The 144,179-nt window shown below is 42.6% G+C and overlaps 2 protein-coding genes and 2 long non-coding RNA genes across 11 annotated transcripts; 1 reads left to right on the top strand and 3 right to left on the bottom strand.

Annotated features, from left to right (window-relative positions):
* Positions 1-33,830: 33,830 nt before the first annotated feature.
* LOC311603210 lies at positions 33,831-73,310 on the bottom strand. 4 transcript variants are annotated; one of them, XR_014780996.1, is made up of 5 exons: positions 72,479-73,309; positions 55,160-55,295; positions 37,738-37,932; positions 35,900-36,038; positions 33,831-34,875 (listed from the first exon to the last, which is right to left on the bottom strand). It is a non-coding gene; the product is annotated as an uncharacterized lncRNA (long non-coding RNA). The 4 variants fall into 4 exon arrangements; XR_014780994.1 differs by lacking the exon at positions 33,831-34,875 and adding an exon at positions 35,312-35,550 and having other exon boundaries at positions 35,900-36,041; positions 72,479-73,310; XR_014780997.1 differs by lacking the exon at positions 33,831-34,875 and adding an exon at positions 35,312-35,550 and having other exon boundaries at positions 72,479-73,307.
* Positions 73,311-75,673: 2,363 nt separating this feature from the next.
* NKX2-1 (NK2 homeobox 1) lies at positions 75,674-81,388 on the bottom strand. Of its 4 annotated transcripts, none has more exons than XM_084792521.1 (3): positions 79,551-79,909; positions 78,421-78,806; positions 75,674-77,555 (listed from the first exon to the last, which is right to left on the bottom strand). In XM_084792521.1, the coding sequence occupies exons 1-3, from the start codon at positions 79,625-79,627 to the stop codon at positions 76,810-76,812; spliced, it is 1,209 nt and encodes a 402-aa protein (XP_084648647.1). In that variant the 5' UTR covers positions 79,628-79,909; the 3' UTR covers positions 75,674-76,809. The 4 variants fall into 4 exon arrangements, with proteins under 4 accessions (XP_084648647.1, XP_084648645.1, XP_084648646.1 ...); XM_084792519.1 differs by lacking the exon at positions 79,551-79,909 and adding an exon at positions 78,902-79,528; XM_084792520.1 differs by lacking the exon at positions 79,551-79,909 and adding an exon at positions 81,105-81,388 and having other exon boundaries at positions 75,676-77,555.
* LOC311603542 lies at positions 79,034-125,983 on the top strand. Of its 2 annotated transcripts, XR_014781117.1 has the most exons (5): positions 79,034-79,113; positions 84,845-85,028; positions 120,085-120,384; positions 120,510-120,592; positions 123,592-125,983. It is a non-coding gene; the product is annotated as an uncharacterized lncRNA (long non-coding RNA). The 2 variants fall into 2 exon arrangements; XR_014781118.1 differs by lacking the exons at positions 120,085-120,384; positions 120,510-120,592; positions 123,592-125,983 and adding exons at positions 108,481-110,047; positions 110,188-110,275.
* A 10,140-nt stretch (positions 125,984-136,123) lies between these two features.
* On the bottom strand, positions 136,124-138,085 carry NKX2-8 (NK2 homeobox 8). The gene is made up of 2 exons (XM_084792524.1): positions 137,519-138,085; positions 136,124-136,919 (listed from the first exon to the last, which is right to left on the bottom strand). The coding sequence occupies exons 1-2, from the start codon at positions 137,664-137,666 to the stop codon at positions 136,369-136,371; spliced, it is 699 nt and encodes a 232-aa protein (XP_084648650.1). The 5' UTR covers positions 137,667-138,085; the 3' UTR covers positions 136,124-136,368.
* Positions 138,086-144,179: the final 6,094 nt, after the last annotated feature.

Raw genomic sequence — 144,179 nt, 5'->3', positions numbered from 1 at the left:
CTACCCGAAAACCAAAAGATTTTCTTCTTGGCCTCAGAAAGTATGGCGTTTGCCATCTCTCCCCTCAGAAGAAAGGCTTGGGAGGATTTAGCAGTGCTTTATTGTGCAGGGGTCTCCATAATATCAGTAGGATATAAGGATATCAGTAGGATATAAGCTCCTTCTTAACTGTCATGTGGTGAGCTCCTGGGGACAAGCCTAAGTGTGCCTTTACCAACAAACTGATAAGTGTCTTGCAGATGTGACAAACAGCCACGGGGCCACACATAGATAGTTGAGACCACTGTGTCACGTACAGTCTCTACAGATACAAGTCGGAAGAACACAAATAGCAATAGGTTAAATCTAGAAAGAAGACAAAGGCTCCTCGGCTAGTTATAGAATCTTCCTAAGATCGTGCCCCATTTTGGCTAAGCCCTGGGACTGGAGCATCACAGCCTCTAAGACACACAGAGGCGGCGAGGAGGGATGCACAGTCTCCCTTCCCTTCATCTCAGGTTTTGCTTTCTCTAACCTCCAAACCAAACCACCTTCAGAGAGCGATTAAACAGCCTATGTTCCTCTCGTTAACCCCCTCCAGTCATCCACATGCTTTCCGTTGCACATGCTTACAAACCTACACTTAGAACCAGCCAATCAGGGGGAAGCAGACCTCCGGTGAATGCTCATTGATTAACTGATTTGCAGAGTATGTTAAGTCATGAGTGTTAGCAGAAACAATAGAAACAAAATATAATTTGACTGAGTGACAGTGCTAACAGTGAAAGGTTAAGGAGGGCAAAACAGGGTGCCGGAGGGTAGCACTGATCTGTGCGAAGAATGTGGGAGCTTTGCGAAACACAGTATCTTCTGAGGAGTAGGAGATGGGAAACGGGTTGATTGGCCTGCAAAAGATATGGGTACCCTCAATGCAAGAATTTTTCCGCACTGAGCTCTAAAGAAAAAAAGAAGAAAGGCAAAGGATACAGAGAATAAAAAGCCATTTGATGTGAGGGGAAGAGGAGGGATTAGGGGGAGGGGAGGGGAGCAAAGCTGTTACAAGGGAAAGCAAAGGAAGGAAGGGAATCAGGCTCCTGTGTGACTTAATTTAAGGCTGGAATTCCTAGTGTTCCCAGGGCTTTGCTGTTACCACAATGCTGTAAAGAACATCTTCGGGTGGGTGACAGCTTTGAGTACCTTTGAAAATTATTGGGGGAAATGGACCAATAAAGTGTCTTACTATTTTTTTAAAAATAGTTTTTGTGATATTGCTATTTCGGAGAATCAAATTGTGTTGCTTTTACAGCTGGAGAGAAGGAATTCGGAAAATGAAATGGAAGGAATTCCTGAAGCCGTGACTATTTCTTGAAGAATATTCAGCTATGAGATTTATATATAAAATAAGTTGTGGCTATCACTTTTTTGTTCGTTCGTTTGTTTTTGTTTTTGTTTTTGTTTTGTCTTCTCATTTCACTTAGGAATGCTGTCTCCTGCTTTGGAGATTATTTAATCTCTTCAAGCACATCTGATTTCAGAAGTTCATCATTTTTACATTCAATTGTTTGCTTGATGCCTCCAACCAGAATAAAACTATTCAACTGTTTTCCTCAATCCAGTTCTGGTTTTGTTTTTGCTTTAAGCTTTATTTTGATTGCTTTTCTAAGTCCCATATCACCATAGGATAGGAAAGTGTTCTTAAGTGTAAAAGAGGCTGATAGAAAGCAGGTCCCTTGGGCAGAGAGAGGAAAGGGGCTTCCAGGGCCCAGGGACTTCCCAGGTGGTAGGACTGGGCTATATAATCACATGGCCACTCGTCCAAACTCACTCTTCTTGGCTGACATGTCCCAGGCATGAGCATGTCTCAATAAAATGAGTTTACATAATCTTTATAATAAAACAAACTGTAACTTCATAAGAAGATGAACTGCAATTTTTTGTTGTTGTTGATGATTATCTGGAATACTCCAAAACATTAAAAAAAACTTTTTCTTAAAAAAAAATACAAAAACTTATAAGTAACATATATGAAAGATTTGAAGAGCTGAGAGGACTGTACATATTAAAATGCCAGGATTTTTTTTTAACTATTTGAAGCTGGCATTAAAAGAAGAAAAACATCTAAAATTAATTTAATTCAATAATTATTTAATATTTTTATTTCAATTTCCGAGAGAAGGGGTCAGGGAACCCTCATTCTGTTATTGATATTTTGATTAAGACAAATATCCATCCATTCATTAAAAGTTTCTCTCATATAAAGGAATTCAATTTTTTTGATTGGTGCTAGACTCACAGACAGACAGAAATAAGCTGCCATTCTTCCATTTGATAGCCAGACGCTGCCAGTTGTAGCCAAGGCAGTCATGCTGTTAAATTAGGTCTAATGAAGGAGTAATTGCTTTAGATATAGTGAACCATTTGAAAGAAAACAAGGATTCTAATTGATTTGCAATTTGTTTGGCACATTGCATTGTCTGCGGCTATTGATTAGTCTTCTGGGTTTCACACTGCATGTGTTTCCCTTTATTAAGGGAATAACAGGTTACTGATTACTTTCTTTCTGGGTTTAATGTAGCGGTTAATGTCTACTTTGTTCTTGTGTCATGTCGCAGGCGAGGAAGGAATAATAGGCAAGTGGGTGGCCCTTTGCTAAGCAACTTCCCTGCTGCTCTGAGCTGTTTGCTCCTAGACGTGCTGAAAAGGAGATCGAGAAAAGGGGTTAGAATAGCAGGACTCGTGAGTTAAGGCCTGAGTCAGGCTAGACCCAGCTCCAAACTTGGCTTTCCCCTCCCAGTCAAAGCAGAGAGTGGGACGCCGCTGCTGGCGGTAGATTCGCTCTTGCACCGTTTGAATATTCGTAGGCAGGATGTGAATCTACACCCATTGTTTCGATTAATGGGTGTGCGTACTAAATGCGTGCAGAGAAGGAATATTGGAGCGGGAGGCCTGGTGGCTCCTTTGACCCTTAGGAAAGTGACGTTTTGTTGGTACCTGGGAAGCACTTGTTGCTGAGGTGTCGATATGATCATCAAAATGGCTCTTCTGTTTATACCAACTGCAGGGGAGGGCGGAAAAGTTCTCAGGGCTGCAGTCATTTCATTGCCCTCAAAGCACAGCGGGAGTTATTAGCTTACCCTGGTGTGCCCCTTTGTTTTCCTAGGGCTTTGCCCCTCCGGCAGATACTCATTTAAGGCGAATCCGCTGCGTTCTGAAATGTGTTTTGCAATGGTGCACAGAGCGGCCACTCACTTAGCGGATCTAATCCTTTCACAGCTCAGCTTGTTAATGTAGCAAACCGCTGAAAATGGGAAATGGATTCTTTAATGAGACCGGTCCTTTCGTGGCTTTATTCCCCGGGTCCAACCCCTAGGCATTCATTCAGCTCCCCCCGACTCCCCCTCCCAAGCCAAGACTAGGCACCCCCACTTCCCACCCAGCAAGCAACCCATTTCCCATCACTCAATCCCTCTACCTCTAGGCCCCTTGCCTCCCTCACCTCCTTCCCAAAGCCCTTGGAAGTTCACACACAACAAAGGGGTGTGGTGAACGAAATTCCCTTTCTCTGCAGCAGTTACCTCTTTGCTAAACTGATAGCATCCTTCCCTGAGCCCAGGAACTGCATCCAATACATAGCTTTGCTATACTAGCAGCATACTTACATAATTACTATTTTCTTTCACATAGCTTTTGTGCTGTGCTGGATTTCATAGTGGTGTTGACTGTCAAAGACTCAAAAACAGCAGAACGATGAAAAGTTACCTTGAGTTCCGGTCTAATTCCTTACCCTGCCCCTACCCTCTCTGCAACCATGTTTATTTCTATGCATCTTCTCAAAAGTCTCTAGAATTCCTCTTCTCTTGGGAAAAAAAAATCTAAGCAAGTGAAATTTAGGTTAAATTACACTGGGAAGACTTGGAGTCATAAGAGAAAAGTCTGCTGTTTTCAGAATTAATTTAGAAGAGAAAATGAAGGCAGGCTGTGTCCATTTTATTTGGAAATGGTTCTGGAAAGTAAATTCTATGTCCACAAGATCAGGTCTTCTTTGGTCCAAATTCTTTGTGTATGTGTGCATGTGCACACAGTATGCACACATGCATACACACACACATAGGTATATGAACAATGGAATCTTCTCACAATATGAACACTGCATACTTAATTGTTAGTAGTATTAGTATTATCATTGGTTCTGGGTATTGCAACCAGGACACTGTGCAAGCTTAATGCACATGTTGTGTCACTGAGCTGTCTACCTAGTCCTCAGAATGATATCAAGTGCAGAAATAAAATGGCTAGGGTTACAAAGAAACCAGTTATATTGAAATAAAATTAGCAAAGTATTTTTAAATTTATATTTTCTATTTATTGTTATTAATTAACTTATTGATTTACACAAGATCTATGAATGGATTATCATTTCCTGTAATTTTTGCTTTTTTTTTTTTTTTTTTTTTTTTTGAGACAGGGTCTCACTATGTAGACCAGACTTGGCCTTGAACTCATAGCCATCTGCCTGTCTCTGCCTCCCTGGGATTAAACGCATACCACCACCACACTCAGCAAAGTCCTGTGATTTTGAAGAAGCAATGGTGATTAAATTTGGGTTATTTATTGTAACCTCGACCCATTATCTTTTTAAATCTTTCATTTCTCTGGGTCACCTCATGTACTGAAAATGACTGTCTTCATTGCCTGCATCCATTACTGAAAGAGGCTATGAAAACAAAGAAACAGTTTCCTCTACCCAGATCCAGCGGGACGCTGCGTTCTATGCACAAGCCCACTGGCCTCTGCTTCCTGTTCTAACCATCTCTTCAGCGCTTCCCTGGTGACCAGCAGCCTGGCACTGTGTCCTAGCAAAAGGGGAAAGAAGAGACAAGAGTACTGGAGGTCTCCACTGGTGGTACCTGTGCCTGGCCTCCGCACACACACAGCTCTCACCATGCTGAAAGACCTGAAGCAGAAATGTCCTTCAAGCCTTCTCTAGATTTTACTTCTCCTAGTGTCTCTCCTTCAGTAAGATTTGTGTCTAATCAAAGCTATGACATAAGGAAGTAGGAAACACTACAAAAGCAAAGGAGAACACTCAGTAAATTGTGATTTTTTAAAATTTTTTTGCATTATAAGAATCTAGTTACAAGGACAATATAGGCAGTAAACTTCGAACCCCTACCCAGATCTACCAGGCCTGAAGTTGGTAGGCCTGAGGAGTTGGAGAGCTGAGATTCAAATTCCAGAGCTGACACACTTGCCTCAGTATCCCACTGCCTCTGTAACAGAGAGTACTACACATACAATTATCCCTGTTGCTCCACTCATATGACTGTCCTGTTTGCCATGGAGAATTGAAGAATTGAAACTATTTGGAAATAGTCCCAAGAACTGATAAATGAGGAAGGGTAAGATGGGTCAGTGGGCAAAGGTGCTTGCCACCAACTCTGATGTCAGTCAGCCTGAGTTCGATCCCTGAAATACACAGGGTAGAAGGAAAACTGACTCCCACAAATAGTCTTCTGACTTCTACAAGTGCTCTGTGTGCTTGAGTGAACACACACACACACACACACACACACACACACACGCACACCCATTAAATACGTAAGTTAATGTAAAAGCTTTTTAAAAGAAGACCTGACAGATGGGATCACATAAATTTTAAGTTGTTTGCACAGAAAAGCAAACAAGTGAAGAGCCCACAGAGAGATGAAAGGTCTTTGCCAATGCATCAGATGGGAAATTAACAGCCAGAATATACAAAGACTACAAAAAACCAAGCACCTATACCTTAAACTATAATCAATAAATGGGCTTATAGATGGAATAGACAGTTCTCAAAAGAATAAAACGAAGAGCCAATAAATTGTTGAGAAGGTGTCTGACATTGCTAGCCAGCTCGGAGAAGGAAATGAAAACTGTCATGTGATCTTATCTCACCCTATGAGAATGGCTACCACTAAGAAAACAAACAACAAACATGGGTAAAGAGGTACCCTGTTCACTGTTGTGGGAGTGTAAACTGGTATAATCACTGTGGAAACCAGTGTAGAGCTTTCTTTAAAAATTTAAAGCAAAGCTATCATGTGAACCAGCTCTACCAATCTTGTGTATATATACCCAAAGGACCCTAAGTCAACACGTCATGTAGGTACTTTCACACACATGTTTATTGCCACACTATTCATAATAACTAGGAAATGGAATCGGCTTAGGCGTCCATCAGTTAATGAGTGGATAAAGAAAATGTGGAATTTTATTCAACTGTAAGGAAATATGAAATCATGATATTTGCAGGAAAATGGATGGACGTGGAGGTCATTATGTTACGAAAAGAAACCTGTCCCCCTTCCCCAAAAGAAACTGCCATGGCTAGTGGGTCTGTGCTGTGTCAAAACGTCTGACATCTGTTCTCTGTGCCTTCTCATTGTCCAAGAGAGAGCAAAAAATAATTAGTCAGCTGGGGAGTCCACTTCCTCGTAAAGAAAAAAATAAATTTAACCTAGTTCCTTATTAACAACAGTAAGCAACCCCCCCCCCCAGTGTAGCCCAGCATATAATTTAACTCTGGGTCATGTGAATTTGGACTCAGTTTTTAAATTGAGGAGATCAGCTATGGACCTAAACACTTGGCCATAGCTCACATCTTCCACCCCAGGACCACCTCACAGAGATGGCTAAATTACTATGTTCAAGATACTTGAGATCAAGGGGAAATACCATTTTTGCTGTTTGTTCTCCAAAGCCTGGCAGCAAAGACAACCCCCAAGTGTACAGGAAGTCCAGCTTGCTGTGAGAGATAGCAGACAGTGACCCTGAGTGGGTCCAGGTAGGGCCCTGTCACCTTCCAAAGGAAGCGCATCTGTGTTTAAAGGCATCTGGAGGATCAGCGCCTTTAGTGCAGACCCAACCTGCAGACTTCCTGGATCCCATGCTGGTACTCAGATCCTCTCCCCCTTTGTAAAGGACTTTGCTCTTACTGTATCACAAGTGCTATCAATATGTTATTTATATTTTGAACCCCATTGAAAAGAGGATTATACCAGGGCATTTAATTTTAGTTAAGAAAATATAGAAATTGCTCCCATGTATGAAAAGCAGTGCTTTAAAATGAAAGAAAACAGTTCGCTTCTCGCTGTCACAGCAGTGGCCCTGGTAAGTACTTCTAAATTGCTCCACTTTGCTATTGTCTGAGGTCCTTGATAAGCATTCTGCATTTTCAAGCTTTATCTATTTCTCGTCATTAAAACGCTTATTAGTTAGTCAGCATAGTGGTACTTCCTTTATAATTCACAGATTCATATTATAACCTTGTGTCCTATAAATGGCGCCGTTCATTAAGTCATCCACAACACTGGCATGGAGACATTTAATGGTAAGGTTTAAAACTGAAATTCTACATTTAGAGAACTAATTCTCTCTCTCTCTCTCTCTCTCTCTCTCTCTCTCTCTCTCTCTCTCTCTCTGTGTGTGTGTGTGTGTGTGTGTGTGTGTGTGTGTGTGTGTGTGTATCCTCAGTGCCTGGAATTTATAGGCATGGGGCAAGAGTTCCACAGGACTGCCTGAACAGTTTGTATACTAAAAGAAGCCCATTAATCACAGAATGGTGAATCACAGTACAGGTAGGAATCAATGACATCACTGATACTGATTTTTATGTAGGAAATCTCAAGATGCAAGGACTAAGAATATACAACAATTACTATTAGAGTAGAAATCCCTCAGGATATTTTCAACTGTTGCCTGTTTCTACATTCTCTTTCTAGAGGGAAATGCAAGTCAAAACGACTCTGAGATTCCACCTTCCACCTGTCAGAATGACTAAGATCAAAAACTTAAGTGACAGAACATGCTGGTGAGGATGTGGAACAAGGGCAATACTCCTTCATTTCTGGTAGAAGTGCAAACTTGTACAACCACTGTGGAAATTAATCTGGTCCTTTCTTAAAAAATTGGGAATAGATCTCCCTCAAGACCCACCTTTACCACTCCTGGGCATATACCCAAAAGATGGACCATACCACAAGGACATTTGCTCCACTGTGTTCATAGCGGCTTTATTCATAATAGCCAGAAACTGGAAACAATCGAGATGTCCCTCAACCAAAAAATGAGTAAAGAAACTGTGGTACATTTATACAATGGAATATTACTCAGCTATTAAAAACAGATACATCACAGAATTTGCAGGGAAATGGATGGAACTAGAAAGATCATCCTGAGTGAGGTAACCCAGACTCAGAAAGACACGCGTGGTATGCACTTACTTATAAGTGGATATTAGCTTTACAGTACAGGATAAACATACTACGGTGCACAGACCCAAAAAGCCAATGGAGGATGCTTGAATCTCACTCAGAAGGGGAAATAAAATAGACATCTGAAGTAGATAGAAGGAGGGAACTGGGTGAGAGAGGGGAGGGGGAGGGGAACAGGAGGGGGATCAGGTGTAGAGAGAGGGAGGGAAGGACTAGGAGAGAGAGCAGAAATGGGAGTGTCTCTGGGACAGGAAGGCTCCCTGGAGTCTTGGGGGTGACCCAAGCTGAGACTTCTGGCAGTGGGGGTGTGGGGGTGATATGGAGCCTGAAGCCTTTGGCTCCCTTTCCCCTAGCTAGGCTGCCTTGTCTGGTCTCAGCTGGAGGGGATGTGCTCAGTTTTGCTGTGACTTGAGCTGCCAGGGTGGGTTGATACCTTCTGCGGGGGGGTGGGGGGGGTGGGGAGGGTGGGGGGGAGAGGGACTTCCCCTTCTCTGAGAGGAAGGAGGGGGGAACGAGGAGAGCGGGCGTGAGGGTGGGACTGGGAGGAAAAGAGAGGGGGGCAGGGATCAGGTTGTAAAAGTGAGTAAACAAATAAATAAAGGGGAGTTTTTTTCAACTTGTGTATGTGTTATGTATATGTGTCTATGTTCATGTGTGTGCACTTGCGTATAGACACCAAGAGTGGATTCCAGGTGTCTCATTTTGTCACTTTCTGCCTCAGTTTTTGAGACAAGGTCACTGGCTGAATCTGAGTCTTACTGATTTGGGGAGACTAACTGGTCAGCAAGCCCTAGGGATATTCCTGCCTTCACTTCTCCAGCCCTGGGATTTCAGGCAGCTGTAAATGGGGCTCTCGCATGAGTGGTGGGGGTCTGAATGCAGGTCCTCATGCAGCTGTGCATGGGGCTCTCGCATGAGTGGTGGGGTCTGAATGCTGGTCCTCATGCAGCCGTGCATGGGGCTGTCATATGAGTGGTGGGGTCTGAATGCAGGTCCTCATGCAGCCGTGCATGGGGCTCTCACATGAGTGGTGGGGTCTGAATGCTGGTCCTCATGCAGCCGTGCATGGGGCTCTCACATGAGTGGTGGGGGTCTGAATGCAGGTTTTTATGCTTGTGTTTCACAGTTCACTGACTGAGCCATCTTCCCAAACCCTCAAATGTTTTTTAAAGCTAAATTTATAACTTAATTAATGCATTTTGTTCCTCACAAGCCTTGTTTGGTTATGAGATTTCCAAGGGGGGGGGATGGTGAGTATGGTGAGCAGAGTGGAGACCTGCTCGGTCCATCAACACAGCAGGTGCGCTGGTCCTGACCACTATAATGTTTGACTTTTAATTCTGCCTTCTCTCATTTCTACACATATCCTTACCCTGTGCTTATTGTTTTTTTTTTTTAATCTGTTAATGGGGGCACGGTGCTATGGCACTAAGGGAATGACAAAGTTCTGGACGTCTTCTGCTGACTTTATTAGTTATGAGAGAAAAGTGGCAATGTCCTTGGAAAAGTGAATATACAGGGGGAAAACACCTGTTGTTCTGAGTTGACCTGAGGAACAAATTTAGAATTGCTGACTCCTGTTCTAAGTAGAGAAGGAGAGAACTAAGCGACTTGGGGCTGAAGAGATGGCTCAGGGGTTAAAAGCACTTGCTGTTCTTGCAGAGGACCCAGGTTCAATTCCCAGCACCCACATGGTGGCTCACAACTGTCTGTAATGCCAGTGGCAGGGGCTTTCATACTCTCTTCTGCCAGCACCCATGTGGTATACAGACATATAAGTTAAAATAGGCATTTAAAAAAAAGAGACTCACCATATGAAAAACAGTGGAGACAACAAGATGATGGATGGATGGATGGAGGGAGGGGGGATGGATGGATGGATGGAGGGATGGATGGATAGATGGATGGAGGGATGGATGGATGGAGGGATGGATGGATGGATGGATGGATGGACAGAGGGATGGATGGATGGATGGATGGATGGATGGATGGATGGAGGGATGGATGGATGGATGGATGGATGGACAGAGGGATGGATGGATGGATGGATGGATGGATGGATGGATGGACAGAGGGATGGATGGATGGATGGATGGAGGGATGGATGGAGGGATGGATGGATGGAGGGAGGGATGGATGGAGGGATGGATGGATGGATGGAGGGATGGATGGATGGAGGGATGGATGGAGTGAGACAAGGTCTCATTATCAAAGACTGGCCTCAAACTCACATACACCTTGAACTGCTGATGACCTTATCTCTGCTTCCCTAGTCCTGAGATTACAGGAAAGCAGGACATTTCCTGGCTTATGTGCTAGTGGTGCCCAAACCCAGGGCTTCCTGTGTAAAAGGCAGGGATTCTACCAGTGGAGCTACCCTCCTAGTCAGAAGACAGTAAGCGCTTTTGAGAGCCCCTGACATGCACACACCTCCGTGTTCACATTCTTTCCACTTCATCCTTCGCCCTGGGTAGGAGACCATTGATCTGCGACAGACCTGCGGTGCATTTGCTGCTATCTTTTCTTTGAGGAGACGACCCACTATTGCTCTGTGTACTGTAACAGCGGACTGTCTCCTGTCATAGGCGGTGGCTAAAGGACAGTGCAGAGCAACTTAGATGTGAGGACAGGGAGGAGTGTCCCTAGAGCCATGCCTGTATGGCACGTGTCCCTTAGCAAACTGCTCGAAGACAAAGTATGAAGTTCCTTATGTGCACACTTGAGGAGTGACCTAGCTCCTGTGCCACACTTAACAGCTAGGCAAGTTAACTAATTTGAGTATGGGTGAACTTGACTCGGGGGATTTTGTTTTGTTTGTTTGTTTATTGACAAAAGCTACCTAGGATGAGGGCAACAGTCTCTTCCTGGGCCCATGGCCTCTACATTCCCTTTAAGGTGACTTTTCTTCCTCTTTTGAAAGGAACCTCTATTTTGTTTTAACTAATAAATAAAATTTGTATACACTCATGGATGACAACCTCATGGTGACTTTGGACAATTCCTGTCACCTCAGCTACTCCTACCTACAGATGGCATTTAGTAAACAGTGTCCTCATTTTTATTCACTGGCCCCTGCCTCTGAGAATCTTCTACAATGCTCCTTGTTTCATAAGGTATTGCACGGCCTCTTACCTCATAAGGAGGGTAGATGCGTCACTATTTCTTAACTAATGAGAGCTGCTCTCCCTTCTCACTTCCCTACCCTTCAGGCCACACTGCTCCAATATCGTCCCTCCCTGCCCCGACTTGTTAGGAATATGTAGCCAAAAGAGACCAATCTCAGAGGACAACATAGAAGTTCTCTTTTCTATCCCAAGATCTTATCTTCTATGTCTGTACCTTGGCACCTTCATCTATAAATTAAAAAAAAAAAAAAAAAAAAGCCCAAACCCAGAGCACCGAAGAGAGGTCCAGTGAAGAAACGCTACCAGGCCTTGGAACACACAGCCTGTACGCGTGTTTTCATGTGTGAGTGCATGCATGTGTATGCAAGAACGCATGGAACGTGATATGCACACATTCTGACTTTTTAATTAAATTCAGAGCTTTGGCTTTTGTTTTGTTTTTGGCTTCCAGGCTTCCCTGGAGTTCTCTCAGTCCACTGCTGGCTTTAAGAACCTTCCCTTACATAAGTAGCTCCCTTAACAGAGTGTATGTACTAACAGGAGTGGACAATACTTTTTTTTTTTTTTGCTGGACAAGATTTTACTTTAAAATACGAGTAGAGTTCACTGCCTCAACAATCAAATTGATAAGTTAGTTTTATAAGGTATCCATCCTTTCTATTTTGAATGGATTTTTATGAAGTAAGGCACACCTTAGCATTGTTTCTCTTTGCCGTTTGTCATGGAGCACTGAGACTACGCAGTGTTCTTTTCTTTAAGCTCGGCAGTGCTTGACTCTTGGGATATTTGGGGCCAGCCTAACTCTTCTGGGAAGGCTCTACCCATCCCACTCCCTTACCTCAGCAACTAGAATACGTCTCTGTGTTCTAGAACAGCCTGGTTCCAAGCTTCTACCCACTGTCCTGCCCTTCACTTCTAAGTCAGGCCTTCAGCAACCTCTACAGCTTCCAGCGGGTCCCCAGGCTCAGACTCCCTGGGCTCATCCTATTATATTTCACCTCCTGGTAGACAAATTGAGTTCATACGCCACAAGCCCTAGCTTCTCGCTTAGGAATTCAGGGCTTTGCGTTTCAGTTCTGGGAACTGGGAAATCAGGGTTGCCCTGGGACTTTTTGAAGAAAAAAAAAAAAACATCCTTTAATGTTACCGTGGACAGAAGCCCACATCACTCACTGTAAAGCAGCATGCTGCAGCCGGACTCTATTAGCACAGTCTGCAGGGGCTCAGCTCTCAGTCAAGCCACGCCTGCACTCTAAAAGGTTCATTCTCATAGAGAGAGAGGAAAAAAAAGGTCCTCTAGATTCCAGAGGCTGGGAGCCACACAATGAAGGGTTGGTTTGCACTGACTCTGAGTGTCAGCAAAGGCACAGGAAGGCCGTAAGAGTCACAGATCTACAGAGGCCATGCACGCTCATGGCCCCACCCTAACCCCACCCACTCCCATCACGCTAAATATTTTAATTCTATGACATCAAAGGTGCAACAACTCAAGACCATGGAATCATACAAAACTCAGTTTATGTGGTAGGCAGATAATGAGCCTCCAAAATGCCCATATTCCAGTTCACAGAATGTGTCACTGTGTTAGCTTCCACAGCCAAAGAAACAGTGTAAATATGATTCAATTAAGGGTTCATCCAAGGAGGCCTGGTATAATCAAATAGGTCTTTAAAACTGGCCAATCATTCCCAGTCAGGGTTAAGCACGGCTACAGAAAAAGTAAAAGTGTAACGGCATTGACCTTGAAGAACCCTGAGCCACAGACTGTGACTAGCCTCTAAAAGCCAGAAGCACATTTCCCTCCGTCAGTTCTGATGACGCCTTGATTTTCATCCAGGGAAGCTCCATTTTGGACTCTGGCCCCCCCCAGAATTGTAGGATAAGTCATCTGTATTGCTTATGCCGTGGACTCTGGTAGTGTGTTGGCCACCATAGGAAACTAATGCAGCTTGGTAGGGCAGTTGGCTACATCTGTTGCCGCAATTTATCTCCCTTGAATACTTTGAGTTTTCATTACACTTCTGTGGGTTTTCTGGAAACAAATTGCTCCCTTGCTTTTTAATTTCTTTTCTTTTTTTTTTCTTTTACGTCTAGCGGAGACCTTGCTCTATTCACTGGAAGCCTCCAACAATATTATCTCGGCCTATATAGCTCCTCACAGGAACAGTCTGTATGGATGCTGCATTTTCTCCCTCAGTAAGGTGGAGGTGGGGGGGGGGGGCTTGTGCAGGGGCAGTGAATGCATTTACCAAAGACACACTCCAGGAAAGAAGAATGAAAAGAAGATGTTTTGACCAGCTTGACTGTGGCACTTCATCCCTGGGCTTGTTCCCTGGGGTCTAAATTGCCACGGCCTGGGCAGTTTTCCTTCTAAAAGCTTCAGGATGCCTAAGTGTGCTGTCCTGGAGGGAAGGCCCTAGGGGTGAAGACAATAGCTATAAAAGAATCGTGGCTCTCACCCCAACCGCTCCCTGTGCCAACAATGAAAAGTTCAGAAAACAACCAAATGTGTGCCTCAGAAAAATGCCTAGTCAAGCAGATGCCTCACTTCTGCCTGTTGAACATTTCGGTTGCCCAATGCAAATGTTAAAGCTGTGTTCAAACCAGAAAAATAAAAATAATAAGCTGTCAGAGTAATTACTAAGAACATGCAAGGATTATACAAAGTAAACTGCAGCCTGCAAAAAAGAGAATTGCATGTTAGCTAATTGTTAATTTTAGCAATCGCAGCGGCTAATTACCACGGCACACATTGGCGATTAGCTTGATGCCCCGGCACCTGCTTTCTCCAATGAACAGATTTCTTCATCGCTAGCACAGGAGCAAAATGTGTAATTATTGGCCATCATTGGGGCGATTTTTCAGTGATTCTTTTGTGCAGTGTGAATAAAGCATAATGACATATTTTATTAGAGGGCAAATAGCTGTTTGTTAATGGAAATGATTTGAAATCCAAAAAAACTAGAAGCTAGGAGCATGTTTTCAGTATCAGCATGAATTCAAATGTATTTTCTTTTAACTCTTTATAAAAGGAGCATAGAAATCAAATCTAAACTGAGTATAATATATTTAATGATATGTGCAAACACAGCATTGATTAATTACCTCAAATGCTTTCAGTGGTGCACCATTTATTTTGTTTCAGTCATGTGTTAAATTTTAGTATTTCATATTTAAATTCTTATTTCTTGGTCCGAGAGTCTTGGTGAAGCTGGCCTGCGTCACACCTCATTTTCTGAAGAACCCCCTTTTTATTGGTACATGCAGCACTTGCGAAGAAAAAAAAATCTTGCCTTCCTGCCTTCATGGCTTTCCAGAGCCGGGCACGCCAGGGTTCCCCTGGGGGCAGGGGGGCTGGGGGGGGGGAGCATGAATTGGGTTATCAACACCCGACTGTCAGCCATGGGGCGTATGTTGTACATTGTAAATAAGGTGCACCGAGGATAAGACTAGGACTCTCGCAGGCTTGGAAATGATATCCTTTCCTCTTTCATGACAAAATTAATAGATCACTGCTATAGGAGCCTATCAAAGAATAAAAGCAATGCCTGTCTCCATCTCAGGCACATAAATGACCAAACATGACTGAGAGGGTACATGTCTGTGCTTGTGAAGTTATCTGACTGGAGAACAGTGTTCTCCTTGGCAGTGATGCAGCCTAGGAAGGAAATCAGGGACTTTTCCTTTCAATTCTGACCCTGATCAGCTTCTTAAACCTGCCTCCACCTCCCTTTTCTTCCCCAGGGCACTATGTATGTTCCTACTGGAGTGTACTATGGAGTCCTCTGGCACGCTCAGATGGAAAACAATTGAGAATGAATGAATAATACGAAGACCTGGAGATGAACCTCAGTGGTAGAGAACTTGCCTAAGACATTCAATGCCTTGGGTTCAGTCCCTATCACACTGGAAATAATAGCAACAACATACGATCAGCAGATGCCCGGATTTTGAGCTGAGGTGGCACAGGGTTGGGGAGGAGGGTAACTTGAGGAATGTGCTTACTTCACCCAAACTTATACCTTCCTTATAGTTCTAACTGAGCACTCTGTGCTGAATTCCTTCTAAACCAGACCCAAGCAAACATGTCTCCTCGGGAAAGATGAAAGAGACGCCGCGCTGGAGCCGTGTGTTTGCTGGGCTCTCATCCCCTCCTTCTACACTGGGGTCCCTTATGAAAGTTGTGTATTTTCAAAGGTCATTGAAAGGCAGCCACCTCTGGGAGTCAAGAACTTCTCCTAATTGCCAGGAGCGTTGTTTTATTGCCACTGTTTACAAACAGGGGGTAGTTCGCTTTCAGGGGCATTTCCCCTTTTACTGCAGGCTTCCCTAGTATTTTAAGATGTAGATAAGTTCAGTATTCAGGTTCACTGTTTGACCCATTAAACTGGTATTGAGGTATAATTTGTGTGTTTTCCCAGTACCCTTGCACATAGAATGGGGTTCATTTCCACATGTTTGAATAAATTTATCCAGTTCAGTGAACCTGTTGTGAAGCTCAGCAAAACTCAGTAGGTGGCTTTAAAGTCCTGTAATTAGCCCATTACAGAAAATCTGTACTTTAGATTTTTGCACATTGGTTAATAAGCATAACATGCTTCATATATAAATAACATCACATTAAATGATGCAATACAAAAGAATTAGAGGCCAATGGAGTTTTTTTTTTAAATACTTGAAAGAGACCTCAAATTAGCATGTTTAGTTCCAACTCAGTGCACAGGAAAAGCCCCTTGCTCTTACTGTCCTGGGTCCACACCAGCTCAGGGTAAGGGTGGGGCTGTGCCCAAGGTGCTCAGATGACTCCCTACATAACTTTCTACCCTGCCCACCTGCCCCAGGCTGGACTTGCCGTCACCCCATTTCCATTCATTTTTGAACATAGGGAAGGGGATATGTTGACAGAGTTAGAGGGGGGAAAAGACATCAGCCTCTTGTGACTCTCTGGGATGATATTTGCTTGAGCACTCCTTCAGGACTCACAGGGTTGAGTGGACTGTAAGACTGTCCTCTTCCTCTTGGCTTGGCTTTGTCACTCAAGTCTCCCTGTCAATAGCTTCGGGATGCAGTGTGATGTGAATGTCACATACACAGGAACTTATCTTCAGAACAGTGCTTCTCAGCTTGTGGGTCTCGAACCTTCTGGGAGTAACATATCAGATATCCTGCGCATCGGATATTACAATTCATAACAGTAGCAAAATGACAGTTATGAAGTAGCAAGAAATAATTTTATGGTTGAGGGTCACCACAACATGAGGAACTGTGTTAAGGGGTTGTGCATTAGGAAGGTTGAGAACCTCAGCTTTAGAGTTTTAAACATTTCATTACAATGAAATTCAACTCTTAAACAACTGTGTGTTGCTGGGCGGTGGCGGAGTAGGCCCATCATCTCAACAGAGGCAGGCAGATGGATCTCTGTGAATTCGAGGCCAGTCTGATCTACAGAGCTAGTTCCAAGACAGCCAGGGCTATGCAGAGAAACCCTGTCTCAAAACAAAACAAAACAAAACAAGAATCTCCAAACAAAAACCAAGCATAAAGTAACTGTGTGTAACATCTCCTCAATCTGGTTTGTTTGATAAAGTGTTCACTATCTCTCTATGAAATAAAGATACCTTTCCAGTGAAATTCTCCCCAAATCCCATGTAATGGTAAAGCTAACTCATCTTATGTGAGTCTAAGAATTAGAACAAAATATGTAATTTGCATTATAATTGTGGAACAGGTAACAAGAAAGAGCTAGGCTAGAACTCCGTTCTGTAGGTGAGCTCCGTGAGCCTGTTGCTCTGATGGGTCTGCCTCCTGCTGCAGTCCGTCCCCTTGGAACACGTAGTCATTAATGGTTTGCTCCTCCTGCATAGGCACTGAAGCAAATTTCAGGCACATTGTTGAATTTAACCACTGTTCCAACTCAAAGAAAGTCTCCAGCTGGTCAAACATCAACCTCAAAAACTCAGTTCGTTAAACAATCAACTTACTGCATCACTGATTTGTCAATGTGTCAAGTGTAATCACTCACAAAAAATATTTTAAAAACCATTTATGAAATTTTTAGTATTGGATCTTATTTTGAAGGCTTTCATTTACCCATTAAAGCAGCATTTTGGGGGAAAAGTTAATTCATCAAAACCTAAGGCTACATCTCTCTCCTTAAGAACGCATGGCAAAGTGAATGAGGAACAGCCCCTCCATCCTCCACAGAGAACCACAGGGAACTGGGGAAAGCTGGGAGTGGGCGAGGTGGTTCACCCTAAGGAAGAGTACTCCGATTGGTTGTCCAGTGCCAAATGGTCAGCCCTGAAAACACGTACACAAGTGACACCATACACACAGAACGGGTTGTATTTAGAAGTACATATGCATATAAATATACATATGTGCATGCAATCATGACTAGTGAAAAAAGAGGTCATGAATCTAATGGAGGGCATGGAGGGGTACACAGGAAGTTTGGGAGAGACAAAAGGGAAGGGAGAAATTTTGTAATTATAATAGCAAAAATTAAAAAAATACAAGTTCTTTTTTAAAAACTATGTTTATGTGTAATTGCACCTGTTTATAGGGAACAGTGCTGATATATTTAGATGCGTTTGCATTTTGGAATGATTAACATGTCTTGTCACCTCAAAAGCTTATTTTTTGTGGTAGAACCAGCTAAATGCTAATCTTTAAGTGATTTTGACATACACAATGAATGAGTTATAGATGCCATTCTGTACAGTCATGGATGTTTATTCCTCACGTCTAACTGAAATTGTGTGCCCTTTGATGGACAACTCTCTGCTTCCTGTCTTTTTTTTTTCCCCCTTCTGTCCTTTCCAGCTTCAGGCAACTACCATTCTATTTTCTGCTCCTATTATTTGAATATATTTTATACTCATAAAATATTTATATTTTTGTCTGTATGTTTATTTTTCTTAGAAAATTTACATAAGTTTCTTTTTATATAATTATAGTTTATCTGGTCATTGACACAACAAGCTTATTTACATAGTTTTAAGTTTTAGTGCTTAAGAAAACCCAATGGCTCAGCCTCAGGATATGATGCTGTTGCATCACTATTTTTTAGTCTTTCCTTAAACCACCCCAACTTTGAGCATGTTTCGTGTTTTTAACCAATCTTTCAAGTCTATGGTAGGGTTTGTTTTGTAAGTACTATGATAATGAAGAAATCAAAACTGAAGTTTTATCATTCACTTCATTACACCAATCCCTCCGAGTCTCCTCGTTTCTTTTATGCATCTCTGAGCACATCTGTCCTTTAATTTCAAGTCTTTTGGTTCATAACAACCAGGGAAAACGATTTCAACTTCTTATTGGAAAGTAAGAAATGAACACTTTATCTTCAGCCACTTCTAGTCTCTGTCATTTTCTAATTTTTTTCAAATTATGTTTTATGATTAATATTCTTTTTGTCATTTCTTGGTGGCTTGGTGGACTTAACGTTGTCTCTATCAATTAAAAATTTTTAAATTCAGCATTACACATGGGATAAGATTGTCCCGTTTGCCTTAGAGTTTTTCCTCATCTTTCTGAATGGCATTTATAATTTCATCCTTAATCCTTTTACATTCTTTCACCAATACCTCAAAAGGTATATTGGTTATCACTTTACATGAATCATAATTAGTACCCCAAATCTATATTTCATGTTGGTTTGGCTGCATTGAATCTTTCTAATGACTTCATATTTAAGAGAATGCATGACAGAACTGGAAGTCCAAACCTTAAATCTTTAGTCACTGATTTTAATAATCCTTTTCTGAATAGTAAGTATATACTCTAAAGGCTTAACCATTCTATACTGTATAGCATTAACAGTTAATATTTTCAAAATGACATTATGAAGACCAAATTAAGACCAACCAACTAAACCTCCCAGAGATCAACAAACCTGCTAAAAACATTATAGCCAATATGATTTCTTATGTAGCTTATAAATAGAAATTTAATCTATTTTGGTACAGCATTCCTTGCTAAGCAAGTCAGAAAACTGAATCCAGATAATTATTTTTAAGTAACTTGGAGCTAAATGAAGAACAATCCCCACCAGGTTCATAGAAACCTTGTCTTCGTGGAGCTTGTAAGTTAGGGGCAGGCATTAATAGACAGGCCACTCGTGACAAGGTGACAGTGCTAGGAGGGCATGTCCTGGGGGACCTGGCCTTATGAGGGAGGCAAAGCTGACATATGGGAGTCTTCCAAGAAGAGAGAAAAAGCCTGAGCAAAACTCAGCCCCAAATGCAGCACATGCATAGGAATTCCTCTGCATCTCTTAGCTGACTGAATGAGTAGACACACTGAGTACTCCCTCCCAGACAGCCTGGCTGACAGCTGCAGTATGTCATCAATGTCCCAGGTAGATCTTACCCAGGAAGGCCTACTGGCTACTATTCACAGGGGCCACATTGGAGAACCGTTCTCCTACCCACAATTGCGCCTCAATGTTTCCCCAGAGGTGTTGAGTGATGACAGCAATCTTCTGGCATTGTTAATGATGGACAGCTCTCCAAAACGAGCATCCTTGATGAAGGATACTGTCCATGGGTTCTACTCAACTTTAACTCCGTGGACTGTGAGCTCTCTAAGCACTTTTCCACCTTGGGGGTTATCTTATAGTTCTCTTCTTTGGGGAGAGACATGAGATGTTTTTTGAGTGTTCTCTAAAATACAGAATGTAAGAACCCACTCCAAACCTACAAAAATAACCATCATAGGGGAGAAGATCTGAGCACACATATTTTAACAACGTCCCTGAATCATTTTGTATCCTGAATTTGAGAACAGCTAGTGATGATGCAAAAGACTTGAGGAGAGTATGTATTCAGCATCCCAGCTAGGATCTGACTTGGTCCCTCAAGTGCACTGCTTACTTTTACTTTCCCCCTCATATTGACAGTGTTGTATCATGGTAAAAAAAGAAAACTACTGTTCACTCATTTCTTCCTTTCACTATGTCCCAGTGCTCAAGAAGTTGACTCTAGTAAGTTGCCTACTGAGCCAGTTTTGGGGTATCCTCGGCCCCAAGATACCACAATGGTAGGTGGGCTGAGGTCATCTCTTTCATACCTGAGCTCATGTCCCAGACATAAGCCTACTTCCTACTCCTCTGTATGTGTGTTCTTCCTCAGGGAGGAAGAGAAGTCCCAGCTTCCTCGGGGAGGAAGAGAAGTCCCAGGGTCTTCATTCTTCTTAGTGACAGCAGCAGCATCGTGCCACGCCACAGCTTCCTTCCATCTCTAAAGGCCTTTTCCACACAGTTCATGCCACGTGGAATTGAGTAGACATTTTCTGCCACCTATTTTTGGTTGAAGATGACATATTTTTCTGGTTACCTCACAGCTTGGTTCTTTTCTATGCGTAATTCCCGTAGAGGCGTACAAACATTTGAATTATTCTATAGAAGGCTCATGGAGAAGTGAGACGAGAAAGGCTGTGACATTAATGTTCAGCAGGCTAAGATTTAGGGCAGATTCTGACTTGAGCAGACCATCCCAGTATCTTACAGGAGCTGGAGGAAGCCATTCAGTAGATGCCGGACAGCCATCACCTGTGTGCTGAGGACTATTGTAAGCCTCAAAAAGGACAACGCTTAAAGTCTCACTGCGGAACTTACCATAAAACTCTCAAGAATGTTAATTAGATTTTACTATTATTTTGAAAAAATAAACTAGCTTTTTCTGTTACATAACTAAAAGTTGAATAAAGGAGGTTAGGTCAGTGGTTCTCGACCTGTCCGTTGCAACCCCTTGGAAATCACATATCAGATATTTACATTACGATTCATAACAGTAGCAAAATTATGGTTATGAGATAGCAATGAAATTATTTTATGATTGGGGTCACCACAACATGAGGAGTTGAACTAAAGGACCACAGCATCCGAAAGGTTGAGAACCACTAGGTGATGCTTGCAATGAGACAGGGAAGCCATAAAGGGCTCCAAGCTATTACCCAGTATTAACACCAACTTTATTGGCCAATGAGGAGGAAGGTCACCATTAGAACCTGGCCATGCCTCAAGGAATGAGGTATAACAGAATGATGTCAGCTAAGGTTCTCTAGAGGGACAGAACTGACAGAATGAACACACACACACACACACACACACACACACACACACACACACGGCTCATATTAAAATGGCTTAAAAGCTGTGCTCTGACTAGTTCAACAATGGCTATCTCCTATCAGAAAAGCCAAGTATCTGATAGCTGTTCAGTCCACACGGATGAATGTCTCAGCTGGTTTTCAGTACTTATAAGTGTGAATCTTGAAAGAAGTAGGCTATACTTCCAGCAAAGGAAGGCTTCATCATCAGGACAGATCATCTTGCTAGTGAGAGTCAAGTGGAGTAGGCAAAAAGGGAAAGCTTCCTCCTCCCACATCCTTTGATATTGATTGTCACCAGAAGGAGTGGTCCAGAGTTAGGGTGGGTCTTCTTACCTCAAAGGAGCCAAGCAAGAAAATTCCCTTACATGGATGTACAGGGGTGTCCAGCTGCTTGGGGTTTTGTTAGCTCTGGACAGCCATCACAGGAAGCATGGTGGACTTGTGTGCCCCTGGAAGTTTTCAGACCTGAGCACTGTGAACAGTGACGCTCAAGAGGGCATCAGGGTAGACTTACCCAAATGTTCAAATTTGTATTGTGGTTATTTGAGACAAAGGGATTATTCATGTTTAAAGTGTTAATGGAAGAGGAAAAATCAAGTGCAGGAATTGTTTAGAAGTAAGCTCAAAGCCTGGAATACTGATTCAAATGGAGAGATCACTTGAGCCTTCCCTGCCTACCTCTGCAGCCTTCACTCTTAAAGGATATCTTTCCTAGAACTCTACCTGGAAAAGTGACAGAGAGGGGAGGGGAATTTTTTTTCTATCTCAGAAGTTCATGATCCTCAGTGATGTACATCTGCAGTTGTTTGATTAGTGTTTTTTTTTAATAGTCACACTAATTCCTACACCATATAAGAGAAGACTGAGCTCCATAGTCTCCAATAGTCTGGGACTAAAGCAACAAGTTCCACTTCCTAATTGTATCTGGGTGGACTCCCACCTTGGTGTACACATGTGTAGGAAGTCCTAGACGGTGCCTGTACAGACTATTAGAAAAGCTTGGCACCATGTCCCAGAGAATAGAATGTTTGTTCTCTTAGCTCTTCACCATATAGAATAGATCAACATAAAATCAGATGCAATCTTCTCTTTTAGCAAATGTGATTTTAATGAATACATTTTACCAACTTATTCACTCCCAGTACTTCAGCAAGGGCATCCCCATCATACTCCAATGCACACAAGTGCATCCTGCATGTAGCTCAGCCATTTATAGTGTTTTGTTTACACAAGGAGGTGGGGGGGGCAGGGCGGACCAAGAGTTTGAACTGTTCAAGAATCCAGCCACTAATACAAATGACAAGTGAGCACCGACAGTTCCCAGCCTCCAAATGACCCTTCTCTGGGAGAGGAGTCTGCATTGTTGCGTCTTGAAGACAGAAGTAAGTACTTAGAGGAAGAGAGGGAGACAGAGACCCGAGGCAGAGAGTGTCCATGTGAAAACAAGAGGGAGGAGGGCAGGGCAGGTGGGATGGCATCTAATTTGAGTAAACTACGTGAAGGTCTCACATAGAGTTCTCTTGGGACATAAAGAAAAGCTTATTCTTTTTAAAGTAGACACTCCAAGCATTGCCTATATAGGTTTTCTATTCCATTTTTGAAGTGAGAAGATTGCATATTGGTGAATATTCCAAACAAAAATATTGTCAGCAGATTCTGTGATAATGGCATGCCGCTTACAATGTTCCTGAGAACTATAACACACCTTCACAGTCTCTCACCTCTTTTAAATAAGCTATCCTTGGAGGCGATTGCACACCAGAATGCACTGAAGACTCATTAGATGCTTACAATGACCTGAAATAACTGTCTGGAAAGATTTATCCGAGATATCGCCCCATCTAGGACATCATTTACCAGTGTAGCTGATTATAAGGCCCTTATTTTGAAAAAAAAGTTTGCCTGTAGTACACTGCACTAATTTAACTCTGAGACATTTCAGGAGAAACATTTCATAAAGGAATTATTATTAATAGAAAAAAAATTTTTTGGTTTTTTTGAGACAGGGTTTCTCTGTGTAGCCCTGGCTGTCCTGGACTCACATTGTAGAACCAGGCTGCCCTTAAACTCACAGAGATCCACCTGCCTCTGCCTCCCGAGTGCTGGGATTAAAGGCATGTGCCACCACGTCCAGCTTAGAAATGTAATGTTATAACTCACATTCTCTTATTGAATATATATATACATATATATATATACACATACATATATATGTGTGTGTGTGTGTGTATGTGTGTGTATGTATACATAGTGAATTGGTGTTTTGCCTTCATTTATATCTGTGCACCACGTATGTGCAGTGCCCTGAGAGACCAGAAAAAGGAGTCAGACCCCACGAAACTGGAGTTATGGACATCCTTAGCTGCCATGTGGGTGCTGGGAATCAAAACCTGATTATCTTCTTGGGAATAGAATTAAAGTTAGAGCAAATTCTAGCACCTTACACATTTTGAGCATGTAATAGATGCTCCCTGAATAAAATCATCAGTTTCTTAACAGTGAGCCATCTCTCCAGCCCCTCGTATATACATTTTTAAATTAAATGTATTCTTACAGTCCTGGATCTAGCTACTCTAAGCCATGTTGAATACTAAAACTAAATTATTGTGCTTGCTTTCTGCCCTATTGAGAAAATAGCATGATGGGACAGGGAACGAGCTTGGTTCTTTCTGGCCAGTGGCTATGCAATTTGCTAAATATGTTGAGCATGCAAAGATAGCAATGGAAAGGCACAGCATGCGGCCCTGAGACCTCTTGTGGAGCCTTGTTTGTGGAGCAGTGAAGGACTGACATTTGCTCTCTATGTGAGAGCATCACTACTGAGACCAGATTAAAATAACTAATTGGGGGTAATTCCAATTTCACAGTAGCACAGGTCGGGCTTAGCAGATGAGATGCATTATTTGATGACAGGTACTTTCATTACAGCATTTGGCAGAGGAATTCTTGGCATGACTCAATAGGAGAAAGAAAATTAGTCTGAATAAAATAGTTGTACATACACAGGCTTTAAGTAAAATGAAAAGTCTGCCTAACTGTGGGGAGAAGTAATCCCAAACATAGATGTTTAAGGACCAAAACATATTCTTGACCTAGAAAAAATATCTGCCTGGAGATTTTTTTTTAAGTTATTGAACGTTAAGACAGTGTACAGAATACGTGTAATTAAGACATAAAAGTCATGGGCTGGAGAGTTGGCCCAGTGGCTAGGAACCCTTCCAGGAGACAGGGTTCAATTCCCACCACACACACGACGTCTTATCACACCTGAAACTCCAGTCCCAGGGGTCCCAGCATCCTCTTCTGGCCTCCACAGACATGTATGCACATATCCATGATGTCAAACTGCCTATACATAGAAAAGGATAATAAAAGTGTGTTGAGATGTGCAAGTACAGTGTGTGAACAGAGATAGAATAAATCATTTTAAGATTCGTTTTTATTTTAGTTGATGGGGGAGGTGGGCAAGCACGTGAGTGCACATGCCCATGGAAGTCCAGAGGCATCAGAATCCCCAGGGGCTGCAGGTATAGGCAGCTGTGAATCGTGAGCTGCCTCACGCATCCTGCACGAACAGGATGCACTCCTAACCACTGGGCCATCTTTCCTGACCCAAGAAAGGACTTCAACATGAGGAAAGAGAGAAACTCATAAGAAACTGTCTGCAATGGTGTCATCTGGCAGGAGAATTGGGTACCAGTAAAGGATAAAGGAAACATTTAAAAAACCGAATAGTTGGAGCCAGGCGTGGTGGTGCACGCCTTTAATCCCAGCACTTGGAAGGCAGAGGCAGGTGGATCTCTGTGAACTCTAGGCCAGTCTGGTCTAAACGATGAGTCTAGGACAGCCAAGGCTACACAGAGACACCCTGTCTCGAAAACAGAATAGTTAATCTTGAAACGACCATGTATTGTCTTGAAATGTTTTTAAGTTAAAGAATAACATTTTAGGGCATCTGCCAAGTGTTGTTAGCATTTGTATTACTCACTCTATGCTTGCCTCAAAGCAGATTTGGGGACTTGCTGTATCAAATAAATAGATAAGTACATAAATAAATTCATAAACCTGTGAGAAAGCAGCTGGGGGTGGGCTGCTAAGGGTATTTTGCAAAAGATTTTTTTTTGCTCTGACTTTTTTTTTTCCTTCATCCCTTTTTTGTATTCCACATTCTAAACCTCATGGAATTTCTGTGCAGATTTCATAATTTCAGTTTTACCCAACTCATCCACCTTATAATTATGAATATATGGACATAATTAACTGAATCACTTTGAGAGAGAGGAAAAAAATGCCCTACTTAAGGCTAATTAGATGAATCATGAATGCCTGGAAGGATGCATTTCAATAAGGTGAAAAACTTCAGATAAAAATTTAATGAAGTTTTCGGTGCATTTGACCACGGAGAGCATTGATAAGCATTCATTCCGCATAGATTATTACATTGTATTGATTTAGGATACCAAGCGCTAAATACGGCCGCTGTTTCCACAGCAGATCTGATTGCACTTACACGTCACATTCATAAAAAAAAAAAACCATGGTGCACTAATTGGGAGTCTCCCACCATCTGCACACTTGCTTCTAGGAGCACATGAAATGATCAATGGGGAAACAGGGTCAATCCAGGCAGACTGTGAGTGAAATTAAAATAATAAAATGTCTAAACATTTAACTGCAAATAGGAAATCTTTATCCCCACCCACACCCTATTCTGTAGCATAAAGCTAAAGCACAATTATTCATATACCTCAAGTAATTTGCAGGCTCCATACAAAATCTCATTTAAAATAAGAAATTGCTATTTCTGCACATTTATTCTACCAAATGCCAGCTAATTGCTGCAATGGCCATTATAAAGAATAATTTTCGCTTAGTGGAAAAAAAAAAAAGGAATGAAGAGAACATTTTCTGGTTTTGTTCCACTGCGAAGGCTCTATTCAGCGCATACTGAATGCACAGCGCTTCGCTGCTGCATTTATTATGTTGAGAGGTCAAGTATTACACAGCATCTTGTATTACGCTTTGCATGCTAAGTATTTCACTTCACAAATTGACCCTCCGGTGTACTTACTACATAATGCTTTAAAAACCCAGCTAAAACGCAGGACAATTAGCAATACTTTCACTCCCAGTTAACAATGGGAACACCAATGTAGGTGATTGCATTTACAGTGTAGCTTTCTTCACAAAACATTTTTGACACATTAAGGTACTTCGGAATTGTGCAGTACCAGTCCTCTCTTGTGAATGGCTTTCCAGCATTTGCAGAGAGAAACAGTTACTGTATGTTAGAGCTTAATTGAAAAGAATTCAGCCACGGCCTATGAAGCACCAATTAGGGTGATATTATATCATAAAAAGCTGTAATATCCATTTTCAGACTTGTGCATTAGCCAATACAAAGTAGGACACAATTAAAAAGGTATACAGTTTAAACTCTTGAAACTGTTAAATTTAATTAGGAGTTCAGTATGAGGGGGAAAAGTGGGTGAGTGGGGGGCCGTGGCAGAGAAAAGGAAGTTCTCTGTTGGGCTGGAAGAGCAGCGGACACCAGCAGCCTTTGAGGACCACATAGGCTGGCTGTTCCTCCTTAAACTACCTGTAGTTACTGTAGATGTAAGGTGTTTGCTTTGCCTGGTGAGGTCAGATGAATATTCATGCTAGTCACGAATTGCTGCTTTCCAGTAATTCTGGAGTCTACCGACAAGAGAGGACTGTGGGCCAGACAAGTCGGAGCGTAGTATTGATGTTCCCTAGCCCACACAGTTCAAACACAATTAAAAGGGAGTTAACTGCACTGCTTCTCACGAAGAAAGACACAGATAATCGTGAAATAAAATGGACAGGGCCAGATTGGCATAAGTGTCTTTGCAGGCTTGGCTCTGAACGTAATATTTAAATACTGGAACCTGCATGAAATCCCACTTTGAGGTGACAGCCGGCAGGTAATTATCAGTAAAACAACATTATCAGAGTTCTCCTGCCTAGCGTGTTGGACTGACTGGAGTGCTTCTCCTTCCAAATCCCGTTAATATCCATCTCAATCTGCTCTAATATGTTCACAAGTTGGGGCTTATTTTGAATCCCACTGGGTGAATGAAGACAGCACACTTTGAATTTGCATACTATACACATTTCTTTCATTTGTAAAAGGTTCCAATGCATTATTATTTTTTTTTAAAGAAAGCTAGCCTAGAATAACAGAGAGAAGCTTTCTCTGCAAGTAGAACGAAGATAGAAAACATCACTTATCTCTTCTGCTTATTCTATTTATAGATCGATGACAATGACCTTTACGATATCTGAAGAAAAAGTTGTCTTAATTTATCACTGATAATGCAATTTTCTAAAGACATTAAAAAGAAAGAAAGAAAGAAAACAAAAACAAAACTAAACTAAACAAAACAGAGGCGGGGGGGGGGGGGGCAGGGCAGCCCAGGGTGGAAAGTTTCCTTTTCTAACTTGAGAACGTTAAACTCTTTAATGGTCCTCTTTTTCAACCCAACTTTCTTGACCTCTAAAACGTCAGCAAACAGAATGAGACAGCTCAGAAGGTACAAGGTATGGCTCACTCTCAAGCCTACCATCAATGCTGGGTCATTCAGAAGACACTGTTGTCACTTTGAAGCTGTGTTCCCTCATCACCCTTGCTTCCCAGACTTTGGATTAAATTAAGATAGAGATAAAGGCCGGGCATGGCTGCACGCCTGTAATTCCAGCACTTGAGAGGCTGAGTCAGCTGGATCATAAATCTCAGGCCAGCCTGGGATGTACAGGAAGACTGTATCAAAAAAAAAGGTAAAATAGCATCAACCACACAAAATGGTAGTAAGGTACCATACAAACCAGAAGTAAAGTGGAGATAAATTGCAAATAAATAAACTGATAGAACATGTAACAGGAGGCATGTTTGTACTGGAAAATTCTGCCTTTGGAAATTGGGTCAGTTCACTTTGGTGTCACACAGAAGGGTAAGCAGGCTATCTGAATGAGACCTGATAGGTTGTGATCACATGGTGGGGGAGGAGGTCCTCTTCTGTCACAGGCCTAGGGAAGGGAAATAGGGTGAAAGAGAGAGGGGAGGGAGGGGAAACTAGAAGAAACAAGTGAAGGGATAACAATTGAGATGTAACCTGAATAAATTATTTAAATTTAAAAAATTTTTAAAGAAATTTTAAAAATTGGGTTAGTTAGACCTCACCCTACTAGACCCTATGGTGCTTGCAGAATGTGTCTATTTATAGATTTGAAGTCAAAATGATGAATGTAATTAAGTAAGAGGAATTTTTCCAGCGATATCAAGGTAAACGGTTTAGGTGAGGCTCTGGCCATTGCATAGAAGTTATACACTGAGACATCTCAATCCTGGACATGCCTTTTATACCCTTTTCTGCTGTGATCCCCATCCTGAGTGGACCAGATGGAAGAGGTTCTGTTTGCTGGCTTTAATGTTTAATGGGAACTTGGAGCTTGTTGTGTTAAAATTTTTCCTAGGAAACAAGAGATTTTTCAAATGTTTTATTGATTTTTTTTCCTAACTAAAGATATTTCTGGAATCCTCATCCTATGATGGAGATGAGAGAATTAATTAGTCTGGGTGCTCTGTTGCTGATTTGATGATGAAAATGGCTGCTGAGGAATCAAAGATCTATTTTTACTGTTTTCTGCAGGAAGAGAATTGTCTTTTTCTCCACAAGCTGGTCCATCACAAAGATGCCACATGGCCTAGCATCAGTACTCCTCCACCACTGTACTTTATCGTTTTTGCATCTAGAGTTCCTGATGGTGTCTTGTTGAAAGATTAGCCGGCTTTTCACTCACTATGAATGTTTATGTATTTTTATGCAGCCTTGGACCCATTGAAAATGTGATTAGGCCAGTACACCAAGTATAAATAAGATAGATAGTGGAGGTCTGGCAGTACCTTGGTGATCTATCCTATGCAGTCACACAGCTTCAGAGATTAGACTCATGGGAAAATGAGAGTTTACAGTTGTAAATTTTTAACTTTTTCAAGAGAAACCAGAGCAAACATGTGCATAAAAGACCTCCCTGATTTCTGTTTTCTAAAAATAACTTAACTTTAATTTTATTTTATATGCATTAGTGTGAGGGTGTCAGATCCCCTGGAACTGGAGTTACAGACACTGTCGGTTGACATATTTGTGCTGGGAATCGAACTAGGGTCCTCTGGAAGAGCAGCCAGTGCTCTTAACCACTGAGTCATCTCTCCAGACTCTCCTCCTGATTTTTCAAATGCTGTGATCAAAATGAAACTTACCTATGGCCCAGGTTTGGCCACAAATCATCATCCTGCAGCTGCTAAGATTGGTCAGTGGATTAAGACACATGCTACCAAGTTTGACTATCCAAGTTAGAGCCTGGAGACCCAAGCACCTTGCCCTCTGACCTCTGCACATATACTGTGGTACTCACACATGCATAAATACTCTAAAATAAATACAATTTCCAAAAATGTTTTTGCCCAGAGTGGTGGCACACACCTTTAAACCCATCACACAGGAATCAGAGGCTGAAAAATCTTGAGTTTGAAACCAGCTTTGGCTACATACCACTCCCAACCCAAAATAAAGTATCTTTCCTTATTTGAATGGGCTCTCTTCAGTGTGAAATGATTGCCCCTTTTAAAAACAATATAGGACAGTGCAGTGATGAGCAGGCAGGGCAGGAGTTCCTTCTAGAAACCCTAGCTTCTAGAATTTCCACCCAAAATTCAATTATATAACACAAAAGCATTCTCTATCTCAAGACATTCACTATTGTCACTTACTAATATTTTAGTGGCCTCAGCTAACGGAGTCCTGAGACTCTGGAACATGCTTGTATGTGTACTGTCTGACTTAAGCATCGGAATCGTCTCTCTGTAATGATGAGCTAAAGGATCCTACTGCTGTAAATCACCCCACGACTTCCGTGACTCAAGCAGCCACACTTCATTGCTCCCAATAACATAAACATGGGTTGCTGGAGAAGCTCTGCTCAACTGTATCACAAACCCAAACCCACAGAAGCAGCTTCCCACTGGGTGCTTCTACCATTCCCAAAACCAGGAAGAATGAGGCTGGCTCCCCACAAGCTTCTGTTTACACTAAACAGCTGACCTGAAGAAATGGTTGGCAAAATAATTTTTAGAAAGAAAAGCTAGGAGGGACATCCTCTTACCAAGCACTAGATACCAAAAAGACTCTAGCATCCAATTTGCATCTGCAGAAGATTGCACACCATTCAAAGGAGCAGGATGTAGAACCCAGAAATAAACCCTGGTATCCACAAGAATTTAATATGTGATCAAGGTGACGGTCCAACCCAAGTGTGTGAAAATACGAAGTTTTGTTTGTTTGTGGTATCTCTTTTCCAGTGCTGGGGATGGAACCCAGGGCCCCATGCATTCCAAAAGCTCTCTACCATTAAGCTACATCCTGTGGATATAAAAGTATAGAAAATCAAGTTCTATTTATATACTAAAATAATTTCAGGGGTTTAAAAATGTACATAAACCAAGTAACTGAGATGGAGACGTAGCTCAGTGGTAGAGGACACATTCAACAACTGCCAGGTTCTAGATTCAAACTTCTCTCCAAAAAGGAAAACAGAAAAAGATAAACACCCTTCAAAGTGTGTGTGTGTGTGTGTACACGCATGTGTGCACATATGTGTGTAAAGCTCTGTAATTCAGTCAATAAACATAAAAGCCACAAAAGCAAAGGTGTATTGAGATATACATGTTTCAAATAACGAAGACAGGAGAAACTGAGAAAAGCTATAACATGTCAACATATGAGTTCTTTCAAAATATAAGCAACACACACACACACACACACACACACACACACACACACGGAGAGAGAGAGAGAAAGAGAGAGAGTGTGTGTGTGTGTTGATTCACACACAGAAAATTAGAAGGCCTGAAAATTTGTGAGAAGACATTTAAACTCACTAGTCAGTCACTCAGAAAATATGGTACCAATAAGTTTTAAATACCTCAGTCAAACAAGCATAAAAGAGAATAATTATCCTTTTTGTATAGTAACAGAGGGTACCATCATTTTTACTGATGGAAACAATGATTTTTACAGTCCTTTTTGAAAAAAAATCTGGGAACATTTATCAAAATTAAGTATTCACATGCTTCTGACCTAGAACACACACTTTTGGAATCCACTTATGAAAATAAAAGCCCCAGTACACAAGGACACTTATCCAAGGTCAACCATGGCATTGTTTAATATGCCAGAAAACTGAAAACTAAGTCATGGTACGTACACACTATGGAAGAAATAGAAAATAAAGTTGAATTATAATAGTTACCTTGAGGAGGTACTCATTCTCCTGAAGTATTTATTAGTAAAAACAAAATATATGGGGAAAAGTATATTTATATAATCATCTTTTAAAAAAAATAATACTCTACAAAAAACCCTTCTGCATAGGGGTATGTATGTGTACCCTTAATATACACCTGGAACTATGTATAGCTGGATTGACAATTCTTACAGACACGTGTTAATTTGATGCACAGGTGCTAATGGAAGCAGAAGAAGCAAGAAAGGAAATAAGAAGGGGGAGACATAAAAAAGAGGAAGAAAAATAGGCTATACAAAGAAACATGACATCAATGAAAATAATTATATATCGTGCATGTGTATAAATAAGTTATAGATCTAATGAAAATGAAACCTGTGTATTTAAAAAGAAAGGAAGGGGAATTACTTCAAACGGATGTTGAATGTAGCTACAGCTTTGTGTAGATTAAAAGGACAGCACGGCTGATCCAATTAGATGTTGGAGAGGACTTCGACTTGTCTACTGGTGGGTGCCTCCCAGCACATGGCATCAACTCGAGCAACGCTTCGCAACATTGGCGAGGGATGCTGCCTTGGCCGTGGCCTTGTTGGCTATCCAGAGTAAAGCATATGAGCCTCTGTCAATAAGACTAATTCTACCCTACTCTTCAGTGTCTTACCAGACATAGTAACCTCGATGGCCCCATTGCTCTCCTCTGCTGAAAGCTATGCCCTTTGTTTGAGTCCCCCAAAAGGAAGATGGATTGATTAGAGCTCTATCAAGTAATAGTTTTAATAGTGATACTTCAATCTGGAGTTTCTTCTACAGTGAGAAGTAAGTCTGTTAGAAAACTGTAATGGAAATGAATTACATTTCTATAGGAAGAAAATGGCCATTTCACAACCAAATAGCTGTGAAGAAGCCACTGCAGCCCGGTCAATTAGTAGGCAGTCTTCCTGGAGCGCCTTGACCATTGCTTTCCTTTCCTCATGATCTTCATTAGCCCTGCAGACCTTTTGCAGCCGTTAGTCAGCCACATTGCAAGGGAGGAGAAGAGCTCAGAGTCCTTCAGTTTCCTCGGTCAGCTGTTGACGCTAAGAGAACACTTGAATCCAGTACCTTCTATGCAGAGAGTAGCCAACGACATGAGGAAAGTCATTTCTGCTCTCTACAGCTCAGTGTTTCCACAGATTCCCCAACATCAGATTTCAGAGAGATCTTTTATTTTGCTTAATATCACTTAAAGAATTTGCAATGCTGTGATTATTTAATGAGTTTCTGTCTCTCCCACTAACGCATGGTCTGCAGGTGGTTAGAAATCATATACTGTAGCCCCAACACAGAGTATCTGGCACATACTCAAATTCAATAAAAATGTATGGTTTTAATAAATGAATATGTAAATGATGAAAATAAGTTCAAATATCCCATATCCCTCACAGTATATGAAACTCTAAATGCAAGAGGCTTCGGTTTTTATAAATTTGGAGCTAATGATGTCCTTCTGCCCAACTATCATGTAGTAGATTCAGTACCTGATGGTGTGATTGTGTGTGCTGAAAAAACGGTGCAGGGGTTAAGAGCACTGATTCCTCTTCCAAAGGACCAGGGTTCAATTCCCAGCACTTAGATGGTGGCTAACAGCCATCTGTAACTCTAGTCCCAGGGAATCTTCCAAGGACACAGCACACATGTGGTAGACAGGCATACATGCATACATACATACACCCACAGTCATAAAATAAAAATAAGTAAATCTTTTAAAAAAGAAAGAAAACGAACCCCTTAGTTATGGTCCTGCATGTGTGAAAGCTACAGGATGCCATTTCATTCATAGCTCTGCTCTCAGCAGAACTGCAACTCACACAAGCCAGTCTGTGATATGGTAAAAGCAGCCCCCCCCCCCACTCCTCCCTTTTTTGTTTTTTCCTGGATCTTGAGATCCTAACACTATCAAAACATGAAAGAACTTGTGGTTGTTATTTGGTCCCATGATTTCCAAACTGTATTCCAAACTGTGGAAACTGCTTTTCAAAAAGAAATTACACAGAGGCTCAGGATTTCTGTTCCTAAGTTTATGTCTATACAAAAAAATACAGACAGCAGATAGAAGGGCAGGAAAGAGGAGAAAGTGGTAGACACGGGAGCAAAGGAGGTGGCAGGGCGGAAGGAAGCGGGCTGTAGCTGAAGCGAGCACTGAGCACTGCAGAAGGTGCCCTCTCGGGCCTTGACCTCTTACGCTGCGTCTTTGCCACCGGCTTTGGCCCCTCCCCTGCGCAGCTGCACCACAGTGTTCTAACTGTACCACAGTTCCCGCGAAAGGAGAAAATTTAGGACATGACAACCCATCATATTCTCCTTTAATACTGCAACTTCTTCCAGCCAGAACAAACAAACCTTCTTCTCTTCGTTTCCTGTTACTAGATCGTGTGCCTTCTTCTCACAGGTAATCTTAACAGAAGTCAGATTGCCATTCATTCAGTCGCCTCTCCTTAGAGTGAAATCACCATAATTTGATTTTGTTTGTGTGGCTTTATTTCAAGAAAATAGTTTTTTTGAAAATACAAAATGTCATAAGCACTGATTTTTCAGTAACAAGAAATAGAAGTTTTAACTAAAAGGAAAAATAATGAGATTTATAATTACACATCTAAATTTTCCTCGGGGGTATTACAATGAAATGGGTGAATCAGAAGTGGGCATCGTCACACACTAGCAACTGAAACAAAGATCTCATCCCAGTAGGGGGAGGATGCAGACACAGTTAACGACATAAGGCAAGGCTATATGTACCGAGGAGCAGTGGCAATGCTATTGATCTGAGATTGGCGTGGTGACAACTGCTGTGCAGTTCTTCCTCTTCCCAATTAAGGTGTCTCTCTTGAGCTGATTGAAAGATGTTTGATAAGTATACTTTCTTCAAGATGGTTGTACTCAGCTGGGGGTCTTTTTATTAAACTGAAGTTTCATCATTAGCTGTGACTGGCACCAGCTGCTGTATAAATTCCATGTTGATATGGATCTCCACTGGTATTCCAAATACTGCAGGTGAGTCTCCAACTCCAACTCCTCAATCATGAAGTATGAATAATTAGCATCTGATAAATGCAGAATTGAAAGGACTCTCATTAGAAGCCACAGTACCAGGGACACGATTCCAATGCAGCTCCTCAAACACTGAACCAAATAGGACTCGATTTTCCCCTAAATTTCTCCAATTCCTAATTTTTCCTATACTTGATTATAATGGATCAGATATGTTGCCTTCCAAAAATAAATAAATAGATAAATAAATAAATAACTGCCAAGTCCAAACTCTTGTACATCCTAAATATTACCTGGCTGCTCTGACTCCAGATGAGAAACTAGGCATGTGTGGAGTGGACCTGCATGAGTGTTCTCCTCTCTAAACAGTGTATAGCTACTTCTTTGAGCACAAGTGAGAAAAATTCCTATTATGTATCAAATTATCATTTCTGTGATATTAAATATATATAATAAAAATAATTTTTAAATAACAGAGAAAATCTCTTTACAAATAATGTTGGATTTAGAAAAACACTCAACCTATGTTCAAAGTATGCTGAGCAGAACTTTACTTAAACACAATTATGTCTCCAAAGATATATCATGTGGTTGCTGGGAATTGAACTCAGGACCTCTGGGAAGAGCAGTCAGTACTCTTAACTGCTGAGCCATCTCTCCAGCCCTCTGAAGATGCATCTTAAACAATACTTAAATTGAGATGTTGAAATGCATTGAAGCAAATTATGCTGTGATAATAAAAAAAAAAAGGACAGAGTTCAACTTCTGAGCCTTCATTTCTTTATCTGTAAAGTGCAGACGACGTTAGTGTTAGGTTCTCAGGGTACTTGAAGCCCTCACACAGTGTGTGTATGGAGTGTCGCATGCCGGTAGCATTGACTGTGTTTCTCGTTCTGAAAAACAAATGACCACAGCCTAGTGGTCAGAAACAACCAGTACTGTCTCACAATTTCCATAAGTTCAAGATATGGTTTAGAGAAGCCTGAAGCTTCAGGCATCGTGAAGTCATGAACAAAGTGTCTCTCCATCTGTTCCAGTCTTTGGCTTGACTGGGAAAGAGATCTCTTCGAAACTCACCCAGGCTCTTGTCAGAATTCACTGTGGCTCTCAAGGCCAGGATCCAGGCTTCTTCCCTGCTAACGGCTGAGTCTGCTGGGCTGCCCCGCTATGTGCACTTCCACAGCCTCGCTACTCATCAAGACAGCAGGAAGTGAGTCTGCTAGAAAGACGTTCTTGCATTAGGTAACATGACCATAGGAGCACAGTCAGCATATCACTACCACCTGTACCGTGGTCTGTAGCTACAAGTAAGCCGTAGGTCCTGTCCACACTCAAGGTGAGCACCAGGAAGCAGTGATCCCTGGAGGCTGACCTAGAGTCCATGTGCCACGCATAATAAATCAACGAATAAGCCAATGTGTGAGCATATAAGTAAATAGTTCAGTGTGGGTGATATACAAGTCGTAAAGCCTTTGAATAGCAAAAATACAGCTAACTGCAGAATAAATGAGGCTAAGGAGGGAAAAAAAGCCAAGTTGATGTCCCACAAGCATTTAAGCTTTATGGTGATTCTGTGTTTAAGAGTTACAAGACTTTTAGATTTGAGGTCTGATCCTTTACCAATTGAGCTATAGAAAAACCCAGAGGGGACAGGCGCTCCACAAGAAGACCGACAAAGCCAACTATCTGGGCCCAGGGGGGCTCATGGAGACTGATGTACCAGCCAAGGACCATGCATGGACTCAATCTAGGCCCCTTACACATATGTAGCTTAAGGGTAACAACCATCATACGGGTCCCCTAGAGAGGGGAGAGGGGCCTGTCTCTGACATGGACTCTGTTGTCTGCTTTCAATCACTTCTTCATGATGGGAATGCCTTGCCAGGCCACAGGGGGAAAGTATGTACTCAGTCTTAATGGTACTTGATGTGCTACGTGGGTTGGTAGTGGGGTGAGGGTGGGCTCCCCTTTTCTGAGGAGTAGGAGAGAGAGGACAGGGAGACAAGGGAAGGAGGGTGTAACCTGGAGGAGAGGAGGGAAGGCCTATGATTAGGATACATTTTTAAACATTTAAAAGGAATAATTTTTTTTATAAGTAAGGAGATATGGGCTTTGGGATCCAGGAAATATGAGAGTAAATTCTCAAAGAGAGTGAGGAATGGGGTCCTAAAAAAACAAAACAAAACAAGTTATTTTTAGTTCCTCTTCAATGTGGTTTCTTTTCCCAAAACTGGGCCACAAGGAGAAATTAGAAGTGAGGTAAAAAATGATCAACTATATTATGTACATTTTAAACCATCAAAACCGTAAAACTAACTAACAAGAAGAACAAAACACAGACAAAAATTAGAGTGACCTCCAAGCATGTGAAACATACTCGTGAGTGTGAAACACTGAAACGTACCTATGAACACTAGCAGTCCACCAGTGGGCAAACGGGCAAAAAGTGTGGCCGTGTGGTTCCCGCCCAAGAACATAAGCAGTAAACTAAAATTTGAAAATAGTTTACATCTAATATAGAGTCTAGTGAGATAGCTCTGAAGCTAAAGAAACTGATTGCGTGAGCTTGACAACCTGAGTTCCAAGTCTCGTCCACACAAAGGTGGAAAGAGAGAAGGAACCCCACAGCCTGCCTCCTGGCCGCCACGTGCACACCGCTGCATGTTGCCCTCCATACATACATCATGTGCACATCATGTACACATGCACACACACACACGTGTATACAAATAACAGTAATTATCATTAATAATAAATATTTTAATACTACATAAAATCTAACATAAATAAAATGAGCCAGAGGGCTTATTTAAAAGAATAAGCACTAATCCATCGTTTTTACTGTGAGAAATTAAACAGTAAAATAAATTACGTTAGCGTCTTTCACCAAATAGCTGACATAGCTTGTAGCTCACCGTGGACAGAGAGGTGCTTGCCGATAAACTGACTCTCAGACAGTCAGTGGTGGGGCAGCTGCAGTGAGTAGCTGCCATCTCCAGAGAACCAGAAATTTTCTTCTGAGATCACAGGTTCATGGTGACACGAAGCTAACAGGGGAGAGGAGAAAGCTACCGGGAATCCCCTCAGGTTGGCTCGTACTCATCCAGTGACTGGAAAGACAGCACAACAGAGATGAATTGGTCAGGCTCAAGAAGGACAAGGCAGTAGGGTGGACTTGCTGCCCAAGAATGAAGTCCACATCTCTACTTGTAAAATTGTTCATGTAGCAGCTGATTCTTTGTGAGACAGCATCACTCGCAGACACCCCTGGCTCCCCTCCATCCTCACCCCACACAGAGATGATCACACGGGTTCCGTTCAGTCCCCTACCTTAGCGCTGTGCTGTGTAGACCGAAAAGTAGTTTGTGTCAGGGCCAGGAACGGAAAGGCTATTAAGCAAAGGATTTGCTGATGTTGTTACAGTTATTTTTCTCTTCAGTGGGAATAGAACAGACAGAGCTGGGATTGCTTCTGGAGTCTAGGTGGGCTTACTCGTAGCATCAGAGAGCATGGACGCTTGTGAGGCAGCCACAGAACGGGTAATAGCAGGAGGGTAAGGCCCTGTGAATACTGCACACCACCAGGAACTGTACAGGTTTCCTGGGAGATCTGATAGTCATGAACAGAGCCTGTGGCCGCACAATACAACTGTAGGCTGACTGGCTTAAATCCAGTAATCATTTCAAGCAGCAGTACAGTTTTGAATTTGCCACAAAATAATGTTATGGTTGGAGGTCGCCACCACATGAGGACCTGTATGAGAGAGTCAAAGCAGTGGAAAGTTAAGAACCACTGGTGTAGGTTCTATAAAAAAAAAATAGTAGTTATGGCCTGGCGCAATGGCACACACCTTTAATCCCAGCACTTGGGAGGCAGAGGCAGAAGGATCTCTGTGAGTTCAACATAGCGTACAAGTTCCAGGACATAGCAAGTCTACGTAGTGAGTTCCAGGGCAGCCAGGACCACACAGAGAAACCCTATCTCAAACTAAAGAAAAAGTTCATGAGGTCTGGGCAGGTGGCACAGTGGTTAAGAGCACTTACTATTCCTACAGAGGGCCCAGGTACAGTTCTTAGCATCTGCATCAGGCAGCTCACAACTGCCTGTCAGTCCAGTTCCAGGGCATCTCTTCCTGCCTCCACAGGCACCTGCCTGCACGCAGTGTATATACACTCGGGCTTGTGCTCACACACACATACAACAAATAAGTCTTTAAAAAATAGTTTAAAACCTTAACATAAAAATACTACTTAGCTTATATTGAGACAGCAGTGACAAAATAACGTGCAGTATTTTCAAGAATAGTTTCCTGAAATGCAGGAAAAAGTTGAAAGAAATGAGTGCAGAAAGTAGTGAGGATAGATAGCCCTATTAATGGTGTAGACATAGGCAATAGGATGCACCATATGGAACTAAGTAAAGGGAAATGAGTTGGTACCAGACACAGCTTCAACCCTCATTAATAACATTTCTAACGATTAAAGATAATGACTGTAACAAGGCTGTCTAAAGTGGGAGCCTCTTTCTGTGGAAACGGAAATGTCCCATCTCAGTTTAGTAAAGGAAAGAGAAAGCTGGGATATTTTGAATACACTCAAAGTGAGTACATGAAATGACTCAGATTTAATTAAGAACCTGTCACCACAAAATAAGGCTGAAGATTAGAACATCAGTGACCCGGAGTCCGATGTGGTAGCACACGCTTGTAATTTTAGCAGTTGGGAGATAGAGAAAGCAAGGTCATGGTGACTCAGAGACCAGCCTGGGCTATTAAATAGCAAGATCCTGACCACTCACCCACCCCAAATAAATGTGTGTGTGTGAGAGTATGAGTGTGTGTGTGTGTGTGTGTGTGTGTGTGTGTGTGTGTGTGTGCGTGACATGAGATGCCTTGTTTGACACACTGTGGATACAACTTGGAAGAGAAGAAGACATGAGGCCTGGCTCTACAAGTTTCTAAACCCAAGTGTCCACTTGGAATTTCATAGGTAACTTTATAAACTACAGAGGTGAAACCAGAGTAGCACAAACCAACGCCTGCACATCACTGGCAGATAAACGTAAAGGGAGACAAAATAGGGCAGACAGTGCACAGGGACGAAAGGGACCAGCATTACCACGCAGGCTCATGCTTAGCGCTTTCCTAAGGAAGCCTTCACTCAGCCCCTCATGACACCTCTCAGATGTCTCCATTTCGCTCCTGCATTATTCCTTCTCCTGCACGTTCAGCTCAACCTTTCTACCGATGCATCCTAGGAACATTATTCTTCAATCCTTACTCCTTCCAGCTACCGCCTCCCCCTATTCTGATATCCTCTTCGAAGTCCAAACTCTGATTACTTGCAGTGGTCCTGTCATGCTCACATACCCACTCTCAGCTTTTACCACTTGTCGCTGGTTGCATGCTTGCATTGTTGGCCTCACATGAATGACATCGGGGCACTTGAACTCATGAGACTCAGTTTTTCAGTGCCATGTCTAGCAGACATCCCATAATGTCTTTAAACCACCTCTGTCCCACATTCTCTATTTCAATAATGCTCAAATACGTGTTAAGAAAGCTACTCTGAGCCAGGCCTAGTGACAAACACCTTTAATTCCAGCACCTAGGAGGCATAGGAAAGTGGATTTCTGTGAGCTCAAGGCCAGCCTGGTCTACATAATGAGTCCAGGATAGTCAGAGATACATAGTGAGACCTTATCTAGGGAAAAGTGGGGAGGAGGGAGAAAAAGAAAACCACTCTAAAGATGAAAAACAAAATTAAAACATGCATGAAAATCTAAGAAGGAGATGTAGAGGTGGCTCAGGGGTTAAGAGCACTGGCTTCTCTTCCAGAAGACCCAGGTTCAATTCCTAGCACCCACAAGGCAGCTCACAATTATCTGTCATTCCAATTCCAGGGGATGAAAACCTCACATAGGCATGACTGCAGGCAAAACCAATCCACATTAAATAAGAATAAATACATTTTTAAAAAAAAAATCTAAGAAGATTCTATTCTGAGATAGATTTGTAGGTGATAATCTTTTGTCCCAATTATTTTTTTTAGATTTACTCTATTATATATATGGGTGTTTTCTTGCATATGGATGTGCACTACAAGTGTACCTGGTACCCAAGAAGGTTAGGAGAGGATATCAGATTCTTGGGACTGGAGTTTCAGATGCTTCTGAGCCACCTTGTAGGATCTGGGAATTGAACCCAGTTCCTCTGCATGAGCAAAAAGTTCTTTTAACCACGGAACAACTCTCCATTTCTCTTTTTGCTCTAATTTAAAGAACATAAATTATCCTGAGAATATAAATTGTGGGTGTAGTTCATACCAGAAAGATGACTGCAGACTTTTTGGACATAAAACCTCTTAACACTGTACCATTTATACTCAGATTTTTATCAGAATAAAAATTCATGGAACAAGCCAGGTATAGTGGCACATGCCTGTAATCTCAGCACTCAGGGAGGCAGAGGCAGATGGATCATTGTAAATTCAAGGTCAGCCTGGTCTACAAAGTTTTTCTAAGACAGCCAAGGCTAAATCTCAAAACAAAACAAAACAAAACAAAACACCCCCCAAAAAAAACCCAACCAAACAAAAGTAGCCACTGAAATTTATTTATTCATTGCTAGTACATTCATTATAGTGTGTGGCCACCCTCTTTCTCTAGTTCCCAAATGGTTTCATTACCCCAGAGGAATGCACTTTAAGTAATCACTTCCTATTCTTTCTCCCTGTCTCCTGGAAACCCCAAATCTGTTTTAAGTACAAATGGAACATAATCCTGTAAATGGCATTGTCATGACTGTGTTCTTTAGGGTAAACTGGTCCAGCTCCCGTTGGATGAGTGAACATTTAACATCCTTAGATCTCTGAGCTATAATCGCTTCCTTATCTTCCTTCCCTCCACATTCACACTGCAGGCAGGACTCATATCTGATCTGTTCAACACGGGGTCTGCTGCATGTGCTACAGTGAATGGCACACTGTCGATTCATATTCTTGAGATTCATTCAGAAGTAATTCAAATAAGAAATTGAGTAATCTAGCTAAGAACATACAACTAATAAATAGTGAGTTACAGTTTAAGTTTCAGTGTCTCTCTTGCCATCCCTAAGCAAAATATGAGAGCTTGTTTGGGAGGTATGGCATTGTTTAATACTGATGAAAACCCTACAAGATAAATGCTGTTATTAGATTATAAAGTTGAGATGGAAGGCAGACATATGTAAATACATGTCCAAGTTAACAGGAAAAACCATGTGAGAGCTGAGAGTCCAGTAGCCATTTATTGAAATACTGAAATATTGAAAATATTGAAATATTGAAAAGTACCACCATTTTGTCGCATTAGTTACACCTTTCAAGAAGAGGAGGCAGAGCGAGTGTGAGAGCCAGAGGGGACAGAGGACACCAAGCAAGCAAGCTCCACTAGATCAACATGAGCAAAGCTCATATGAGCCCACTAAGACTGAGGCAGCATGTGCAGGGCAGGCAGTGGTTTCCACAAGGGCCTCTCAGTGTATGTAGTATGGCTTCCAGCTTAGTGTTTTTATGGTGCTCCTGAGCGTGAGAATGAGTGGGTCTCTGATTCTTATGCCTTTTCTTGGGCACTTTTCCTCCTGTTGGTTTATCTTCTTCAGCTTCGATGTTATAGTCTTTCTTTTATCTTATTATATATTGTTTTAAATTTTTTATTTTTAATTTGTTTACTTTACATCCCGATTGTAGCTGCCTCCTTTGTTGCCTCCTGATCCCACCTTCCTTCCCTCATACCCTCTCCCTCCCTCCCCTAGTCCTCAGAAAGGGGAGTCCTCCTCCCCTAACATCAGATCTCAGCCTATCAAGTCTCATGTGGATGGCCTGTAGTTTGGGGGCCAGAGTCCCTGTCAGAAGTTGTCCCTACTCCCCATATTATGAGACCTGCAAGGAGACTGTGTTGCCTATCTACATCTGAACAGAGGGTCTAGGTCCTCACCACACACCAAAGAATGGATAAAGAAACTGTGGTACATTTACAGAACAGAATACTGCTCAGCTATTATTTTTTTTCCTCCTTTATTAATTTATTCTTGTTACATCTCAATGGTTATCCCATCCCTTGTATCCTCCCATTCTTCCCTCCCTCCCAATTTCCCCTTATTCCCCTCCCCCATGACTGTTCCTGAGGGGGATTACCTCCCCCTCTATATGATCATAGGGTATCAAGTCTCTTCTTGGTAACCTGCTGTCCTTCCTCTGATTGCCACCAGGTCTCCCCGTCCAGGGGACATGGTCAAAGGTGAGGCACCAGAGTATGTGAGAAAGTAGTATCCCACTCTCCACTCTACTGTGGAGAGTGTTCTGTCCATTGGCTAGATCTGGGTAGGTGCTTAAGGTTTACTGCCTGTATTGTCCTTGGCTGTTGCCTTAGTTTGAGCGGGACCCCTGTGACTGCTCAGCTATTATAAACAAAGAAATCATGAAATTTGTAGGCAAATGGATGAAACTAGAAAAGATCATCCTGAGTGAGGTGATCCCAGACCCAGAAAGACATGCATAGTATATACTCACTTATAAGTGGATTTTAGCCAAATAATACAGGATAATACACAGACCTAAAGAAACCAAATAACAAGAAAAACCCTAGGAAGAATGCTTAACTCTCATTCAGAAGAGCATTTAGAACAGACACAGGAAGCAGCTGAAGAGAAGGAACAGGAAGGGAGCCTACCATAGAGGTTCTTTGAAAGACTCTACCCAGCAGGGGATCCAAGCAGATGCTTCTACTGACAGCCAAACTCGGAGGTGAAGCACAGGGAGTCTTACGGAAGAGTGGGGGAATAGAGAGACCTGGAGGGATCAGGAGCTCCACAAGGAGACCAATGAAGCCAACAAATCCAGGCAGAGGAGGGAAGGATGCTGCAGAAACTGATGCACCAACCAAGGACCATGCATGGTGAGGACCTAGACCTTCTTATTATATTTTATTTTGTTATGTTTCAAAAAATAAATAAAGGTGAGTCTTTTTCTGTAAAAATATTTCTAAAATAGTTAGAATTGTGCTAACATATTGGAATAAACCTGTAACCTCACTTGAAACATGAGAGCTGGAAGATCAGGAATTCAAGATTATCCTCACCCATTCAGAGAGTTTGAGGCCACCAGGACTACAAGACTACACCTGTCTTGAATAAGTGAATGAATGACTAACTAAAGTATATGCAATTGAGTTTGTTTTCCATGCTTTTATTTTCCCAACCCATGTAATAATAATCTTATATGTATAGTTCTTAAGAATTGAGCAGGTGGTAAACATTTATAATTTAATATAAGGACCAGTAAGATGTCTCAATGAATAAGAGCACTTGCCACCAGACCCGATAGACTAAGTTTGATGCCTTACCTCTATAAGTAGAAGGAGAGCTCTAGGCCCATATGGTGGAAGGATAGAACCAACTCCTTAAGTTGCCTTCTGAACTCTACTCATGTGCCATGGTATGTGTGTTCTCACATACAAAAATCACACATACACACTAAATAAATATAATAAAAAACAAAACTCTAAAGTGTTTCCTGGGGGTTAAAGATGATGTTCAACAGCCGAGCATTTTCCTAATATATATGAGGCCAGAAATTCAACTTCTAGTATTGCAATGCATAACATTAATATAATAATATGCACATAAATATATTACATATATTACTATCTCCTGTAATATCTTTTAACTGTCATCTTCCTCCTCCTCCTCCTCCTCCTCATCATCATCATCAACCACCAATAACATCTGGATAGAACTTGAAGTTTACAAATTATTTCTGTACATACTTTCTTGCTCTATAGCTACCTTAATATCCACATTTTATTTAAAATAAATTCAGAAACCATGAAGGATAAACTAATTGCATGGGCTCTCACAGATGATTGAGATGAATTGCCAAGACTCAATCTCAAGTCTGCCAATTCTACAAGACTTATTTACTATTCTGTCACATTGATGTTCCATTTCTTTGGTTGCTAGACACTTGTGGGTGCTATCAGTTGGCCTGACTAAGTCCATGAGTGTAGACTTAAGCTCATGTGACATTCACTGTCATATGATAGGAGCTCTTCTATCTCATCTCACATCTGTGTGCTTTTTGAAAAGTGGCACCAAATGTTAAGATCATGCTTTAAAAACATTAATGTTAGCATTCAAATTCTAGGAGAGAGAAAAAAAAAAACAAAGAAAATGTCTTCTCAACAGTACAACTGGTAAGGTTGCAGCCAATGTCTTTCCCCACTCATATGAACAAAATTCTCAAGAGTAAACAAACATAAGTACTAGGGAGTGGGTGAATATCTTACCTTCCATTTTGTTACTATAATGAAATGTCCGAAGCTGGGTATTTTTTTTAAGTGTGTGTATGAGAGGATGCTATTTAGCTCATAGTTCTAGAGGTTTCTGAGCACAGTGAATTCCTTTGTAGTCAACTTCCATCTTGGAGGGAAGCTCACGAAAACATAGGTTATGCTAAGGGAAGGTGAAACATGCCATCTTGCAGGAAAGCTCATTAAGCTCAGAAAGTAAACTCAAAGGCTTCAGGAAATCCCTAAAAGCAAAACCAATCAGATTTCCTGGGCTCCTTTATCCATCACACATATTTAAGCAGTAAGGACTGTGAGAGACACTGAGAGAAAGAGAGCTGTCTAGGGGAAACAAAGTCCACTGAAGCTGACTGGAAGAGACTCAGACCAACTGAACCACCTAGAAAGGCCACTCTCCAACCTGTTATACTGTCTGAAGTTGTGCAGTGTCCTCCAGAATTCCAACCCATGCTGAGGTAGGCTTTGGTAATGCATCTGTCTTTGAGTCACTTCTGTTCCTGTAAGTAACCCCTCAACCAGAGTCCTGTAAACAACCCCAAAAACACATCATCATTCACCAATTGGACTTTGATGATATCCTTACTTTGATCTGTACTGGTTCTCTATCTGTGTGTTTCAGGGTGGGGAGTAGATGTTTATTTATGTCTCCTTGGGAGCAGCGCCACACAACACCGTTACCCTGGCTTCAGTTCAGCTCTGGTGAAGTCAGCACCAAAACAGTGGTACTACTTCTGGGGAAAGGAGATGGTACCAGAAGTTATGGGGCAGTTTAGGAGCTCAGAGGTTAGCCTTACTCTTACAATAAGTCACTCTCACTAGAACTAACTCAGAGTCCATAATCCCATCCGAGGGCAATGCCTTTAATGAACTAACAGCCTCTCATGAGGTCCTAATTCTTAAAGACCTCACCACCTCTCCCTGGTCACTCTGAGGAGTGGGCTTCTAACACATGATCACGTGAACAAACCACACCCAAAGCAGGACAAGCTGTATCTGACAAAAGCCGGATCAGCATCATCCTTTAAAGAGTATGCACACACATGCTCAAGGGAATGCTTGCATGATTGAGAGACCTCAAGTTAAGCTATGGGAGGCAGAGAAGGAGGTATGTGGGGACTCTTCAGAACCTCTATGGTAGAGTTGCCATGTCTAGAAAAACATTATAGTGCAGGGTACTCAATAGTAGTTGGTTTTCTAATAATCACTTTTTTTGGCATAGCATGCTGTATTCAATGACTGAAATATAATTTTATATGATTAATATTCATTTTTGATCATAAATTAAATTATCTAAGCAATCTTATACTTTGTCTGGCCACTCTTCCCTAAGCACAGCGATACTTGTTAGGGAATAAAAGCTAGAACTGAGCTACCAGGAGCCAAGTCCTTGGGTGCACACACACACACACCTTTTTAACAGGTTTCATCATCTGCTTGAGCCTTTTGTCTTTGATTGAAAGTCGCTGTAAACTATGCTTGAATACCACAGCGTTAATCACAAGCCTCTTGAAGTATTTTTATATTGTGTATAATAAATGCCCATATACTTAGGATTTAAGTAAGAACTACTTACCACAATATTTAGTTAAAATTACAAAGTGAGTACAAATTAAGCCATCATTTTAAGGTTTACATTATAAGTCTGATTTAATTTCCTCATGTTTTTCTATGTATGTTTGTACAACTGTTGTGTTGAGATTTTCACTGATAAAGTATTTCAAATTAGCTGCTAGAAGAAATACATTTAAGGAGTTACAACTGATGCACATTGGGACTAAACACCTACAATCAGAGTTGCTTCTCACCTGAGTCCCACTTACTGATGTTGTGTAACAAATGGTCCTGATTGCTGCCAATAACTCACTTAACAGGTTCTCATTTACACGATAAGCTCATAAAAATAAAATAATGAACCACTAGTTTTCCTGAAAAGAAACCAACACTAGACGCAGGCCAGATAAGCTGCATGGACATTTTTATCATACCTGAAACTCTCCTTCCAATGGGTAACAAATGTTTGTGAGCGGTGATGGAGGAATGGGGTGGGGTGAAGAGAAAGGAAAGAAACAGGAGTCACCACATGGATGCTCACTGACCTCCACATCTCCAGCCATTTGACCCTAGCATCCTAGGAAACCAAGACAATCTATTAGATAAAGTCTGGGTAGGGGAATGACTAAAAGGAGCTGAAAAGACAGGATGGTCACAGTGAGGAGCCATGATGCAGAGATAGATAGGGCTCTGAAGTTTTCTTCATATGTCCTTGTGTGACTTGTGTGACGATTTAAATGTTTCATATTCATTTGGCAATGTCATTTACAATCATGAAATCACTGAGCATTTTTCTCATTAAAAAAAATTCTCTCCCACCTTCTTGTAAAGCATCCTAATTTCAGTTCATGGAAGAGTCCAAAGAATTCTCTAGATCTAATTTCATCCCAATACCTCTCCCCGAGTCACTTTAATGTGATGTTCTGGGAAATTTGTGGCACACATTCTTTGCAAAGAACAGCAGCATCTTGGTGGTAAGGCAGTTAATTTCTCTTCCTTTCAACTCAGCATAAGGCTTTTATTTAAAGCTTGAAGAAGAGGATCTTCATATTGCTCATCTTGGAAGCGCAAGCAGGTTAGCTCAATCAAGGCATGGGCAAATCATGCCTTGATGACCAAGTCCATGTGGAAACACCTGAGGTGGCCACCTACAATGGCCTTGCCAACAGGGTGAAGGCTGAACGCTACTCCTAACACCCTCCTCCTGTCTTAACATTTGCCCTACTCATCAGAAATTGCATCTTCAAGAACTTTGTATACCATTCTTTCCCCCTAGATCTGCTAAAGATAGACGTTAGGTTTATGGGTAGGTAGCAAAATCCAGGGTTTGTCTGTCTCCTGCTCAGAGATTCTTCATCCAGTAAAATTCTTTATCCCATGTTAAAGTAGTCAAGCACTTCCAAACACCTGAGGAAACAGTCTGTCAGGAAGGATTTGATTTTTAAAGTTTAAAAGTATTTAATATAATGCTTTTATATTGATGACATTCAAATGGTTGAAAAACAAAAATGGCCCACCCATCCCTGAGGATTCTGGGAAATGGGGAGACATTTCCTTCAGTGGTGCAGCCACTAGTGAGTTTCTCATGCTCCCCTCACCCATGCGTCTGTTAGCAATCAAAAGAAACACCTGGGGGTGGGGAGAGAGAGGGTGCAGACTAGCTGGGGCAGAGGAAGGGGTTCAGTGGAAATGGAAGAGTGGGCAAAAGGAGTGAGTATAGAAAGTACATATGTCATAACAAACCCATTATTATGCATAACTAATATATGATAATACATATACATAGAGGTGAAGAATAAACTTAAAATAAAGCAAAGAGATATAGATTGAAAAGTTACAATTACCCTCTGACTATAATGCCCCTATAGGCATTACACTGTTTTTTGGGGGGATGGGGGTCTTCCCTTCCAAGTTTACTTGCTCAGAGTAACTTGACAAGTCGTCATGATGGAGGCAGAAAATGAAATGAACATGAAAGTCTCTTCTAAATTAAAGTGGAATCTTGTTTTATAGCACACTCTTTTTGACTAAGGAGGACACTCTCACATTGCTAAAAAAAAAAAAAAAGGTCTAGCATAGCATGTTCATAATCATTATCATCAATATCCAGTATTAAACACAACACATACTTCTATGTAGCTTGCTGCACAGTAGGTCTGTCTGCACCAATGTGTTCACAAGCATGTGAGTTACCATGCTATGGTGGCTAAGACATCAGTAGACTGTAGGAACTTCCCAGCTCCATGGTAATCTGTGGGGCTAATCTGTCACCATATCTGTTACCCATCATTGACTGAATAATCTTCAACAAATGCCTGGATATATGAATAAGCATTAATACACATTATTTCACAGTTTTTTCTACAGAGGAAAACATACATTATACATGTGCCATTATTTGATTTTATCATGTGAAATTTCTACTTTGCCACTCCGTGTTATTCCATGGAGAACATTTCCTAACTGACAAATTGTTCTGTCAACAATCAAAATCCCTCTTGACTCTTACTATTACATACAATCCTGCACTGAGAAATTTGTCTTTTTTTTTTTTCATGCACAGGTACATCTATAGGATAAGTTTCCAGAATTAAGGTATCATAGGATTTTAATTTGGATATGCTTTAACACATGTATTGTCTCTTCATGGTTTTATAAGCTTCTAGATGGAGCGTGTGTTTCAGTTCTCTTTACAGTTCTTACCATAGTACCTAGCATGTTGATGCTGAATACAAGCCAAAAGTCCTACCGTAGCTATAACTTTGATAACCCTGGTGTAACCCTTCAACTTAGGGGCTCGGTTCAGGTGCAGACTGAGGCACTTCTGTGCTTCTATTTCAAGATGAAAACGGGACTGATAAAGATGAAAGTACTGAATGAGGAGGGAGTGACAGCTTCAAGGAGAAGGTTAACTCTTCAATGCAGAGACTGGGTCAATGTCAGGCAAATCTCTGGGTTAATCACACACAGGGTCTGAATGACAAGGTGGAGAGGGAACCTGGAGAGGCCCTGCCTGATGAAGCCACGGAGACTGAGAGTAGCACATACTTAGAATCCAAGGCAAGGAAGGCGAGTGCATCCTTAAAGTAGAGCCTGTACAGAGATGGATAAAGGGGCATGCAGCCCCTGCAGCTCCAGAGGCTCGAGCCCAGCAAGAAGACGATAGTGAATGTTCTCTCACTCCACAAGGTCGTCATCAGTCATCACAGAGGAGAATGGGCTGTGGTTAGCCAACTGTGTTTAGCCAAGTTTTAACAAATGCAAGGGCAGTCACAGGTGTTCCGTGTGCATCTCAGCCCTTGTGAAAAATCCCTCAAAGGTCGTCAGGGAAGGATGAATTGGTACAACTTCTTCGGCTGCATCAATAAGGTAGTGGCAACATTTAAAAATTGCAAATGTGAAGAGTGGTTCCACTTCAAGGAATTAATTCTGCTGGTACACTTATGAAAATACACAGTGTGTGTGCTTACTGAAGCATAATTTTTAAAGACAAAAATTAAATGAAATAACTTTCCATAAGTATGTTACCATCTTTTTTTATTCATAATGCTATCTTATATAACTTTCTTTGCAGCTGCTAGAAAAATGAGGTAACCCTCACTGTGTAGAATGTGGGGCAATGGTCAGTATCATTGCTAAGTGAATAAAAGTCAAGCTAAAACAGGAAATTTACTGAACAATTGTATTTAAAAGACAACATGCTTACACGGAAATAAAAATGCCTGTTGAAAAACATGAGAGGCTACTACTCATGATCATCATTAAGGAATGTGACTGAGAGAACAAGGAAACAAATGGGGCATTTCTTATTTTAGATGTTTTGTATACTGTTTTGTAGTTGCAAAGTTCACTTATACAGTCTCTTATTTCTTGAGTTTCTTTGCTGTATGAGGTATGTGGTGTTTGGTGATCATTTTTGATTCAAAATAGTCATCACTTTCAAAAACTCTGCTATACAGGGGCTCATTATGGCTGAGGAAACAGTCATGATTGACCTTAACTGGTGTTCACAGAACTGACTTAAACTTTCTTGGTATGCTCTCATGGGTCAGCACATGCTCAAGTAGGGTAGACTTACAAGATGTAGTAGATTCTGATTTAGACTTTCACACCCTGATAATTAGAGCCATTTAGTCTGCTTTGGTTCTGTATCTTGAAAAAAAAAAAACATGAGATACACAAAGGGAGTGGGGATGAGAAAACAACAAGACAAGAAAAAACACTTGGCTAGTACAGTCAGCAATAGACTCAACACTCAACACACCATCTCCTGGGGCAGCTCACACCTTAATCCTAGAACCCAGGAGGCAGAGGCAGGTGGATCCCTGAATTCAAGGCCAGCCTGATCTACAGAGAATTCCAGTACAGTCAGGATTAAACAGAGAAACACTGTCTCAAAAAGCTCTCTCTCTCTCTCTCTCTCTCTCTCTCTCTCTCTCTCTCTCTCTCTCTCTCTCTCTCTCTCTCCCCCCCCCCCCTGTGTGTGTGGGGGTGTGCATAGCAAGCAAACAACTTATCTCACTGTAATTACAGTCAGGTCTAGCTCACGGGTGTGAACCAAGTCTACAATTCATAAATAACCTTAAGGTTTTCATAGTATGCTTTGGAGATTAGGCCCTGAAACCTAAGAGAGCTACTTTGCAGCTGAATGCCATGCTCCATGATCACTGCTGTAAGGCAAAGGGTTAAAACATCAGCAAATCAAGAAGAAGAAGAAGAAGAAGAAGAAGAAGAAGAAGAAGAAGAAGAAGAAGAAGAAGAAGAAGAAGAAGAAAACACAGAAACTGAAAGCAAAACAAAGAAGCACAATCAAAACCCAGTTTTCCCAGTTTTTTTTTAATACCCAAATACAGGTGTTCTGCAGTTTAAAAAAACAATGTAACTTTTTAAAAGAAAAGTTGCTTCTTTGAAATGGCCAGGTTGTAAGCCCGTTTGTTTGGCAATCCAACTTCGTGTGTGTGTGTGTGTGTGTGTGTGTGTGTGTGTGTGTGTGTGTGTGTGTGTGTTGGTGCACATTTGTGTTTGAAAACACTGTCCTCTGGTATTTAGATTCAAGTTCTTAGAAATAAATTATATAAAGCCCAGAGGTGCATTGGCACTGGTTATTGGGATGGCATGTGAGTGAGAGTACATATTTTATTCTACTCCGTTCTCCAGAAAGCTCGCACATAAATACACCAAACCAAGCCCACAGGATGGAGATAGCTCTTCAAATTTATTTTAGCACAGACTGTTTGCTTCTTTGAACCACTAATCGACTTTATTACATGTCATTTCTACAATTCAAGTCTATTTGTACCAATGTCTTAGAAGCCTAGTATCCTCTCCTCAGAATACTGGAAAGGTTCCCTAGTGTGAATCATTTATCCAGTTGCTATCCTGATTATTCACATGTTTTTGAGATTTGTGAAATGTGGCAGATAAACAGGTTTATGCTGTGTGCAACTTGGAGGGCAGCCAACGTCTGCCTGCCTATACAGTGGATTTACTCTCCTTCCCTGAATCTCTCTCCCATAGAGAGAAGCCGTATTTTAAGACTAAAATCAGTGTAGAATGCAATCCAGTAATGTCACTGCAGAAAACAGCAGGTGCCCATCCACTCGTTTGCAGTGATTGTTGCAGTGAAGAAAGTGAATCAATGATTTACCCAATGGACAAAGAAACGTCGCAGCGAACACGTGGAAAAATCAAATGCGGGGGGGAAAGTAACACTTTTCTCGAGAGGTGTGCTCTGATTTTAAAAAGCAAAACCTCTCGCGAGAAAATTAGGAATGTTTTCAAAGTGTTCTTGCCGCACCTCAGAAAGCAACGGCATGCTCCCTGTCTCCCTGCCTCTGCTGTTTTATTGCTTTTGTGTTGTACTTCTAAAATAAATATCAATAAATCATTGCAGTTAGATACTCTAATATAGACAGAGATGTACTTGACTCCCTACAGTCATTACAATTGGAGGGGACTCTGATTACGGCGCTTTACTTAATTAAGTGATATCGTCTAAAGAGAGTTCTTGCCTCCATTTTCTGTTTAACAGTCTTATAAAACACCAACAGAGGAAATTCATTCTGTTGTTTGCTTTCCTTATTGTAAATGGTTTCTTCTCATTCATATTTTACAGATGTGTTAATGAAGCGGCTAATAAGCCAAAGAGTGCTGCTATTCAGCTGCAGTTTTGCCTCAATCAGCCCAAGCAACACAGGCTTGAAACACTTTGTCTTCTGTCCCAGAAGTGTATATGGCTGTTTTTGTTTTTGTTTTTTTGACAGCATGTATAAACTACAATTAGAATTAGTTAAAAGAAATATTTCCAAAATAATCAGAATTCATTTAGTTTATTTATGGTTCAGCAGAGACCTTTAAAATTTCTTTCTTTGGCAAAACAGAAAAAAAAAAACATGGGCAAAAAAATAAATTAAAAAAAAAAAAGCAGCCCTTATGCAGTAATGGCATTTGAAAGGCATTTTGCCTTTACTGAAAGAAGTCATTAAATTTGGATTGCCAATACAAATATGATTATATATGTTTTCTAAATAAAATGTTGTTATGTTGCAACTGAACTCATCCATTTATTGTTTGTTTACCTAATGTGCAAACTGCATGTTTTATTCATAGACGTCTGGGAGAAAAAAAATTTTGCTTGATAATCACATCAAGCATGTTTAACAAAAGCGCTTCTCCTTTTATTAGTGAGCAACTATAAGCAGAATGATTTCATTTTTCCCCCCATTTTGTTAACTGAGACTCACAGGATCCTTAGCGCTCAGCTTTTGTTTCTCTCCCCGCTGCCTTTTTTAGCTTTAATGTATGCATGCCTATCCACTGATGGGAAAATATCATTTCCTGAAACTCTTCCTTGTCCCTTCTTGCCTATTCTCCCCGTTCATTTCTCATTTTGCTCCGTGCTCACTAGTTAATTTTGGGAACTCAATTTATATACAAGGTGGGTAAAATGAAGGCACGTGAGGAGCTCATGGCTCTGCTGAGGGTTTTGTACTTCCTTTCGTCAGAGTAAATTTGGACCCTAACTACGTTGATTTACTTGTCCCTTTGAAATAACATACCATTATGCTTCTAAAGAGATTAAAAGTCTGCTAGGTAAAGTAGTCAAGGAAGACAGTATTTATCAGCACCATGGCATTGTTTTCAGCAGTCAGATGTTTTCATAAAAATGTTTGCAGCTTTAGCAAATTAACAATAGAACTGCATCTAAGCCAGAACTATTAAAAGTAGTTTTAAATGCCAAGTTTGTTGAATGAGCTCAGCTAGCTTGGCGCAGACTGTCTTCACATTGATACAGTATATAGCTAAAACATATATAGCTAAAAGTTTTTGCTGATCAGTAAAATATAAATGCATGTAGGGCTGAAGATAGACAATGAATCACACGCAAGGGGTTTTTTGGTTAATTGCTGAACTAAAGAACATTCGAGGAATGTTAATAATCATTATATTCATTCCATATAAGCTGGTTATTTACCAAATCAAACAACTGTAACCATAACAATATAGTTGCTAATTAGTCCACTTCTAAGCTTCCGTCTTAAAGGACACACCATCTACATAGGACCACTACCTGGGAACAATCTAAAAGTATGTAATTTTTCCTAGTTCCCCCAGCTAAGAAAGGCAAAGAAACACAAGGAAATAATGTGCTCCTGGATTTGTTTGTCCCAGAAGTTCCAAAGCTGCTGTCTGTGGCAGACCAGCGTAACCTGAGTTCTAAAGCTCACGAGACTTTAGGTCCTGTCCTAATGCTGCAATCTGGATAGTTTTTATGGCCCAGTTGAGCCACCATCTGGCTAAGCAAACTTCTTTTCTTTAAGCTCTCCAGTCTAAAAGGCATCCTTGTCCTGGTGCTTAGTGCACGACATTCCTGTGCCCCTTGAGAAAATTTTTGAGGAACTGAATCACACAAAGTCAATGTGACAGAGATTTTATTCCACCCATCCCCTGCATTTGTTTACTTATTTAAAATTATTTTTAAACTACTGCACTCCCCCCCCCCTCCCCCCGCCCCACCCCCAGGACTGAATGGGAACTGTGCCTAATGAGTACTGCCGAGGTTAGTGTTGCCACCAAATCATTATCTGGCAGAAGAATGTGAGCCCTGTTTCGGCTGAACCAATTATTTTTATCAAATGACTTTTCTGCTTCACTTGTTTGCTTTAAGAAATACTGATTTTTATTTTACTTTTTTATTTTTTATTTTTTATTTTTTAGAGATAAGCAGAGTTTATATAATGCACATTTCAGACCATGATTTGTCCTAATTCCTGCAAATCAAAGTGTGGGCGACAGAGCTGATTTTGAACTGATAGTTTACAGAAAGCAGTTTCTGTGGGAGCAGTATTTACAACCAGCCCTGGAGACAAATGCAACAGTCTTGAGTTAAATGCTAGTGCGACTGTGTCATAGGTAGGAAAGGGGAATCACATCCCAACATACCTTTTTATTATTACTTGTGAAATGTATATCCAAACTAAGATATTTGTCCTGAGGCTGCTGGTGACTCTTCAGCAGAGTGAAGGGCGAGTTTGCTAAGGGTCACAGGTGCACCCTCTTGCCATGATGAAGAGCAAATCTGTGCAAAGAGAAAAAAGAAACTGTTTAGTACTAGAGAGAAGATAATTCTTGAAACGTGCTTTCTTTCTACAGGCACATGAGTTTTCAAGAAAGGGAATATTTAGCAAAGGCTATTTATTTATTATTTATTTATTTAATATGGAGGTGGTGAAAAAGGGGAAAAACCACATTTTGTATAATATAGGAGGACACAATTTAGAGACCAGAACAAAATAAACAAAAACTAAACAGTGCACACCAGGCAGCTTTAGCTTTCCTCCAAAACATGTCTCCTTCTACCAAGAGATGGCTGGCTGCAGAGTCTGGGAGCTCATTTGCAGTGACAAGTGGTGCTTTATAAACATAAACATACTGGACCGTGGGCTCCTACCTAAGACATCTCGTGTATAGTAACAACACCAGATTTATGGCTATTTTTGCCTCTAAAAAAACAGTATCTGATAACCGTTCACAAATTAGCTTTTTAAGTGGGGAGAGCAAAACTTGACAACAAACTATTGTCAAAAACATGTGCACATTTATTCATGTGTCATTCCTAAAAGTGCTCTGAAGCACAGCTCAGGGCTCAGAACATTCTACCTTTCATGTTGGGTGACTAACAGCAACAACAACAACAGACTTTTTAAAAATGTGGGCTACACGGCAAAATTTTTAAAAGGAAAAAGAAAGCAAATACTGTTTATAAAAACACACCATGAACTTCATGAAACTAGGATAAAAGTAGTATTTTTCCCTTGTAGTGTTTTTTCCTGAGACTAATAAATCAACCTAAACTTGAAGTTTTCTGGATAGAAGAAAGCAGTGAATGGGTTGGGAAAACAGGGTAGTGTTAAGTCCTGTGTGTTCTTTTAAGATATGCAGAATGTTGATGTTACATAGTTAACCTAGTTCAGTCCTCTGTTAGTATGGGAATAGATGTAACGTGATACTTATTTGCAATGTCTTAGTCATTCATAAAATCCCTATATTCACTGGCTCATAAAAGGTTCAGTTCTTCTTCACAACTGTAGTAGTAGTTATACAAAAAGGATATAATAGCTCAAATTCATCTTCTAAATTTAATTTTTTAATCAGTATTTTTCTCATGTTCAGCTACATATAAAATTAAAACAAAAAAATTAAGTCAGATTATCCTAAAGTACACATAAAATAGGCCTTCGAGGAATTTTTTTTCAAGATCTTCTTTCTATAATGGTTACTTAAAAGGAACGAAAAAGAAGAGAAACTCAAATGTGTCACAGTGTGCAATGAGTCAAATCTTTCCTTCTTGTCCTTTTTGCAACAAAACTGTGGGAAATGTGGACTGTGAAGATCAGATGGTGCGCTGGTGTGAAAGGTGTTGCAAAGCATCCCGTTGATTGGTTCTAATTAACTGTGATGCTCTGGTGTTCTCAGTTTTAGCCGGGACACACTACACAATGCCTTTTATTTGGCTTTCAATGGATTTTTTACTTAATAACAGCTGATCACAGTATCTGCAGCCTTTTGGCTAACTCCCTATTTTCGTGAATATTCCAGTTTCTTTTTTGAAAGATAAATTTGAAGATATTTCTAAACGACAAAAAAGTAATAAACACTAATGGCACCCACATGGCCCTCCACATGTATTGTGCACCATATTTCACTTCCCCTTTAGAAGTTGTATATTTGGGCAACAGCATAAGCAGGAAGCTCCAAAAGACAATTGTGAACTGCTAATTTTCTTTTGCTTTTTAATCAGGCTTCTAAACAGAATAGAGCTGAAACATAGAACTTACATGGATTCTTTGCAGTGGGAAGGATTCCAGGATTTAAAATATTAATGGAATTCTTTGCACTCACCTTTCTCAGATGATTTAAGCTGAAACGGCCTTGTTGGAGAGAAGCCATGGATTTTCATCAACTTCACACATGTCATACATTAAAACAAAACAAAACAACAACCAACCAAACAAACAAGCCATTTTGATTTGCCCTGGGACTCCTGCATGTCTCTGAAGCATAGTAATTGTTCTGCTGCCGTGTTTTGTAGGTACAAACCCCAAGAAGCCCCAGGAGTTCTAGGAGATATATGACTAAAGCAAACAGCCTTTTAAGTAGGAGGTGAAAAGCATTAAGTAACAGGAAGTTTCCAAAGAAAGACGCAAGTTAATATAAGGAGCTATTATTAGAAGCAACATAATGTTGGTCATTTTAGCAACTACAATTTTGTACAGTAGTGCCCTTTCTGAGACCATGCAGTTATGTGCCATGAGTCAGACAGAATTATTTTGGACAGGAAAATCCATAACTGAAATATAAGAGTGTAAGTCGTCCATTTAAGTGAGTAGACCCAGAAAGTGACTGAAGAGGGCCCTTCTTTTTGTTCCTCTGAGGGTACAGTGTGATTTGTGTGAGCCCCAAGCCCATTGCCTGGGAACAACCAACAGCCTGCCTGGAAGAAGGCTAAGTGAGTTAAGCATGGGGCAATAAAAAAGGAATTCTATCTAAATGACACCCTGAGGGGATATCTCTGAAACACTTCTATTCTTTTTAAGACTTTTTTTTTTTTTTAGTTTTTTTTAAGTAAATAAAAAGCACTAAGATGAAATAAGAAATAAGCATTAAGAGGGATTAGTGAGTGAAAAGCTGTGAGTCACAGAGTCCTTTGCACTGTGTCTTTCACTTTACAAAGGAGGACAGGGTGGTTCAGGGAGATACAGCAACTTCCCCCCAAAATCTTTCAAAGACGAAAACATGAAATGGGCAGGCAAGTCAGTTGGCTTCTGGTAGCATTCTTTCTGAAAGTATACAGTCTTCCACTACAGCCATAGAACCATCCACCCAGTTGCTTGTCAATCAAGTAAGTAAAGCAACGTATGCATTTCAAAGGTATGCGTGGGTGATACCAAATTAACAATCACGATTATACAGAGTGAGCAGTCATTTTCTTTAAAAAGATGTTTGACTAGAACATGTCTTTATGCTTTGATTATTGCCATGCGTTTAGAGCTTAGATTTGTTTAATGAAGAGTATTTCTCTTTAGCACCCTTACACCAGACCAGCAGATGTAAAAGCTACTGTTGCTCAGTGCTCCTACTTTTAACCATATTCTCTAATCTGTGCATGGCATGGCCTTGCTACAATGCTCTTCTGTGTTCAGATGTTTTCCGTGGCCTTCAGTCTGGGACACAAAGTCTCAACTTCTTAGTCTAATACTCTGATATCTTTAACTTTTTAACTTGTGTCCACTCTTCAGTTTTCCTTCCAATATTCTCTTTACAACTTCCCCTCTGGTAATGCAAAGCAGGTATGATTCTTTTTGACCCTGGCAGGCTTCCCCATCATCTCTGGGCCTTTCCACATACAGTTGCTCTCTACCTAGAACATCCAATAAACCTTTTTTTTTTTTCTCCTCCAAAAGTGAACTCAAACAGCACCTTTCCTCCGCTGCTGGACCATAGGTATGCCTTCCCCTGAGATGCTACTTCATCCTACACAGATTTCACACAACTCCTCGTTGCACTGAACTGTATCATCTGTCTAAAAATCTATCCTCTCTCACACAGTGCCTTTGAGATCAAAGATAAATCTTTCTCTCCATGGTTAGTACTTTGCTTGGGGTAAGAACTCAATGAATATTTGCTGGCTGAATAAATGAATCAATAAATAGACTACTGTGTGTTCTTATGACATCCTTGTCTTGGGATGATAGCCGTAGATTTTCTATTATCATCTCTAAATGGATGTATCAACAACAGGATATTTGAGACAACTTGGCTTGAGTTTTTATCAGCCATCTTTTCCAAGTAGATCTTTTAAATCATCCTCTCATGGTAGTGAACTGACTTTGATATCACGTTTGAAATCCCAACTCCTTCTTTCATGTGAATGAAGAGGTAAATTCTTGAGTAAAGAAAAATGGGCCACTAGTTGCTCTGGATATTGGTAAAGAGATTTCTTTTAGTGGTTCCATTTATTTATTTATTTTCTTTGGTTGGTTTTAGAGACAAGCCTCTTGTAGGCCAGGCCTTGAACTCATGTTGCTGAGGTTGACTTTGAACTCCTAATTCTCCTCCCTCACCCCCTCACCCTCCCAAGTGCTCAGATTACAGAAATGTACCACCACTTCCAGGTCTTACTAGGAATACAAGTTGAAAGACTCATTGAAATCTGTGAAGCCTGTAAATAAATATTTAGATATCAACACCACCTGTACAGCAAGTGTTTTAAAAGAGGATTCTCTGCTTTAACCAAATTGAACGCAGATGTATGATCTAGTGTTTCTAGGGGTACTGTTACTATTACAATTTGACTCTTTTCAGTCTTGTCCATCTTGATGAGTAGACACTGCCCACATAGAAATATCTGCTATGAGAGACTGCTTAGGGAAGCCAGGAATATCACTGCTACATAAGCATGTACTCTCATATTCACCAATGAATGATGTTATGAAATGATACCCTCTTATTCACCCTTCAGAACTGTAAATAACCTTGAGTCAGGGCCCCCAATCAATGAAGAAGCCATCCACTCACTGGCCTAAAAGAAAGCACGGGTCTACGGCTGCTTCTAAACACAGGATCCCACACCACTCTCCAGTCACGTCATTGACTCCATGGTGCCCCAAGCTACGTAGTAAACTGTGAAGAGCACTCACTTAGGGATGGAGGTTAGGAACACAGCTCAACAGTTCACTGTGGTCACATTCCTAAAAACATCCCTATGCGGGATTATGACTAACAACCAGCACTAGTTTTTTTTTTTTTCTTTTCTGGTTGATTGGCCATCCCTATCAGTTTCATAATCTATCTGATAAGGAGGAATACTGTTTGTGACCTTGAATTCCATTCATCAGTTCAGAAGAAGGTCATACTTTAGCATGGTAAGGTCTTGAGTGATGGATGTTCTGCAGTGGGTTTACATCTGAAATGTATAAAAGATTAAGGCTTTGCACATTATTTCTTCTTTAAATGCACGTTGTGTTACATCTGGGATTTTATGTTTGTTTCGAACAAAATAGTACCATGCCACACAGTCATAATTCAACTAGGAAAATAGCACAATTCTCTCTTACCAACTGGCAAAGGATGGACCTTTTATTCCTGACATTTTTCTTTGTTTGTTTTTATCAAAAGTTTATTTGTTTTGTTAACATTAAAAGAAGAAAATACCATAGCCTAGCATGGTGGTATACACCTTTACTCTTAGCTCTTGGGAGGCAGAGGCAGGAGAATCTCTGTGAGTTTGAGTTCAACCTGACCTACATAGTGAGTTCCAGGACACCAGGGCTATATAGTAAGACTTTGTCTCAAAATAAAAAAATAAAATAAAAAAAAAAGGAGGAAGAGGTGGAAAAAGAGGAAGAAAAGAAGAGGAGGAAGAAGAAGACGAAGAAGAAGGGGGGGCTGGAGAGATGGCTTAGAAGTTAGGAGTACTGTCTGCTCTTCTCAACGTCCTGAGTTCAATTCCCAGCAACCACATGGTGGCTTACAACCACCTGTAATGAAATCTGGTAACTTCTTGTGGTGGGTAGGCACATGTGTGGGCAGAATACTGTGTAAATAATAAATAAATCTTTGAGAAGAAGAAGGAGGAGGAGGAGGAGGAGAAGGAGGAGGAGGAGGAAGAGAAGAAGAAGAAAAAGAATCCAAAAAGAAAAAGTAATGAGGATATTTCACAAACTGAGTAAGAAAGTGTCCCGCAAATAGCATGTATCAGGCATGATACAAGGAATAAACAGCAAACACATAAAGAAAAACTATGTCTTGTTTTTTTGTCACTTTTAATTTTTGAATCTGGAATGTGACCACTTAAGTTATACAGGCTTATATGTTCCTTCTTGCCTTTTGTTCTCTGAGATCTTGAAAGAAGTCTTTATGTAGCAGAGAGTGTTAGCCAAGCTGGAAAATGTTCCTGAGCAAAAGTTTTAACTTTATAACTTAGTAACAAGAAAAAGTCTTCAGCTTGGGTGTGGCCACTTGAAAGTTCCTCCCAAAGTCACAAGAGGACTTTAGTTTCAGCCTTATTAAGACTTGTTACATGAAAATAACTCTCAGCACAAAAACCTGGGTTGATTTGTATTACCAGCTAATAAAATGGAGGGGGGGCTTAGGCATATTTGTTCAATAAAAGTCTCCTTTATTCACATTTACGGACATTCTTTCTGCTTAAAGAACATGGAAGATTATTCATCATTCAGTATTGTTTAAATTATAAGGCACAAATCTGTCATCTGATTTTGAAATATTTCTCCCTTTGCTAATGTAGATGGTTAATGTCTGTCTCTGCTCTTTAAGAATATACTAATGTGATAATATCATTTTAGAAAATTAAATTTGGAGGTTTTGTTTTTTACACTTTACATCTAGAGACTCACTTAGGATATCAGAAAATATTCTTTAAATGATATATTTTCCTATCTCTCCTGAACACTCACACTTCAGTAAACTGTAACTTTCTTTTCTGTTCAAAAGTGTTACAAGCCCTCTTATGCAGGTGCAGACCCTGGGAGAAAATTTCAGTGAAGCCCATGGAATTTTCTTAGTAACTTATGGCTTTTTCCTTGGTAATAATAGCTCACTTTAGGTCTCCATAACTATTTCCAAAATAAAACTGTGAGAAATGGGCTTTCTCCTCTGAACCAAGAAGACTTACATAGTCAAGTTTCACCTGTAGCACTCTCTTGTGATCCACTCCTACCTTTTGTAGACTCATGTACAGAACACTGGTATTTGAGAGAAGTGTATTTTAATTTTACAATGCCCCCGGTGTGCCAAATACTACTGTGTTTCAACCTGAAGTAGAACAAAACTTTTGACATAATCCCAATGTCACATTTCTCTGAAAGTTCAGTGTCTAATCTCTAATGGATTTAGGGAGAAAGAAGAAAAGCCTTTTTATTAAGGCAAATGCTATAAGCCAGAAATTTGTTCAGCTGACATGAAGTAGCACTCCTCCAAATTTCATTGACAGCACTTGATTTTCTCTGCAGTGTTCACCACTATCTAATGAGGGGGAACTCCTGGGTTTTGCTCCAATCAGTAATGGAATCCTACTTTTATGTTACTTTTCAAAGCTGAGGCTCTCTAGTAAGATACAACTTACTCTACCAAGGAACTGTTTCAGAATTTCTTTATCTAAGTCACTTCTTGTCGTTTCCTTCCTTGTCCACTCAGGAATGAATTCCCCCAGGGGTCTGTTTCACATTTGAGATGGAATGGTGACCCTGAAAACTGCTACTGAAGTTTTCCCTTCTAGATGCTACCTCAGGATCACATGAGTGATTCACTTCTCTCTCCCGTCTCCTGGCAGCTAAATGGGACTATTGGAGAGCTGCCAGAAGGGTAGGTAGCCAACCTGCTTGCCCTTGATTGTGCCTGCCAGCTTTTTAATAACAGAAGTAGGGTCAAGTAAGTGAAATCACAATCGGAGGAGAGTATTCTGAGAATGCAAAGGCAGTTAATGTCCTTCCAAACCTCAGATGGCTGGCAACCCTTGGCAGAGTAATCTATGATTTGTGGCACCTGACCCTTTCACTGTGACTGTTATCTCTGTATTCACTAGAAACATATTTACAGAATCTCTCCATTAGCAAAGATGCCTTGTGTGTGATTACCCAATTGTCATGGTCACGCGAGGGTTTTGCTACAGATCCAATTCACAAATGAAAGGGTGCAGAAAGCTGTGCACAGAGTGAGATCTCACCCAGTAGGCCGTCAAGACTTCTCTTGGTGGATCTCACACAGACTAATACTACAACACTGTCCCCTTCTTCTCTTCCTAAACTGTATTCTGTTTCCCACATCCAAGATGAGAAAAAAAAATTCTGAATTATTTTTTGGGATGCTTAAAACAGTCTTAATGAAGCCCATAGTAACTAGTAATAACGATTATGCTAAAGATGTGGCCTATTCTATAGAGATTTGAGAAAGGTGTTACTCCTTTAAACTAGTAAATATGCTCTGTACTTAGTATTAGCGAAGTAGGGCACTTCACTAACATCGGCAGAGGGTTTCTTCTTGGTTCTGATGGGCTCAAAAGCAAAGGGAAAGCATTAAAATATCCCCCCCCCCCCCGCCCTGGAGCAAGTGATCATAAAGGGACTATTTAAAAGTTAAAGAGTAGCTTAAAAAGTGGCGCTGTCCTCTTTCGGATAAAAAATTAATGGCATTGAAGCCCTCCTTGTGAGAAGTCCTCCTCGTGTTTATATCCTGCGTTGGCTGCCTTTAGTAGGAGCTGGGAAAGGTAATTTAGGAAAGGGAATCAAACGGACTAAGAGAGTTAAGACATGAATCAAAATGGGAGAAGCACTAACTCCCGAGTCCTTGCTAGCTCCCAAATGAAGAAATATTCTGAGCAGATCTAAGTGCCAGTCTTAGTATATTAAACAATGAAGGTTATAAAATTCCCACAGATTCCGGTTTCTGCTGACTTAACATTAACTACAGGCTACCTTCTTAGAGAGGCATTACCAAGACAGGCCTGGTTTGGGGGCCTCTAAAGCTTGGCGATCAAAACAGAGAGGCCAGCGGAGAATGCTCGGTGTTTCAGAGTCTTTGGCTTTAGGGAGACTGAAGGCAGAAGCCAGCTTGGCCGGTACTAGAGCAGAAGAGGACCCGGCCAAGGAAGACCGGTGCTGCCCACCCCACATGAGGCTGGAAGCTAAGCCCAAGCCCCAACCAAAAAACATTGTCCACCCCATTACACCCAGCCCGCCGGGCAGCGGGGCTAGCCAGTCAGCAGCATTCCACCAAGTTCCAGGACAGTGAGAACCGGGTCTACTAAGGTCGGTTTCTAGGTCGACAGTGCCCTCGTGCCCCTTAAAAGAACTGGCGCGATGCCGCTGGGTGCCCACCACCCGGAGCCTACTAAGCAGGCAATAGCCTTCAGGCGTTCAGGCGCGGGGGAGCTCCACGTGGAGCCGGGTGTAGGCGCCCCGGTTGTGACTTCCCCCGCGTGGTCTCCCGGCAAGGGCGCCTCTCTCTGCTAGGAGCCTCTAGAAGCTGTCCGTCGTGACCCGAATTCAACCCCCGGGAGGATGATCTCGGCGACAACGAGCAACAGGAGAAGAATAATTTAAATGGGGGATGGGTAAGAGGGCTAGGAGAAAGGTTCACAAGAAAATCCCCCCTAGCCACCAAAACCGTTTCTAAGAAATCCTTAGGTTTTATTCCTCAAGATTTCACTTTAAAAGCTAAACACACACACACACACACACACACACACACACACACACACATATATATGTGTGTGTATATATATATATATATATATTTTTTTTTTCCACTGCTTTTAATTGAAGTAAACAAAGTGCAACAAATCCTAACTCAAATATGATTGCGGTGAGATTAAGGTCTAATTGCTTAGGGTTCAGGTGGAATCTGCAGGCTAAATCCTACAGGGCCAATCTGAATTTCTCAATCCTTCTGTCAAAAGGAGAGTGCTGAGAGCCCACACGCTTCCTAACAAGTCATTTTTAACAGTTACAAGCTTCGCACAAAGACCACACAGGGCGTCTAAGAGATGCAAATCTAATCCCTGGTCGTTCTACAGGCCTTCAACAAAGATGTGCTAAACCCTAATAGAAAAGAAATCAGTTCTCTGTCACCCGTCCCTGGTAAAATCTGTTAGAGAAAGGACAGAGCCGCATCTACGGCAGTTGCTGTAAAGGTTAAGGACAACTACAAATAAGAGAGACCCAAGTTTTGTTTTCCGTGTGAAATATCGGGAGACGCTAACCCCAAATGAATGACAGGATTCGATCCGTGGCTTCGCATTCATTTGAACGCTAGAAATAAATAAATAAATAAATAAGTAAACAAACAAACAGGCACATCAAGACTTTTGAAGACTCCGTTTCTGAATTTAGGAGAGATGAAACAAATTTGCCCCAAAGATGGAAGGAAATCTTTGCTTCTAAAATTATCAGAGCCTAAGAACAGACGGAGGCAGTGCGAGCGGCGAGTTAAGGAAGGGTACAGGCCTCACTCAGCCTTGGGTCGGGTGGAGTTCGATTGCAGCCCGGTTCTTTCACAGAAAAAGTCCGACGGCGGAGCCTCCCGGGCCCTTGCTTCGGAAGCACACAACCTCTAGTCACTAAAGATGAGCGGTGGAGTCCGACGGCCTGCAGCCTGGACCGCCTCCCTCCGTCCCAGACTGGCCGGCAGCGCCAAGGTCCCTCCCGAAGACCTCACCCAGCTGGCCCCGCCGGTGCAGAACGAGCCCGCGCTTCACCGCTTCCCAAGCGTCTCAAATGAACACTTCGGCCGGTCACCACCCAAATGAGGTCCTTATTCAGGCAGGCAGTGTCATGCTGGGGTATTTAAAAGGTTGTGATGCAGCTAAAATACTTCACAGCGTGTGTGACCCTTAAAATAGAAAGCGTCCGGGTGCCCCAGCGCTGCAGACATGCCCCCTAAGGGGGCCGAAGTGGAGTGGCGACTTCCTTGTAGTTGGATGGAACCCCCCCCCCAACACACACACTCCGTCGCCCGCCCGCTAAACCCGGGGAGTCTCTGGACTCCGAGGCAATGTGCTCCCCGCAGCGCCAGCTGGCCCTAGCCAATTATTTGTTGTTGTTGTTGTTGTTGTTGTTGTTGTTGTTGTTGTTTGGTTAGTTGTGTTTTGTTTGGTTTGGTTTGCTTTGTTTTGTTTTTAAAAGGGGCTGCCTCTGCCAAATCACAGCCCCAGAGGACCAAGGTCTTCCATCTCCTGAAGCTTAGGACTCCAAAGTGAGGGCTTTGAGTTGGGATTCTGTCTTAGACCTGAGCCATCTCCCCGCCCTGTTCCTAGACAGCTGGGTCGCCCTTCCACGAGCTGACTGACTCTCTCCATGCCATGCTTGCAGAGACTAAAGGGGTTCAAATCTGTTCAAAAGTATGTCTTCCAGCTTGGGAGGGGTGTAGTGAGACACGTGTCTCCAAGGAAAGTTTTGTCTGCTTCTATAGAAGTTTCCAGAAGCCATTTTCTTCCTTCCTTTCTTCTTTCCTTCCATTTATTTATTTAAAAAAAATTTTTTTAAAGAAAGAAACCACTGTTTTTTTTTCCTCCCCATAACTGCATCCTTTGCTTCCAGTCTCCCCTGAATGTGTGCCTCCTTGGGGCATAGAGCCCTGAGTTGCCAGGTGGTAACATACTAGACAGGGTGGGCTTGGCCTGAAACCAGGAGGCTCCTTAGTTTGTTCTGGCAAGATTTGTTCCTGAGCCCTGGAGATATCGTCCAGAGTTGCCCCTTCTCCCCAGTATTATTCCAGACAGATTGGGGCTCTGCTGGCACAGCTGAGGCTTGCTTTTTGTGGGGGCTGTTTTCCTCCCTCTCCTGCTACTGGTATTGATTGAATTTCTTGGGTTCTCCTTGCTTCCTCTGTCCCCTGGAAGGCCGACCTTAGCCACTCTTTGGGCTTCTTACTCTCCAAATGGCCTTCCGTGTAGACCTTACTGGCTTTTATTCCTTACAGTTTAGCCCATCCACTTTACCTGCTCTTCCTCTTAGTAGTGGCATTAAGAAAATGACACTGAATTGCCTACAAAATATGACTGCAGCTCCGAGTCTGGAATTGGATAAGAAAGCAAGTGAAACAGGCACTAAAATGAAGAAATGGAAAGTTAAGCTGGTTAGGGGAGCAAACAAACTGATGCCAAAGCCACATCAGGCTATGAATACAAGAATTAAGGTGCTCCTGAAGATGGTCTTTAGGACTTAAGGGAAGGCAGCCAAGGGGGTGGGGGTGGGGAAAGAGGGGGTTCCTGGGGAAGCCAAGCCAAGGTCTCCTCTCTCAAGGTCTACATTTGAAGAGTTGGCCTTGAAATCCAGATCCTGGTACCTTTGGCCCCAAAATGGTATGAAGGAATAAATATAAATCAGCCCGACTTCTAGAGTAGCTGCTGTTTGCTACTTGACCCTGTGGAGGGAGCTGTTAGGGTGGCTGCAGCTTCCTGCCCCGCCAGCCTGCTCTGCCTCTCTGGGCTCCAGCTCTCTCTGGCAAGTTCCTATGGACCACCCTGCCCCAGGCCGGAGAAGAGTAGTCTAGGCACTGCTGACCTCAGCTTCATACTCACCTCCTCCCAGTTGTTAGGTTCTCTTTCCTCCCAGTTTGCAGAATTGGGAAGTCTGAACCCTTCCCTCCTCCTCCCAAGGTGAACAATTGCCCCTAGACAGTTGTAGTTCTGGGGTGGAGGGTGGGGGAGGTGGTGTAGGGAGCTTTGGGAGCATGGTGAAGAAGGTGTGAGGATGGTGTCTTTAGAATCTTGTGGTCCTTATCTTTGGTGCCTGTTGAAGAGAATATTGGAGTGTTTCATTGTTTCTGATTTTAGAATGGTTTTTTGCAGAGAGTTGAGCCAGACAGGCTCAACTAATTTGTCTGTTGGTTCTCCTGAGATCATCCCAGAGAGGAAACACTTTAGAAAAAATTCTAACTCTGTGCTTGCTTAAGAGACACCGATCTGAGGGTCACAAATTATGCCCCATTTGAAAGAAAGATGAAGTACACAAAAGGTACACTCCATTATTAGAGTTCCAGACTGCTGGAAAGTTAGGTCTTTTTATCCCCCATCAACCAGCTGCTGTGTGCTTTGGTTTGGGTTTTCTTTTTTAAATTGTAATGGTCTATTTATTTTTATTTTATATGCCTGCAACTGTGTCTGTGTGAGAGTGTTGGATTCCTGAAATTTGAGTGACAAATAATTGCGAGCTGGCATGTGGGTCCTGAGAATTGAACCCGGGTCTTCTGGAAAGGCAGCTTAGTGCTCCAGCCCCCAGCCCACACCCCGCCCCGTTTGAGTTTTCTTAAAGTATTGTTGATGTTGATGTTTAATTCTTTCTTCGGGTTAAACTCTTGGATGAGTATCCTGACCGGACGAACTAATATTTATCTGTTCTGCCGTTCAGAATTCATCGGCGTTTTTGCTCTTGCTCACACCAGGGTTGTGTGTGCAGTTTGGAGGGGGGGGGGGGTTGTGGTGGAGTCGGCAGGCGGTGCGCAAGGAAAATTGTTCTTCCAGGAGGCTCACTAAGGCATGGAGAGTCACCCGCTGGGGAAGGGCAGGAATCTGGGGAAGTGAGGCTGTGGTTTAGGCGCTGCAGCAGCAGTGAGGGGAAGCCCTGGGCAGAAGTTGGAGAGACCGTGGAGTGGGTGGGGGCGGGAGTGCAGGCCGGAAGCCGGGAGCTCCTAGCAGCTGCTTGTCTTGGTTCTGAATGGGAGACCTTCAAACAGCTCCCGAGATTTCAAGAGCCCATACTTTTCATTGAGACCCGGACAACCAATTTGGAGCCACCAGGCCGCAGAGGGGCCCCGCGTCTTAAGCTGTGGAATTACAAGGTCTCGGAGTTGTCCGCGGGCTTTCTTCCAGGCTCTGCACCTCTGCCCGAAGCAGAGGTATCCCATACAAAATACAAGGCTGCAAGGCTCAAGTGTGTGAACTTTAAGTCCTAGGCAACACCTTTTAAAAAACAGGACTAGTAAGCAATCTGAAGGAACACAATTAACGTGGCATCTTTCTGGCTATCTTTCCCCCCTTCCTGATCACAGAGTCCCGGTTTTTAAGCACGCAAGTTATAGAGCCAACAGGAGTATTCCGTTCGTGTTACGCTGAGACTAAAGACACACGGCTCACAGGTGATCCACCGGCACTAAAGACACACAAGATGCGCAGGTCTGAGACTAGAAGAAAATATTTAGTGCTTGCCTACAGATTCTGTCGCCCATCATCTGCTCTTAATGCAGCTTCGTATCTTTCAGCGTGTCCGGCTCTTATGATTGCAAATGGCCCTGTTTTCAAATGGAAATAAGACTTGCAAACTGATTATGTGTATTGAATCAGAATCACTCACTAGATCCTCTTGTTTAAAAATGTATTGAAAAAAAAAAGGATGATGGTTGCCGGCCCCTGTAACCAGCGCCCTCTCTTCTCAGGAAGACCTATGTGTTTTGCACCTTCTTGCCATTTGAACGTGTTTCAGCCAGATAATTACATTACCATTGTGTTAAGGCCCAAAGCTCACACACGGTACACACAGCGCCTCCCAGCCATCCCTAGACCAGCCCCCAGCCCTACCATCATTAACCCTTAAACCACACATGCCCTACCCAGCACTGATCCACTTCACCACATCACTTTGACCCACTCACTACTGTATCTAGCGCCTCTCAGATGTCACAGCTAGGGACATCAGGCCACACTTTCACCAGGCGCAGGTGCTCTCCCCCTCTTTTCCTTCCACTTCTCTCTTTTCTTTTCCTGCTTTTGCCAGGAAGCAAAGAAACACATACCAATAAGCTCCCAACTTTCATGAGTTGCAAGCCATGTCAGGATTATTTTGTTGTTGTTGTTTGCTCGTTTGTTTATCTTACAATTAATTGTGTATTGCTGTGACATCCTCCTTGTTAAAGGGTTTCTATAGGAAGGTTACTACTAAGGCGCTTGGATAACACCACCGCTCTCAGATGTTTTTCTTTAACTCTATCTAGGGCTGCGCAATAGGCTACAGAGAAATGAGTTTCTTGTCCGTAAGTATTTCCATTGGATTTTGCCCCCATCTGACTTCAGTACGAAGGAGATAGGGCTCTATGGTTGTTTGGGAAAATCCAAGCTTGAATTGCTCTGTCAAAAGAGTCTATGGGATAACCTAGCTCTTTTGGAATTAACTGCACCCACCCTAGCCCAGGCTTTGCAGCCAGCGAGAAACAACCAATGACCAAGTAATGCTGCCTGCTGATGGTAGCTACAACTTCTGCCTGGCTGGCTAGAGGTCGTGATGTATGCATGCTTTCAACTCAGGGCTGCAGTTTTTTTTTCCCCCTGCAACAAAGTCACGGGACAAAATAAGCTGCCAATCTTTAGCCCTCCCACCCCTGTATTTCCTACACAGGCCTGTAGACCCTGAGGCACCAAGGAGTGGCCAGGTCTGGAAACACAATTAATCCTCTGAAGTAGCCTGCCTTTGCAAGCCTGTTTAGGAACCTGGTTCTTGGGGGGGGGGATCTATGGGGCCCCTAACTTTCTGAGCTAAGCAAGATAGTCAGCTCAGTAAATACTGTCTAGGGTTCCCGAGTTAGGGCATACATAATAAGCAACCAGCTCAGAGGATCCTTAGGGCAGTTCTTGGGTTTACATCTCTGTGCACACGGTATGCAGTGTGTGCACTAAAGAGATGAAGTAAATCACTAGCATGCAGACCAAATAACCTTGTTTCTCTGGTACTTTTGGAAACTACAAACAACATCTTTGGGTGGTAGAAATTGAAGGAAGGTGGTATTTCTGGGCGATTTCCCACAGAATCATTTCAGATCACAGCAAGCAGTGGGGGGGGGGGGGGAAAGAGCACCCCAGGACTGCTTCTCACTATGTGTGGGATAATTTCTCATACTTCAGAAATAAATCTTAACAGCAGTCACCCCAAGTCCTAGGAAAGCAATATTGAACATTCCACCAACAGTCCCAGCTCCTGATAACTGGGTTAACTACTAAAGACAAGATTTCCTAGAACGTGGGAGGCAAGCGCAGAGTTTTTCTTGTTTGCTCTGCCAACAGCAGAGCAGACAGGCTCTCTTGTTTCCACTACTATAGAAAGACTCACACAGAGAGGCCATTTGATACCAATAAAAGAGAGAAATATTTCCTCTCTGCCTTGTTTTGGTTTTCTTAGCTAGATGGTAACATCCTTGTCCACTCATCTATGAGTGAGTAGATGTTTCCAGTCCAGTAAGATAACACCACAAGATGTCTTGTAACAAAGCTATGTCTGGCGTACCTTGATAGCAAATGGTGATAATGTCTCCAAGTGTTAAGTAGCCTTCTAGAATTTCACATGGCAAGAAATAAGCATCCCAACTTAAAATGAGCAAAAATAAGTAAAATTTTTTGTTTATCTTTAAGGGAAACTCATTTTCGTTTGATATCTTCATTGAGGCAACGGATGCATTCAACTTTCTTCAATCTAATCAATCTAACCAATGTGTTCTGTAACATTCAGCTCTATACTTGAATTTCTCTTTTAGAAAAATCTTTTGACTTGGTACATAAAATAATACATGTGTGGGAAATACACACACACACACACACACACACACACACACACACACATATTAGGTAGAAACAGAGGTGGATATTCTATTGGAGGAAAGGGCTTGTTTGCTAAGTCCTAGCACTGACAGTGATTGTGTTTATGTTTTTACTTATCCTTCAGTTGAGGCACAACACTGATAAACTTTTACTGGAATGTCCTTCCCATAACCAACAGACATTAAATAGGAAAAGCCACTGAAATCTTACCCAAAATTTTGCAAGAAGTCATAACAATAAAGGAAATAAATGTCTAAGAATCAGAAATAAAATGGGAACTTATCAAACGAGAGGGACAGAAGACCAGGGATGCACCTAGATATCCTCCAAGTTGGCATTAGGTCACTATCAAAAGGAAATACACCCACCACTATAGTTTCAGATGAGGCAAAAGCTGTGCGCTCACTGAGCCAGCTCTTCCTCCATTCCTTTTAAGATACCATCAAAGAAAGTTTGAAAATGCAAATATGTGGGGTAGGAGTGAGGGTTCATGCAATCCTTGATTCATCCCTTCAACAAAATAATACTTTACTTCCACCCATCCCAATACCTTGAGACATTGAAAGGGTGCCTGGAGAGAGGCCACACATTCCAAAAGCCACTTACTTGAAGAGAGATCAGAAAAGTTTTTGTCGGGGCAGGTTTCCAAACTGAGTGCCACCAAGGTGAGCTGATGCCCCAGGAACACAACCGTGTAGTGAAACACACACCAACCAGTAATATATGGAGGAGAAGCAGATGAAGGTGGTTTCAGGCATCTCTGAATGGGCTTAACAAGGAAAACACCATCCTCATCCCTTCCAATACCCTTAGGCCACTTCTTCCCCTTTGAAACAAGCTAGTAAACAGCCAAAGAATCCTGCTATCTCAAATTCACATTTCCCAATGGGCTTCCTGTTTCCCACTAATAAAATTGTGTGTTCAGCCGGCTTATGCTATGGGGGGAGGCGGAGAAGCAGAGACTGAAGATCAGGATTCAAGGCAGCATCCCCCACCTTCCTTGTTTATAGAAAATGAATGTATTCCTGGCTTACTTGAGCTCAGAAAAGGGGTCAGCCTATATCAGCATGGTTCACACAGATTCTGGATTTTCCCCTTCCCTTATCTTAAATTGACCCGCTTTTAAGATAAAGACATAATAGAGAAAGCATTGACCTTACCTCATCCCTAATGAGTTGGAAGGCAGAAAATCTCTCTCTCTCTCATTTCCTCTTATCTGGGATTGCCTGAGAAGAGACTCACGCCTTGAGACAGCTCCTCAGTGCTCACCGCTGCCTAGACTCCTGGCAGCCTGAAGAGGGTGCGGCCTCTAAAGTCTATGAATCTTCTTGGGTTTTCAAAATTCAAAGACCACGAAGCCAGATCCAAGCATCGCCAATGGAGCTCCTAGGTGCAGAGTCTGAGCATTTAAAATCTCTTGGAAGACTCCCAAGCAAGTCTTTCCCTGTAAAAGGCCAAGCTCTAAGCAGTGGCACGACGTGCTGTCTCCTCTCCTCGGCCAGCAGACGTGGATGCAGGTCTTGATGCTCGCTAATTGGACCCAGACCTGGTTTACCTTGGTTTCTCCAACCCCAAGCTAACTCCACCAAACTGGCCCCAATCTCCAGTGTATGCCAGCAAACTGTGACCCCAGCTGCATCCCTATGGATCTCATGCCGGGATCCCTTCCTCCCAAGCTCTGGGCATCTCTGTCCAGTTGTTTTCGCCCCTTCTCTGAGCCCAACCAGTCCACCGCCCTCCAGCTGAGAGAACTGCTTCCACTTCTCCACAGCCCCACAGCTCGGGGGTTCCCAGGCTGGGGCGGGGGTGGGGAGCCGCTTTGGGATGCTAAACATCAAACAAGGCAAGCCTGGGGTTTCAGGCCCTGAAGCCACTAGAGCAGCTCTCCAGGGCTCTCGAGAAAGTCCTCGTGTTTACATGGCACGGTTGGGGTGGGGTGGGGGAGAGGAGCAAAGCGGAGGATGCTGTCTGCAAGGTCCCCCCACTGCCTGAACCATCGCGGCCTGGGGGCTGGGTGGGGGTTCTTCTGGGGGGGGGCAGTTTCTAGGGCATTTGTTCTATCACCTCACTGGGGAGGTTTCCCCCCTCTTCTAACATCTCAGTGCCAAGGGCACCCCCAAACACTAATTTCTTTTCCTGGGAGGTCAGAACGGACTTGAGCCTGAATTATCAAAAGCCTAATAACACAGAGGGCCCTTTACAGATGCTGACCCTGGTTCAGGTTGTGTGGGTGGCAGGTGTCCCCAAGCTGTGGAAAGTGCTCACTTTAAACCCAGCACCTAGTTTTCTAAGGAGATGTGCTTCAGTCTACATGCCAAGATTGTGTCTGCAGCTGCTACAAGTCTCCTAGGTAGGAGCTTGGGGAATCAGAGTGAGTGATGACAAGAAAGGGCCAAAGCCTTGTTTGTTGGGTCTCATCCCCAGATCCCTCTGAATTCACCTATTCCAGGACGAGTAAACGGACTTCAAACTAGGCTGGCTGGAGAAAAATGTATTTGCTAGAAACTCCAACAAGCCCAAGGACTATAAGAAGGAGTGCTACAACATTGTAACTCTGCTAGAATCCAGTAGCCCCAGCGCCTTGGTGTCTACAGCTAATGAGGCCTTGTCTGGACTTGTGCTGGTCAACGGGACTGGCTGAGGTAAACTCAGCACTCAATTAGAAGCTGAACAGCAGCTGCCAACACCGGCCTCCCCTGGACAACCACAGCCTACAGGCCTTGTCTCAGCAAAAAAAATGACTAAACTTTCCTGGTTTCGCTGTTCAGAAAATGTGAGGGCTGCTGAGAGCACTCCCCACCCTGCGGACTCTCAGCAGACTCAACCAACCCTGCTTTCTTCAGAATATCCGAGTGGTGCCTTTAAGATAGGAGAAGCCATAGCCCAGCAACTAGCACTGGTTTTCTGAGGAGCCCCAACTCCCATTCCTAAAGCACTATAGGGTAAAAGTCCCCCTGAACACCAGTGAAAAAGACTGCTGCGTTCAAGACCATACTTAACAAACAAACAAAACAAAACAAAACATAAACAAGGTCCCCGGTGAGAGATGCAGTGGAGAACCAGGGAAAGTTGGAAGCAGAATATGACAGAAGAGGAAGGAAGGAGGGTGGAAAGGAAAAAACAAAACAAGTTGAACATCTGAGTGAAAAAAGAAACATGTGCCTAAAGTGAATCAATCACCACTTTAACAGACCTTTGCAAGCACCTGGTGCTTCTAGGGAGGGCTGTGCATCTGCAACCCACAGGCTGCCTTGCCTACACAGATCTGCTAGGGGTAACAATAAAAAGCAACAGCTCATCCAAGGAGCTATAGTTTGCCTCTTTCCTTAACTACTTTTTACCACTGCCACTCACCCTTGCCACAACCAGAATGTTTTCCCCAAACACACATATCTGATAATGGATATGATGTGGGGGGGCAGGATCAGAGACGGGGATTTAAAATTATTTTGGTTTTGTTTTGGGGGAATGATAGAAAGTTGGGAGTAGGAGGATTCATTGCTGCAAAGATTTAGGTTCCCAGATATGGAATGTACTGGGATAAAGATAGAAACCTCAGCTCCCAGTATTTTGCCTAAACTGACCTAAACTGGCCACCAAGTCTACAGAGAAGAGACAGAGCAGCCACTAGAAGATGGGGGGGGGGGCTTTGGGGGAGGGGCAGCTGATGATCCCCTGAGCAGGAGGAATCTCTGTTTTAGAGTGTTGAAATAAAACCCAGAACCTTGAGCCCGGTGGTGGTTGTGGTGGTGGTGGTGGTGGTGGCTCATGCCTTTAATCCCAGCATGTGGGAGGCAGGCGGATCGCTGTGAGTTCAAGGCCAGCCTGGTCTACAAAGTGAGTCCCGGACAGCCAGGGCTACACAGAGAAACCCTGTTTCAAAAACGAACAAAACAAAAACAGAACCACTTAAAACTCTTGAAAATGGCCATCAAACAGGATTCTAAGTGTGCAGAGGGTGGATGGGAATTAAGGATATAGGTTTGGCTTTCAAATGCGCAGAAGCAATTCATTCACTAAAAAAATGATAGCTCCCTTTGGAGTTGTTTTAAATGGTTGTCTGGGTCCACCATCTAAACCTTGGGTCAGGCATGTAAGCTGAGCTTTTGAGGTCCCTCCAAAAATGAAAGCTTGGCTCTTAAAAAAGAAAAAAAGAAGTAAAAAATTTGCCCCCTCCTTTTCTTCCTCTGCCTCTCCCTTCTGGGGAAGTAGTTTACTTTTCATCCATTCTCTTAAATAGTCCCATGACTGCTAAAGATTTGGTTCCGCTAAAGTTCAAAGCTGGACAAAATTCCCTCTTCTGTGGGGTAGAAAGTCTGTAATTGGCATCCTTACCTGGGTCAGAATCCCTGAGCTCAAACCCAGCAATTTGCACCCCATGAGGCTTAATGATGAGCTCCCCCACCAATCCATTTAAAGGCAAATCAAAAACCAAACAAAAAGAAAGGGTTTTCATCAGAAAAAGCATCTTTTTAATTTGTATAATTTATTAGAAGCTTCTTAGGAACTATATTTAAGCCAAATATCTACATAAGTTACAACAGAAAAAAAAAGAAAAAGAAAAGAAAAAAGGAAGAAAAAAAAAGACTGATGCTGCAAATACCAAACTGCCAAATAATATACACAGGTTTGTCAATGCCCTTTAAAAAAAGTGAGGGCTGGGGACTGGGACTGGGTTTCTTTTTACAACATATTGTACAGATTGCTAAAAACTAGGCATTTAGTCCAACTTCTGACAGCATTTTACAGCTACAAGTTCACATCAAACCTAAAACAATTTTCTGAGTGGCCAGCCTGGACTGAACCTATGGGGCCTGAGGGCGCCGGCCCAGGAAGGGGGGGTACTTCCTTTGTGTCAGGTACAAGTGTAGTTATACTGAAGAATCTTTCCTCTCTCCAGCTTCTGTCCTCCCTTCTGAAAACAAACAAACAAACAAAATCCTGGTATTTACAAGCGAGATCACTTTGCTGGCAGAGTGCATCCAGAGGGAAGTTTTCCGTCTTTTTAGAGTCCAGGGCCACGGTGGCATACAGTAGGCTCCAAATTGTGCCATGCCTAAGCTTGGAAACCGATTTTAGCCACCAGAAAGACACCCCGTATTTGTTCTCTGTCCTTCTCTGTTTAAAGAATCCTTAAGGGGTTGAATTTGCTTGGCTGATTCTATTTTCTTTTTATGTTATAAAAATCCACAAGTTTTAGGTAGGAAAGAGAGAGGGAAGAGGGGAGGATGAAGGAAGAAAGAAGAAGAAAACGTAGTAGAGGAGGAAGAGAAAGAGAGGAGGAGGGCGGAGGAGGAGAAAAAGGAGGAGGAAGAGGAGGAAGAAGATGAAGGCGTCCAGCAGTTTGGTCTTTGTGTACTTTTCCTTGGTCTAAACACAAACAAGTTCTTAAGAAAAGTAGAAGCGCGTGGGGCAGCGGGCGAATGGTGGTCTTTGCGAAGGGCAGAGGGGAAGCTGTGAGGTCGCGCGGGGCTCAGTCGGGTCCCACGTCTCACCAGGTCCGACCATAAAGCAAAGTAGAGCAGGACATGGAGCCGTAGTCCGAGCCCGAGGAGTTCAGATGGGATAAGCTGGAGACCTGACCCTGCAGCGCTGCCGGGCTGGCTGCGTGATGCGCCAGGTCCGGGGACTGGCCTGCGCTGCCTGGCTGGTGGCCTGGGTGTGCGCCTAGCCCTGCACCACCGCTGCCCACTGAGATGGCCGCGGCAGCCGCCTGAGCCGCCTGCGCCTGCTGCTGAGCTTGCTGCTGCGCGTGGCCTTGCAGGCTGGCGGTGCCCGGTGCAGGGGCTCCCGCCTGGCAAGGTTTGCCGTCTTTCACCAGGACTGGCACCGCCACCCGGCGCGGCGACTGCTGCTGAGCCTGCTGCTGCTGCGGGCATCCCGCACCCCCGCCGCCACCGCCGCCGCCGCCGCTGTCCTGCTGCAGTTGCTGCTGCGCCGCCTTGTCCTTGGCCTGGCGCTTCATCTTGTAGCGATGATTCTGGAACCAGATCTTGACCTGCGTGGGTGTCAGGTGGATCATGCTGGCCAGGTGCTCGCGCTCCGGCGCCGACAGGTACTTCTGTTGCTTGAAGCGTCGCTCCAGCTCGTACACCTGCGCTTGGGAGAACAGCACCCGGCGCTTCCGGCGGGGAGCACTAGGTAGCGGGGCCATGTTCTTGCTCACGTCCCCCAGCGAGCCCAGGCCGCCCATGCCGCTCATATTCATGCCGCTCGCTGGGCCCATGAAGCGGGAGACTGTAAGCGACAAACGCACAGCGTCGGCTGGGGCCGGGGCCGGGCTAACCCTACTTTCCGTGCCCTTGGCCAGCCCGCCCCAACTTTCGACGGCATCCTTCTCACCTAGGCTGCCTAGCGCTCTTTCCCAAAAGAGGCCCAGCAAGCTGGGGAGTTGCTAGTGCCTTCCCCGGGCCTTACGGTGAAAGAGTATAAGAGTTTCAAGTCTAGCTACTCTTCATCTGTGTCCCTGTCTTTTTAGACCCAGAGTGTGCAGTAGGGGAAGAGGGCACTTCTGCTCGTGCCCAAGCCGGGTAGGATTCAGAGGTGCAGAGAGCTGGGGGCGGACGTTAGACCCCCAACTTCAGGAGGTTAGCAAAAGGGAGAGTTTTCACTTTCAAAAGCTCCAGCTTCCAGGCGTTTGGCCTCTTGCCTTCTCTCTTGTGGGCTCTAGGTGAGGACACCTGCTCTGGCCCATTTAGAGCCTCCTCCAGAGCTGTGCACCATCCTAACCCGCGCAGAGATTTCAAGAAAGCAAGGCAGCCAGGCCGAGAGCTGGGATGCATCCCAGCAGGGCGGCCTCTGGCCGGGCCTGGCCTCCTGCATCTCTGCTGACCTTAGCCCTCAGCTCCCTAAAGTCTTGCTCCAAGACAGTTGTTGGAGCCTGCGGTTGCTGGGTGCCAGCACCTGTCCGCAGGACCCCAGCTTTACTAAGTGCCTCTTTTGAAAGCCTAGCCCAGCGGGGGTAAGAAAGTCCAGCTCCCACACCCCACTCCTAGGAGATGCTGCTAGGCTGCCCATCCCATGCCTAGCGCACCTAGCGGGCGGCACTGGCCGCACCTTCAGTGTTCAGCCCGCGGCCCCACGGCGGGGCGGCCTCACTTACTGGCGGGGAAGCGCGGGTCTGGGTTGGCGCCGTACCATCCGGGGCCCGAAGCGCTGTTCCGCATGGTGTCCTGGTAAGGTGGCAGTTCGCTCATGTTGCCCAGGTTGCCGTTGCAGTAGCCCCCCACAGCGGAGTGCGAGAGCTGGGGCACCCCCGCCGCCGTCATGTGGTAGGCGGCAGTGACGGCGCCGTGGTGCCCCACGGCGTGCTGCTGCATGGCCGTGGCCGGAGGGGCAGCTTGGCCCTGTCTGTACGCTGCTAGCGGAGCCCCGAGGCCGCCGCCCTCCATGCCCACTTTCTTGTAGCTTTCCTCCAGGGGACTCAAGATGTCAGACACTGAGAACGGAGTCGTGTGCTTTGGACTCATCGACATGATTCGGCGTCGGCTGGAGGAGGAAGGAAGAGGAGGAAAAAAAGGGAGAGGGGGAAGGCGAAGCCTCGCTACTTTTTTTTCTCCCTTTGCCAAATATTCTGGTGTTACCTTAACGCCGATCTTGTTGGATGTACACGTAACGGAGTGGACCGAGTCCGCCTTAATTGGCTTGAGTGGAGGCTCGGGGGCTGCCTCGCGTTTGTTTTAGCCCGGCGCCAGGTTTTAGGCAGCCACCAGAGGCGGGGCATAAGCGCTAAAGCAACAAGACAATAGAAGCCTACATCTTGCCTGAGATAATTAGCTTACATGCTGATGACAAGGTAAACACCTTTAAGCTTCACTTGTCAAGATTTTTTAGGTCTCAGAGAGAGAGAGAGAGAGAGAGAGAGAGAGAGAGAGAGAGAGAGAGAGAGAGAGAGAGAGAGAGAGAGAGAGAGAGAGAGAGAGAGAGAGAACCAAAGCATTAATTTCCCCCTCCCCTGGGTACCCCCACCCCCATTTTTGTGGGGTGCCTGTGGCGCGCGCGAGGAAAAGGCGGGGGAGGGAAAGGAGGAGGGAGCCGAGAGCGGGAGGGCCAGAGGTGGGGTAGAGAGTAACCTAAGGGGAGGGATGGAAAGGAGGAAGGAAGGTGAATGCTGCTTTGCAACCAACTTGAGGAGTTACAAAGTGGAACCGCGGTCCAATTCGGTCGGGGTTCCAGGGTCAGGGGCTGGTCTTTGGGGAGAACGGGGCTGGGGAACAGGGAACGGGGTTTCACCTGAGCCTGCTGGGGCTGCTCCTCCCTCCCGCTGCGGCCTCCCAGCCCCGCGCCTTCCCACCGCCTCCGGACCACATCGGGCTTCGAAGCGCTGAGCCCCAGTCACCACCAAAAGAGTGTGCCAGTCTGGGGATGTGAACCCTGGGGCTGCACTGTTGGTCTATGTGTCTGTCAGTCTGTCTGCTTCTTCTGCCGCCGTCAGAGGGACACCTCTGCTCCCCGCCCCCTTTCCCCTTACCCGAGAGAATCCCGGCGGGCGGAGGGGGAGCTGAGTAAGGGAACGACTGCCTCCGGGAGGCTGTCACCGTTCCCCGCGCCACCCCCCACCAAGCTCCTGGCTCCCTGGCGGACCAGCCCCCCAGCCTACCCCACCCCACCGCTCCCTTTCTCCACCCCTTTTGCCGGGCCAGGCAAGAACACCGCTGGCCTTCTGAGCTGGGAGGACGAGGGTGAGGGGATTAACGTGAGAGTCCACCTCTGAAGTTGCCCCATCTCGAACAAACCTGGTGCCCCTGACCCTTGCCCATGGCCTGGATTCTCCGGCTTCTGACTTTCCGAGGACATCACAGTCCCAGCAGCACCCCAGCCCAGATCCCCGCAGCTTCAGGGAGAGTCCAGGCGGGGAGCCGAGGGAGCGCCCGCGGGTCCGTTGCAGAGTGGAATTGAGTCTGAACCCCGGTGGAACTCGCTGTCCGGGAGGAGGCGAATATCTCGACGCCGGCAGCCCAGCGGGCGGGAGGCTGGGGTGAGGCTCGCCTCCTCCCGGAGCTCAGCCATGCAAAAGTGCACTTGCTTCCCCGGGAATAACCAAATATCTTTGTCTAAAGTGGCGGCGTAAATGGCCGGTCGCTTTGTGGCCACGCTGGATATTAGTAGATGAGGATCATTCTGCTTCAATTGGGCGCCTCTCATCCGGCTAGCAAGAAACTGCTTAGGAGGAAGTGGGTTTCCTGTCTGAGCGTTCCCAAGGCTTCAAGTGTGAGCCCCGCGCCTTGAGGGTCCTTGGGCGCCTGGCAAGGGGGAGCTGTGGGCTGTACTCCCTAGCGGGGCCGGGGGCGTCAGCCTCATTGCTGTTACCAGGCCGGGATCAGCAGTTGAGTGGGCTACCCAGCCAAGCCCTGCATGACACACAGATTTGGAGACCACCTCCGTTTTTCTCCTTGGAATTTAAGCGTTTTTCGTTGTTTGTTTTTGTTTTTGCTTTGCTCCTCTGCTGTTTGAGCTTCCTTGGCGCGCTAGAGGCTGGGAGGGCGGAGTGCTTCCTGGCCCGGCAGGTGCCTCCTAGACACTTGGGCGGCCAGTCAAGGAGGCTTTTTGATTTTGGTTTTTTGTTTTCACATTTTCTTTTCCCTCTTATAGTGGGGGAGCTCCCGATAATGAACAAGCAGTTTTGAACTATTTAATTCAGCAGGGTAGGCTCCTTTCCATTAATAGCAATTATAGTATGGAAAGTTGTTTTATTTGCTTTTTTAAGATCTCTCCTTGAAGAGCGCTCTCTACTCCCTCAACACAAAGCCAATGACTATACTAACATTAGCTTTCCTCACCACCTACCTCCGTCGCGAAGGGAATGAAGGCGCTGGGCCCCCGCGGGCCTCCCATCTGGGCCCGCATTTTTCCGAGGCCCCCACCGTGGCTTTGAAGCAGACAGCCCCCGACTGTAAGCGGGCAGGTGCGCTGTGAATTGTGTAGCCAAAGACCAGTGCAAAGCAGAGCTCTGAACTCTCCTTTCTCAGGGACTTCTCTGGGGGGCGCTCTCAAGATGAGCTCAGACCACATCGATAGCACTTGGGTCTGTGGAGTCCAGAGTGCAGGGAGCAGAAGCTATGCTGTTGGATCAAGCGAAAGACTGAAAAGAGCAGGCAGAGCCGAAAGCAGACCTTGTCTGAAGGTGTGACCCAGACCTGCCAGCGTGGGGAAAGGGGTCTTAATATGAACAAATTAATTTAAAAAATGGTAAAAAAAAAAAAAAGGAGGTCTTTGGCTGTCTGTCTCCCTTTAATTCCGTTATTTTGTAGTTGGTACTCTTGAGAAACACCAAGTATACAGTACCAGTTGTCTCCTTGCCCCTTTTCATTGCCACTTACAGAAGGAGATAATTCTTCAAAAGGGTTTTGTGAGATTTAAGCAAAACCAAGCACACCAAAACACACCCGAAGGTTTGATGGGGAAAAATTATGCTTACTATCTATGTCGATATTTCTGTTTCTTAGTTATCATCAAATCCCTTGCCTCTTTGAAAGGTTTGTTCAATCTTCCATGATGTATGGGTCACGCAGATCCGGCCTTCAGTAACATCAGCAGGCGGCCAGTTTGGGAGAGTGTGAACTAGTACGGTCTCAGGTCTCAGCCTTGTTGTTGTAACCAGGAACCCCATCCCAAACTATACAGGCCTGGGTAGGAGTGCTGAGCTGAAGGGGTGAAGAGGTCTGGCAACCCCTGGGCTTTACCCTTGTGTGTGTGTGTGGGGGGGGAACTGGACTGAGCTTCAACCTTCTCCTGCCCGCACCAGCACCGTCAGCTCCTGTCTAGAGGGGTCGAAAAGGGGGGTGCGCGGTAGATGGGGGGGATGGGGGACGCTCTGCAACGCTCTGGTGGCCCAACTCCCCGGCCTAAACTGAATGCACTTCTCTGGCTTCTGCCCCTTCATAAACACCCACACTTCTGCATTATTGTCCATGAGCACTGACAATAATGTAAGACTGAATTCTCAAGAGCCTTTGGGGAGAAAAAAAAAACCCCGCATATTTATTTATCTCTGAGCTCATCCAATCAAAGGTCTTGGGAGTCTCTTCCCAGGTTCCAGCATCTCTCTCTGGCAAAAGAGCATGCTGCCTCTCTGATTCATCTTGAATGGGGCTCACTTGGGTTAAACCAGAGATATTTTTTCCCTCCTGTAGCTGTGGATTAATACTTGAAAATCTAGTCCACCTCTCATGGCTGGCATGCCCTCCCTTGCACTGAACTAACTGTCAGTGGACTGGGTCCAGTGGCAGTAGGACAGGGTCCAGCCCTCAGAAGGCTTCCCCTGGTTCAGCCCCAAAGGGTTGTTTTAATTTCACCAGTTAGGAATCAAGGGGCAGCAGAGGCTCAGGCTCTGGCCCAGAGGAACAGAACAACCACGGGTCTTTGCAGCACAGTGTGGCTCCAGTGTCTCACTGAAAAACCAGGAGAGACTGCTCAAATAGGCAGCTATGTGAAATTTCCTATTCTTGGAAAGTAGGATGCTCAGCGAGGATGCCCAAACCAGAACCCTCACCTGCCACCCATCCCTCAGCTTGTTTGTTTCTAAATCCCAGGAAACCTTTCACATCTCCCCAGGGCACTGTGTTGCTTCTAATGCTACACGATTCCAAGTTTCATTGCAATTCATGATTCATTTATCAACTACTCACTGAACCCATATATCAGATACTGGCTGGGCTAGGTCAGAATATTCAGCTTATGGCAATCCTCATATTGGCCATTTCCCACCGGAAGCTTCCATATTAGCACTAAACCACTCCAGTGATGTGTAGTCTCTTTGTAATAAGCATTGAGGGGATAAAAGGGGGTGGGGTGTCCCAGTGAACGTTTGCGCCCCAGTTTAGTTACCACTTCCTTCATCTTTCTGTGCTATTGGTGAGGACAGAAGGAGCCCTGGAATAGAGCTTTGAAACGTTGGAGTTTGAGACAATGGCTTTACCATTCTCGGATGGTGTGAGCTCCCACCATGCCCTGGAGCAAATCCTTTGAGAGAGAGAGAGAGAGAGAGAGAGAGAGAGAGAGAGAGAGAGAGAGAGAAGGAGACAGAGATGGGAGGAGGGAGAGAATGGTGAGTTTGACCATCTTTAAGTCCTTATCAGACAGGACTTATTTTGATTCAGTATTCCATACTTAAAGAAACTGGGGGACCAAGGCTCTGATGCTCTGTAGAAAGACATCCCATCCTCTGATAGCCACTTCGGTGCAGGAGCTCTGCTGTGCTGGGTTGTGCTGTGCTGTACCAGGCTGAGCTGACTTAGGTCCAAGAGGACTTGAAGACGCTGGGGAGACGTCAACAGATAAGAACACTTGCAGAGGACCAGGATTTTGCTCCCAGCACCCAATTTATGGCTCATAACCTTCTGTAACTCCCGTTCCAAGGAATCTGATGCCCTCTTCCGGCCTCTGCAGGAACGAGGCATGCACCTAGTACACATATATACATGCAGACAACACAAACACATTTTTCTTTTTTTTTTTTTTAAGAGTGCTGTCAGGGTAACCTGGCACAAGAACAACAGAAAGGGGGAAGGGGCTTCATTACTCTTCAACCTAGAGATCCAAGGACACCTTCCAAACCTGGAGTCTGCTCTCTGAAAACTTTTCCAGGATCCTCTTATGCTTTCCCAAGCTTTGAAATCCTCCCGGGGGTTCTCACTAGGCAAGGTGAGCATCAGGACCACTTTGGAGTGTTGCAAGGAAGAGTTCTCACTGTCATCCTCACTAAGCTTGTCTTAAAACCTTTGAGATAAACAACTTTAAGTCGTGGTCTGTGGGGACAGAGTCGGGGTGAGGGGATAGACATCGCAGAGGCTGCAGCACCTCCCTTTGCGGTGAGGACGACCCCTTAAGGGTTATGGTCTTGGAATCTCAGTCCCAAGTTCTAACCAAAAACCTTACTCTCTCCAAAATTCCAGGGACGCCCCCTGGTGGGACGGGGTTTGAGGCAGGAGTGAATCTGAGGTGTAGGTTACAAAGGAAGTGGGAGCTATGGTTTGTAGTGAGGGGACACAACCTGTGGCAGGCAGGGAAGAGTACTTAAAGCAACACTCAGGCAGCGTGGGGCACACTCGGAGCTTTGCTGAGAGCTGATTTCTTTACTCAGTTTCTCCTCTGAAGGAGTGAGCGCTGGGGGCTAGGAACATCAGCCAGTAAGCGCTGTTCTTAAAAAAATGTTTTAGAGGCAGTGAATGCTAAAAAAAAAGTCTTTGGGAGGGCGCGGTTGCTTTGCCCCAGGACCTGGGCACCTTCGTTTAGCTTGTATATTAAAAATTCATTTGTTATTATTATTGGGTTCTGTGTTTGGAACTCGGAACTTCGCGCATGCCTGGCGAGCGCTTTGCAACTGACCTACATTTCCAGCACCTCTCATCCAGCTTTGGAAAATTAAACCTCCTTCTGCCCACTATCACAGATCAAAGTTTGTTGCCTATAGTATACTTGCATTATTTCCCATGAAGTCTCTACAGCGGCGTTCCCTTCTCCGGTTCTTCTATTCTAACCTCTTCCTTTTCTTCCCTCACTCTCTCCTCTCCAATGCTTGTCCACAGGAAAAGTACTGTCCCAAACTGGCTTTGGTGATCTCCTCCTAACAGCCGGGATTCCTCTTCTGCTGTCTAGGTCTTGAAGGCCGAGAGCTGCAGGCCGAGGTGATCCGCAGCACCCTCTACTGGTCATCAGTAGAAATGTATCTCTACAGCGTCCTGGGGAAAATTTGTTGAGAAAGGAAGACAGGTAAGTTCAAAGAGACTGGTTAACCTGACACTCATTTTTTAAAAATTAATTTATTCTTGTTACATCTCAATGGTTATCCCACCCCTTGTATCCTCCCATTCTTCTCTCCCTCCCATTTCCCCCTTATTCCTTTCCCCTATGACTGTTCCTGAGGGGGATTTCCTCCCCCTGTATATGCTCATAGGGTAACCTGCTGTCCTTCCTCTGAGTGCCACCAGGTCTCCCCCTCCAGGGGACATGGTCAAAGGTGAGGCACCAGAGTACATGCGAAAGTCATATCCCACTCTCCACTCTACTGTGGAGAGTGTTCTGACCATTGTCTAGATCTGGGTAGGGGTTTAAAGTTTACAGCCTGTATTGTCCTTGGCTGGTGCCTTAGTTTGAGCGGGACCCCTGGGCCCAAATCTGCCTATCATAATGTTCTACTTGTAGGTTTCTAGAACCCTCTGGATCCTTCTACTTTCCTATTCTCCCATGCTTCTCTCATCTAGAGTCTCAATAGGATGTCCTCCCCTCTGTTCCAGTTTCCTGGTAAGTAAAGGCTTTCGCTGCCACTCATTCTTAACTACTTACCATATTACTCACTTGTTCAATATGTCAGGCTTTTCCTAGGCCTACACAAAGCTACTGTAATATAGATTGTGATTGTCTTAGAATTACCACGGCACCTACTTGCAAGGGCCCATCTGTAAATCAGGACTGGAGAAGCCACAATAGTACCTAAACTCCTCATCAAATTAGGCTTTAACTTGTAATTGTGTTACAGGATTTTTCTCTTCAAGTCTGAGGGCAAGTGGTGAGGTGGCTCTTCCAAAGCCTGGAAAAATGAGAGGTGCTTTCTGGGTGGCCTGGATGGGCTCTGCTTTGTGTCCAAGAAGTAATAGAGTATCTGCCCAAACTCTGGAAGCCAGAAGCTTTCTAGAACTATCTTCATCTAAGACCCGAGACCACCTGCTCAGGGGTGGCACCACCTACAGATGCATCCATAGGCTAATGGATTTGGCTAAGGAATCTTATGAAAGTGTATCATTCAGGCCAGAGCACAGTTATTTCTGCTTGTTTTTAGCCAGAAATAGGAGCAAGAAGTAACTCAGAAATACTTGAAAGTGAGCAGGCTTGGGAAAAGAGCACATTTTCAATGGGCAGAGTAAAGAACACGAGAAGAGCAGTTAAAGAATTAAAGAGGTGCCACATATTTTACACTGGAACAATAGTAAAAGTGTTCTGGGGACCAGAATCACCAACTCAAGTCTTTAGGGTATAAAAATAAGAAGCCACTGGGGAAACATATTTCAAAAGAGAGTTTCCAGGGGAACTAGAAAAACCCAGAGCGACACACACTTGGTATGTACTCACTTATAAGCAAATATTAGCTATATAGTTCAGGATAGCCATACTACAATCCACAGACCCAAAGAAGCCAAGGAGAGCCCAAAGGCAGATGCTTGGATCTCACTCAGAACCAGAAACACAATAGCCATCTGAAGTAGATGGAGGGAGGGAACCAGGTAGGAGATGGAGGTCAGGGCTGGAAAGGAGAAGAACTAGAAGATAGAACAGAAAGCTTGGGGGATGGCATCTCTGGGACAGAGAAGGCTCTTGGGAGTCTATGTGGATGACCCTAGATGAGACTGCAAGCAATTAAGGGCATTAAGGAGCATAAAGTTGGCGCCTCCTGTAGCAAGGTGGGACTTCCAGTGGAGGGAGGGGGACGCCAGCCCACACATAAAACCTTCAACCCAAGATGTGTCTTGTCTACAAGAAGCTTAGGGGCAGAGATGGAACAGAGACTGAGAGATGGGTAAACCAGTGACTGGCCCGGCTTGAGACCCATCCCACGGGAAAGGGCAACCACTGCCATTGTTTATGATTCTCCACTAAGCTTGCAGGCAGGAGTCTAGCATAACTGTCTTCTGAGAGGCTTTGTCCGGCAACTGATGGAGACAGATGCAGAGACTCAAAGCCAAGCAATGGGCTGAGCTCCGGGAGTGCTGTGGAAGAGTGGGAGGAAGGACAGAGAGAGCCAGAGGGGGTCAAGGACACCACAAGAAGACCTACAGAGTAATCTAACCTGGGCCCATGGGGGCTCACAGAGACTGAACCACCAACCAAAGAGTTTTCATGGACAGAACTTAGACCCCCCCTATACATATGCAGCAAATGTGCAGCTTGGTCATCATGTGGGTCCTCTAACAATAGGAGTAGGGGCTGTCTCTGACTCTGCTACCAAGCACTGGGTCACTTTCCCTTAGCTGGGCTGCCTTGTTACTCCCGGGTAGGAGAAGATGTGCTCAGTCCTGCAGTGACTTGAGATACCAGGGTGGGTTGGTACCAATTGAGGGCCCCCCCCCTTCTCTGGGAGGAAGGGGAGTAGAGAGTGGGAGGAGGGAGTGGGAGTGGAACTGGGAGGAGAGGAGGGAGGGGCCTGGGATTAGGATGTAAAGTGATTAAATGAATGGTTGATAAATAAATAAATGGGAGGGGAGTTCTGGGATGTTGTGCTGAAAAAAAGGCTCTCCAGGAAAGCGTTTCCCTAGGCCGAGTCACGTAAGAAGGCACTCAGAAGTCTTTGCAGCCATGGTAAAGGGGGCCTGGTTACTTTCAAGCTGGTAGAGACCTTAACACTGTCCATAGAGTGTTGGGTTTGCAAGCATAATGAAGGCAAGAGTTCATGTCCACAGAGGCTGGTCAAGTGCCAGGAAAAATAAAATCTGATGACACCAGATAATGTGTTGCTCAAATAGAGATAACTGTCCGGACCCGCTGGACAATCAACTGGGACCCTCGGACCCCTAGGGAGAGAATGGGGGGGCAAGAGACCCGAAGAACGGACAGCAAGTCAAGGAGTCTGAACAAGCTGACAAATTTTTATTTTCTCACAGGCAATTATATACCATTGAAGCAGGAGGCTGAGTGAGGTGATCTGGGTGGGCCGTTTTCGCAAGTTATCAGGAAGTTTGGCAGGGCGAGGGCCCCTGTGGTTCTGGGGCTGGGTGGAATTGTTAGGCATCTGGAACCACAGGCGTTATCTGTAGGCTTCTGTAATTCCGGGAATACTGAGAACAGCTGGAGAGTACCTTAAGGGAGGGGAAGAGGTCGCAAGGCAGCCTTCTGGAATGTACCCTGAGGCAAGGAGGGAGAGAGGTCACAAGGCAGCCTGCCCCAGGTCCACTCGATGTATTATGCCGAGGTCCGAGTTGCTTGCCGGCTATGGTCTTGGCTTCCCACAGAAAACTGCCTGGAGCTCAGGTGTAGAGTTGAGGGGAATGCTACGTCACAACGAAGTCTCTCAAAGTCACAACGAAGAGTCTCTGCTGGGGATGCTAGGGCTGTGGACATCTATCAAGGAAGCGAGAGGCACTGAGGAGAGCTGGTCCCAAAAGGCTGTGTGTGGGCTGTAAACAGAGCATATGGCTGGGGCTCCCCAACCCCTTTGGAACTTACATGGTGCTTCTAGCACATACCCTAGATGCTTGCCATCAAACTATGGGTTGTTTGTCCTGCTGGGGTTTTTAATTAATTGATTGATTGATTTATTCATTTTACATCCTGGTCATAGCCCTCTCCATCCTCTCCTCCCAGTCCCGTCCTCCCTCCTTCTCCTCTGACCATTCTTCAGAAAAGAGCCCTCCCCCTCCCCCACCTGCCCACTCTGGCTCATCAAGGATCAGGACTGAGTTCCTCCTCTCTCCCCCCTCCCCCCCCATGGCCTGGAAAGGCAGTCGTGCCAAAGAGAAGTGATGAAAAAGCAGGCAAGAGTCCGTGTCAGAGACAGCCCCGACTCCCCTTACTAGGGAACCCACCTGAAGCCTGAGGTGCTCATCAGTTACATCTGTGTAGGGGGCCTAGGCCCAGTCCATGCATGGTCTTTGGTTGGTGCTTCAGTTTCCACAGGTCACTCTAGGACATGGTTAGTTGGCTCTGTTGGTCTTATGGAGCTCCTGTCACCTCTTGGCCCTATTCTCCTTCTCCCAGCTTTTTTTTTTTTTTTTACAAGACTCTGGAAGCTTAGCCCAATGTTTGGCTGTGAGTCTTAGCATCTGCTTTGAACCGCTGCTGTGTGGATCCTCTCAGAGGACAACTCTGATAGGCTTCAGTCTGTAAGCATAGCAGAGAATCATTAATAGTTTCTGGGGTTGGGGTTGGCTTTCTTCCAGTGGGGTGGGTCTTGGGTTGGGCCAGGCCAAATGCTTAGACATTCCCACAATCTCTGCTCTATCTTTATCCCAGGGTAATTTTTGGATCAAAGTTTTTGTAGGTGGGTTGGTGTTCCCCACCCTCCCCTAGGAGTCTTGTCTAGTTAAAGGGTGTCCTATTCACATGGACTACTAGGAGTCTCAGCTAGAGTCCCCCTCATATCCTCCCAGAAGCCTACCCTGACTTAGGTCTCCATGTTGTCTCAGAGATGCCCCCCCCCCCAGCCCACAGTTTCTTTTTTCTCTGAAGGTCTTCTGCCCTCCTCCTCTGCCCCTCCCCATGCCCAACTCACCTCCCCCCAACCCCACTCTCCCCAGGTCTGATTTCCACCCTCCTTTCTCCCTACAATCTTTCTCCTACCTTGTTCCCTCTCTCCAGCCACTTTCACTGTCTATTCTTTTTCCCCTTCTGAGTAAGATTTAAACATCGCCCCCGCCCTTGGATCTTTCTTACTTATCTTCTTTGGGTCTGTGCATTGTAGTATGTTTAACCTGTACTACATAGCTAAAATCTGCTTATAAGTGAGTATATTCCATGTGTGTGTTTCTGGGTCCAGGGTATCTCATTCAAAATCATCTTTTCTAGTTCCATCCATTTGTCTGAAAATTTCACAATTTCTTTATTTTTAATATCAGAGTAGTATTCCATTGTGTAAATGCCCCAGTTTCTTTTTCTTTCTTTCTTTCTTTCTTTCTTTCTTTCTTTCTTTCTTTCTTTTTTCTTCTCTTTTCCTTTTTTATTAATTCATTCATATTACATCTCAATTGTTATCCCATCCGTTGTATCCTCCCATTCCTCCCTCCCTCCCACTTTCACCCTATTCCCCTCCCCCATGACTGTGACTGAGGGCGACCTTCTCCCCCTGAATATGATTCTAGGGTATCAAGTCTCTTCTTGGTAGTCTGCTATCCTTCCTCTGAGTGTCATCGGGCTTCCCCATCAAGGGGACATGGTCAAATATGGGGCACCAGAGTTCATGTGAAAGTCAGTCCCCACTTTCCACTTAACTGTGGAGAATGTCCTGTCCATTGGCTAGATCTGGGTAGAGGTTTGATGCTCACTGCCCATATTGTCCTTCCTTGGTGCCATAGTTTGAGCAGAACCCCTGGGCCCAGATCCACCCATCATAGTGTTCTTCTTGTAGGTTTCTAGGACCCTCTGGATCCTTATATTTCCCCATTCTCCCATGCTTCTCCCACTTAGAGTTCCAATAGGATGTCCTCACCTCTATCCCACTTTCCTGGCAAGTGAAGACTTTCACGGGACATGCCCCTTGGGCTAGTGTCCAGATATAAGTGAGTATTTGACTCTTCTGCTTCTGGGTTAACTCACTCATTATGATCATTTCTAGTTCCATCCATTTGTCCACAAATTTCAGGAATTCCTTGTTTTTAATAGCTGAGTAGTATTCCATACTGTAAATGTACCACAGTTTCTTTATCCATTCTTCTACTGATGGACACTTAGGCTGTTTCCAGGTTCTGGCTATTATGAATAAGGCTGCTATGAACATGTTTGAGCATATGTCCTTGTTGTGTGGTGGGGCATCTTCTGGGTGCAATGAATGGAATAGCTGGCTCTTGTGGAAGCCTGATTCCCAGTTTTCTGAGATAGTGCCAGATAGCTTTCCAAAGTGGTTGTACAAGTTTGCACTTCCACCAGCATTGGCGGAGTGTTCCTCTTTCTTCACATCCTTGACAGCATGAGATGTCATTTGAGTTTTTGATCTTAGCCATTCTGATGGTGTAAGGTGGAATCTCAGAGTTGTTTTCGTTTGCACTTCCATGATGACTAATGATATTGAGCATTTCTTTAAGTGCTTCTCAGCCACTCAAGATTCCTCTGTTGAGAATTCTCTGTTTAGCTCTGTACCTCATTTTTAAAATTTGATTAGTTGGTTTGTTGGTGTTTAATTTTTTGAGTTCTTTATGTATTTTGGATATTAGTCCTTTGTCAGATGTAGGGTTGGTAAGTATCCTTTCCCAGTCTATAAGCTGGCAATATCTTTTGCTTTTGAGTTTCAAGAGGTCCCATTCATTACTTGTTGACTGTAGAGCCTGAGCTGTTGGTGTTGTTTAGGAAGTTGTCTCTTGTGTCAGTGTGTTCATGGCTCTCCCCTACTTCTTCAAATCTCTTCTAATATCTTCTAATAGATTTAGTGTATCTGGTTTTATGTTAAGGTCTTTGATCTACTTGGACATGAGTTTGTGCAGTGTGATAAATATGAATGTTTTGGATTTTTCTACATGTAGCCATCCAGTTAGACCAGCCCCACTTGTGGAAGATGCTTTCTTTTTTCTTTTGTATGGTTTTGGCTCTCTCAAGTGTCCATAAGTGTTTGCATTAATTTCTGGGTCTAAGGTTTGATTCCATTGATCAACTAGTCTATTTTTATGCCAGTACTATGCAGATTTTATTACTACTCCTCTATAGTATAGCTTGAAGTCAGGAATGGAGACACCTCCAGAAGGTCTTTTATTGTATAGGACTGTTTTAGCTATTATGGGTTTTTTGTTTTTCCATATGAAGTTTAGAATTGTTCTTTCAAGGTCTGTGTTGGTATTTTGATGGAAATTGCATTGAATCTCTTGATTGCTTTTGGTAAGATGACCATTTCTCTATGTTAACCCTACCAATCCATAAGCATGGGACATCTTTCCATCTTTTGATATCTTCTTCAATTTCTTTCTTCAGAGACTTGAAGTTATTGTGTGTCAGTATTTCACTTGTTTGGCTAGAGATACATCAAGATATTTTATATTATGTGTGGCTATTGTGAAGGGCATAGTTCAATTTCTTTCTTAGCCCAGCTATCTTTTATATACAGGAGGGATACTGATTTTTTAAAATTAATCTTGTATACAGCCACTTTGTTGAAGGTGTTTATCAGCTTCAGGAGTTCTCAGGTGGAATTTTTTGAGTCACTTATGTATACTATCATATTATCTGTGAATAGCAATACTTTGACTTCTTCATTTTTTATTTGGATCTCTTGATCTCCTTTTGTTGTCTTATTGCTCTAGCTAGATCTTTGAGTACTCTATTGAAGAGATATGGAGAGACTGGTCAGTCTTTTCTTGTCCCTGATTTTAGTGGAATTGCTTTGAGTTTCCATTTAATTTGATGTTGGCTATTGGCTTGCTATATGTAGCCTTTATTATGTTTTTGTATGGGCCTTGTATCCTTGATTTCTTCAAGACTTTTATCATGAAAGAATGTTGGATTTTGTCAAAAGTTTTTTGCTATCTAAGGAGATTATCATGTAATTTTTTTTCTTTCTGTTTGTCTATATGGTGGATTACATTGATAGATTTTTGTATGTTTAACAATCTCTGCATCCCTGGGATGAAGCCTACTTGATCACGATGGATAATGTATTTGATATGTTCTTGGATTTTGTTTGTGAGTATTTTATTGAGTATTTTTACATAAATTTTTATTAGTGAAACTGGTCTGAAATTCTCTTTCTCTATTGAATCTTTGTGTGGTTTAGGTATCAGGGTGATTGTGGCTTCATAGAATGAGTTTAGCAATGTTCTTTATGTTTCTACTTTGTGGAAATGTTTGAGGAATATTGATATAGTTCTTTTTGCAATTCTAGTAGAATTCTGCACTAAAACCATCTGGGCCTGGGCTTTTGTTGTTGTTGTTGGGAGACTTGATTACTACTTCTATTTCCTTAGGGGTTATAGGACTGTTTAACCGTTTATCTGATCTTGATTTAAGTTTGGTAAGTGAAATCTATAAGAAAATCATCTATTTACTTTAGATTTTCCAATTTTGTGGAATATAGACTTTTGAAGTAAGACCTAATGATTCACTGAATTTCCTTAGTATCTGTTGTTATGTCCCCCTTTTCTTTTTTCTTTTTTCTCTATTTCTTTTCTTTCTTTCTTTTTTTCTTGACAGGATTTCTCTTGTAGTCCTGGTTGTCCTGGACTCACTTTATAGACAATGCTGTCCTCAAACTCAACAGAGATCCACCTGCCTCTGCCTCCCGAGTACTGGGATTAAAGGCATGCACCACCACACCTAGCTTATGTCCCCTTTTCATTTCTGATTTTGTTAATTTGCATATTGTCTCCCTGACTTTTAGTTAGTTTGTCTAGGCATTTATCTACCTTGTTGAATTTTGAAATGAACCAGCTCTTGGTTTTGTTGATTCTTTTTATTGTTCTCTTTGTTTCTAATTTATTGATTTCTGCTCTGAGTTTTATTATTTCCTGCCATCTATTCCTCTTAGGTGTGTTTGCTTTTTTTTTAACCTAAAGCTTTCAGGTATGTTATTAAGTCACTCTCGTGAGATCTCTACAATTTCTTTAAGAAGGCACTTAGTACTATGAACTTTCATCTTAGCAGTGTCCCATTGTGTCCCATAAATTTTGGTATGTTTTGCCTTCATTTTCATTGAATTTTAGGAATTCTTTCATTTCTTTTTCTACCTAGTGGTCATGTAGCAGGGAGTTGTTCAGTTTCCATGTGTATGTAGGCTTTTTGTTGTTTTTATTTTTGTTGAAGTCCAGCTTTAATCCATGGTGATCTGATAAAGAAAAATGGGTTAATTAAATTTTCTTGTATCAGTTGAGGTTTGCTTTGTGACCAACTATATCATTGATTTTGGAGAAGGTTCCATGTGGTGCTGAGAAGAAAGTATATTCTTCTGTGTTTAGGTGAAATTTTCTGTAGACATCTAATAGGTCTATTTTATTCATGACATCTGTTATTGTCATTATTTCTCTATTTAGTTTCTGTCTCAATGATCTATCCATTGGTGAGAGAGGGTGTTGAAGTCTCCCATTATTAATGTGTGGAGATCGATATGTGATTTAAACTTTAATAATGTTTCTTTTACCAAAGTGGGTGCCCTTGTATTTGTGGCACAGATGTTTAGGATTAAGATGGTCTCTTGGTAGATTTTTCCTTTGGTGAGAATGGAGTGTCCTTCCTCATCTCTTTTGATTACTCTTGGTTGAAAGTCTATTTTATTAGGCTACTCCAGCTTGCTTCTTGGGTCTGTTTACTTGGAAAACGTCTTTTTAGCTCTTTATTCTGGGGTAATGTCTATCATTGTTGCTGAGGTGTGTTTCTTGTATGCAGCAGAATGTTGGGTCCTGTTTATGTACCTATTCTGTTAGCCTGTGTCTTTTTATTGGAGAGTTGAACCCATTGATGTTGATAGATATTAGTGACCAATGATTGTTAGTTCCTTCTATTGTGATGATGAAAATAATAGTGTGTTTGTGCACTCTTCTTTTTTTGATTTTGCTGTTGTGCTTTCTTTGGTGTAGTTCACCTCCTATGGTCAGAGTTTTCCTTCTAGTATCTCTGTAAGGTGAGGTTTGGTCATAGATATTGTTTAAATTTGGTTTTGTCACGGAATGTCTTGTTTTCTCCCTCTATGGTAATTGAAAGTTTTGCTGGGTATAGCAGTCTGGGCTGGCATCTATGCTCTCTTAGGGTCTGCAAGACACCTGCCCAGGTACTTCTGGCTTTCATAGCCTCTGATGAAAAGTCAGGGGTAATTCTGATAGGTTTGCCTTTATATGTTACTTGGTCTTTTCCCCATGCAGCTTTTAATATTTTTCTTTGTTTTATAGATTTAGTGTTTTGATTATTATGTGGTAGGAGGAATTTCTTTTCTGGTCCAATCTATTTGGTGTTTAAAGGCATCTCTTTCTTTAGATTGGGGAAATTTTCTTCTACGATTTTCTTGAAAACATTTTCTGGTCTTTGGAGCTGGGAATCTTCTCTTTATTCTATTCCTATTATTTTTAGGTTTCATCTTTTCATGCTATCCTTTCTTTCTTAGATGTTTTATGTCAGGAACTTTTTCAATTTAATAACTTCTTTGACAGACATATCTGATTTGCTCAATTGTATCTTCTACACCTGAGACTCTCTCCTTCATCTCTTGTATTTTGTTGGTAATGTTTATCTTCGTGGTTCCTGTTGTCTTTAAGTTTTCCATCTCCAAGATTTCCTCATTTTTTGTTTTCTTTATTGATTCTATTTCTATTTTCAGGTCTTGAGCTGTTTTATTCATTTCCTTCACCTGTATGATTGTGTTTACCTCTATTTCTTTAAGTGATTTATTTGGTTCCTTCTTAAAGGCCTCTATTTTTTTAAAATTGTATTTTCCTGTATTTCTTTGAGGAATTAATTTATTTCATTTTTAAATGCTGTTACCATTTCCATAACCATAGTTTTAAGGTCATTTCCCTGTATTTCAGCTGTGTAGGATATTAAGAGTTTGGTGCCATATTGCCTTGGTTTTTGTTGATTGTGTTCTTACCTTGGCTTTTAGCCATCTGGTTGTACCTGGTTAGTTAGCTTCTTGTTGCCAGAATCTTCTAACTTTTTTGGGCATGTGGAAGCAGCTCTAGGTTGTGGGGTGGTGGCTGAATTTCTTCCTGTACCTTACAGCTCTGTTTTGCTGGGTTTGTCCCTGTTGAACCTATTGAACCTATAGGCAGGGAATTAGAGTGTGGGTTTGTAAACTGTGTGATCCAGTGAGGTCCTGCAGGTTTCCTCAAGACAGCTAGTAGAGCTGAGAACCTGGAACTGCTGGAACTGCATCCATGCATGGCAGGGGTCATTGGGAAGTCTGAGGTAGTAGCAACATGCGTGTCTGGCACCTGGGATCTTCTTTTCTCTCTGTGGGAACACTAATGGACACTGGAATTTTAGAATCAACAGTGCTGCAGCTTGCTTGCCCAGCAGACACTGGTACTCAGACTCAGCTGGATGCTGATATCTTAGAACATGGACCCTGTATGCTCTTATTGTCCATTGGGTCTCCAGAGGGACCCAGGAGATCTGTGGACCAGAGGCTGGGTGCTGTCATCTTCGAACCTCCAGTCTTGCTTGTTTGGTTTTTTTCTTCCTAAGCCTGGATTTTTCTCCTTTTTTGGAAGGAAATGTTTACTTTGTGCCAGTGTGTATTGAAAATATGTAACTTACTCAGAGAAAGGATAAGCAGGCTATCAAGATGAGACTTGGGAGGCTGTGATCATATAATGGGGGAGGAGGTCCACCTCAGTCACAGACATAGGGGAGGGGAACACGGTGAAAGTGGAGGATACAAGTGAGGGGATAACAATTGAGATGCAATCTGAATAAATTAATTAAATAAAAAAAGAAAAAGAAAATTTGTAACTTAATAAAAAACTTTTTACAGGGACTTACAACTACGTTGGCCTTTCAGTCACCACTCTGCCATAGCTTCCTTCTTTTGTCTCTTGACATTTTTTTTCTCAGACCCTATTGTTGAACTGCTGTCTTTAATACTTATCCCCATGGTCCATCAATCATCATTTATTTCTGAAAGTTCTGAAATTCATATTTCTAGCCAACTTCTCTCTCATGCTCCTGAGTTACCTTCCAGTCTACTTTTTCTAGTACATGTCCGCTATTCTTTTAAAAAATATTTATTTATTATTATGTATATGGTCCTCTGCCTGCATGTATACCTGCAGGCCAGAAGAGGACATCAGATCACATTATAGATGGTTATGAGCCACCATGTGGTTGCTGGGAATTGAACTCAGGACCTCTGGAAGAGTAGTCAGTGCTCTTAACCTCTGAGCCTTCTCTCTGGCCCATGTCCATTAATCTTGACACATTCCAATCTAAACTTATGAAGGCTATCTCAATGTTTGTTGCTTGCTTGTGTTCTTATTGTAGTAACACCTTGAGTATATTTGTGCAGTCTTTGCTTCCACCATACAAATCCTCCAATAAGCTCTATTAATAATTAGCTTGGGCTACTGTAACAAAAGGTCAGACTGGATGGTTTATACAACAGAATTTTTTAAATGTTTATTTACTTGTATTGTATTGTGTGTTTTGCTTGTATATGTGTGTGTGTACCACATTCATACAGTGTCTATAGGAGATAACTGGAACTGGGCTTACGTAACAATTATCTGTGAGTTGTCATGTGTGTGCTGGGACCCGATTTAGGCTCTCTGTAACAGCAGCAAGTGTATACCTGCTGTGCCAACTTTCTCACCCACATAATTTAACTTTTCATTGTCCGAACAGTGTAAAGTCCAAGATGAAGGTACATCAGGATTAATTTTCTGTTGAGGACTCTCTCTGGTTTGTAGATGACCACCTTCTTCACAGCGAAGAAAGATACATAGTTAATTTTTGAGGTTTCCTTATCTTTATTTTATGTGTATGGGTAAAAGTCTGTCTATGCACCAAATGCCTGCACTGCCTGTGGAGGGCAGAAGAGGGAGTCAGATCCTTTGGAGCTGGAGTTACAGAGAGTTGTTGGCCTCTCTGTGGGCACTGGGAACAGAGCCAGGTCCTCTAGAAGAATAACTAGAGCTCTTGGTGGGTGAACCATTGCTACAGCTCTGAGAGGCATACATTTTTTTTTTATAAGACTATGGTTTTATTCTGTCAGGACTCCATGCTTATGACTTGATTTAATTTTACCTCATGCTGCACTTTGAAAGTATCCCTTCTAAAATCCAGATTTCATCCAAAGATGATGCCTTTAAGTGCTTACGTAGCTCTAACGGCTTCTTCCTGCTTACTGGTCTTTAGCACCCTGTAAAGCAGACTTCGCAAGTCATCTGGCAGCTTGCCCCTGTGATGTACTGTGGTGTTAGCACATAACATTCCTGTCCTCCACAGGGGGATGCAATACAAAGGTCTCCATCAGACTCTGTAAGCTCGATCCCATGTTTTATATCTCTCCTAGAACTGTGGGGAATGCATTTAGGTTGTTTTTATAATAGCCGTCTTTATGTATTCAGTTATAGTAACACACGGATTAATGATTGCCCTAAAAATATTATTTCTAAATATATTAACAGAAATTCGGGCTTCATCATACACATTTTAGTAGTGTGCAGCTCAGCTCACAGCAGCTCCCTAGCCAGATAGCTTTCTTCCTACTCATTCTACTTCTTAGATATCGCTTGATTCTGGACCCAGTTCTTAGCCATAGCCATCCATAGCCATCCGTCCCTAGTTGCCTCATCTTTAGCTGTTGTTTTAGCCATCAGGCTTACTCCGGAGTAGTCCATGATCCTTTCCACAGTTCGCAGTGCAATCTATGCCTCCACAAGCCCCATCTCCTGTGCTTCTGTACACTCATCCCTATCATGAGGCAATTACTGTGGTGTCCTCTGTCACTATATATTACAGTGTCTAACTTTTAGAAATTTTCATAAATGGAATCAGATTATTTTGTCTTTTATTCTCTTATTATAATTACTGAGATTCATCAATATTTTTGCACATTGATTTTGATGCTTAAAGAAGCTTTTCTTTTGATTCTTGAATTCTATTCCATTTTTTATTTAAATTTTATTTCATGTATATGGTCCAGTGTTTTTCCTGTATACTTTTCTATGTACCTAATATATGCCTATTGCTTGCAGAGACAGACCAGAAGAGAGTGTCAGATGCCTTGGAGCTGATGTTACAGACAGGTGTGAGCTGCCATGTGAATGCTGAGAATTGAATCGGGGTCCCTAGGAAGAGCAGCCAGTGCTCTTAACTGTTGAACCATCTCTCTAGTGTCAGCATTTCATTTTTATACCCATATCAAAATGTATGTGTTTCCTTCTGAGTGGAAAGTAAGGTAATTCAATTCAGATTATAATAGTTTTCTGTGACTACTGAAACAAGTTAGAACAAACTGGAGGTGTGAAAAGAACAGAATTCACCTTCTCCCAGTTTGGGTAGCCGGAAGTCTTAAATGACCATGCCAGCAGGAAGACAGGCTCTGCACAGGCAGTGGCATGTTCCCTCAGCTGTTCCTTCTAACTTTTGAAACTTTTTTGGCTTCCTGAGTACTGGGACCTACTTTCTCTGACATCTTTTGGCATAAGTTATGTAATTTAAACACCTGTGGGCTTTCTGGAGATGCTGTGATTATTGATCATTAGTTTGATTTTATTGGGACTAGAGTACTTATCTCGTCTAACTGGAATCTTTTCAGAATCGAGGAGATGTATTCAGTGTCCTAGAATACGGCCTATCTTGGTAAATGTGTCCATACATTTGCACAGCACGTTTACACTGCTGTTGTGGAGCGGAACGTTCTATAACTGTCATTTGGGTCAGCTTGCTTTATAACGTTATTCAAGACTTTCAGACACTTGCTGTAATTCTGCCCACTTGTTTCATCAGTTACAGAGAGATGTAGAAATCTTCAGCTATAATTGTGAGTTTCTTTGTTCTTGTGGTTCTAACAGCATTTGATCTATCTATTTTGTAGTTCTCTCATGAGTTTTATAAACACTTAGAATGGCTAGGGCCTCTTGAATTCAGAGTTTTATTGCTGTGGAATGGCCCTGCCTTTGTCTCTGCTGGCATACCACTTTCAGAAGTCTTTTTTCTTTTTTCAATATGAATATAGATTTATGTTTATTAGTAGAGTGGAATATCTATCTTCTTACTTTTATTTTTAGAACATTCATGCCTGTGTAATTAGTGTGGGTTCCTGTGAGTAGCATATAGCTGAATTTTGCTTTTATTAATTTATTTTTGTCTCTTTGGCAATCTCACCTGTGTACCTGTAATTGGAACGCATAGACTAGTTTCATTTGTGTAATTAGGCTTATTGATTTGCATGTATAGAGGGGGAGGTGCCGGATACTTAACCTCAGGCCTTGAATGTGCTAGGCAAGGGCTCTACCACTGAGCTACATCCTCCGCACAGTACTATTGGGCTTGAATTTGCCATCTCGTTGCCTGTATTCTATCTGAGACACCACCAATCTTTTCCTCTTTGCTTTTCTTTTCATCTTGTTTAGATTGAATATTTCCTCCAATTCTTTTTACCTCCTGTAAAAATTCTTAGTCCAGTATAGTATGGTGGCATACACCTGTAATCCCCACACTCTGGAGGGAGGCAGGCAGATCTCTGGGTTTGAGGCCAGCCTGGTCTACATAGTAAAACCTTGTGGCAAAACCCAAACAAAATAATATAAGAAACAAGTAAACAAAAGAAAAAGTCTACTAGCAATAATTTCTTTGTGGCATTCTTGTGGTTACTTTGTTGTTTAGCTTGTCACAGTCTGCCTTCAAGTAATATGCCACTTCATGTAGTGTTGGAACCCTAAAGCCACATTCTTCCATTTCTCTTCTTCAGTTTTTTGTTTTGTTACTGTCATATATCATACTTTTAAATATAAACTCTACAGCAAGTGTGTATTACCTTTATCTTACACAGTTAGATTTTTTTGTGCTTCTTTCCTAAAGATTTGGTATATTTTTATATTTACACAAATGTAAAATTTTATATTTACTATGTGTACATGTATGTGTCCAGTGGTGGTATGTGAGTACAGGCTCCCATGGTCCAGTAGAGGGACCCAGTTTCCCTGATGCAGGAGTTACAGGTGGTTATGAGCCTCTGGACATGGACACTAAGAACTGAGCTGGGATCTTTGGCAAGACCAGTAAGCACTCTTAACCACTGAGCTATGTTGCCAGCCCCACACATTTACCATTGAAGGCTATCTAAAGACTAAAGAGTTCTTTTTAATAATTTTTCAACATTTTAGTTTTTTAAATTCTACATTTAACACTTCTGGATAAAGCTTTTTTGTAAATATATAAGCATATAAAATAATTATATGGTAATTTATACAATATATATTTATTCATTTATTTTTGGTTTTTCAAGACAGGGTTTCTTTGTATAGTCTTGATTGTCCTGGAACTTGCTCTGTAGACCAGGCTGGCCTTGCACTCAGAGATTCACCTGTCTCTGCCTCCTGAATGCTGAAATTAAAAGCATGTGTCACCACCACCTGGCTCATATATTATTTCATAAGTGTATAGTTATAATGTTCATGTTCCTTGATTCAATCCTGGAAATTAGTGTCATCTCAAGAAAATATACAGCTGGTTGTGATGGTGCATGACTATAATCTCAGCATTTGGGACCTATAGGCAGGAAGATGGCAAGCTCTAGGTCAGCTTGAGCTACATTGTAAGACCCTGTATCTAAAATAAGTAATAATGAATACCTCTCTGTCTCTCTGTCTCTCTGTCTCTCTGTCTGTCTGTCTGTCTGTCTGTCTCTCTCTCTCTCTCTCTCTCTCTCTCTCTCTCTCTCTCTCTCTGTGTGTGTGTGTGTGTGTGTGATGGAGCTTGACACTGATGTCATGATCTGATATTTATTAATATTTTATTTGTTTGTTGAAAATTTCAAACATGTAGATAATGTATTTTGAACATATCCAGCCCCGCCTCTCTCCTTCAACTCCTTCATCACACCTGGGAACATCCCCTTGCACTTCATGCTCTCTTTTTGTTTTTGAGACAGAGTATCACTCCGTAGCAATGGCCAGCCTGCAACTCACTGTGTAGACCAGGCTGGCCTCTAAATTATAGAGCTCTCCTAATCTCTGCCTCCCAGGTTCTTGGATTAAAAGCAAGCACCACACACCACTTCTTTTATTTTTTCTTTTTATATAATTCACTGAATCCAGTTAGTGCTGGCAATACACAGAGTGTGTGGCCACCCACCTGGTGCACACATCCAGGGAAAGCTCCCTCCCACAGCAGCCATCACTCAGGAGCTCCTCCACTAGGGTGGGGCTTAAGTGTTTCTTGCAACACAGGTGGCACGGTGATGACATCTTTCAGATTTTGCATGCTCGAAAATGTTTTTATTTCACCATTATTTTTCAAAGACGCGTTCATTGGGTATAGGACTACAGGTGACAGCACAAGTTTCCTTTCAGCACTTTAAAGGTATCTTCTGGTTTCCACTGTCTCCAGGGATGTGTAAAATCGGGAGCATTGTGAAAGGTTCACTAGAGTCTCCAAAGACTCCATCCATACTTTGGTCTCTCTCTCTCTCTCTCTCTCTCTCTCTCTCTCTCTCTCTCTCTCTCTCTCTCTCTCTCTCTCTTTCTCTCTCTCTGTGTGTGTGTGTGTGTGTGTGGTCTTTCTGAGTATATGAATGCTGATCACAGAGACCAGAAGAGGGCTAGATTTAAAGCCAAGGTGCTACGAGATAGCACCGCTATTTCCACTCTGTTACAATGTTTGCCCAAGTTTCAACTAGCAATTGCGAGTCAGTCACTTTGTGGAAATAGAATTGAAGAAGCACACTGTAGGGGAAATATTGCCAGCAGGGTTATAGTGCTTTCTTTCAGCTTAACGGAGAGTGACTAATGTACCTGAAGAGTTTGATGTCTCCTTTGGAGTAAGGAAAAGAACTTAGAAGACAAAGTTAAACACACAAGTTTATCTAAGACAGCAGCTCTCAAGCTTCAGAGTGCACAAGGAGCACCCAAACACTTGTTTTAAGTGTATATTTTTGAGTGGGTGCTCTGATTACAGTAGTAGAAAATACCTTATACCATACTAGGCCCTTCTAGGATAACAGTTACATACCCTAGGAGACATACACAGGCGCTCTCTCTCTCTCTCTCTCTCTCTCTCTCTCTCACACACACACACACACACACACACACACACACACACACTTTTGAAGGCACAAGAAAGTTGTGAAGAGTAGGCATGACATTGAATGGAAGCATTCTCTGGGTGAGAATTACCTCCACAAGCTGTCATATGGGCAGCGCATAGCACACGAAAGATGGAAGGCAAGCCAAGGGCCAATGTGTTTGTGTGAAATATCAAATGGTAAAGTTGGAGGTAAGAAGATAATCTAAAATCCTAGAATAGATGAATTCAGGCATTCTAAAATATATTCATCACAGTAGCATGCTATAGTAAAAAATACTGGGATACAAAACATCAAATAATTTCTAAGATATGAGGATACCAGTTAATCAAAACACAACTCAAGATGACCAAGGTTTGGAAGTAGCAGAAAAATATATCAAATATGCATCTCTCTCTCTCCTTCCTTCTCTTTCATGCATATTTATATCCAAAGACAAAAATATTTCAACAGTAATTGAACAAATAGGGAATATTGTCAAGTAAATAGAACTTGTTTTTAGAATCAAGTGGAAATGTGGAAACTAAACAGCTGTAACATCTTCCACAAAAAAAGATAAATCACTGTGTGAGCTGAAGAGAAAATTGGAAACAGCAGAAGAGACAACCTGAAAACAGATCAATAGAAAATGTCCAGTGTGGGAAGTAGTGTGAGAAAGAGTAAGAGCAGACAGACACACACCTGCAGTAGCACGTGGAACGTCAAATAAACGACCAGACGCCTATCGCAGATGCTTGGTTTTATGCTTTCCTATTATTAGATACCCAGAAGTGGATTTTCCACTTACAATTTGCTTCCAGCACTCAATCAATATGATTACCATTGTTGGCACAAATATCTTAATTACTAGTCTTAAATAAAGGTATTTATTCACTTAACGATTGACTATAGCATATAAGAGATTTGATCATGACAAGATTTTGGTGGTGATATACTTGTATATATATATGTATATACATATATATCACCAAAAACATACACACATATATTAAATGCTTATACCATTTATAAAACATTATGTACAATATATTATATATAAAGATTTCATGTGTGTGTGTGTGTTTATGTGATACATACACACACACACACACACACACAAACACACATGTTTAAGCTTTTTCATCTCATAATTCAAATGATTGAATCCAGGGCTCTGTACTTGCTAAGCAAATACTCTACCACTGAGCTACATCTCATTCCTGGCTGTATTTATAGCAATTTAAAATATTACCAAACTAGCATTTATCTACTGTTTTTCTTTCTTTTCCGTCTCTCTTCAGCCTTCCTTTATTACTTGAGACATTTTAAGTGTTACATTTTAATACTGTCATTGCCATTCCTGTCATTTTTTTTTGTAAAATGTATATCTAGCATCAGAATATGCCTCTTTAACCTACAGTAGTTTACTTTCTTTAAAAATTTTAAAAATGTACATGGGTATTTTACCTGCAGGTATTCATGTGCACCACATGTAGTGCCCACAGAGGCCAGAAGAGGGCATTGAATCCCTTAGAACGAGAGCTGCAGATGGCTGTGAGCCACCATGCGGATGCTGGAATCAAACCTGGGTCCTCTGGAAGAGCAGCCAGTGCTCATAACTGCTGACCCATTTCTCCAGGAGGCTTGTAGTTTACTTTCAAACAACACTTCACATACAATGTAAACAGCTCACAACAGTACAGTTTGCTTTTCCCCGCACACAATTTGTGCTGTCGTATGTTCTATTTCTATTTATTCAGAAACAATGGATTATTAAAAATTTAAAGCCACAAAAATCACCTTTTGTAGCTACTGATATACTAACATTTTGGGGGCACTCTTCATTCTTTTGTGTAGACCCTATTTTCCTTCCAGTATTTCCTTTCAGAATTTTCTTAAATATTCGCAGTTGAAGTCTGTTGGCAAGGACATCTGCCTCTCTTGTTACTCTTTTATTTTTTATTTTTTATTTTTTTACATATACATTTATATAGTTACACATATATATATATATATTAAGACACCATGAAACAATCAGGAATTATATAAATGTTATGTTCTTAGTGTTTTGGCTATTTGTATTTGACAGCCTTGAAGAAAACATCTTTCCTATCTTGGTGTGTCTAAAATTCTGACTGTAAATCAATCACCATCACATCTAGTCATTAGCAGCTTAAAACATCTATCTAGACCTAAAAACATCTTAACCCCTGAATGACTAAGCTTCACTGTAAACCTAAGCTACCTGGTTTTCAACTCCTTCAGAGACTTGAGAAGGAATAAACTTGATTTCCTGAGTATGCTGGGAGTGCAGGTTAGTAGCTTTACAAATGAGAAGATGACAGAGACAGTTTGCTACCTGAATAGTCACCCACAACTCTGTACAACGTTGGAGCATCTTCTTCAGTCTTCTGGCCCAATATATCTGACAGACATATCTGTGAGGTAAGAACTATTGGGACTTGCTTAGCCTGTCTTGGTAGAGTTTGCCTGTCGACTCTGCCTGCATCCAAGCTTACCCCTTTTTAGCCAGAATTCTGTCTGTGATAGAAACAAGGACATTTTGCCCAGTGGCTTGTTTGCCATATTTGAATCCATCTCCATAAAGAAGTTTGTTGATTCTCGTTATCCTCTTTGAGGTAGGCTGGGTGTTGCCAGGAGTTAACCTGTTTCATTGTCAGTGAGTCCTTAAAATAGTAAAATCACTTATTTAAAATGCCATATTCTGTATGTCTCTGAAGCTTTTGAAGACCTTATCTAACTATTTTACCTTATTTTTCTATAGAATCACATCTATCTGTTGCACCTAAGAAAGAAAGGGGGATATGAAAATATATAGGGAAAATAGAACAAAAAGTAGATTAGTGAATCTACTCCTCAACTTAATGCCTCAATTGTCACTCACAAGGTTATTTTTAATTCACTGGTATAGAATTTTGTATACAGATGCAAAATAAGTTTAATTCAAATGTAAGATTATTCTTCACACACACACACACACTATATATATATACTCTAATATAAGGTATTGTACCCATATAACTCAATTATAATACAAGGTTTACTTCCAATACTTTGAAAGTTCTATTGCAGACTGCTTAGGATAAATAAGTTATACAAATTAATTGTTAGTTGATAAAAATCATGGTATATCAATTACTAGTCTACTTTTACCACAGGAATACACCTTAGGTGCTACAGATAGATTTTTGAGACAGGGGTTCTCTGTATAGCCTTGGCTGTCCTGGACTTGCTTTGTAGACCAGGATGGCCTTGAACTCATAGCAATCCACCTGCCTCTGCTGGAATTAAAGGCGTGTGCCACCACGCCTGGTTCATTCTTGTTACTCTTAAAAGACCTTCTTTTTCTTTTTTTATTATTTATTTATTTATTTATTGAGTCAGGCTTCTCTATGTAGTCCTGGCTGTCCTGGAACTCACTATATAGACCAAGTTGGCCTCGAACTCATAGAGACCACCTGCCTCTTCCTCTGTCTCTCAAGTGTCAGGATTAAAGATGTGAACTACCATATCTGACCCTTTATGTTTTTTAATTTGAGGAATATTCTTTGCCAATTATGAAATCCAAGGTTGACAATTTTTTCTTTAGAAATTTAAAGATAATATTCCACTGTCTTCTGGCTTCACTATTTTTCATGAAAATTCAACTATCATGAAATATCAACTATCAACATGGTTCCTCAAGGAGAAGATATTTAATTATGTTTATTATATGTCTTTGTATTTTGTGATTATCATTTTGAAGCCGTTTGAATTTATTGAACATGAAGATATATAGTTTTCACCTAATTTGGGGAGTTTGGGTTATTATTTATTCAACTTTCCTGTTCTTTTTTCAGTAGAAACCCTAACTATAAGTTAGCTGAAAATTTTTTTACAGGTCATTTAGTTCCTGTGCATTTTTTCTTTGTCCATGGTTTGGATAAGTTCTATTGTCATGTATTTAAATTTAACAATTTCTTACCCCCTCTTGTTTAATCTTTTTAAAAGCTCATCTACTGAATTTGTGATTTTGTATGAGTATGCTTATTTTTTGAAGTTGCATTTGTTGATGGTTTTCATGTATTTTATTTCTCCATTCATTATGTTATATTTTCTATAAATCCCTGAAATAGTTATTATAAATATTTTAAAGTCATATCTGGGATTCTTCCCACTATCTGATTTTTATTCTGCTTTGGGAGTGCTCTTTGTATGGTTATATTTCCCCCTGAGTAGTGAATGAAGAAAGAGCTTTATCCAGCCAAACAAGCCTCTCCCACTGAGGTACCTCCTCAGCCCAGTAGTCACTTTCAAATGGATGCTAGTTACATTTTATTGATTTCTTCTTTTCCTTTCACGATGAAGGTATGTTTCCTCTGGTCTGCTGGAGCATTTTGAAGGTTGCCTTTAAGCTTGCAGAGCAAAGCTGGAGTAGATTTATTCTGTGGCTATTATAATTCCATGGCTAAGGTATAACATTTCTGCAATCTGTACTAAATGCAACCAGGCCAACATGGTTCTTTACGAGGTCTTATTAGAATTCAAACATTCCCCAGCCCAGTGGGAGCTCTGGGAAGTTTTCAACTTATGTATTCATTCACTGCTTAGCTCTCTAGAATTTCATTCTATCTCTGTGTGGCTTGTGTTCAGTCAAAGGCAGCCTGCACATTTTGGAGCTCTTTCTTGGCATGCCTCCCTTCTCTCCACAGTGCCCGGCTTCACACATCCAGTTACCTCACCCTCTTTACATCTGCTCTCTCAGCTAAGCCAGACTGACAAACACCACTTCGAATCCCTTCCCTATGTCTCTGTCCAGATTATTATTTGAAGGAAAAGGCTTGGGTGGCTATATAGTGTTCCTCACTGTTTCTCTTTTGTTGGACAATCAAAATCCTGCATTTCTTGGGATCCAGTATCTGAAAGGTTATTTTGTATGTTTGTCAAGTTTTCTGCTTGCATGCTGTAGGAGGAGATGTTATATATTCAGTCATGTCTGGAACTGAAACAAGTTGACCTATTTTTTTTAAATTTGTAATGAATTTTTCAAGCCAAGGACTAAAGTTACTGGAGCCACATTTATATAGTTCTCAAACAGACAAAATTGTATCCGAGTTTCAAACCTCTTTTTCACTAGCAAACAGCTGGGAAAAATGGTAACATAGGCCCAGTACCTAAATGTATTGTGGTTTAGCCATTATTTCTAATTTATTTGGATGAAACCATGTGCCCAAAAGTAAAGACATTAAAGTGAAAGCCCCCTGATGAGACAAGGTAACTATAGAATGACCTTGCGAAACACTAACAGTCTCTAACTTTGAGATGAACAGCAGGAAGTAAAGTGAGTCATGATCATACGGAAATTTTTAAATCATGATTTAACAAGAGAATGAAGACCAGTAAGAAACAGAATATAAAGGCATATAGATTACATAGATGTTAAATTGGTGATAAATAAAATATATGACAGAAGATAAATGGATAGATAGATGAATGAATGGTAAGTCAATTGAATTATATACCCCATATATAGTATAGTATATGCTATACTTACCCCATGTGCATTCTTCTGCTTGGAGCTTCAGTATTTCTGTATTCTTCTCTTGCACATCGGGATTCTGGCTAACTGAAAAAAAAATATGCACAGCATTGTATTACAGGGCTTTGACATCAATTGTAAAAACTGATTCGCAATGCAACCCATTGAGGAAGGAAGACAGGTGTAAAGCGTAGGAGAGCAAGGGCTGGGAGGTCTCTGTAGCATAATGTGTAACCTTCAAGGACAAGCTGAAATCAGTGTCATTTCACTAAACCTCGATGGCATAGGTATCCTACTGATGCTCTCAGTCATGGTGGTAAACACATCTCTCCTGGGAGCTGGAAAAGTTCAAGAATTCAGAAGACAGAAATCCAGCAAACAAAGGTGACTCGTGTGTGTGTGTGTGTGTGTGTGTGTGTGTGTGTGTGTGTGTGTGTGTGACTTTTAAAAGTGTCTGGAGCTTCACTTTTGCCCTTTAAACGTTATATAAGAATGTCTGCATGGCTGACTGAAATTGCAAATTGAGCTCAGCATAGCCAGTTAACACAAAGCCATCATGCAAGTGTTTGTTTCCATAGAACCCACTTGGGTTCTATTTCACTAGTGCCAATCAGCATTTATTAAAAGGAATGACCGTGGGACCTCTGAGGACAGGCTGGTCACACTGCAGGACCCTGAGTGAGACCCATGGAGCTGGCATCGGCATCAAAGAGACTTTGCAAAAACATTTTCATTTAACATGAATAACTGGCCAAATGGAAACAGAATATTAGCTTTCGGCTTCTTTAGTGACAGTGGCGGGATAATGGAGGAGGGGTTCCTGTGCCTGGAACTTTCAGTATTTCCGCATCCTTCTCCAGCATCCTAGCATTCTGGCTAACTGAAATTTATATTAACTAGAGTTGGACTGAAATAGAAAATCTAACCCTGGTGACAGTGAGGGAAACACGCACACTGATGTTGTTTGTGGAGGAAGCCAGGCCTGTACCTTCAGGGATAACAAACAGGTGGGTGATAACTATCCTAGGGGGCGGGCAAGGATGCAAAGTGGGAAGGCAGCTTCAAGACGGTTAAGAAGAATTTGCACTGGAAAAGGACTGTCTGCGAGAGAGGTCTATCAACTTAGAGAGATAAAAAGGAAAGCTTAAACTTTTTCTGAAATAAGACATGATAAATGAGATAAAGCAGGAGACGTGTGGAAAGGGGGTTATCAAGAGGCAGAAATATTAAAGAAGTGGAGACGCATATGGAAAAAATTTAATAAGGAAGCGACACGCCTTAAGTTTCTATGTAAAGCGGTACAATTGGAACTTAAAAAACAAAACTCAGAATACACAGGTGATTATTAACATTTTGTGAATCATTTTCAAACCTATTTCCCTCAGCTCACTGTTTTGATTAGATTATTTTAAAGGCAACCTAAAACATAACGTGATTTTACCTGGAAATACTTTATTGTCTCTGATCCATAAAGACTTTCTTTATTCTTTTTCTTTTCGCAAATCTAGCTGCAAATCCATTCTCACACCTGATAAGATGGGCACTACCTCTTCAGTATCCACTACTGCCCATATCATGCTCAGACATCCTCAGTCAGCTTAACAATCACGTCTTCATGGTGGCTTGTGTCGTTGTATTCCTACTATGACAGAACTTTAACAGTTTTATGGGTTTTTTGTTGTTGTTGTTTGTTTGTTTGCTTTTGTTTTTGAGACAGGGTTTCTCTGTGTGGCCCTGGTTGTCCTGCCTGATACTCACTCTGTAGACCAACCAGGCTGGCCTCAAACTCACAGAAATCCTCCTGCTTCTGGAGTGCTAGGATTAAAACCGTGTGCAGCCACCACCTCCCAGCAGGTGAGAATAATAACATCTTGCTTTGAAAAGCTGTTGTGAGAAGAGAATGAATAATATGTGGGGAACTTCTCTGCCCCTTGCAGCATCATAGTAAGGGTTATATGCACTACTAGCTTTCCTGCTTTTTTTTTTTTTTCCAGAACCAAACCTTGATGCTGAGATGAGGGAACCAGTACATCCAAGTGTATGAGGCCTTTCTTTACTTGCATTTCATATTAAATTATAAGTATAGTACACATTATTCTACTATTTTGAAAACAAAATTACTATATTTTGCAACGTGAATAAATGTCTACCTAACAGTTCTTGTTTGGATTATTATTTCACCACTCCTCAGTTTTCCCTGTTATAATTAACATTAGTCATGCCCATGAGTATAAATCCTTTTTGATTTTTGTCCCCTTGTGATATATTTTTAGAAGTAAGATTACTAGATTGAAATAATTCAGATTTTTATGGATCTCAATGAGTCATTCTGTAAATCCCTGCCTCCCTTTATAGTTCTCCTAACAAGACATTTCTTAATACCTTGGCAATTGCTGCCTATTACTATTTTTTTAAAAAATCAATGTCAAAGGTTAAATTAAACTTTCTTGCTTTTATCTGAGCACCAGCGTTCATCACTCTCTGTTTCCTGACTGGAGACATGATGTGACCAGCTGACTCAACTTCCTGCTGCCATGCTTCCCCACCTGATGGAAGGTACCCGGAACTGCGAGTCCCTCAACTGTGAGCCAAAACAACTCCTTCCTTCCTTCCTTCCTTCCTTCCTTCCTTCCTTCCTTCCTTAAACTGCTTTCATCAGGTATTTTGCCCCAGCAAGGATACAAACAACTGAGATAGTATGTGAAAGCACTTTTGGGTTTTTTGGTTTTGGGGGACAGGGCTTTATTACATAGCCTTTGCTGTTCTGGAACTCACCATGTAGATCAGGCTGGCCTTGAACTCAGAGATCCACCCACCTCTGCCTCCTCAGTTCATGTGCCACCACATCCAGTATGAAAGCCCTTTTTATCATTCCAGTTTTGATATATGTGCTGCCAAAGCAAGCACAAGAGCTCTTTTTACCAATACTACTATTACTACTACTACTAATACTACTACTAATAATTTTTTTCAGTGAGCCTCCAACAATAGTCACCACACAATTGTGATTTCGATGCCACTTTGAATGAATCTCTTTTTTATTCTTGGGCTACTTCCCAAAGGACTGAGAAAAAGCCTATCCTATTTTACTATTTGTCATTCTCTGTAATGTAACAAATCACTTAGAAAGTACATGAAAGCTTGACTATGACCATTACTTACCTCTAACTTAAAAGATTTGAGCTTTCTGCGAGGGCTTATTGCAATTATTTCCTGTATGATAAGTTTGCTGGCACAGTGTCTGGTGCCCTCATCACTGCTAGATACAATAGCTTGTACTGGTTTATTTTTGCAGCCATAAACCTTGCTGTTGCTTTGAGTGAATGTCAGTCTTTCTAAATCAGATTCATAAATCTGGAAGCTCATTTTATCCATTGATCTTTCTTACACTTTGGCAATAGTGTTTACATTTAATGAATTTCTACATGTGACTTGTGTTGAATTTAGCTACAGAGCCCAAATGCCACATACAAGTACAGATGTAACAGCATGTTCTCTACAGAGACAGCCTTTCCCACATAATCTCCTATGGGCCTTTTCTCCCTGCCACTGCACCAGTACTGAGAAAGTAGCAAAATAGCAGCTCCTAAGACATGGTGCTTTTGTGCCCTGTGCACCGCTTGCTGCTCATTCATGCCAATGCTAATATGATGCCATTTTCTACAGTTCAGGAAATGTCATAACACCAGCCTTCTTGGGAAGGCACAATTCCAGGTCATCACAGCACGTTAGGAATTCTCAACCTAGAATGCAATGTCTTCCTACCTGTTTGGTGTGCCTCTGTGTGCATCCTTTTTTTTTTTTCTTTTTGATTGACATTTACATGTACTCTTAGAACATTGCAATGAAGATGTTATCCTTGATTTTGTCCATAGTGACATCATCCTTTGCTCTGTCGAACATTTTAGTTCTAATCTTACTATTGGCATCAATGGTACGGGAAAGCTATGTTTGAAGTTACATTGTTCTCTGTTTTTGTCATCTCTCTTGTGTGATACATTAACTTACAGTCATGTAGTTTAGAGCAATACCAAGGATATAGAGATATCTTGCCATATATTGGTTTCACTATATGTTCCACACTGTATTGGATCCAGAAAAGAACATGTTGTTTTAAACTCCTTTCTCACTTCTTTTACTTAGTAATCTTGGTTAATGATGCTCATCCTCTTGAGGTCCAGTGGCCAATCAATAAGACTCTAAGCAAGCAGTTCTCAACCTGGGGGTCACAAGCCCTTTAGAGGTCAAATGACCCTTTCACAAGGGGTCACATATCAGATACCCTGAACATAAGATATTTATATCATGACTCATACAATCAGCAAAATTACAGTTATGAAGTAGCAACAAAGTAATTTTATGGTTGAGGATCATCACAACATAAGGAACTGCATTAAAGGGTCGCAACATTAGGAAGGTTGAGAACCACTGCCCCAAGCAAAGGGTAGTAAGCTACCGATTGTCCAACAGACCAATCTCTGTTGTATGTTTTTTATATGTATTGTAAACACTGCTCTGTCTCTTCTCCATGTTGGCTTTCACATTATAATAGCAGGGCTGAAGAGTAGACAGAGAGAGCATGTGTCTTGCAAAGTTAAAAAAAAATAAAATGACAGCCCTCACTTTTTGATAGTCTCCTGATGCTCTGTCTTATTTAGTCCATTTAAAAAGAGAGGCAAGATATGTTCTGTCTCAGAAGAAAAATAATGTGGAAAGGGCATCATTGGAGAGTTTTGTGCATTTACTGTTGCTGTTCGTCCACTGAAACAAGTGTACTTCTCATCCTCCGATTCTCAGACAAGTGGAAAGAGTAAAACAGCACAAGATGATTCAACTTAATATCACTTCCTAAGCTGAAGGGTCTTCTCACAGCATAAAGTCATTTTCAACCTTAAACTGTAGAGGCAAATCAGAAATCAAGCCTCCTATTGCCCATCAGTGGTCTCTTATACGTCTGTTAGATTGTAAAGCAAGGGTTTGGGGCTTTGAGCTTCAGTGTGTTAGGCATAGGTGATCTGCCACTCATCCGGCTTGCCAGCTTCTAGCCCGACGGCAGGGAATGTGCAGAGATGAGAAAACCGATGAGCTAACTCCCTGAGCGTGGCTATTTACTGATAATTGGCATTTAATTATTTATACCTCTCCTTGTAAAACACTTTGCCAGGGAAGACGGTACATGACTTCCTTCCAGGGTCTAGAGTTTCTGGGGCATGCAGGGCTTCCAATGCTAAAACCAGAGCAACAGAAAAATATATAATAAGGTACTTTTAAGATATGATTTGTGTGCACATGTGCACACACTCACATGTGTGTGTGTGTGTGTGTGTGTGTGTGTTTTCACATGCCACAGTACATATGTGGAGGTCAGGGGGGAAACTGACAGGAGTTGGTTCTCTCTTTCCACATGTAGGATCCCACTCAGGTGCTCGGGCTTGAGGGCAAATGCCTTTACCCACCAAGACACCCTACTGTCCCAGTAATAAGGTATTAAACAACTGAGTACTGGGCTTTGATTGTTAGAAGCCTAGGACTCTAATATCATTTTTGTTACAATGTATTCTATTTATTTATTCAAGGTAGGATCTTATAGCCCAGGCTAGGCTTGAACCCATTATGTAGTCAAGAATGACCTTGAACCTCTGATTCTATTGCCTCTGTGTTCAAAATATCAATGCTCCCAAACTGCCTGATGACTCTAATAGATGCTATAAGTAGCTGGTTTCTTCTCTCTAGCACATCTACATCCCTTTCTAATATAAACATCATGTGATACTGCTCAGTGTATACCAGCTGCTAGTTATGTAGAAACTTAAATTTGTATGTTGCCAAATCTATCATTTATAGCTTTTGAGGTTTTTACCTGATGTAAGTTCTCCCCTGCCAGGTTAAGTTATCCAAGCTCTTCTTAAATGCCTGAGATGTTTTGATTATATACCCAGAAAATTAGTGAGACTGTATTAAAATGATTAGGATTAAGACACATATTTTGTGAAGTAGCTAATTATGAATATCAAAGAAAATATAGTAATAGCCAATTAAAACTGGGACTAAATTAACCTATTAAGTCTTAACCAATTTATTTATTTTCATTTTATTGTTATTTATTATCGCTCTTGATAAAGAATGAGTCTTGTGTCATAGCTCTGGCTGGCCTTGATATCACTTTGTAGATGAGACTGGCCTAAAAGTTACAGCAATCCTCTTGCCTTTGCCTCCAAGTGCTGGGACTACAGGTGCATGCCTCCATGCCAGACTCCAATTTTAATTGAATTAAAATTTAGGTAGCCACATGTAAACAAGATAGATTCCTTGTATTCCATTGAAGAGTCGGCTTCATATGGCAGAAGTGAGTAGAAAACAAATAAAACATTTTTATACATAAGAAAACAGAAGCTATAGATAGTGATCATAATATTTTAGGCCATAAATAAATGTAAAGGCATACTGCCTCTTAGACATAAAGATGATTCCAATGTCACGTTTTTCCTAATTGAACTATACATCTAATTTAGTTCCTCTCAAAATCCCAAAAGGATTTTCTTGAAACTGAAATACATATTCTTTCCATTGCCATAAAGGATTCTTGAAAAGGGGAAGATATGTATTGGGTAAAAAACCTACTATAATGCGATGGTGACCCCACCCCCCACCCCAAGTAAGATGGTATCATAAGGCTAGGAGAGACAAATAGCTCACCAACAGGGCCAACAATAGACCCAGATACATGTAATGAATGTCCCGTTTCAATTTAGTAAGAAAAGAATAGAGACTGGACAGGTGGTTCAGAGGTTTTGAGGGAAGCCTGTTGTTGCAGAGGTACCAAGTTCAGTTCCCAGGAGGCTCACTAGAGCCTGCACCGCCAGTTCTAAGAGACCCAATGTCTCAGGCCTCTGCCACTAGCACTCGGATGCACTATGCAAACAAAGACATCACAAGCCACATAATTAAAATTAGTTTTTAAGAGAAAGAAAAGAACAGTTTAAGTAAATGGGTGGGTAGATATGAGTTTCTTGAAGGAGAGATAAACCTAATTTTTTTATGATCCCAAGTGTGGGATGGGGAACGGTCTTGTGAGAGAACAGGTGATGTTAATCCACTGGAAGGCAAACCACCTTATGCAGGAGCTTGATTGTTGCCAGCTGAAAAGATCTGTGAACAGACTCTGAGAGATGTATAAGTAAGCCAGAGACAAGAAGTGTTTTTTTTTGTTTTGTTTTGTTTTGTTTTTTTGTTTTTGCTTTTGCTTTTGTTTTTGTTTGTTTGTTTTTGAGACTTGGGATAGTTTTGGCTGTTCATCGCTCCACTATGAGATGCTCCTAGAGAGAACCACTTGAGGGAAGGCTTCGGGGCTCTGGACTCCTGCTGCGGTTCTGGGTTCTGGCTACTCCAGGTTCCAGCAGAAGAAATCCTGCTGATTGTTCCAGGAGAATCGTGCCTCAGAACTGATATCTTTATGGTTTTGTTATTCTTTAATCCTCTTTTCCTATTGTTTAGGTTAGTTGGGTTATAAGTGACATACGCTTGGTTAATAAGTTCATAACAAAATATATGTGTTAAGAAAATTGAGCCTACAGCTTCTCGATAAAATATGATGAAAATAGATCTCTTTTATATGTATTGCTATAAATACTTAAAATATTTTCTAGATTAATTTTTATTAATTCCTAATAAATCATGGAAAACTCTCAACTTCAATGTTATTCTTTTAGTGTATAGATTGTATAATTTGAAAGAAGCTATAGCCAGGGAATCTTCTATTTAGACACAGTAATAAACATGTATGATACAGATACAGACAACCATACTGGTTAACCCAATCAAAAATATCTGATCCTTTATTAGCCAGTGATGAGGAATGGGCTCATCGCTCAACAACCCTTGGTGCTGATGCTTGGGGGCACAGCATTTTTAAAAGGCAAAACATCAGGTACAGAGGCACACATCTTTAATCCCAGCCCTGGGGAGGCAGAGGCAGGCAGAGTTCCAGGATAGGCAGGGCTATGTAGAAAGACCCTGTCTTAAAGAAAAGAAAAAGAATGAACAAATAGCAGCAACAACAATAATAAATAAAGGCAAACCCCACAATTAAATCAATCTTAAATGAGGATGAGAGTCACCTTGCTACATTTGTTTTGACAGAACACAATAGTTATTTCAGACACATGACAGTTAGTTTTGACTTCTAAAAGTTATTTTAGTTTAAATCTGCATAAACACTAATGTTTGGTTAATACATCTACACCATGGTTAGGGTAATGGAAATCTCAAATGTTTTGCCACGTCAGATATGACTGTTTTGGGCCACAGGACCACAGACATGTCTACATAGACACAAAATGGAGTCAGGACAAGATGGTGTCACCTTAGTCACTTCATCAGGATGTAAGGTTGCTAGTAAAAACTCCATCTCTCTCCCACAAATGTAGATAGAAGACAAATAGTGACATTCTCATATCAAGATGAAAACTAAAGTCTCTTATTTAAATAATATGGGCCTGGGGACATAGCTCAGTTGGTAGAGTGCTTGCCTAGCATGCACAGTCCCTGGCACTTCATCTGGTGTCGTAGCCCACACTTGTGGCCTCGGCCATTTGGGAGACTGAGCACTAGGATGGCAAGCTCATGGTCACCCAGAACTACCTAACAAGCCTGCGCTTCAGAATAAAACTCAAAGGACGTGGGGTGTAGCTTCTGAGATACCAGCTAGAGAGAAAACAGGAGCCCTCGCACTCCTTGGAGAGAGAGTGTGTGTGTAAGGACTGTGTTTTGAGTGATTGTGGGTTTGGTGACAAGGCACGGAGCAACGTGGCAGGTGATAAGTGTCAGAAATGCAAATTTATCCGTAGGTGTCACTTTAAGGAGCACATCGTAAGGGCAGTAAAAAGGGCCACATCGCTTTAATGTAATGCATGAATCCAAGGGCACTTTAACTTTATGGAGGCAGTAGGAGGAGCAAGTAGCTTTGGCATGTGTTTTCTAGTTGGTCAACCAAGCAGCTGTTGGCTTGAATCCAGCACAGACTTCATCCAAGCTGCAGTATCATCTCTCGATTTGGTAGAATACACGTAGAGACGGTCTCCAATCCCAAAGAATGGTTCACTCTCTGTCCTGAGAACTCTTGTATTGTGTTGTTCATGAAAGGATCCAAAATGCAACAATTTTTAGTCACCCCTGATTCTTCCCAGAGTCTGCTAATAAGCCCGATAGGAATTTGGTATTACCCAGTGACCATTGCTTAGCACAATTAGTCTTGACATCCTTCAATATTTCATCCCTTACAGTATAGAGAATTTTCACAACACATCCTCGGGTGGTGCTAGCATTAAAATATGTGAGCAATTTAGAAATGTCTGCTTCCTTTTAGAAACAGTCTCTCACCTTACTTAAAAATTGTTATCTTGTGTCTTGTAGGTGACACTCCCCTCCACCAGAGGTCTCTAGCTCACTGATAACTGAAGCTCTTCCACAGAATATGCTAAACCTGTGCCTGCCGGCCCACAGAGTGTAGCCACTAGCTGTCCAAATTTCACTGAGATCAAATGAAATAAAAATTCAGTCCCTCGGTTGCCTTATTACCTTTTATGTGCTCGGTGGCCTCATGTGGCTACCGGCTCCCATGCTGGACACCCACTGCTTCTGTCACTGCAGAAGGTGATGTACTCCAAGTGCTGTACGTTTAAGTCATACGTGTAGAACTAGTTCGGGAGGACAATGGAACCGTCTCCCCAGCATCCTGTTTGAGTCACCCCTTTATCCACATGGTATCCTGGGCAGGTGATGGTCTACGACACTAGATTCCACGTATGACCCCGAGAATAAGCACGCTATAGTACTGTGTTCTAACAACTCATAGTTATCATCTCTTTTCAGACAAAGTCTCATTATATAGTCGTCGCTATGTAGACCAGGCTGGCCTTGAACTCACAGAGTTCTATCTGCCTCTGCCTCACTTGTGAGAATCAAAGGCAGGGACCAAATCAAGGGCGGGAAGAAGTAAGAAAGGAATGTGGCCAAGGGGAGGGGAGGAGGGAAGGAAGCCTCGATCCTCGATATTGTGCTCAGCTGTGTCCCCAAGCAAGATGATAGACGTGGAAGGTTGCTAAGCTTCTCTGGGCCTGAACTTGCTTCTGGATAAAATGAGTGTGGGTCCAGATGTTCTCTAAGATCCAAGACACTGGGACCCAACCCTCAAGTGCAGAGCCACGGTGGTACTCCTTACAGTCTCTGGCCCAAGTAAGAGGTTCTGATGCACCTAGATTAGCCTGGCAGTGTCTGCCAAATGTCAAGAAGAACTCCAAGATCACAGCAAACCGTGAACTCAGAACGGTCGTGGTAAACAGAACAGGCCAATTGTTTAGAAGGCCATATTTTATTTGATCGGGCCCTTTAAGGATGACACTGATTTTATTTTTATTTGTTAAAGAGTCACAGCTTGTGCATCACTTTAGTTAGGATAGTATTTCAAAATAGCACCATAACTTCATTTCAGCTTTTGTGCTTCCTCAATACAAATAATCACTTCCCCCTGTAAGATACCATTTCTCAACAGGGATGTCATTTATCGAGCTATCACACACACTCCAGTCTCTGTTCTAGGTATGCAAAATTTGAAGAACTGAGATTTTAAGTTGTTATTATTTTTAAATATGCCTCCTTTTTTTGCAATTTCTAGATTAGAATATTTTTGAGCCTGGAGTTTCTTTTGCAGGTAGGATTTAGTCTTTAATAAGTGGGCCAGATGGCCGTGTTTCATGGCTTCCTGTCATCACGCACTGTGGGCCGGCTGCGAGGGAAATCATAAATTGAGTTTGAGGAGGGGAATGTGAGGAGAAGCAAGTAGACAGAAATGCAAACTGTGGTCAGACGCATTCAATCTCGTGCTTCCAGGTGCTTTGTTAGCAGGAATAAATAATTAAAAAAAAAAACTTCACACAACCCCACCTGAATTCTTTCAACTACAATGATGCAAAGAAAATACACGCTAATTATGAGCAAGAACATTACCTATTAATATGTTAATGAAGCAGGTTTGCTAATGGTGAAAGACCTGAATTTTAATAAAATTTTAAGAGCTTCTTGATTACGTGTTTGTTAGTCAATCTGATCATTTAAAATTATCTCTAGGTGGCTTTACACGGGATAAAACCTACATTAGAACTGTATTCTAAACAGGCCTTAATGAAGCAGGTGAGGGTGCCATCTGTGACATAAACACTGGCAGCCAGAAATTCACTTCAAAAGAAATGGAAACTAGTTAACAGGAAACATGTTATCATACCTGCCAGTAACAGCTTTCAATGTAGGTAATTTATTTATGCATTTGCTTGCCAATTCTTTCAAATATATTTGCTTATGAAAATAATGTTCGATTGAATTAATGGATACTGCCTTTCAATATTGGAAGGGTTATTTTTCATTTTTAAAAAATCCTCTAGTGTCCTGTTTGACAACATCCCACATATAAATGAAAGCTCTTTTAACCCAACTAATCCTAGATATCTTTGGAGAAAGATAGAAGGAGTCACCAAATACCCAAGTCAACCAGAGTTGACGTAGCAGCATCAAAGGTATGCCTCTGAATAGTTAAAACCATGTTCGGTTTTCTGCACCATGATCTTGGCATCAAAGAGCCTGCAAGTCCCCGTCTGCATCTCTAGAAGGTAGGGGAAGGCAGTTGGCACCCCTCCTCATTTTGCTTATTAGAATCATAAGGCTCTGATTAGTAGATGAGGTTAGACTGCGGCCCTGGAGGTCCTAGAGAGCAGAGCTCTGATGTCTAGGTAGTAAGTCCAGGAGGTGCAGGGTTGGGAGGTCTGGAAGCCAGTGTGCAAGGGCGTTCCTCCGGTCTAGCTGTGGGTAAAGTCTGGCTCTTCTCCATTCTGTATGAACAGGTTACAACAGGGGTAAGTGAAGGAAGTGGCATCAACGCCAGAAACAACAAAACAGGAATCCAGATCCCCCGTGATGCAGGTGACTTCTGGGGCCCCCCTGTTCTAAAACGAGCCAAGAAAAAAAATGAAGGAAGTAGGTAGAGCAAGAAGGAGGAAGCACAGGGGCCCAGTTCCTAGCCTTGTGATACAGAGGTTTGAAGAGAGCCCCGGGAGATGAGGTCACAGCCGGAAATCACTTCTGAAGGAGGAACCTGGATTGAGACATCACCTGCTTCTTCCCGAGCAGCTTCCTTCCTGCAGGTAACCGTCCATATTCATCCGGTTTCTTTATTTCCCAGGGCATTCATCTGATGGGTTCAAAATAATCTAATACTTAGTAGTCATTAGAAACTACAGCTAACGGCTGCTTAAATTTTGGAAACCAGGGGTTTCCAGCCTTCTTTTTTAAAGGTCATCATGAAACAACGTGAGGCAACCGATCATCTACATGGATTCTAACTGGGCCCTGGTGAGTTTCTTTGATGGCATACTGCCCCCTAGAGGTTGAAGCAGAAGCAGACGGAGGGAGGGGAGTGCTGCCCTGGTGTCTGACTTTTCTTAAAGTGGTCAGTTTTTAATCAAACTTCATTTCAGCTCTAGGAAAATAAAATTAATAGACAGTATTAGCTATTTTTAGAGGTCTTAAATAAGGGTAAATCAAACCCACAGACCTATCGCCCACAAATACCTATCTCCCTGCCCCCCTCTTCCTTCCTTCCTTCCTTCCTTCCTTCCTTCCTTCCTTCCTTTCTGCCTACTTTCTTACTACTTAAGATTTTTAGAGTATAGTTATGTGTGTACAGCATTTGCCTGGCCATCATGAGACCTTGGGTACCACCTTCAGTGCCTCAAGGGGTGAGAGAAATGTATTCCCACTTAAAAGCCCACCACTTAGAGCAATAAGCTCAGCCTTCCCTGATCCTTGCATGTACCACCATGTTTAACTCTTTTTTTAAAAAAATAAAGATATTAAAGGCCACAGTGCAAGAAACTGCAAAGCCTGTATCTGAACCCAGTTTTTCTTATCTCAGAACTAGTGTAGATTTTTGTCACCAGAAAAATAGACTGGCTCTCACTTAAGATGACTGGTTTTGTGTGCTTCTGATTATATACAATAATCATGACTTTAGTTTCTTTTAAATAATAGAAAGGATTTCTAGAATTAAAAGCATGACAACCGCAAGTTCTGCCATTAGACGGCACACTTACATAAAACATCAATGTGCTAACGTAGCTAACATAGTCAAGACAGAAACCCAAGCATGAAAGATGTATATTTGATACAACGGGCCAGGGAGAAAGCAAAGTCCTAAAGTCTGGAGCGAAAGAGGCAAACTTACAATACCAAGCACTGGAGACACACAGTATAGTAAGAAAAATGACATTAAAAGCGAACCGATGACACTGGACAGCAAAGTGCTCACTATACAAGGACCTGAGTTTAGAAACAGGTACCCATTAAAAGCCAGGGTGATGGCAACTTGTACCTGTGTAACCCCAGAGGATGATCTCAGAGGCTTGGTAGCCAGACAGTAGCCAAATTAGTAAATACTGGGTTCAGTGAGAGACCGTGTCTCCAAACCTTAGAGGGAGAGGGATGCCCAACGTTGACCTTTGTTCTTCACAAGCATGCACACACACATGCATATGCACCAGCATGACATGACTCATGCCTACACCACACACACACACACACACACACACACACCACACATGTAACAAGGGGCTCTTAGCTCCTGGCGCTTCCTGCAACACAAGAGGCCCCCTGAGAGTCCTGGGCTCTTCAGGTAGGACATGTGCTGCCTGAATGGTGCTCAGGGGAGACTGCCCCTTTCCACTTTGTCCTCATTCCCATCCCATGTCAGGACAGGCTCTCACGCCCCTCTTGTTGCTGCAGAGACCCTGTTAGTGAAACGTAGTTAGGCTGGAAAGTCACAGCCCAGGGGGTTCTTGGACAAGGAAACATGGTGGCATCTAGCCTTTTACATGTTCTGTGCCCTACAGATAAACCGTAGTGTCACAGAATCTTAGATGTGAAAAGAACTTTGTGAATTAGTCTTGCAATATATTGCAGATGCACAAATCCTTGTCTAAAATCCCCAAGTGTGCAGCAGGACCTCCCCTATATTACATTCACTGGAATCTGCCGTAACCTCCACGTCCACCCATGCTCCCTTCTGGCAGGTATTGGAGATTTGAGAGCAAATATTTACAATTAGATGGGATTTTTCTAAATTCTGGCTTCATTGGGGAAGAGCATTCCTCCCACCTCCACTCTTGGTCCATCCTCCTCACTGACAATCTGTCCCTAATGCATCCTCAGAGTGAAGGAGCACCAGCAGGATCCTGCTGTGGTCAGGGAGTGATGTTACTAGTGAGTGTCACAGTTTCTTAAATGCCCCCCCCCTCCCCAATCATGGGGAAAAACAAGTTCTGAGAAAGCTGTAAACAAGGTAAATTTCAGAAGTGTATGGCCCCTTTCTTTTATAAAAGCAACTACAAGAGGAAGATAAAAAAAATCTGCTATTTAATAGTCAAAGTTGCCTTGGGTAGTGACAAGTGGCTTGCTTCAACTTTTCAAGAGCACAGGGCCTTCTTGTCCTGTGTGTGGCAGCCCTTTCAGGAAAGCCCAGTGCAGGCTTTTCCCACTGTTTCCATTCCTGTGTCTGCCTCTAGGCTGTCCTTGCGTACCTCACTCATGGTTCCGTGTCTTATTTTGAGCCTCTTCTTGAAAATTGGAACAAGACATTTTTTTTCTATAGCAAATAGTCCCTGATCCCCCTTATTGGCTCTAAATTAAACAAACAAATAAATAAAACAAAACAAAACAAGGTGTAGTGGTTTTAGTTATAATGTTTCCCTAGGCTCTATGTTTGAATGCTCAGCCCCTAGTTGTTGGAACTGTTTAGGAAGGATTGGGAGGTGTTGCCTTGCTAGAAGAGGTGTGTCACTAGTGGTGGGTTTTTTGAGGTTTCAAATGCCCACATAAGTCCCCCCTCTTGTGCTCTCTCTGTCTCTCTCTCTGTGTCTCTCTTTCTCTGTCTGACTGTCTCTGTCTCTCTCTGTCTCTCACTCTCTGTCTCTCTGTGTCTCACTCTCTGTGTGTCTCTCTGTCTCTGTCTCTCTCTCTCTCTCTCCTTCTCTGCAGATCAGGATGTCAAGATGTAAGCTCTCAGCTACAGTTCCAGTGCCACGCTGCCATGCTTCCCAGCATGATGATTATAATTAACTGTCCTAGTTAAGGTTTTTATTGCTGTGATGAAACACCATGACCAAAAAAGCAGGTTGTGGAGGAAAGAGTTTATTCAACTTATACTTCCAGATCATAGTCCATCAATTGGAAAAAGTCAGGACAGGAACTCAAGCAGGGCTGGAACCTGGAGGCAGGAACTGATGCAGAGGCTATGGGGGGGGGGGTGCTGCTTACTGGGTTGCTTTAGATGGCTTGTTTAACCTGCTTTATTATAGAGCCTAGGACCAGCAGCTCAGGAACGGCACCACCCACAATGGACTGGGTTCTTCTCATTGATCACTAATTGAGAAAATGCCCTACAGCTGGATGCCATGGAGGCATTTCCTCAACTGAGGCTCCTTCCTCTCTGATGACTCCAGCTTGTGTCTAGTTGACACAAGAAACCAGCCAGTACACTCACCTTCTGAAGATGTAAGCATGCCACTAAGGAAATTTTTTCTTTTAGAAGCTGCCTTAGTCTTGATGTTTCTTCACAGCAACAGAATAGAAAATCAGATATGATGTATAGTTTCAAATGAGTTACATTTCACCTGATTCACCTTTGTAAGCCTCACACTAACAAATCCTAAGAATTTGTGACTAATTTTCCTAGGTCTAATGTGTAGAGCAGATTTACTTAGTGTTCTTCCATGTTGTGCTGTTTATAATTTTCAAGGAAGCATTTGCCTTTTGTGAGTTGTAAAAACAGGTAGTATTCAGTGAGCAATCTCATCATTGGTGGACTTGATTTGGGGCAGAGTAAGTTCACAGAGGACAGGGGGATGTCTTTGGCAAGAAAGAATTGGCAGCATCGGGAATTTCTCTTTACTTAAAAACAACTATAAGATTTGACAAACTGGGCAAAACCGTGGTCATCATACATTTGACAGCAGTGCAGGGCTGATCACGGACTAGAAGGCTTCTATGCTGCTGTTCAGAGCCCTTGTTTTTGGCCACAGTATAGGTTTCAGGTTGTGGTACTTTCAAAAGTACTCCTGCTAAGGAGATGAAGGTCAAAGTTGGAGGCTCCCTACCATCCTAGAAAAGGAGAAGGCAATATATGAAAAGGAGCAGTGCAGCCCAGAGGACGTTGCTTATGGCTGATCTGAATGTCACTGGAGAAAACTTCCCAAAGCTGGGCATGGGGCATTTAGAAAAAATAAGGTCATGAGATGCTGAAAGGAAGTCATGTTCCCACCATCCAAAATGGAGAAACATAAAAGAAAAAGAACATAAATAAGCAAAACATTCCCCAAAAAACAAAAATCAAACAAATAAAAGACAAATAAGACCAAAATAAATGCCAAAGCAAACAAGAAGTCCGCACCCACACCAGCACCATCACATCGTCACGCCATACCAAAACAAAACAAAACAAAACAAAAACAAAAACCCACAACTAACCACAAACAAACAAAAAGCCCATTGACTCCATTTTATGTTCATCAGTCACTCCTGGACATGGGACCTTTTGGCCCACAACATGATAAGGTGTGACCCACTCCTGTCACTGGAGTTTTACTTGGTGGCACAATATGGCCAGCTGGAGTATTATCTTTCCTACTACTTGGTAATCTTTTTCAAATATACAAACACTGCAGACATGCACAGGATTTGGCTGTCAGTGAAACTTGAAGGAATACAAATGTCATAGATTGCATTATAATTATTTTGTTTTACTTTTTACATTTTAATAAATATTTTGGTTGACATAAAACATAACACATGCTGTTGCTATTTGAGATTTGCAGTTCCTTATGTACTCTTGATATTGCTCCTGTCCCAGATATGTAATCGGCAGAGGTTTTCTTACCTTCTAGACATTGTCTGTTTGATCGTTTTCTTCCTTGTGCAGAAGCTCCTTATTTTTATACTGTCTCATTTGTCAATTCTTGTCAATTTCCTGGTGTGTGTGTGTGTGTGTGTGTGTGTGTGTGTGTGTATGTTTCACAAGGCCCTTGACTACCAGCTTCAGTTCCAGGTTTTCTATTCAGGTCTTTGGACCATTGTGAATTGACTTTTATATATGGTGAGAGATACAGACCTACTTTCAATATGTGATTATTTCATTTTTTTTTTAGGTATCATTTGTCAAACTTATACCTTTGTTAGAAAGTAGGTGCATTTATTTCTGGGTCCTTTATTATATTCAGTTGGTCTTCGTGTCTATTTTTTGTGCAAGTACGATGATGATTTTGTCAATATGGCTCTGTATTATAATTGAAATCTGATATTTGGTGCCTTTAGCATTGTTCTTTCTGTTCAGGATGTGTGGCTTTGTAAAGTCTCCACTGAATGTTGACATCAGGGTTGGTCTCATGGTCTTGCTGTAGCCCATCAGATGTGCAAAGCAATGCATACCCCTTTAGCTCAAAACTATAACAGCCATCTTATGGTTCTGTCTCAGACTGAAATCTATATAGAAGCTGACCCTTCGGCATGGGTCCCCTAATCAAAATAAAATAAAGCAAAGTGTCAGGGGCATATGATATGGACAAGAAACAAACCTTTAGTTAACCACTAACATGCTTAAATTTTGCTTTTGTGTGTGTGTGAAGTTTGCCCTAGGTGATTGTGTTAATAAAGATAAAGAATTTAATGATACACTGAATAAATGTAAAGGAACAAAGATCATTCTATAGAGTGAAAGAGGGGCTGCATTTATTCAGGGTCAATTATCAGACACTGTCCACTTTTTAACACTCATTATTTCTAGCACACTTAGCAGATGGCATCTCTAAGTAAAGGTTCAAGGATCTGAGACTGAAAACAGTTTAACACAATTAGTGTGACAAACAACATTCAACCTTTTCTTTCCAAATGAACGCTGAGTGATCCCCAAGTCCTTGCTTGCTTCACTATGTCACTTTGTCACACAGCTACCTAAGTGGTAGTTCTGAATTTGTTTGCAGCTTTAGATTAGATGGACCCATGGGAATGCCTTATCTTTCTTTCCAATTACTTAGAAAATGCTTTGTACACAAAGGAACTCATAAACAGAACACACTTGAAGGAAGGAAAAGAATTTGGTGACTTCTATGGGAGAGCATTTCCTAGCAAAACATGCTCAAAATCTCTCAAGGCAAGATGTTATAGCTACATGATGAAAAAAAACATGGTAGACTCACTCTACATGTCTGTGGGTCTCAGGCCTCTAAATACCTGTGGGTTTGTCTGTGTGGTGGCTCACACCTGAGAGTGAACCTCAATGCTAGGAGGGTTTTGGGCTGCAGGACAGTCTGAGTTACAATGTAATATTCTATCTCAAAAGAGAAGGAGGAAGATGGGGAAAGATGAAGGAAGGTAAGGGCGGGAGGGAGGGAAGGAGGGAGGGAGGAAACAAGGAAGGAAGAAAAAGGAAAAATAATGTGTGAACAGAGGAGGTCTTGATAAAGATTTCCTAGAAACAGAAGACAAGGAAACTTTTCTGGTGTTGGGGACTGCAGCCAAGGCCTTCCGCACACTAAGTGTACCCTGTCACTGCTGCAGGACAGTGTGAGCAAGAGCTACAGCTGTGGAAGAGGACAGCCCAGGCAAAGGAAGCCCAGGGAGGCTTCATTTGGCTAAGAGTTAACTGAAAGATTAATAGAATAAATTTATGGTTTTGGTAGATAATTCTGGCCTTTGTCTTCCTTACGTGAAACAATGAGTTACTTTTTAAATAAAGTTTAAGTGGCAAATAAAAAGATTATATTCCAGATAGTAAACACGCAGCTTGTTTACCACAGTCAAGTTAGTGGACGGAAGCCATCACCACCCTGCTATACCTCAGGTACACAGCACTCGTTTGTCTTACAACTGAGCATTTGTCCCTTTGAGTATTTTACCGTTTTCGTGTCTCCAAGGCCCTGGTAACCACCATTCGAATCTGTTTCTAAGGCTTTGTTTCCCTTTAGACTCCACATATAAAAGACACCATGTGACAGTTGCCTCTCTCCACCTCATTTCACTTAGCTCAATGTCCCTCAGGTTTGTTTCTTTTCTTATGGTTTAATAAATGCTCTCCCCACCCCATTTGTGAATGTGTGTGTAACATTTTCATGACTTTCCTATGGTGTCCATATAGGTCATTTCTGCCTCTTGGTTGTTTTAAATGATGCTGCAATGTTCATGAGAACACAGGTACTTGTGGTGCATACCTTTAATCTCAGCACTCGAGAGGCAGAGGCAAGTGGATTTTTGTGAGTTCCAGGCCAGCCTGGTCTACACAGGGAGTCTAGGACAGCCAAGGATACACACACACAGAAACCCTGTCTCAAAAAATAAAACAAAACAAAACAAAACAAAAACAAACAAACAAACAAAAAACAGTACAGATACTGATACTATTTTTTCCTGAATATATGTACCCAGGAAAAGAATTACCAGATTGTTTTTTGGTTTTTGTTTTGTTGTTGTTTTTGTTTTTGTTTTTTTTTTTTAGTTTTTAGGAGCCTTCCTACCTTTTCTTTCTTTTAAATTTGATGTGTATAGGTACTTTGCCTGTATGTATGTCTGTGTACCACATGCGTGTCTGTACCTGTGGGGGCCAGAAAAGGTTGTCAGATCCTCTGGAACTGGAGGTACAGAAGTTTAAGCTACCATGTGAGTGTTAGGAATAAAACTCAGGTCTTCTGAAAGCGTAGCCAGTGCTCTTAACCACTTCATATCCTCATTTTATTGCTTTTCTTATTTAAACATTATATTTATTCTGTGTGTGTCTATGTGTATGTGTGTGTGTGTGTCTGTGTGTGTGAGTCTGGTTGTGTGTGTGTATATGTCTGTGTGTGTGTCTGTGTGTCTGTGTGCGTGTCTATATGTGAGTCTGTGTGTGTGTGTGTGTGTGTGTGTGTCTGTGTGTCTGTGTGCGTGTCTATATGTGAGTCTGTGTGTGTGTGTGTGTGTCTGTGTGTGTCTGGGTGTAGCTTTTGCACAGCACAGTGTATGTATGGAGGGAGGTCAGAGGATTGCTCACAGGAGTTTGTTCCCAAGGTACAAACTTAGGTTGTTGGGCTTGGGAGAAAGCACCTTTACCTAGAAAGCCATGCCTTTACCCACCCTTCTCTTTTTAATAAATCACCATCCTACTACGCAAAGAATAATATTTTACTGTGATTTTGATTTACATTTCTCTGATGGTAGTAATGTTGAGTACCTTTTCATACACCAGTTGAGCATCTGGAATGCCAATTCAAGTCCTTTTGTTATATGGATTTGACGTTGTTGTTATTGTATTATTGTTGCTCAGCTATTTAGATGTATGAGTTCCTCATATATCTAGGACAGTACACACATACACACACACAAACACACACACACACACACACACACACACACACACACACACACACACCTATGCATCTCTATCTTGTGTTTTCTTTTATTCTATAAGATGCCTTTTCAGTTTGTTGATTGCTTCCTTTGCGGCACAAATTATTTTCTTGTTTTTCACAGTTGTATATGAAAGATTTAACCAAAGCCAGTCTGGGTTTGTGTGACAGGCAGAGTGGTCTAACAGAATAAAATAGCTCCTGTAGCCCCACCCCCCCCCCTCTAGGCATCATCAGTTGCTGCCCCTTCCTAGGAGCCCAGATACCGCTGTCCCAACAGCTTTCTCAGTCATGACAATTATGGGAAGAAATTAAAGTGATAAAAATTGTAACCTTTTTCCTAGAGGTACTGAGAGTAGCACAAAACATCCTAAGCTCAGTTTAAAATGTATCATGTGCTAAGACTTCTGGGCTATGGCCTTTCAGCTGTGGAGCTTTCAGAAGTGTAATTGTCCAGCACTTACACAGCCTCCCAGAAACCTTTGAGTCTTGTTCAAACTCCTATCCTGCCAAAGAAACAAACAGACGCTTCTCTCCCTATTCTTGTTTTTAAGTTCCTAGTTCGGTTTCTACCTCGTTAATGAGAGAACCCAGTGCTGCCACTCCCAGTGCATGACTCTTGATAGGTTGGAAATTTGTGAGACCATAGAGAAAAGGAAACTGAAGAATACAGAGGAATTTTTTTCAAGCCAATATGACCCCAGGTTTTTCTCTTGGTGATCATAGTTTACAGAGATATAGATGAGATTTCCCCTCTACACTGTAATGAGTCTGATTCATTATACCATTAATGAGAAACAAAATGTTATTGTGAGGACTACTAGGCAACATAGCTTGTTTATAAATTTCTGTGCTCACTGTATTATCTTAAGGGGAAAATGGCCATTTGCAGAATGAGAAAAACAAGATGACAAAAGAGATGGCAGATCAGAGACTTTTTCTTTAAGGAAAAGACTTCCAAGATTTCCATATCCACTCACACATGTATCATATACTTTTTATAATTATATAATTAAATATAGTATTGGATTAAAGCCATCCTGTATCTAGGCATACATAAATTATTTGAGAATATATGTGATTTTGTAAAAAATCAACAAGGTCAGTGAAGAGATAGAAGATAGTTGCGGTTTCTTCTGAAAATTTTTCTAGGAGCTTTATTGTGTTTTGTTAGTTGTCTCTGCTCCACACAGCCTCAAATTAATAAAGGTGAAAGGACTTATGTTCCATGCACATACAGGAACAATAAGAAAATCCACACTACGTCTTAGCTTGACTTAAATGTGAAATGTTCCTGACAGGAAACTGGCAGCATGCTGTATTAAAAACATCACTGAGTCTATTCCTGAGATGAGGCAGTAAAACAGTTCCCCCTAAAAATTACTGGTTCTCTGCTTTCTCTCTGTCTCTCTGTCTCTGTCTCTGTCTCTGTCTCTGTCTCTGTCTCTTTCTCTCTCTCTCTGTCTCTCTCTCTCTCTTTCTCCATCTTTTCTTGGCATTTCATGTCTCATATTCTCCATCTGAATTTTGTTGTATCTTTGCTGCTTGCTGCTTGTGTGGTTGCATCAGATCATGAGAGCTTATGGTGAGTCACAGTTGCCTCTAGTTGAGAATTTACCTCCCAAGAGGTCATTGAAACCTAAGTTGATGACTTATTTAGGTTTTCCAGAATTGCTGCTTAATGCAAAAGCTTCAGGGGAAAATACAACAGAAAGAAGGCATCTTAGGTGAGAGCCAAGGGCCCTTTTAGTGGATTTTCTTGACACTTTGTCACAGTTTAATTTGCAAACAGCCTACTTTCCTGTCCATAGCGAATTCTTCCAAATATCTGCTCCAATCCCTAGGTTAGAGAAAGAGGAACAGAGGAAAAAGAAGAAGGAGAAGAAGAAGAAGAAGAAGAAGAAGAAGAAGAAGAAGAAGAAGAAGAAAAAGAATGACAGGGCAATTGGCATTAAGATTAGAAAAGAGGGAGTCCAACTCAGAGCTTTTAGCTGAAGAAAAGCATTTGAAAACCTGTTACTCATGCAGGACCACCCAGTCAGAATACAGGAGGATGTTAAGCCTGACCAGTCCCTTAGATGTCCCTTCTGTCACACCCTACTCACTGAAGTTATGCGGAACTGCAGCAGGTTTTGAAACTACACAACTTCAAAAAAGACCTAGAGGGGCTTAGGGGTTTTTGTTTTGTTTTGTTTTGTTGTTGTTGTCTGTCCATTGGCAGTTTATTAATGTGAAAACTACTTTAAGCACCAAAGATTAAAGTACTGGACATACCTGGAAAATTGAGAACCCCTAAGCTTGAACATTCAGAAAGGAGCCAGGGTAGAAGGAACACTTGATGGTTCAATAGTGTACACAGCTCTTCCTGGTCTCCTTGTAAGGTCAAATCATCACTATATGGCTTGGCATCAAAGAGACTATTGTTGAATTTTGTCGAACTTATAGACTGAGAAATATGAGCGGCAAGTACAAAGAGAAAAGGAGAAAGGTTAAATACCTTTTGATTATTGTGCATGTGTCCAGAGGGATCAGGGAGAGGTGAACAGGTGCAGAACTGGAATCCTGAGAATAATTAAGAAGCCATTTATAAGTCTCTACCCCGGATATCTTGGAAATATAAGTGGTCCTGTGTGATGTGGTTTCTCAAGCAGATTTTGAACACTAAATGATAGAGCCACATCTGCAGAAGATGCTGTGCTGGAGGTAGACTCTACTTCCTCTAAAAGCAGCTTTGACTATCTGTTATTCGTATTCACTGACAACTTACCTACTGTGTTTAGCTAAAACATTCATGGCAGATAAATAGTTAACCAAATAGTCAACCATGTCAAGTCTAGCCACAAGCTTGTGTATCATATTCACAAGCCAAAAATGTTTTAATGTGTGTGTGTGTGTGTGTGTGTGTGTGTTTGTGTAGAGAGAAAAGAGAGAGACACACACACACAAAGAGGGACTAGAAGACAGAGAGGCTAATAAATTGTATCAACCAAGGCAAGAGAATAATAAAACTCTGTTGTTAAAAGCAGAGGTGTAGGTTAACTTGGGCTCAAATAACTTCCTTCTAACCCTTCAGCAGCACATTATCTAAGATACTAAAGTGCTAAATTGGCTGGATAAGAGATGTGCTAAGATGTAAGATCTTCTGAACAACAAGGAAAGAAAATTGAAGTGAAAATTGCAATCTCCACCAGCAAGCGATTTAAGTGAGATGAAGTGAAAATGTTTACAATGGAAGGAAAGCAAGGAACTGTGAAGAGGATGATATTTAATAATAAAGATTAAATTGGAGACCTAGGAAGGAAAGAGTTAGGCAAGCCAGAGTCACACAGCTCTACAGGGATCTGGGCATGGGGGTTGGGAGCAGCTTAAAGGAGCTTAGCCGAGTCAGCAATACCTCTACTGAACACTGAGTCTACAAATGGTGTTAAAGCAGTGGCAACAGATGTTTTTCTGGCAGAAGAGCAGTGGAGTGCTAGTCACAGGAGAATACCACAACTAGACAACTAGACGGGAATACACACAGACCTAGGGGAACACAGAGACTTATGCCCCAAAGCTGGGGGTTAGGGAACTGGGGTTGGAGTGAAGAAAAAACAGAGGGATACATAAAGATGCTGAAGATCATGTTTTTTAAGGAAACATTGTGAGGAAGGCAACCTAGAACAAAAAGACTGCAAGCTAATGGGCACTGTATCTGGGGGAAGGTGCGGGTTGAGAGATGGCCCAGTCAGAAAAGTGGCTTGTTATGGAAGGGTGGTGACAGGGAGATTTCCAGGGCTTGCCTGCCCTCCAGCCTAGTGGAATCAGGGCGGTCCAGGCTCAGGGAGAGGCCCTGTCTCATAAACTCAGGTAGAATACAATTGAAGAAGACACCAGTTTCAACCTCTAACCTCCTCATACATGCTGAACATCTCCACACCTACATGTGCTTAACACACACACACACACACACACACACACACACACACACACACACACACCATCTAAAGTTCTCAGCCTTCCACTTAAACCTAGATGAGCTTCTTATATCCTTTTGGACCGTCAGGTTCCACATATAAAGGTGAGGTTAGCAGTACTCTTTCTTGAGGACTGAATGTGCTATTATACCCCCGCCCCCCCAAAAAAATCTCTGGACTATCCCCTAGCATATAGGGAATAGTTGTGTTAGCAAGCCGCTCAACTCTTTGAGTTATTTCAGGAGTAGCCCAAAGCCAGGCTTGTTTTTGCAGCTTGTCTGTATGTATGATGGCAGGAAAGTACATATAAAGTGACAACTGCCATACTTTTTTTTTACGCACATATTTTGTCATTTATTAAAAGAGCATATTCACATACTTAATGTGATGTACATACTGTATGCCTTCACACAAATCTTTGAACCTGGGTAAAATATTTGATACCTCAGGACAGAGTCTATCTTCAATGTTTTTCAAAGTTGATTATTTTGATAATTTGAATTTATATTTTATTTTTAACTCTGTTTTCTCTTTCTTTCTTCTTTCTTTATTTCATCACTTTGTAGTCTGATCACTGCCCTCTGCCTCCTCTTCTCCCATCTCACCCTTATGCCCCCTCCTCCTGTGCCTCTCCCTTTAATCTCAGAGATTTCACATCGTGTACCTCAATCTCACCCATCTCCCCTTCTCCTCATAGCAACCCTCCACTCTTTTATATTGAAAAATAAAATCATTCATATTACATCTCCATTCCTATCCCATCCCGTGCATCCTCCCATTCCTCCCTCCCTCCCATTTTCCCCCTTACTCCCCTCCCCTATGACTGTGACTGATGGGGACCTCCTTCTCTGGAATATGATGCTAGGGTATCAAGTCTCTTCTTGGTAGCCTGCTATCCTTCCTCTGAGTGCCATCGGGCCTCCCCATCAAGGGGACATGGCCAAATATGGAGCACCAGAGTTCCTGTGAAAGTCAGTCCCCACTCTCCACTTAACTGTGGAGAATGTCCTGTCCCCTGGCTACATCTGGGTAGGGAGGGGTTTGATGCTCACTGCACCTATTGTCCATGGTTGGTGCCATAACAAATGCCGTCCTTAAAGGAAGCCTGGAGGGTAGCTAAATACGAGTTAAGCTAAGGACAATAATACCCTTTGAGGTTTATAATTAATTTGTGCCAGTTTCTTATCTGTAAAGATCCCCTTTACAGGTGTGTGTGTGTGTGTGTGTGTGTGTGTGTGTGTGTAAGGCTTCTCTGAGGTCAGCTGTGAATGTACCTGGAAACACAGCAAATTTCACTATACATTTTCTGGGTGAATCTGCCTTGTATGGTTGATGGTGGGTGGCAGGGTCAGAACACTTGCTCTGGGGAGGGAGCCCCTGACTGTTTTCTCAGCTGTTGGCAGAAAGAACTTGGATTCAGCTTTTGTCAGGACAGAAAATTCACCTTTTGGGTCACAAAGGAAAAGGATACCTTTCCAACCTTATGGCATGGACAGAATCACACAGATACCAACCCGAGGCTCTAAATGAGTCAGTATGCTGTGAGTGCATTTCGCTCTTTCCCATGAGGCCTTTTATTTCTAAAGGACGTGGCTTTCCAGCCAATGGTAAAAGAACACAGAGAAAGAGTCATAGTTTGTATATTATGGTTGCTGGGGCCACTGTCCCCTCCTGCCCGGTTGGCTCATGAGGGACATCCTGCTGTGACTCTTAAGTTGGGGCTCTAATTTGGCTCCCCATTTAAGGACCATGACGAATTTGGCTATGAATACACTTTCCTCCAAACCCTCCTTGTTAAGACAGTCTCCCCAGAGGTCACTCCCCCCCCCCACTCCCAGAAGTCCTCACATTTATAGGTCTTCTCCACACAGTCCAAGATCTGCTGAACAGACAGAGCTCTCTCTTCTTAACTTTCTCCCAAGGATATTGAGGAGCTTGTTGTAGTCACCATCAAATGAAAGAAGCTGTGATTCTGCCCCCACCCCCACCCCCACCCCCCCTGACTGTTCATGAAGGAAAAACATGGACTAGCCAAGCACACAGCCAGCTACAAATCCCAACTCAGGCCTTCCTCAGAAATCCCTTCCTCTTCTTATTTCACATCTGCTCTGCCAAGTCTAACAGGGAGGCTCCTACAGGTCCCAAACAGGTCCCAATATATGTCATCCTACAATGTTGGGGCTCCCTCACTACCAATCATTTGTTGGACAGGGGTTTTATGATACAAATTTGATAATCTCCCATACACACTGGCACTGTTCTAATTGAAGTTGTAAGCCCATAAAATTCAAGGCCTTTGTCTTCCTGAAGGCCACAAGGTTTAAAAAGATACTATTGTCCCGCCTAACACCCACTACATTGTTTCCAGAGACTGATTAAACAGAGTTCTGAATTGAAACAGTGAGGATTTTGTCTAGGTCCTTTTTAGGCCAGACAATGCCTTTTTCAGTATCCAGCACAAAAGAAGGTTTAAGGATGGAGATTCTTCTAAGATAGCCACATCCATATGGAAGACAAGGAGGCAGGCAGCTGAGACCCAAAGTACTATCCATCCACCCCCATCCCCAGGTGACAACTTTGCTTCCTTCTCCTCTTCTTCCTCCTTGGCTAAGAAAGCTAGGGCCCCTATCAAGCCCAATGCCTGTTCGTCAGACCTCACCAGGACCCTTGTCTCAGTTTCTGGACCTGCTGGACACCCCTTTCCCTGTCTTTCTGAAGTGGGTCCCCAGAAATAAGGGCCTCGCTTTGGAGATAGAGACTTCCTACATTGGAGGTCCTTCCTCTCCATATACTCAGGCAATGAGCAGGTGCAAACCGAGGCATGGAATGGGACGATCTCTTCATGTGTGCACGAAGGGGGGAGAGCGGGGGGGGTGCGGGGGGGGGGGAAGGGACAGGACTTTTTTCAGTTGATCACACCCTAATATAGCATTACCATATCTCCAAGGCCACCCTCTTCCCCCAGGGTCGCCTGGAAGCAGCGCCCAGCCCCAGTCATCCCGGTTGCCTTTTTACCTCCCCCCCCCCCATTCCGTCACTGTCAGGTACTGCTTGGTAGAGTAGGCAGGAAATGACAGCACATTGTAGCATCTAGGAGGAGCTTAACTGTAGGTTCCAAGTTCCTTGGTTCCAAGCTCCTTCGGTCCCCAAGCTCTAGAAACAGCTTTGTGCAGAGGACCATGTTTACAGGATTCAAGCGTTTGAAACCAGAGCGTGCCGAATCACTAGTTTCACTCTGCAGAGATGCCGCTAGCAGATTTCGACACCTCCCAACACTCCCTTTCCTTCCTAAAGGCTTGTTGGGACTTCATTCTGATGTACAGCCTATTGTAAAGGGCTAGGAGCAGGAGGGTTCTCCCAACTCCAGCCAAGGGAAACCAGTTCCCACTCCTTTAAAGGCAGGAGCGCCAAGGATCCAGCCCTCCACATTATATTCTAGCACCACAAATCGAGGGGAAAATACTCTATTTCTTTTTTTTTTTAAATTGCTCCGTACAAGTGGCTATTTTAAAATATACAAATAAGACTCGAGAAATAAAATGTAGGTCTGGGATTCACTGTGGGGTAACAGCCCGGTAGCCTCCGAGAATGTTCCCTGATGGAAACCCGAAAGCCAGGAATCCAGGGCGCAGGAAGGGCTCCCGCAAGAACCACTTGCTCATTTGGGGCGTGGGCTGTAGCTGTACAGCCATGGGCCCGAACAGCGGTGCCCCAAGTCCAGGGTGGCTCTAGGCACCTCGCGGCAGCCTCACCAGTTCCAGGAGACCAGAGCTGGTGGTGCCAAGTGCTGGTAAGCAGGGAAGAGTCCCAGCGCTGAGCTAGGCCCGAAGGCAGTGTAGCCGGGCACTGGGCAAGCCGTGGCCTGGCGTCCCCTGCACTTGTCCTGGGCCACCGCAGCGGTCCCCTCACCCCTGCACCGCGGACCCTCAGGCACCAGCACCGGCACCACCACGCGGTGCAGCAGGCCTGGAGCTGCGTGCGGATCAGCTGATGCTGCCAGGTCCGACGGCTCTGTGACCCCTGGCGCTCGCCCACGCTTCAGCTTGTAACGATGATTTTGGAACCAGATCTTGACCTGAGTTGGCGTGAGGCGCAAGAGTCGAGCCAGCTGCTCCCGTTCCGGAGCTGACAGGTACCGCTGCTGCCGGAAGCGCCGCTCCAACTCCAAGGTCTGGGCCTTGGAGAACAACACCCGCCGCTTCCTCCTCTTCTCCGCGTCGGAGCCTGGAGACGCCCGCCCCGGGGAAGCCAGCTGCGAGGAATCTACTTGGCTTGTCTCCAGTCCGCTTTCATCTGAGGCTAGGAACAACGAAGCAGACACTGGTTCTCCGAGTGTTTGGGACCTGTCTCCTATCCGAGCCTCCAGCAGGAGCCCTCATTTCCTTTCTGTTTTGAGGGCCTTTTCCTTTGCTGGGTTCACATCTGGGTACCCACGCCTTAATCTTACAACCTCATCCTTACTACAAATACTAATCACCAGACCTGGGATGATGCCCTACTCTTAAACAAGCCGCCAACAGTAGCTCAGCTGATAGACCAGTTTACCACAATTTGGGTCAACAATATGGAACACCTTTGTTTTGACAAGGCTTGCAAAGCCCTGGGACACAGAAAGGAAACGTTTTAAATATTTAAATATTCCGACCGATCCTTAGGGATCGCCAAACACCAAAACCACCACTATCTTCCACAGCAGTCCAGGTTCAGGGATCTACTCTTAGAGGATGCGCGGATCCGGCCGCACCACCTGGCGGTTTGAGGACCGCTGAGCTTGCTTGCTCTAGGGCCGAAGAAACCTGACTCTGAGTGAAGATCTCCCCTCCAAGTCCCCGAACCCGCCAGAGGCTTGGCTGGGTTCCCCCTCCGCCCCGCCCGCCCCGCAGTCTTGGCTCACTCACAAGGGTAGTGGCTGCGCTCCGACTCCAGCCAGGCGGCGGTCTGGGGAACGCACGTCTGTGGCTCGCGCCTCACCCCGGGGTTCGCGTCCTGCTCCGGTAAATTCAGAAGGCTGCGTACAGTAAAGCCGAGACGTCCTGAGGTGGCCATGGCAGAGGACGGGGGAGAAGGTGGGGGACAGGGCAGACTAGAAACTCAAGGGTGGCTGGGGACGACGCTCCTAAGGGTGGAAGTGGGAGGTATTCGCCATGTGCTGGCTTCAGGGACGTCAGTGCCTTTGCAGAGGAATCCCTGTTTATATAAACAGCCCCCGGCACTCGGAGGGCTTTGAAAGCCGAGGTCCTGGTGTCCAGGGTGTTAAGTACCTGAATGAGTGCTGGAGTGAAGCAGGGGCAAGTCCGGAAAGTGCCATCTCCGCCCCCGCCCCGCCCCTTTGCGCGGATACCTCCCAGAGGTCGCAGGAAGCAGCCTTAGGCATTAGCGATTGTCTGATTAGACCAAAGTGGGGACAGATAATGGGGATTGTTACCAGTGAATAACATCTTGGGTGGCGAACAGTGACCACAGTCCTCCCAAACGAGCCCCAACTTCCTCCTTCTCTGGGGCTGATGTTGGGCCTGGGTCGGGTGGTAGAGCTGGGGAGGGTGGGGCGACCAATTATCCCTTGCTTCTTTTATTCCGGAGCTTGTTTTCTGGAGTGGTAGTTTCTCGCAATTATTTGGAAAAAGATTTACAACACTACGTCAAACTGGCGCACCCGCGTTTTGGGGGGGATGGGGGGATGGGTAACATCTCTTAGACAGGGTGGCCTAGTCTTTCCAGCAGTCTGAAGCACAGGTTTTGTAGGTGCCTCCCCCACACCCGCACCGCACCGGACTCGACTCAGTCTGAGAGGGCTGAGCGCATTCTGGAGAGCTCAGAGCTGTGCCTGTCTCCCCAAGGCCAATAAAACGGAAAGAGCAAAAATCCGGGTTCCAAAATGTCCACTCCTGCCTGTCCTCTATGGATCCTGAGTCTGGGGCTCTGTGGCCGAGCTCCTCCAGTCGACGACCCACGGAGAGTGGTAGCGTTTTCTAGGGTGGCCTACCCTAGTGTCCAGACTTCTTTGGTCGTTGTCCCTGCCCCCTTCAGCCCCAAGTCTCCCAAGTCGGTACCAGTTTCTGAGTTAGCAGCTTAGGAAGGGGCTGTAGTCTGTGTTGCTCACTGTTTGCAGGGTAGCTAACCACAACACAGCTGCTCGACCTGGCGTCAGAATGGGCGGATAGGCACCGTTTAGCACCAGGCCTGCCCAAAAGAAAGGTGCGTGGCAGGAGATTCCTTCCAGATCCTCTAGTCCCCAAAGCCGCACAGGTAAAATGATCCGCGTGGAAGGCGCGTGAATCCGGCAGGATCCTGCAAGAGGAAGGCACATTCTGTTTGGCCCCTAGCCTTAACGAGGCTTCCTTCTAGCGCTTGAGTGCGGTCTCTGAGGCCTCTTTCCCCTCTAGCTAGTGGTTTGGGTATCTAGTTTCTAAGTTTTAGTGGTGAGAGCTGCATTTCGGCGGGCGGCACCCTAAAAATCTCGCTGGGTTGGGGCTGAATTCGAACCTGACAAAGGCGCGGCGCCCTTGGCTCCACCCAGCCTGTCCGTCCTCCCCAGCTGCTTTGGCAGTCCTATCAAGCATGCCTGTGGTGCCTGGCTGCACCGCTCGCTGGGTGGTCGGGCGGAGGCTAGCCCACTACAGGCCAACTGCTAGGCCGCAAACAAAGGGGAAATGGAGCTGGGACGGCCGGACCTGTTGGAAGCATTTGTTCCAGCAAAGATTTTGCATTTGTTCAGTCCGGAATAATGCATGATTGACGTCTGCTCACAATGCGCTTTAGCTCTCTGGGATAAATCGGACCTTGTCCGGTGTTGTCATGGTTTTCAAAGGGATTCAATGGGGTTGGGAGATCGATCGACTCTGCTGGCCGTCTTTCTGCGGCCCTGGCAATAGATTTATTAGTTATGTCTTTTTAAATAAGATTAAATTGAAATGACTGTGCTGACCTTTCTGCAGTTAAGACCCAGGCGGGAGCCAGAGGTCCGCAGGAGGTGGTAGGGTTCTAGGGAAGCCTTAGTTTGTGTTCTAAGAGCCCTGTGCTGTGCCAGGTGAGGCAGCTCAGGCCTGGAAACTAACTAGTATGCCCCCTAGTTCAGCCTCTAGCAGTCACTCTTGAGATCACCCTCTGCCCCTCCCCCCCCCCCCCCCCAGCTTCACAGATCACCTTCTCAACCTTCCTCCTCAAGAGGAATAGATTTGCTAATTTCTGAAACTATCAGCTTCAGAATCTTATTCCCCTCGAATTTCTCTGACACATCTATACTAAGGCGCGACCGAAGGGGACACTGACTGCACCTTGTACGGGACTTTGTAGGAGTGGATGTGTCTAGAAGCTTTCAGTTTGTGAAGGACCCTCCTCCGGAGGACTGAGGCCTAGGCCGGGCATTGAATAATTGTGGGAAGAACCGAGTTCGGAATAGTACAAGAGTTATCCTTGGAATGACTGACCTCTTGTAGCCTTTTAATCTATTTAACATCCTAAGACCCCACCGATGTGTAGAAGTAAGTGAAGGACACGCTTCAGCTCTTAAGGGCTCTTCAGCATCAAATATTTGCTTTTACTCTTAGTGTTGGGCTCCCAAGCAGAGCTAGATCCACAGCAGCTGTGTTCCGAGAGAGAACTTGGATTTGGGCTGAGTCCCCAATATCACTTCTTGCTTCATAGCCTTTGGCCTCAGGGCAGTGTTTCTGGAGTCTTGTGTGCATGTGTTTGTCCTGGGAAAACCCACACCTCTTTGGCCATGCACAGCCAAGTCATCTCCCTTGCTTAAACACACCTTTGAACACTTTCTTCCTCCTAGTCCTTTTCTGAAACTTTATGTCTATTTTCCCCCTAGACTAGGTATCCAAGGGCAGCCAAGGAGGTTGTTCCCAGACAAACTTTGCTTTCTGAAAAAAAAAAAAAAAATGGAGGAGAGGGAACCATCCTTACAGGATTGTCTGCTTGTCTGCCTCTTCTACCTCAAAGACTTGAGAGTAGAAAATTATTTGGATACTGGGCCAGTAGGGAGAGAATGGAGGCAGCCAGCTTCCCTCCCCCCCCCCTTCCCTGCTGCATAGATTCCTGCAACTCTATACAGTGCTGGAGAGAGGCAATGCCCTGGTGCTAGAGAACCCTCCACTGCCAGCGCGCTCCCCTCATAGCAACTGCTCTCCCCTCTTCATCAATGGTCTAGTTAAAATAGCAAAAGAAAATTTAAAATGGGTCTTTGGTCCCTCCAGGAAGTGCCAGAGGAGGATTTCCCATGAGTTGTAGGACAGAAAGGAAAGACAAGCATTTAGGAATCAGATCTCTCTACTTTTCATTTTGAAAACTTGTTGCTTGCCTTGAATAAGCAAGCATCTCTCTTTTAATGAATGGCTAATAACCAACTGCTTGGTGATGTGCCCAGCCTGACTGCGGTTCTTTCCTAGCTGTGTTGATGATGTACAGACATATGACAAAGGGCAGTGGTGACTTTTAGACTGGAAACTTGCTCCATCTTTGAAATTGGCTTTAGGTTTTACTGCTTAGCATCAAGTGGCAAGATATGAGATGCTCTACATTAAGTCTCTTAAAATAAGGCTTTTCCATTGATGTTGCCCTTGTTCCTGGTCTCTGAGGGAGGGGGGAGTGTTTCTTATTTTCTTATGTTCATCTAGTAGATACAGCAGACACTATAGATGAATGTGTATGTGTGTATATGTGTGTGTGTGTGTGTAAAATTGGTTCCATAAATTTGAAACTGTGTTTAATTAAATAGTTCTGCACTCCACTTCCTAAAAACCCAACAAGTAACTTGATTTTCAAAACTGGTTTGTTTGTTAACTATTCTGATCTTTTCATGCTTTCCTGTGGCATAAAAGTGTGCTGACATGGCTTGTAAATTGTCAGAATCAAAATAACTACATAATGTGGAGAAGTAGAATGCCAAATGTTAGTTGTCCAGACCTGAAACTCTTTTTTTTATTTTATACTTTAAACTTTTAAGTATTTATGGTGATGCTGCTGACATTTACATAGACCTGTAAATGTGTGACCACAGTAACTTGTGACTCTTGACATCAGATTTTTGCTATTTTTATATTTGGAGGACACTCAACTCTCACTACTCATTATTTTGAAATAGTTGTTGTCATTTGCAGTTATTACAGAGTGCTTTAGAATGTTAGAAGTTATGTCAAATTTTACTTGAAATGTAGATTTTATAACATCTCAATTATAAGACAACAAGTAAAAAACCATGTCTTATTATGCTAAGAAAATCTTTAAATCAAAGATTAGCTTCGATGACAAGAGACAGTGAGCAGTTAAATATTGAGAGTTCACAATTTTACCTTTCAATTACCTATAGCTACTTATAAACACATTTGTGAATGGTTTTTGTCTTTTGTTTTATCTTTTTGTTGTTTTTGTTGTTAAAGATATAACCTTGTTAAAGATATAAACATGAAAGTATCTTTAATAAATATTCAATTTTGACAGCACCAATAAGAATGTCACTTCAGGTTTTGAACATCTGGGAATGCCTCACTGTCTACTCACACTCATGCTGAGTTGGGGGGGGGGAGATTATGCAGAACAACTGGAGGTTGAGGCGAGCCTTGAAGACAAACAGGCTGGAGTCGGCACAGAATTGAAGAGGAAATTAGTTAGAGGGTAAAGAGAACCTAAATATACTCTTATACTGTCTCTTTAATAGACAGTATTAGAAAGAATGATTTGTATGTCTAAAGAGAGAGTCAGTCTTCTCTGCAAGCTCCAGCCTGAGTCTGAGTCTAAAGCATAGGACACTTCACACGACAGTGGTCCTTTTTCCCCCCTGAGTTTTTAATTTTCCGAAAAATCAACTACAATGAATAAACTTTGGCTTTCAAACTCTTTGAGTTTACTTTTAAATTTTTCCTTTGGGGAAAAAAATCTTTTTCCTCCTCCAAGGGGAGGTGGGAAAGTGTTCAACGGGAGCCTGAAATGACAGCCTGAAGGAATGTCCTTAAAAAAAAAAAAGGGAGAAAAAAAGCCCTTATCCGTTTTCCTGCAGCTCTGAGAATCCCCTACCCAGAAAAGGTGGCTGCCTTTGTGTCCTTGATTAAATGGGTGTTTACACTGAAGTCACGCACCACACAAAGGAAACAACACAAAATAAAAATGTCCTTCGTGTTCTGTTTTTCAATCATCTGTGTGAAGGAGGCTCTTGGCCTTTATCACTGCCAGTGAAAAGTCCCTCATTGGAAGAGACATTCCAGGCACCCTGCTTGTGAGCACAGGGAGCCATGGAAACTGCCTCTGGAGCTCACGGGCAAATACAGAAATGACAAGGCTAAACTTTGGGTATTTTAGGTTTAGGTTTAGCAAAGGCAAGGATGAAGATAGGTGTTTAGAACTTCTTGAGAAAATTGTTGTTTCTGTTTGTCTTTTCTTGAGCCAAGAAGTAAATATATAAATAAACAAAACACAGCAAACAAAAATTTACCATCAACAACCACAAAACCAACCGTAGACAATTATAAATTGGACTTTTTCCGGTTAGAAAATAACTCAGGAATTACTTGATCTAAGCATATTCTCCCAGATTCTAAAATATGTGTACTATGTATTTAATACAATTTTTATGTCTGGTAGAACAATAGTTTTTACCGATGGCTTTTTAAGATGATAGTTTCATTATCTCTGTGATAATAGATTTATTATTAATATATATTTATATTTTCTGAACTGATTTGAACTTTAATTAAGTAAAATACAACAAAATGGGAAGAAAAAAAAAAGCTTCTTCTCCTGAACGTGTTTTTTGTATAATAGCTCCATCCTTCAATACTATTGGCTAATCCTTAAGATATTACATTTTGCTTTGCCACGTGAAGCTGGGGAATGGGAAAGCACTTCAGAAAACTTTTGTTGTATTTTTTTTTTCTATGCCATCTTCTTGGCAAGCTCTCATTTAACTTATAACCCACTCTAGCTTTCTCCCCTGGGGTTCCCAGCCTTTCTGCTTGCAGCTTCTCCTCTGTCATGGTCTCCAAGAACTAAGGGTCATAAGGATCAGTGATTGACACGTCCACCCTTGAGCAGTGGGTCTTGATTGCTCATTTGGTTACCAGCTCATCACACTGCGTCAGTCTATTCATCCTAGACCAACTGTTCCTAGATGGCTACAGCATCGAGATACACACAGGTTGGATCTGTAACCGATGCACAACTGTTCTTGTGGTTAATGGAAATAGCTGTAGATGTGAGCGATTTGCATTACAGTTGTTTCTTTGGTTTTGTTGTTTGAACAAAGTCAAACGCTTATTTTATTTTTTTATGTAAACACCACAAAGAAAGCAGCAGTGTGTTACACACAGAAAATAAATAAAAACAGACTCATGGATTGTTCTGAAAGTCATACACAGTTATGCAATATTATCAGAAAGAAGCAGACAAGGTCCCTCTGTCAGGATACTCTCTTACATGCTGTTCAAACAGAAAAGCTTTTTCCTGCTGAAGAGCAGCTGCCTCTCACCTCAGCGTTTCCCATTTTCTGGGCTTGGTGATCCCATAACAACTCAGGTGACTTAGAGAATAAGGGAGAAAATGAATAAGACTAGGGTATATTTT

The sequence above is a fragment of the Acomys minous genome (assembly GCF_964271855.1).
Source record: "Acomys minous genome assembly, chromosome: 8".
In the NCBI taxonomy this organism is placed as follows: domain Eukaryota; kingdom Metazoa; phylum Chordata; class Mammalia; order Rodentia; family Muridae; genus Acomys; species Acomys minous.
This window is presented reverse-complemented; position numbering and strand designations above follow the sequence as displayed.

Excerpts from the sequence above, each read along its gene's own strand:
- NKX2-1 (XM_084792519.1), bottom strand. The coding sequence starts at position 79,041 with ATGCCCCGCCTCTGGTGGCTGCCTAAAACCTGGCGCCGGGCTAAAACA. Across the intron at positions 78,807-78,901 it reads CCAACAAGATCGGCGTTAAG|CCGACGCCGAATCATGTCGA; the intron begins GTAACACCAGAA and ends TTCCTCCTCCAG. Across the intron at positions 77,556-78,420 it reads AGACCCGCGCTTCCCCGCCA|TCTCCCGCTTCATGGGCCCA; the intron begins GTAAGTGAGGCC and ends TGTCGCTTACAG.
- NKX2-8 (XM_084792524.1), bottom strand. The coding sequence starts at position 137,666 with ATGGCCACCTCAGGACGTCTCGGCTTTACTGTACGCAGCCTTCTGAAT. Across the intron at positions 136,920-137,518 it reads GGAGCGCAGCCACTACCCTT|CCTCAGATGAAAGCGGACTG; the intron begins GTGAGTGAGCCA and ends CGTTGTTCCTAG.